This window comes from Salvia splendens, chromosome 4 (genome assembly GCF_004379255.2).
Source record: "Salvia splendens isolate huo1 chromosome 4, SspV2, whole genome shotgun sequence".
Lineage (NCBI taxonomy): Eukaryota > Viridiplantae > Streptophyta > Magnoliopsida > Lamiales > Lamiaceae > Salvia > Salvia splendens.
The window spans coordinates 39,190,135-39,329,292 of NC_056035.1; the positions used below are offsets into that span (position 1 = coordinate 39,190,135).

The 139,158-nt window shown below is 36.2% G+C and overlaps 14 protein-coding genes across 20 annotated transcripts; 6 read left to right on the forward strand and 8 right to left on the reverse strand.

The window, feature by feature from the left end:
• Positions 1-1,962: 1,962 nt before the first annotated feature.
• Positions 1,963-12,093, reverse strand: LOC121799972 (1-phosphatidylinositol-3-phosphate 5-kinase FAB1B-like). 5 transcript variants are annotated; one of them, XM_042199509.1, is made up of 12 exons: positions 11,841-12,093; positions 10,600-11,288; positions 8,637-9,365; positions 7,894-8,047; positions 7,357-7,701; positions 5,752-6,630; positions 5,326-5,657; positions 4,888-5,011; positions 4,646-4,804; positions 2,976-4,442; positions 2,559-2,825; positions 1,963-2,487 (listed from the first exon to the last, which is right to left on the reverse strand). In XM_042199509.1, exons 2-12 carry the CDS (start codon positions 11,214-11,216, stop codon positions 2,170-2,172), a joined length of 5,391 nt encoding a protein of 1,796 aa, XP_042055443.1. In that variant the 5' UTR covers positions 11,217-11,288; positions 11,841-12,093; the 3' UTR covers positions 1,963-2,169. The 5 variants fall into 5 exon arrangements, with proteins under 5 accessions (XP_042055443.1, XP_042055442.1, XP_042055441.1 ...); XM_042199508.1 differs by having other exon boundaries at positions 11,723-12,093; XM_042199507.1 differs by having other exon boundaries at positions 11,650-12,093.
• A 5,613-nt stretch (positions 12,094-17,706) lies between these two features.
• Positions 17,707-21,112, reverse strand: LOC121799974. Its single transcript, XM_042199513.1, has 5 exons — positions 20,885-21,112; positions 19,513-20,409; positions 19,055-19,255; positions 18,584-18,779; positions 17,707-18,090 (listed from the first exon to the last, which is right to left on the reverse strand). Exons 2-5 carry the CDS (start codon positions 20,359-20,361, stop codon positions 17,912-17,914), a joined length of 1,425 nt encoding a protein of 474 aa, XP_042055447.1. The 5' UTR covers positions 20,362-20,409; positions 20,885-21,112; the 3' UTR covers positions 17,707-17,911.
• Positions 21,113-21,424: 312 nt separating this feature from the next.
• Positions 21,425-25,856, reverse strand: LOC121799973 (suppressor of mec-8 and unc-52 protein homolog 2-like). The gene is made up of 11 exons (XM_042199512.1): positions 25,714-25,856; positions 25,286-25,429; positions 25,127-25,176; positions 24,802-24,916; positions 24,380-24,428; positions 24,209-24,298; positions 23,679-23,747; positions 23,471-23,594; positions 22,701-23,056; positions 22,084-22,473; positions 21,425-21,866 (listed from the first exon to the last, which is right to left on the reverse strand). The coding sequence occupies exons 1-11, from the start codon at positions 25,758-25,760 to the stop codon at positions 21,588-21,590; spliced, it is 1,713 nt and encodes a 570-aa protein (XP_042055446.1). The 5' UTR covers positions 25,761-25,856; the 3' UTR covers positions 21,425-21,587.
• Positions 25,857-35,881: 10,025 nt separating this feature from the next.
• LOC121799975 (phosphoinositide phosphatase SAC4-like) lies at positions 35,882-46,486 on the forward strand. Its single transcript, XM_042199514.1, has 16 exons — positions 35,882-36,201; positions 37,023-37,227; positions 37,307-37,472; positions 38,594-38,816; positions 39,233-39,309; positions 40,207-40,394; positions 40,482-40,579; positions 40,767-40,900; positions 40,988-41,116; positions 41,833-42,220; positions 42,874-42,995; positions 43,246-43,359; positions 43,854-44,042; positions 44,684-44,842; positions 45,648-45,756; positions 45,992-46,486. Exons 1-16 carry the CDS (start codon positions 36,082-36,084, stop codon positions 46,109-46,111), a joined length of 2,541 nt encoding a protein of 846 aa, XP_042055448.1. The 5' UTR covers positions 35,882-36,081; the 3' UTR covers positions 46,112-46,486.
• A 549-nt stretch (positions 46,487-47,035) lies between these two features.
• On the reverse strand, positions 47,036-49,502 carry LOC121801470 (eukaryotic translation initiation factor 3 subunit K-like). Its single transcript, XM_042200968.1, has 8 exons — positions 49,327-49,502; positions 49,100-49,156; positions 48,930-48,980; positions 48,790-48,852; positions 47,972-48,022; positions 47,811-47,877; positions 47,581-47,663; positions 47,036-47,440 (listed from the first exon to the last, which is right to left on the reverse strand). The coding sequence occupies exons 1-8, from the start codon at positions 49,450-49,452 to the stop codon at positions 47,237-47,239; spliced, it is 702 nt and encodes a 233-aa protein (XP_042056902.1). The 5' UTR covers positions 49,453-49,502; the 3' UTR covers positions 47,036-47,236.
• Positions 49,503-50,608: 1,106 nt separating this feature from the next.
• LOC121801128 (pectinesterase-like) lies at positions 50,609-52,454 on the forward strand. The gene is made up of 2 exons (XM_042200581.1): positions 50,609-51,545; positions 51,677-52,454. The coding sequence occupies exons 1-2, from the start codon at positions 50,609-50,611 to the stop codon at positions 52,363-52,365; spliced, it is 1,626 nt and encodes a 541-aa protein (XP_042056515.1). The 3' UTR covers positions 52,366-52,454.
• On the reverse strand, positions 52,414-61,414 carry LOC121799976. The gene is made up of 11 exons (XM_042199515.1): positions 60,411-61,414; positions 59,252-59,528; positions 58,817-59,002; positions 58,320-58,472; positions 57,790-58,230; positions 55,261-57,477; positions 54,421-54,581; positions 54,165-54,317; positions 53,653-53,887; positions 53,233-53,546; positions 52,414-53,069 (listed from the first exon to the last, which is right to left on the reverse strand). The coding sequence occupies exons 1-11, from the start codon at positions 61,175-61,177 to the stop codon at positions 52,763-52,765; spliced, it is 5,211 nt and encodes a 1,736-aa protein (XP_042055449.1). The 5' UTR covers positions 61,178-61,414; the 3' UTR covers positions 52,414-52,762.
• An 11,300-nt stretch (positions 61,415-72,714) lies between these two features.
• Positions 72,715-73,513, forward strand: LOC121799294 (auxin-responsive protein SAUR76-like). Its single transcript, XM_042198614.1, has one exon. The coding sequence runs from the start codon at positions 72,794-72,796 to the stop codon at positions 73,175-73,177; it is 384 nt and encodes a 127-aa protein (XP_042054548.1). The 5' UTR covers positions 72,715-72,793; the 3' UTR covers positions 73,178-73,513.
• A 20,216-nt stretch (positions 73,514-93,729) lies between these two features.
• LOC121799667 (auxin-responsive protein SAUR50-like) lies at positions 93,730-95,152 on the reverse strand. Of its 3 annotated transcripts, none has more exons than XM_042199102.1 (3): positions 95,048-95,152; positions 94,604-94,756; positions 93,730-94,472 (listed from the first exon to the last, which is right to left on the reverse strand). In XM_042199102.1, exon 3 carries the CDS (start codon positions 94,387-94,389, stop codon positions 93,940-93,942), a length of 450 nt encoding a protein of 149 aa, XP_042055036.1. In that variant the 5' UTR covers positions 94,390-94,472; positions 94,604-94,756; positions 95,048-95,152; the 3' UTR covers positions 93,730-93,939. The 3 variants fall into 3 exon arrangements, with proteins under 3 accessions (XP_042055036.1, XP_042055037.1, XP_042055035.1); XM_042199103.1 differs by having other exon boundaries at positions 94,863-95,143; XM_042199101.1 differs by having other exon boundaries at positions 94,604-95,143.
• Positions 95,153-100,714: 5,562 nt separating this feature from the next.
• LOC121799980 lies at positions 100,715-102,397 on the reverse strand. The gene is made up of 2 exons (XM_042199518.1): positions 102,117-102,397; positions 100,715-101,041 (listed from the first exon to the last, which is right to left on the reverse strand). The coding sequence occupies exons 1-2, from the start codon at positions 102,296-102,298 to the stop codon at positions 100,906-100,908; spliced, it is 318 nt and encodes a 105-aa protein (XP_042055452.1). The 5' UTR covers positions 102,299-102,397; the 3' UTR covers positions 100,715-100,905.
• Positions 102,398-102,915: 518 nt separating this feature from the next.
• Positions 102,916-104,969, forward strand: LOC121799979 (peroxiredoxin Q, chloroplastic-like). The gene is made up of 4 exons (XM_042199517.1): positions 102,916-103,246; positions 103,346-103,483; positions 104,107-104,196; positions 104,625-104,969. The coding sequence occupies exons 1-4, from the start codon at positions 103,049-103,051 to the stop codon at positions 104,841-104,843; spliced, it is 645 nt and encodes a 214-aa protein (XP_042055451.1). The 5' UTR covers positions 102,916-103,048; the 3' UTR covers positions 104,844-104,969.
• Positions 104,970-105,077: 108 nt separating this feature from the next.
• On the reverse strand, positions 105,078-107,846 carry LOC121799978 (probable flavin-containing monooxygenase 1). Its single transcript, XM_042199516.1, has 5 exons — positions 107,418-107,846; positions 107,058-107,298; positions 106,039-106,217; positions 105,609-105,961; positions 105,078-105,528 (listed from the first exon to the last, which is right to left on the reverse strand). Exons 1-5 carry the CDS (start codon positions 107,844-107,846, stop codon positions 105,186-105,188), a joined length of 1,545 nt encoding a protein of 514 aa, XP_042055450.1. The 3' UTR covers positions 105,078-105,185.
• A 21,039-nt stretch (positions 107,847-128,885) lies between these two features.
• LOC121801129 lies at positions 128,886-129,314 on the forward strand. Its single transcript, XM_042200582.1, has one exon. It carries the CDS (start codon positions 128,886-128,888, stop codon positions 129,312-129,314), a length of 429 nt encoding a protein of 142 aa, XP_042056516.1.
• Positions 129,315-136,521: 7,207 nt separating this feature from the next.
• On the forward strand, positions 136,522-137,331 carry LOC121798320 (pectinesterase inhibitor 3-like). Its single transcript, XM_042197256.1, has one exon. It carries the CDS (start codon positions 136,663-136,665, stop codon positions 137,227-137,229), a length of 567 nt encoding a protein of 188 aa, XP_042053190.1. The 5' UTR covers positions 136,522-136,662; the 3' UTR covers positions 137,230-137,331.
• The last annotated feature ends 1,827 nt before the right edge of the window (positions 137,332-139,158 follow it).

Genomic DNA, 139,158 nt, shown 5'->3' on the forward strand with positions numbered 1-139,158 from the left:
CCGGAAACCCAAATGATCGGAAGTCAGCCGCAAGGTACTTCACATTTGTTGGTGGTAATTTGGTCACCTGGCGAAGTAAGAAACAAAAGGTGGTAGCTTTGTCGAGTCCAGAAGCAGAATTTTGAGGGATCAAGAGTGGATTGACTGAGATCCTGTGGTTAAAAAGGCTAATGACTGAGTTGGAATTGATGCCCTCCGGACCCTGCAAACTATTTTGTGATAACAAGGCAGCCATCAGCATATCTGAAAACCCAGTACAGCATGACCGGACAAAACATGTCGAAGTTGATCGACACTTCATCAAAGACAACATTGAAGCCAAGGTTGTGGAACTACCGTTTGTCCGATCAGAAGACCAGCTAGCTGATATTCTTACCAAAGCTGTGGACTCTAGAAGTTTCCATGAAGTATTGGGCAAGTTAAGTTTGGATGATCCCCTTACTTAACTTGAGGGAGAGTGTTGTAAAGAAATCAAGAGGGAAATCAAATCACAAGCAAATAATCAAGGAGATATGAAATTGATTGTGATTAGTAATTTACCATGTAATAAGGTAATTAGAATTAGGGTGAATCTTTACCTTATTTGTATAGTTTCGTTCCCTATATAGATGGTTGTAAACCATGAACAATTCAAGTTAAATAAAAATCAAAGCCTTTCAACAGATCTCCTCCTTGTTAAGCGAGGCCAAGTTATCAAGAACGACTTGAAGAAATGCCTCTCCCATATTACAATAATTAAAACTCAGATAAGGAATTCTTCTGAGAAAAGTTTTCAGAATACCAAATTTCAAGTATGAGGATGATAAACATGAGGGGATGCTATGAAATGTTAGGTAGAAAAGGCTCTATTATAAAAAACCAAGGAATCAGTTTTCCATTTGCAAATGAGATATGGTAATATAGCAATACTAAAACTAAAGATAGCAACAGAGTTGGAAGTAAGATACCATTACCTTTCAGAAGCAATAAAGACTTGAAGTTGCAGAGGAATGAAGAAGAGGGAGGAGCCTCAGAGTCAAGAAAGAGGAGTTCAAAAGTGTATAATCAAGAAACAATGAGTGATCACTCCAAGATCAGTCCGATCTCCTCCATAATAAGCGATCTAAGCCTATCAAGAATCACTGCCTCTTGTCATACTGCAATTGCAAAAAACTCTAATAAACAAAAGAGGGTAAAAAAGCTAAGAACTCATTTTGTATTTACAAATGATTTATGGTTATACTCAAAGCATGAAAACTAAAGAATATGTGAAAAAACAGACTTGGAAGTAAGGTGGCAAGCAATAATACCATTACATTGAAGCATAGAATGCGTATAGATGTGAATAAAGATTTGCAGTTAAAGATTTGAGGAAGACGAGCAGCCTTAGAATCAATACAGACAAGTTCATTTATGGTCAAAATCTACAAAACCACAAAATAGTATGCCCACAGCTTAGAGTCTTCTATAAAAAGGTTTATTAGGTAGTTCGTGGTTTTTTTGTTGGTCCATCATAATTTTAGAAGTTTTGAAAAATATTTTTATGAATGAGACTCTCTACGATACAAATTTGATGAAAAAGTAGATTAAGGAAATCAAATTATTAGCATTAATGCATGAGGAGTCTCTTATACCGAGCTAGGCCACATTAAATCCCATATCATTTATGTATACATCATATTATAAACTCTTCCCCATTCCCTTAAAATAAAAATTTTATACACATGAAATTAATTTTTACTGAACACATAAAAATGATTCTTTTATGCTTGTTAATGTTTCTTATTATGACAATCATCAATCTTACGAAGATATGTCTCGATTGAATTTTATATTCCAAGAGAGTGAATAAAATTTAATTTTGTTATTTACCAAAATAAATTTTTAGCTGAAGCCAGTTGTCAGGTATGTACAATTAATGCAATCTCTCGGAAATTCATAGATGTTTAAAAAGGGGAAAAGTATAGATGAACGAAATGAAAAGGCAGAAAACAATCATCTTATTAAGAAACAAAGAAAAGACTATTGTTCTGTCTTGACACACTGCATTTTACACTTGCTCCTTACACTGAGATTCTGAAAACTATATACATCCAAAAAAAGAAAAAAGAATGTGATGGGAAAAGAGCCTTTTTTTTCTGCATCAAGATCTACAAACAGGTACAGAATTGAAGCTCAATACCAAAAGTGTTATTGTATGATGACCTTATCTTGCGAGTTTTCTTCGCGCTGCGAACTGCTCGGGAGGATCGTTGAGGACAGCCACTGATCTGGAACCATTAGAAAATAAGCCGACATAGCCTTTCTAAACCTTTTCTTGTACTGTATTGGAGAAATTATAGTGGGAGAAGCATTTTTGGGGCCTCCAAGAATGCCTGATGCTTTCACCCATGTCTCCAGATGCTTGTCCCATGTGTATTGCCTCATGAAATCGATTATCCCAACCACCAGCTCGTGCTTTTCCTCGTCAACCCCAACAAGAAGCGAGTAGTCCATCACGTCTATTGACTGTACATACCATAAGATGTAAGAAGACAATAACACACATTTAATGTTTGGAAAAGCAATTTGAATCTTACAGCAAGAAATGCAGTATCGTTCCACACAGCTCTCTCTAGCAGACGTTTTGCCTTTGTTCCCAAGAAAATAGGTGAGGTTGGCATAGCCTCTATCAGATTCTGATCGAGCAAAACCTTATTGCTTCCACTTGAATCTGGATTGTATCTTGATCGAGCAGAACCTTTGAGGTCATACAGTCGTGTGATATTGCGTCTGTATAGAAGATTCTCCATCACCAAAACATCCATTCTTGTCTCTTTTCCTCCTTTCAAATGCTTCGAGGTGACCTTCATGCCAACATCCAACAAAGGATTAGCTAATCCAAGTTTGTAACAGAATTACTTACAGTAAGCATATAAGTAAAGACGATGGAGTTCTTCACTCAAAACAATATGACAATATGTAAGGTCTCATTCTGCATGTTTAAGAATTTATACCTGGTAAATGCCTAAGATCTTAGCCAGGCATGTCGGGCATCCAATGCTTATCGACTCAGACAAGTACTTGAAATAAGATGGTGCAAACTTTATAAATGACTCAAGCTCCGTCTTAGTCACTTGTTTGATTATAAATCTGTCATCCAAAGTTTTAGCAAAAAAGACATTGCTTTTACCACCCTGTGCACCCCACTTCTTACAGCGACCAACAGAGCGGACAAAATCCAACTCACTTGAACAGCAATCTTTCCTCAAGGCCTCAAACTGCTTAGCAAAATAACAAGTTACAGTATACTTCACCTTTCCTGGAGGACCGTCATCAGTGAAGGATATTCTTGAATGCATAGTACTTGGGTAAAGAAGAGAGTCCAAACCAGAGAAACTCCGAGAACCCGAGGATAAGATGCTTTCATCAGCAGAGCCAGGACCTTTCATGGCTTCTGAACTCGACTCATCGAAAGAACTAAATGAAAATATATTCATCGGATCTAGTAATGAAAATGAGGACGAGGACTGCAAATAGCTCTTCTGTTTATCTGGTTCTGCTGACATAAAGTTATGATACTCTGGTGACACCAGAGTATACGAAATGATGCTAGTAGGCTCATCATCATAAATCGGGACAACGATGTCACTATCAGCTGTAGGTAGCAGCAGCCGAGCACCACCGAGATGTACCAGTTCTCTAAATGAGGAGATATAAGCTGGATTATACTCAGCAATCTTGCCAAGCCTCTGCAAAGTAGTTGGAGTATTTTTGTTGAAGAGTGACCGATACAGAGCCAAAAAAGGTATACCCAGCCAACTCTTTGGATTTTCAATATCATTAGGTCCCTTTGCAGGCAATCCAAAACGTAAAGGATTAGTGGTTGAAAATGCACCAGAAGAGTCTTGTAGGAATGTGCTGGGAGTATTGGTCTTTCTGTCTTCAGAATATACAACTTCTGACTGCTGATTCCCTGTCCATGCAGTATCGAGATTATCCAATGTATTTTCCATCACTGGGAACTGCCCCTCTGATCGAGCCCTTCGCACAGTTTTATTACATTCTGGGATGTCTGACTGGTTACTCAAATTTCTGTCAGAAGACCGATAAAGGTTGGGATCCTCTTTATTTCTCGAGGGCTGATCTATATCCATTCCTTTATGAATCTCATCTGGACGGGTGATCCTGCTCTCTTCTCCCTCATTAGGCATTAAATAAGGCATCATATTAGCAAAAGAAGAATCTAAGCTGGTGAACCCTCTGCTGAACCTTGAAACCGTATCCACCTCTGACCGCTTCTCCCTCAGATTGGCAGGCTTCTCCTTCAGTGTACCAACTTTATATTTTGAAAGTTGCATCAACCGCTGGTCCCAGACATAAGCATGAAAAACAAGCTGTCGTTTTATTCTGTTGATCTCAAGAATGTCCATATCTGGCTGACCATGTTTGACTTCCTTTTTTAGCACATACCACAATGATTCCTATACAAAAGTTCATTGTTCAGGAATACAAAACGAAAGTTTATCTAATTTTTAGCAAGACAGATGTCACAATGTTTCTTCTGGATGCAAAGACACTACCAGTGTACCAGTTAGTTAACTGATATGAATTTAAGAATCAAACCTAGGGAATTAATTGTTAAACAAACTTAATGCATAACTAAAAGGCATGTGCAAAGAATAACCTCAAATTCTTTTATTTCCTTCTGAAGCATCAACTCCAGCTCGGTAATCAGTTTTCTACATTCATCGGTTTTTTCGCCAGAATCATCCTGTATTCTGTCTGAAATATGATGCAGCACATCCTGAACCTCGGTGATAAAGACATATGCCATGCTGCTGACCTATAGTTGTATCAAATCCAGTTATGAAACTGCAAATCAGAGAAACCAGAAAAAGAATAAGCATATTCTCCATATTATCATACCTCCTCAAAGTCTTTCTGTATCCACTCCTCCTTGTAATAGTTGAATTCAAGCATTGATGGTGGAAGATAAACAGAATGGACATTGATGGGAGCATACCGAAAACATGCAACCATCCTCCCAAACCTGCATATAAGACAACTATTCAATAAGGTTGATGCACCGATCAAGACAAATTAAGTTCATGAGAAGAAAGCACCATTTGAATATGTATATGTTGATTATGTTCCTCACGTAATGATAAAAGAAGTGATATCCGACATTCTAACTACACTGCCCTAAAATCCCACCACCCCCAGCAGTCCAGCACAAAACAAAATATGAAGTCAGATTCAAAGAGAAAACTCCCTTTAGTAGACATGAGAAGCACATACGGACTTACAATTGAAAGGATTTTGAAAAACGTAATCATCTATGAGACTTATCAGCAGAAAGCATACCCATAAAACCGAAGACAATCTCTATGAAGGGAATGGCCACAGCTAGCAACTCTGCTTGCAGCAGCATGGTTTGAAAAGCTGAGTTCCAAAAATTTTCCAAAAGATAAACCCCAGGCAGCATCTGACATTACAACTCTTTTTGTAGCAGGAGGAAAACCGTTGGATCGTGGACATCGTAAACAACGATGCCACATCCATATCTTTCCTTCCTTCTCGCCTGGCAAAAGGGATTCTTGAAGTTTTTTCACAGAGATGGTAAGGCTGCCTTGTTGATGAGTGTAGCAATGAACATGAGCTTCTGAAGGCATTTCACATGAACTACATCGTGAGCCCTGCCAGACAATATATAGACCAGGATCTAAGATGATCTTCAAAGAGATGCAGCAATATTAGTGTACACAGACACATGAATAAAACATAGTGTACCTGATCAAACAAATGGTCTCGAAGAAACCGACCCAAAGGTTTATCAAAATTCCCATAGTATTTAATTCGGAAGAGATGAGCACGCTCACATACAATTCCCTTCAGCACACATCTTGTTGAAAGAGAGACCAAAATGCTCTGATGATCGGATGGTGAGGGAGGAAATTCATCTCTTAGTGTTTCCAACTCCCCAGAGTGGTCCTTTCCATGCTGCCCCGAGAGTACTGACTCAGATTTGTGACCCATGTTCAAAGGAAGTCTATTTGCATCACCCGGCGAAAAATTAAAACCCTGTCCTAGAGCCTCATCCTCAAATAAATGTTCAGAGTTTAAAGTATAATTTCTCTCCAGATTAGTCAATTGTTTAGCATCAAAGTATCCATTAGCATCATCCAGACTATTTCCTTCCATAGAATAAGGACTATCAGAGAGCTGCTCCCACTGAGAACCTGATAAGTCAGCACCAGACGCGATGTTATCCACATTTCTAATTCTAGATTCAGCATTTGGAATTTGAGCAGTGGAACCTTTAGAAAAAATAGGCTCTGCTACAGACACTGAAACTACTGGAGACCGTCTGCTGTCCAGAGACAGGTCATTTCTAGATTGAACTGCATTAGTGGGCTGCTGTTGTGCTTGAGGTTTTTCAGTGTAAGGAGAACTATAGCCAGGAATCATAGAGATGGACCTATCAACGCTAGAGGGCTTATCTGGCAGGGCCACTTTTATTGGAGATTTCAAAGGGAGTTCCGGCAGAGAAGCACCTTCATCAGCAAGAAATGAGGTCTCGAGTGCTAAATGATAAGCAGCAAATACACCATAATGAACTACATGTTTGACCCTCTTTAGTTCATCCCCACTAGCACCCTTGAGCAGAATCTGACTCCCAAAATGAAATAAAATTAATACTCAACTGAAAAAGTGGCTCAAATTTTATAAATCAATAAGTTGTTTGCAGATTACATATATACTAATCCAAGGTTCCAAACACCAGAATTCTTAATATATTAAGAAAAAATAAAAGGAAAAAGACAATAGTGACTACCAATAGGCAATAGTGACTAAACTCTCTCCTCACACTCTCCCCAACGCAAACATAGACTTGTGTGTGTGTGAGAGAGTGCGTGTGAAATCTGGCAGGAAAATTAGAGATGACAAGCAAACAATTGTTGTAAGTCAACAAATGACAATATAGAAGATGGTGCATAACCATTGATACAGCATTCGGAATCTGGTTAAACATGTCGCGTAAAAAGTTAACTCTATTTCTGATTATATAACAATCATTATTTCTTCTTAAGGGCAGTAAGCGTAATATACTATTTGAATTCACGTTAACCAGGAGTAAACAAATTTTATATGTTTAAATTTAATCCAAATATTGTGGCTACCATCTCTCACAATCTAGATTTTTAAAGCTACATTTGGATAAGTTGTCGAGGATATTAACAGAGAGAATTGCTCATTTGGCACTCCAATGCTCACAATATCCATACACTAGCTAAATGTTAACACCTTTTGGGCCATTATCTCCGTCAACATTATTATACATAAAAGATTTTACAATAACATGGGTTTGCAATACACTAAAGTCATGTAACTTACAGTGCATCCCAATGGGCGTGGGCAACCTTCAAAAAACATCAGTGTCTTTGTTAACTTTTTTCCACCTTGCCCAGCAGAACCAAGATTCTCAATAAACTTCTCTACACGAAATGAGTCGCAATATCCAAGTTTAGGGGTAGAAAGACTGTCAATTGAAGGAACAATCTGTGCCCCACTGCAGCGAGCTATGCGCTCTAAAAGTGGTCTTTTGATGTTAAGAACCAAGGATATGTTCTTTGCAAGAAGATATTCTTGTGCATATCTAGATACCGATTTTTCTACCAAAAGAACGTTTGGGTGGTGGGCATCAATTTTGGCTACAGCCATTTTCAAATGGTCCATTTCCTGCAGTAGCACAAGACAAAGGCAAAAGGCTAATAAATTTGGTAGACAAATAGTAGAGAAGTTAATAGCATGGTTTCCTAGTAGTAAAGGAGATTATTTCTTATCCATGAACAAAACAAAGAAAAATAGTTTCAGGGGCATTATAATGTAATGACAATATTTAATTCTACAGAGTTTAGTTATAGTCACAACCTGCTGCAGTAAAGTATCAAAACTTGATAAGTGATTAGCAACCCGCTGGTACTCCAGGGCACCCCCAAGCAGTAGAAGTCGTGCTTTATCAATTTTTGAACTCATCCTCCGATGAGCCACATTTTTCTTGCAAACAATCCCTTTGATCACCGAACTTGTGAGGAAAGAGGTAACAACTTCATCAGCATCATCAGAAACAAAACAGAATACAATGTGCATGACTTAAATAAGGAATGTAGGATCCAATTCCAAATTTTCTTGACCTAGAGAGTTAGATATTTCCTTTCTACAATCTATTATCCAAGCATTTCCATTTTCTTAATTTTAAGAGTTGCATATTTTCTTAGTTTACTAAATTTGTATATTCAGAAATTCTTGAAAAACAGTTAGCACACAACAAAAAAACTAAGTAAAAGGGTGTTAAAGTAATGTTCATTACAATACAGTACTCACTAAAATCATGTCCCCCGATACATTAACAACCTAATGAAAGTTGTCTAAGAGAAAAATCATATGACGGTGTACTCTAACCGTCTAACGGCATCAACACCTCGAATATGAGAGGAAGGGGGTAATCATGAGGATATCTAGCAAGCATTTACATTACATGAAAATAGAAATCAGTGGAAACTGTAAAGTTATGTGTGGATCATAAAACAAAGTGATATATTTTCATTAATTAAGTTGACCAAGGATGTCATTCCTAAATAAATTGACATAGAAAACTAAAGTAAATAAAATACCTCTCACTGCGATTCCCACAAGCTATGCACTTGACTTTTACATATCCTCCAGGATCCATTCCTCCACCCCGACTTGTATCTGGCTTTAGAAGAGTAGCAGCTTCCCAGCACAAATGTGTAATAATGTCCAACCAACTCTCATAGTCTGAAGCAGGAAAGTTCTCAGCCTGCAAAAGTTGGGATATAAGAGATGTGAAATGCCCATCAACTACTCTTTTCATTGCTCTCCGGTGTTCCTCGTTTGATCTATCCCTATTTCGAAGTTCCCCAACTACAAAGCTGCTTGACCGTAGGTAACCCCATTCTCCTGTGGCATCCTCGCCAGGATCATCATCGTCATCATCAGATACAAAGACTTCCCTCTCGTCCTCTTCATCTTCAGGCTCTGGAGGAAGCCAGATAAGACCATTATTCTCATAATCCACAGCTTCAACATCTGCATCATCCATCGCATGTGGAGGAGCTAATCCAAATTGGACATCATTATTTTGTGTATCTGCTTCTGTCCTTGTTTTATAGTCCAATGATCCTTGTGTCTCTAAATTCTCAGGCACCAGAGCTGAATTATAATCTGGGTGAGTACTTTCCTCATTCGACTCTTCTTCGCAAGGCCCATAGCTATGATCAATCTGACAGTAGCTGTTGGTTCCATAGCCCATGTCAGGGCTTACTATATTTATTTCGGAGTGTGGTTCATGAATAGGGTAGTCATCATCCTCATCATCACTCCTGGGATCGCCAATAGCATAACGAACAAAACATGAGTTCCAATAAACCAACTAAATAAAAGTACAAAACTTGTAAATGAATCAATGAAGTAGGCAACCAATACACTTCCTAATCGTTGTAACATTTTACAAATAAAAGTTTTCTGTATATAGAAAATTAACTCTATGGACATGACTGAACTGCACCAAATGTCATGACCGAATAAATTGTAAATTGAAGACACACCACAAAGCTAGTAGTTTAAGCACCAATTCCAGAACAACAATTCCCTCTGTGAATTGAATTAATCAACCCGAGCTTGACAGGGACTGTTGGGTTGATATGGTAAAAGATTCCCAATGTATTCCAAAGAAGCCAATTTCTGCAGCCACTTGATGGAACATCCAAGAAAGAATCTTGAAATCACTAGTGTGGTTATATCCCAAATGGGTCTCAAAAGATTTAACTTATTTTATATGATCATCTCCAGATTATAATTTTAAGAATGTTGTGCCAAACCCCAAAGACACCAAGTTGGCCAACATATAACTTGTGGGTGGAACAGTAACTGGATTGTCATTTGTCCACCTTTCTTAAACTTCACTATCATTATCCTTTTAGATACTGGAAATGTAATGATTAAATTACGGATAGCACTGAAAATTCCATCCACTGTTTGCTTTCTCAATAGAATGACAGTTATAATAGTAAGGGCTTTGGAAATTCACTTTAAGATCATTTATAAATTTCTGGGAAGTGAAAACAGATAACATGCAGGTTTACATTCAACCAACTATGCAGAAACACCTTCAACTCCATGCTCAATTTCTCAGGCTCGATATAATGAACTGCAAATGTCAAGAAAAAAGTTCCACCCTTAGGGAAAAACTTCTCTTCCAGAAAATATTATGCAAGAGTGGGCACACAAATCCTCATCGAGGACTTGGATAAAGCTCATAAGTCAGTCCTAAGATACTTCACTCAAAAAAAAAATTGCCATTTATAAATGCAAACACCTATAACATGCCACCAGGAACGTCAATGAACCATGAGGTTTGTGCATCTTAACTCGATTTAATGCTTATGACAAACCGAACTCGTGTAAGAAAATGAAGGCAAAAGGTAATAAAAAATTAGCAGTAGCATAAAATAGAATATAATCGAGGTGCAGTAAGAGAATCTTTTGGGAAAAAAAAAAGTAATTCCATGTTATCATTATGCCATGTAAATAAGGAGGGGGAATTTCTGGAATTACCTGCTGCATGATCCCAACTGGTGGCCAAATGGATCCATAGAATCAATATAATCTAGTTTTTCAGGGCTTCTTGCCTGGTCTTGCTTTGGTGACTTTGAATCCATCCCTGCAGAAGAATGAGGACTTCGACTAACAGCGCATGAAACATGTTGAAAAGGCCCTGTTGAGAATTCAGTAGAACCAGCACTACTGCCACTGTTACAGGTGCAGCAACTAGATTGACTGCTCACCAAGCTCGATGATGATGGAGATGGAGTGAGCCCAGGACTCGACTGCACCACGTTACTGCCAGTAGCAACCTGTTGCTTCCATTGCTTGAAGCAGTAATTACAAACTTTAATCCTATCCCTATCTTCCCGCCCACTCTTGGGCTCATCAGGGAGTGCGGGCACAGTGTTTAAGGTGCACCTTCCACAGAAAACCCGTCCACACAGCCGACAGTGATGCTTGCGATTGAAAACAGTAAATGCAGAATCACACTCGTAGCACACCCTGCAGCTTTCATCGGGCATCCAGAAATCTCTCGATATATTTCCAGATTCCCCCTTCATTGGAATCCATGATCTCAATACGTCAACAATCTCAGACAATTTGTTATTCTCCGTAGTACTGTCCATGAACGCATATAAACATCAAACCTCATGGTTATGAATCAATCATCAGCCACTGCCAGGCTACCTATAGAACTCCTAAAACACCATAAAAGGAAGACAAAAAAATAAAAATAGAAACCACAAATCAAGAATTAAAAAGCACAGCAATTACCAGGACATCAGAAACAACCTCTAGCGCAAACAAATCCGATTAAAAACCACACACAACCAACGCATAGATCGAAAAAGCAAACAATATCACACAACTTCTTCAGTAATTCCAGCTGCCAAATCGTACTCGAGACTAGACTAGGCAGAAAAACAATAAATGCAAGCGGGCCACAAGCAAAAAATCAACAAATTTTCCAATTACAGCAGAGGCTGCTCTCATTTACGAACTTCAAATAATCACTAACTCCGCTATTTATTCAAATTGAATCAGAGAAAAGGGAGATACCTTATTCCGAATGGTTACGGAACTTAGGCAAACTCAATAAAGTATACATCTGCAACGTTGCTTACATATTCACCTCAACAAATCCAGCGCAACTGATCCCAGTGCCGCATGTGACCCATTGCTTAAATACGCGCCTACCTAATCCAATCACAACCACAATAGAAACCGAAAAACATTCATAAAATGGTAACCTGGAAGGACTTTTGAGCAGGAAATATATGCATAATTTGTGGCTGAGGAGCGTCGGAAAGCTCCGAAATGAAGAAAAAAGGTAGTAACTCTTTTATGCTGTGGCAAATGGCGGATTATGCAGGGGTGGCTGGAATTAATGGAGAAGGAAAAACTAGAAAAATTAATGGAAATTACGAGAGCGATGGAGAGAGAGAGAGAGAGGGGTAAGTGGGAGGGTCACGAAAATGGTATGAGCGGAGATGGCGACGCAGCTCATGACTCTCACACACAAACACACACTAATTTTCACACCAAGTAAATACTTCCAATTCCATCCAAATAGTAAAACTTACTACTAACCGAAAACTTACCATCTTTACTTACCATTCGGAACTTGCGTAGTCGAACACAATGAATAAGATCGGGTGTGAATCCGTGGTGGTGACAATAAATTGAACCACAACTCCTAGGAGCCGAATTTTCATACTGTGGAATTGATGACAATTTCAAAAACCGAATTTAATGAAATTTTGCAGTCTTTATGAGTGTTTGTGTTGGAGTCGATCGACCACACGCCCGGCCTAAAACTACCACTATCTAACTGTATAATGATTAAAGGTATTTTATACAACTCGTAGTTCAGTTTAACTCGATTAATTTACTTGTTTTCGTGAATTAAACTATCCTAGATAGAAATTAAATGTTATCAAATGTTAGTGTGTTGATTTGCAAGTATAATTGAACCGTGTTTTCATATCTATATGTACTTGGAATTCACATATTTGACTCCAATCTACACTATTTATTTCCTAAAAATGAGAATTTGGTGATGATATGAGTTCTGATACAAGCGGGTGAACATATGATAATTGATAATGGCAAAATAAGACTATTTTTTTATTGAAGGAATTATAAAAGAGTATTATTATCTAAATATTTGAAGCCACGGAATATATGTAATTGATGGAATATAGATTTGAGGTCTATATAAATTCATGTACATATAGTTATTTTTGTACTTCGTAGACTTTCATTTGTATATAACACTAGGTTCTAAATAGTAGTTTCATATTAGTATATTACTAATTGTCAATTGAAGCCTTCAACATATATTTGTGGCCGTTTTATTTGAGTGTCTAAACGCCAAACCTTTTTTTTGTCTAAATGCCATACTTGCCATGTAGATTCGTTACAAGTAATTTTAATACAATTGTGTCCACTAATTGAAAAGAAAGACAAAGTATTGTTAGATCGTGTGACGTCATTAAGGGCTGCCAAATATTGCTAAAATTTATGAATTTAAAGAATAGTATACGTAGAAAATGGCAAGATTTTATCAAAATTATGAATAATTATTCATAGAAAATAATTCATATTTTCATTATATCGAAATGAATAAAAACTATATGTAATTATTAAGTAATCCTCATAAATTGAAATAATCAGGGATACTATAAGAAAAACACAAATTTTAATTGGATCAAATTAGTCCCCTTTGTAGTCAATAAGATTCAAAATACTTATTCATAGTTCAAAACACGACAATATAAGTTACAACATCCACAATGGCGGATGTCCGCCGGACGTCAGATCGGCGTGCCAAACGTCCGCAATGGACGTCCGCCATTAGGCAGCATACATACGGATACGGATGTCCGCTACGGACACCGGAGTTCCGCGACTTTCCGGGACGTCCGTTGGGACGTTTGTCATTGCGTTGACACGATGGACGTCCCGGCAGACGTCCCGATTTTTTTATTATTTTTTTGGATGTCCTTGGGGATGTCCGTCATTGTGTAGTGGGATGTCCTTATGATGTGGCAGTGCAGTGGGATGTCCTTATGACATGACAGGAGGTGTTTTGGGAAGTCCGTCGGGATGTCCGCCGGGACATCCGTCCCATCGTGGATGCCCGGCTACAACACAAATAAGAACGACTCCTATATACTATTGATTATTTTAAAATAAACTCGAGAGCACCCTCAAATCAATTAATACTTAAATTGTCAACCACTAATCCAAATATATTTTCTAAAACTATAGATTAAGATACTTTACAAGCATCATTGCATATAGTCTTTGGAAATTAGACGAGTTTGTTTAATGATACCACGATTTTACTATTACACAAATAAAAACGATGTATTTGTTTGGTTGTTTTTTTCTCCCATTTTGTGCCTCCATAATCTTAATTTATTGATGTGTTGAACTAGGAATGCTAATTTATAAATAAAACTTTAGGTACAACATACTATGATTTACTGCAAGTTATTGAACTACATCAAAAAGAAAATCCAATTTTCAGATTTACATTTTAAAAAATTAAATTCAAAATATCTCTAAAATTAATATGTAGAAGTTGAAGGGCCGACACATCGCATAAAATTAGTTAGCAAGTGCATGATCAATGATAGCATGATATAAAATAATAAATGAGTCAAAAATCAAGACCTCAATGATTAGAAGCAAATAACTCTACGTGTTGTTATTATCAGATGACTAAGCAAATATTACTATTAAATTGCATGCACATAAATAGACAGTAATGAAATTCTGATCGAATCCAGCTCGATCGCATATATAACTAGCAACTCCACATTAATAAATAGTACTATTGTCTTTCACTTTCATTTATAGAGCATCCTCATCTGTGCTCTTGCCAACGAGTACGGATGTGGGCTCAGACCCACTTTTACTCACTGCTCTTAGGCAAGAGCACAATACCCACATCCGTATTCTTTCGCAAGGACAAGCACAAGGGTCTCACCATTCTATTATTTAATTTAAATAAAAACATTACCACAAAATTAAAATGCATTAAAAATATCCGGAATACTATTACAAATTACAAAAAAATTAAAAATTACTTAATTAAAATCCTAAAAATTTAAAAATACATAAATAAAATCCTAAAAATTAAAAATTACATAATTAAATTCATAAAATTAAAAAAATCCACTACTCGTGGTCGAATTTCGCCCAAATGTGTTTGATTAGGTCTTCTTGTAGCTCAATGTGGACTCGGGTATCGCGCATTGTGTTCCTTGTTTCGATCCTCTCGCCCACCGTCGTATGCACACCTCAGCGTGGGGGAAACCTCGCGGTTGAGCTTCTGGCTTCATCCTCGTCGTAAAAGCTAGCCGTCATCGGTCTTTCGTCAGCTATAATCATGTTGTGCAAGATAATACATGTGTACATGATGCCGGCGATATTTTTCACGTACCACAGTCGAGACGGGGCCTTCACAATGTTGAATCGGGCTTGAAGGACCCCAAAAGCTCTTTCGACGTCTTTCCGAGCGGACTCTTGACGTTGCGCAAAAAGAACCCGTCTCGGGTCTTGCGGGTAACTGAGCATCTTCACGAAAGTCGACCACCTTGGGTAGATACCATCGGCGAGATAGTAACACATGTGGTATGCATTTCCGTTGACGGTGAAGTCGATCGCCGGTGCTACACCATTCAAAACATCATTGAAGAGTGATGAAGAATAGAGCACATTCAAGTCGTTGTTGGATCCGGCAATACCAAAATATGCATGTCATATCCATAGGTGGTAGTCGATGACCGCTTCAAGGATAAGTGTTGGGCCGCCGCCTTTGTGGCCGCTTAAGTGTTGCCCCCTCCAAGCAGTCGGGCAATTCTTCCACCTCCAATGCATGCAGTCAATGCTGCCAAGCATATCGGGAAAACCATGGACTGTTTCGTGAAGACGAAGCAACCGTTGGCAATCATCGGTGGTAGGTGCCCGAAGGATTTCCTCACCGAAAGTTGAACGAACGCCGTCGCAAAAATTTTTAAGGCAAAAGATTCCAGTTAACTCACCGACATGCAAATACTCGTCGAATAGGTCAGCCGTTTGCCCAGTAGCAAGTTGTCGGATGGCACACGTACACTTCTGCAACGCCGAGAGACTTTGCCGACCGGTTGCGTCTGTACTTGTTTGAAAGTATTCAACACGGGCGGATAATGTGTTGACAATACGCATAAACAAGCGTTTTGACATGCGAAAACGATGCCGAAAATAATCTTCCGGAAACCGCGGTTGGTCGGAAAAATAGTCGGCAACGAGCCTTTCGTTGGCTCCCTCCCGGTCACAATGGATGTAGCAGCAAGTTGATCTAGTTGGTTGAGGAGGAGGGTCGGGGGTTTTCGCGGTGACATAGGCTTCATAGGCGGCACGATATTGTTCATAGTATTCTTGTTCTTCGCGCTCCGCTTCCGCAATGAGATTGGTGAAATCCATTTGAGAGGGTTTGAGTGAGAGAGGAAGATGTAGACAAGTTGTATGAAAAAAACATGAATGAGAGATGAATGGGAGATGATTTGATGTGAAAAATGGATGATAAATGTGTGTATTATTTTCAGAAAATCAAAAAAATCAAAAAAATTCCAGAAAAACGGTAAAAAAACGGCCATATTTTTGGGAATCTGAAAAAATATATTTTTTAATTTTTGGTATTATTTTCGATTTTTTAAAAAAATGAATTTCCAACGGAAATGCTGTTGGCCAATCAGAACGCGCCACGTCAGCTGCTCGCTGACACGGACGTGCTCGATGCATCGAGCAGCGCCGCGCCAGCGGCGAGAGCGCAGTGGCGGGCAGCGGGTGTCGTGCCGCTGGCACGGACGGATGCCGTCCTTCAACCGCGGCGGATGCTCTTATTTTATTACTATTTTTATAATCCATTCAACAAATTGATTGCACTTTTGTCGTATATTAATTTGGATAAATATTGAATTTTTCCCAATCATTTTAGTTTTCTAACGAAAATATGCCACCTAAGCTAATTACAAAAAAAATTTTGATATTTTTTTCCATTTTGTAAATAATTCGATAATTTTTTTTACAGTCAGGGCATTGTTTGTTGAAATTAATAACCAATTAGACAAAATTGAATATTTATCCTACTAATTTAATACTCATGTTCCTTTCAGCTAATATCCATCTGAAAAGGACTACAGCTACCTAATACTACTACATATATTCTAATATACTCCATTATTTTATATAAGAAGACAAACTAAATTATACTACTCCTATAAACGATCTCATTTATTATAAAATTCGACCAAGTTCAATTGTCTAAATAAAGCAACTTTATTTAGATAAAAGTTGGCATCAGCATCTCAACTCAAATGTATGTGAATACCATACCTCTTAAACAGCTTAATTTGCCTGTTCGGACTTATTCATGTTAAAATTAAAACTGGCTGCTCTTATTATTGCCAATGTTACCTATTGTTAGAGTTATATTCAAATTTGTTGTTTTAATTAGATTAAAGGTTACTTTGCTATAAATCAAAGAGCTATTATTTAATTATTGTTGTGTCAATAATTTAAAAAATTGTTGTAAATATATAGAACTTCATCTATTCAAGGGAGGTTTCGGAAAACTCTAAAATCCTAACTAGCTTCTAATCCTTATCGTAATAAGTAATTAACATGTACTCCATAAACCAAGGAATCACTCAATATCAATCTAGAGAAGTCATATTATTATATGGAAGACACCAGAAAAGAAGAAAATGCCATTTATTTTTGCATTATTGAGAAATAGACAGATTGTAGTTTCCGAAGGAATGCCACCTTTTTCAGGTAACAACAAATCTGGCATTGGGCCTCAAATAGAAACAAATTATAAGGCAAAAAGCAAATAAATAATAGATCCCCAATATTAGTATTTTATATAATGTATTGTGATCCATACCAAAAAGCAGATAGATCTCGTGTCTCTGTTTAGTCCCACATTATGTAGCTTGATATATTTTGCTTTTCCATGTGAATGTTGACGATACTTTTGTAAAGATTTACTTATATTTATTTATCAATATAAGTATTGTAACTATACAATGATCCTAACCATATATTTGATTGGAATATTGATTGATATAAATAGACACAATAGATATCTTTCATATATATTTCAGGAGGAGAGTAGTACTAGAAATATGTGACTAGTAACATAAACCAATTTATGTACAAGTTTATAAGCATTTAAAATGCAGATGAACAAAATATAAGCATCTGATATGTACATGTCACCAGCAATACTATACTGTAAGCGAACTGGCCCGGACAAGGACTAGCTTCACAGCTTAGAGTAAAGGTCTCTGAGAGCAGCATACAGTGGCTCTGCAGCCTTTGGCCTATCCACACTTCCAAGAAGGATATCAGCTGTGGTTAGGTATGGATCGCCGTAAAATTGAAGGTTTGCGTCCATTCTTGTCGCAACGGCGTTCCCCTCGAGAGAGACCCCCACAAATGCACCTGAGACATTCCCATCCAAGTATATGGTGAGCTATTCATATGTACAATTCTTAACATATCGATATTGGCAAAAGTGTCAATGCTTTAACATTTTGTTATTTGGGGTTCTAATCTTGGGATACAATCAAATTTTATGATCAGTGTTCAAAGAGTCGAACAAGTCTCTAATATCATGTTATATTCAAGATATTGCATCAATTTTATGGTCACTAAACTAGTAAATATTAATATGCTGACGCCTGACAACATCATGCACCCGTTCATTCATACCACAAATGGAGTTCAGTCTTTCAACTGAGTGTGAAATGCAAATTTTAAAAAAAAATTGATGAATGCAGTCTGAAATTCTTTCGAGTAAGGCAAACGGTGGTTAGTTCGAAGGAACAAGGTGAAAATAACCCTTTAAAGGTGTGCATAACGTTAGGGGGCTTTGCACCTCGTGAACGTTTTAACCATTAGCTACCATTCAGGTAGACATACCAAGAGATCATACCTTTACTACAACTGTAAGTATAGCACATGCCGGACCCTTTATCTCCAGCTCGTAGATCTGCCTCAACAACTCTTCCAATTGGTCCAGCAGCAGCACTGCAACCAGCACCAAGAGAAAAATGCATGCGACTGCAAAATGTTTTCACAGCTTTTGTGTTGTGAAGCACAATTATGAAATCCATGAGTTCACCTCCGACCTGTGAATAACAAACAAAGTTTCAGGCTCAAATATACAGCCTTTTTGGAGGAAAACACTAGTCTGTGTTAGAGACTGAGAATACATACAAACAATTTAAATTCCAAAGAGAATGGGAATATAGAGAGCTCTCATCAAAATAAAATCACAGATATAAAAGTTTAACTAAACTCACTGAGAATTGATTCTAGTTCCTTGTTACACGTAAATTAATTTATATAATTCATAAAAGAAAGTATGCAACATATATACAGATCCTGAGGGCTACAAGCATACCTGTGCACCCCATCCCAAACCAGCAGAGAGAATGGCAGATGGTGCCGACCATGACCCATCTGATCGCCGGGCAACAACCAAGCCAGTCCCAAGTTTATAAGAAAGTAACACACCAGCTTTAGCAACTGTTAAGATTGCCAATCCTCTTGCTCCTTTCAAAACAGCCGCAGGGATGGACTTCTCAGGGTTCAACCTAGCCACCTGTTCATTAGATGATTTGAGTTTCACCATCTACAGATGATAGAATTTTCATTTAATGAGGAAAAACTTTTCACTCATCAACAATGGCTAAAGTTCGATGAAAAGCTTTATCAACCAAAAGTCATGAGACTCAACCAAGAACACAGTCAACATACTATTTCAGTATTTCTTAAGATCGAATAGTAAGATAAGAAACAAGAACAGGCCAACATTATTCTTAGAAATTTAAAGAGCATTTAAGTGAATAACACTTGAACCTGCGAAAAGTTCCTCAGCGTATTGGTTGACTTGTATATTTCATGCTCCATGGACAACCCCACAGGAAGATTTAACCATCCTCTCGAGCAAGTCCAATCCATCACATCATGCTTTGCAACCTGGGAAGCATTGCTGATAGTATTGATCAATACAACTTGCAATGGATCAAGCCTATCATAACAAGTGTCACACACCCTCTGCGGGTTCCTTTCCCTAAACTTGGCAGGTAACAAACACCTCCCTTTTGAGCACACCCTACAAAAGATGCCTCCACACAAGCGACAATGGTGTCTACCACGGGTCAAAGCTGTAAAGGGAGCAGTGCACTGCATGCAAACTGTTGTCGAGCTGTCCGGAAGCCATTCTGGTGGTTCAGCCTCCAGGACATCTTTGTAAGCATTATAGTTGAAAGCATTCTGCTCAAGAAGTGGGGGAGCACTCGGAATGTAAACTGAAGAATGCAAGACTGTTTCTCCATCCTTTGCAGATCCAAGGAATGATACATTAGAACTTGGCAACTGAGGGAGACTTCTTACAGCTGAATGACCTTTATTTCGTCCAGTAAGAATGGCAAATATCCCACCCATAACATTTTTCAAGTTCACCTCAGGTGGGCCATTTCTTGACACTGGTGGATACTGATCCTCGCCCGAGTCATAACCTCGATCCATAAAATCATCAGAATCAAGCGGATATGGATATGACACTTTCTGATTCAACACCTCCGCATTCTGGCCTTCTTGAGGAGGCCAGGGAGTGTCATCAAAATCATCTACATAAGAAAACTTGGTATTCGCCTTTTCCATATTAGACCGGGACGCATATGAAACTTTCCCTTCTGAAGCCATGAATTATGCCCCAAGGTAAACAGACAATAACGACACAGGAAGTGACACCTGAAAAAAAATATAAGGGTTAAGGTGAAGGCAAATTATACAGAAAAAAAAGCAAATTTAGAATTACTATAATCTAGCCTATTCTCAGACTATAAAGGAGAAATAGCTAAAGGAAAACAGATGAACATCATCGTATTAACCAAACAAAACAAATTAGAAGTTAGCTAACTGTTGGAAGCGCAATCTGAAATAAAAGGATATAAAGATGCATGTAAACAATCATCAGATGTTCTAGGTATATCAACAGAATAAGCTACAAAATCACCATAATTCCGAAAAACAACCAAAGTCAAAAACTGAAAAAGAAATTGCACATAAATAATAGTAAAGTTCATAACTTGCAACCAAATCCACCTAAATTGAAAGTTTAGAAAGGCTCAATGGAAACTAACAATATGCATAAGGAAGCAACTAATACCACACCACGTATACGATCAAGTCGATAATAAAAAAACCAGAAACAGATGTTACTTACAGAGATGAATTTTGGGACCCTTGAAATTCAAGGTTAAGGCGATGAATATATAATGGATTGGAACAGTAAAATTCCGCTCAAATAAAAGAACTGGGATTTAATTGATGATTAAAAAGAGAATCCGAAAAGATTGAACGAACCCTAATTATAAGGATTTGGCAATTTGGGGGTTTGGGTTTTGATGTTTGCGTTTGTGAAGAAGAATAGTATATGATTCTCAAGAAAACATTTATTTATTTATTTCGGCAAATGCCTTAAATAGACACGTCATTTGTTTCATTTTTTCACTTTCTTTTTTTTACATTCCCAAATTCCAACCTGTATTTGCTAAATTTGGCATTCAAAGGTATCGAAATTCAACTTTTCATTTACGACTATAGTCTATATGAGAAACGTTTTTATTTCTCCATTTTAATCATCTATAACAAATTGTCACTTTTTAATTTTTTTGAAAATTCTCTCTCTACTTCAATTACCTTTTTTTATTTATCTATTTTATACATATTACTAATTTCACATTTAAACAAAGTATTAAAATTATTGATCATGGACAGGTAGTATTATTCTCTATTTCTCTTGTAGAAAGGATGAGGCTCATATTTCTTCAAGTTAGAAAGTGACAGTAGTCATCATTTATAATTGTGAATCAGAATCCAAATCCAAGTAAAAAACTCAAAACTAAAAAATATGGGAAGAAGTTGCATCATATCCTTAGCTTCTTTCCAGGAGTTTCATCGCCATACGTCCTGCCATCATCATTTTTGTCGCCGCCCATCTCGGCCTTCTTCCGAGCGAGTAGTTTGTTTATCTTGTGCAGGTCATTGGTGAGCTTCTGTTCCCTGTTCTGCTTCCGGGTCTTCCGACCATCTTGCATCTTCACACCGAACTGGAATGCAGCTTTTGGCATTGCTTCCTTCTCCTCGTTGTATTTAGCCCATTCCTCTTCCGTTTCAAAGTCCCACCGGTGAAGCCGTCCCTTTGCCTGTACCAAAAATTATATCATATAGTTATTCTCCAAATGCTAAGATGATATGATCATTCCAAGGGAATTAACAAGACATTTTTTCCAGATTTGGACCATCAGAATGTTGTTCTGAGTTCCAATATGGGATTGTTTATAATCCAGAAATTTTTTTTTCCATTTTTGTGTTTGTCTATACGTGTAATTGACTTTTTAAGAAACAACAGCAAAAACTTACCCGTCCGCCCATGTCCATCTTGGACAAATCACCTTCTTCATCGCTGTCGACAACCTCACGGTTGTATTCTTGGTAACCAGGGTAGCACTCAGAGTAACTATCAGATATAAAATTAGGATCTTTCTCTCGGGCATCCTTTTCACGCAGTTGTTGAAGTCTCTGATCGTCCCTCTTAAACACAGATCCCAAGCCCCTATCCTTCTCTTCTTGGGTCATGAAACGCGGATCCTGCAGAGCATTTGGATCGGCTTGAGCTTGCATATCATAAGCCTGCATGTCTTGCTGAAGATACAGCTCAGGGTAAGCTAGTTGCTCAGCATATTGGTAATTCTGCCACTCTCCTTGGTAGCCACTAGCCAACGCTTGTGCTTGCAAAGCCTCGTATCCATCCTGAGCAGCAAAGATGAAACTCATTGAGAAGCATAGAGTAATTAAACTGAAGTGTCATGGACAAACAGAAGGAATTCATACAATTTATAAGGTACATTGCATTAGAAAACACACTGCGTTGGGGTGGTTGGGGGGGGGTATTAAAATTCAAATAATAAATAAATCAGAGAAGTCCAAAAGAGAATGACCAAAATATTTGCTTATAGCAAAAAATAACATGCACTAACCGCTTGTTCCCAACCATGAGATAGCTCAGCAGGTGGTACTGGACCATACGCAGGCTCAGCAAAGTAGGATTGTTTCTCTTTGTTCCGAGGAGATTCTTCCATATCCTCTGAAATTGGGCTGTGGCTCATATCTTTACTGGGAATAGAATAGTCTACACCATCACCCACAAAAATATCTTCCTCTTCTTTCCTAACAATGGGCGACTCCACCTTCTCTTTTGTGTCAGGATAATTCTTTCTGGGAGGTGGGGGAGGTGGTGGCAGTCGGATTTCTCCATCATTTTGATTCTTCAGAGACTCAGATTTCAAAATCCTTTCATCTTCCTCATATCCATTAGAAACAGATAAATTCTTTCCTAAAAATTACAAGTCATGTTAGAATAAGCACAACAAGACGTGTAGGGAATGGAAAGGCAAACTTAGGAGTTGCGCGATATTAAAAAGGAAGTCAAAAGAACCACAACAATAATAGAAGATTGTAAAGACAAATAAGAAAATAGCAACAATGATTGTTGTATGACAGTATCAAAATAAGAACCATCATATGTTAAATAGCACATTTTTTGTGCTATCATTGTTCTCTTTCCTGACTCCATTTTGCAATCATGCTCTTTATCTACTTAGTCTACACTGATGTTAAATAGCACATTAGCACAACAAGCTTCCAAGATCGAATATGTTTGTGGTTTAATAGATAAACTATAATGCGCATTATGACTATATAAATGGGAAACAGCTTAGACAAGTTTAACAAATGCTTGATAAAACACCTTTTCCATCTTTGTCTTTCTTTTTCTTTTTCAGAACCTTCCCCGATGAGCCAAGGCGAAGATATGACATGATCTTAGCAATTCGATCTAGCACTGAACCATCAACACTCACGGTAACCATCTCCTGGAGATAAAGGAAGGGCATAGTTTTATATAAAGTCATAAAAAATGCAAAACAAAACCAACAACAAAAAGAGGATTAAAATACCTCCGGAACAGGACAATCGGCTTTACTTCTGTGGACAGTTGTTGGAATATCATGTGAAAACCCACTTTCCTGACATACATGTAACACAAAATATTGTTTTAACATGGCTAACAAGGCAATTTTACTCAAGAAACTATTTAGGCTTCAATATCAAACAAATATGTCAGCAAATGGACGCACTCAGCCAAACTGCAGCCAAATCAGTCTTGTATAGATGCACAGTCCATCATGGTACAACAGAAAACATTAACATAATGGCATGGTGAACATAAAATATATCATTAATTCTTTGTGAGGCTAGCAGAACTATAATAATTTTGGTAGCATGAATTAAAATCATGATCCTTTGATGCTATTAGGATGGATTATCTTATCATAAGAAAAGTGCAATGGTGGAAAAGGAAGAAAATGCATATTAGGATCAATCAAGTAGCTCATGATTACTCAACTATGGATGGCTAAAAAATGTTTTTACCTCTTTTATTTCAGACTGTGAATCGATTGGACCCTACAAATATTAAATGGCTTACCATGTTAAAAATAAAAGCCATTCTTCCAGGAAGGAACATTTCATTTGTCTTGATGACTGTTTGTGGCTTGACTATGCATTGATAAACTGACTGTTATAAGAAAACTACAATTAGTTCAAAGAACACTGTAGCTTCAAAAACCAGATTCCCCAGAAGAAAGAAAATACGCACCTTTGCTGTTGCAGTGCGGAAAGTTACAGGTTGATCGTCCTTTTGTACTCTATACACAGAAGTAAAACTCCGAATCAACGAACAGGATTAAGAAATTAAATACTAGTACCAAGCCTGCACTTTTTCACCAAGTAGTCCTTTTATTCTTTGACCAATTAAATATGAAGATAGCATTGCCATTCAAGACCCAGTTGGCTTATGAAAAAATAATCCTTTTCAGAACAAATAGATCTGATAATATATACATGGGGCCTTTTTATTAGTTAGGATACAAGCCATTTAAAAAAAAAATAAGTGTGTGTGTTTGTGTGTGAACAACGTAATCTAGAAGAAATCTAAGAGGACCCAACAAGCCACAAAAGAAATGTAAGAAGTGTAGAAACAGATTCCAAGCTTCTCACGAACTGAAAAGAGTAACATACTTAGGTTTCCCATCATTCTCTTCTCCAGCATCGGGCTTTTTATCAATTTCACTTCGCACTTTATTAAGCAAAGCATAATCCAACCCTTTAACCAAATGAGTGTGCTCAACATCACCTGTATAACATAATCAGCCACTCATAAGAACCTTCGCATGAAAAAACGGGAAAGAGCTACAACTCATTAACCATTTGAGCATAAACATGGATAAGTCTAGCTCAAATAGAAACACAAGCTGCCACCAAAACATGGCAAAAAGCACTAACTATCAAAACAACAAAAATTCAGACGAAATAAGTAACTACGTAAACAACTAAAGACTCCTACCTCCAAGATATTTACTCTTCTCAATAGACAACTTGTGCGCATCAGCAGACCTGAGTAACAACAGAAGACACGCATAATAACACACTTAAAATGAAAGTGCTTTAAAATACGAAAGGCGTGCATAACTACAGCTGACGATAGTTATGGTGAGCATCTCACAATATATCAACACTTCCCGGAGGAGCAACGGCATGAAAGGACGTCAGTTCAGTGATCTCGTAATCTGGATTCTGATCTTCCCTCCGCTCTTTAGCCCGGTCCCTGTATTTCGGTAGCTCAGGCTCTTCCGGCTTCTCCTCCTTACTGAAAATAAAATCAACTTTATACTCTCAACACGATTACACCGTAACACAGCACCTCCAGTAATTATTAGAAACAAGTGCAATATCAATCAACATTCAACCGGCACGATGAACAAGCCAGGCACTAAAAGAGCTCGCGTTTTCCATCAAACCAGCTCGGAAAACTAAAATTGTGAGCTTATAGCACAACAATGGCAAGCGAAAATGCAGGAAAATAGGTGTAAAAATGAATGCAAGCACAATAATCGCAGCGAAGAAGATGAAGATGTTGAAGGAAACCCGTACTGGTGGCGCCGCACGGTTTTCTCCTTGTGATTGCGCTTCGACGACATCGCTGAGCAAGTTTCAGGTGCCGATTGATGAATAATCCGTCAAATCGGAAATTCAATTTGACGAATTTATTCGTTTTTAGGGCTTTTGCGCTTGGAAATTTTAGTACTGAAATAAGGGTATCCCTCTAAGGCGGACACGCCCAATAGCTCCGCCTCAATTTTTGTCCATAGCCCCAGTTTTATTGTCCACAGCTCCAAAATTCTATTTTCGCCACTATAGTGGACACCTCCAATAGCCCACAAATTTTGTAATTAAAATAATCGCAGTGTAAATAAATAGAAAACGAGGTAATTAGGGTCGAATATTCGTTGTATTGCAAATCGGTAAAATTATACAACGAATAATTAAAATAAAATACAACTAAAAACTCTGCCACCGTCTACTCGGTGTCGGAGTCGGCTTCCTCGTCGTCTTCTTCTTCTTCTCCTCCTCTTCTCTCGCTGCTGCCGGGCGCGGATTCCCCAAGAGCATTATCAACCAACCCCAGTCGACTCTCAATCCGAGTGAGAGTCGGGTGATTCGTCTTCGCCTCGGTGCATTTTTAGACAGTGGTTGTGTAGATAGTGAGTGGATGGATTTTGTGAAAATTGTGAAAAATAGATGGTGAGGAGTGGTATTTATAGAGGTAAATAAAAAAAAATCAAAATTGAATCCGCGGCGCCGGTTGTCCGCCCCCTATGGGCGCCGCGCCTATAGGCGCGGCTAATTCTCCCTAGCCGCGGGCTCGCCCCAACCCCGCCTATCCCACCCCTACCGCCCCCAAATGTTGTCCGCCCGCCCTCCGAACAACTTCCCCATTATAGCCGCCCGCCCTCCGCCCCAACATGCGGCTATAGCCGCGGGCTCCCCATAGTGGACACTCTTTGCGGTTAATCTATACTAATCTAAAGTGCAAGTTTGATGAAAAGTCCTTAATGCCCTTTTTGGAGGGAAAATGGAAAGATGGGGTGTCTTTTACTCAAAAATAATTTTTTAAGGCAAAAACAATTAGACAAATAATAGCCCAATAAAATGCTAACTTCTTGAAGAAGTGTTAAAACTAGGGATGTCAATGCAGCCCGCAACCCGTGGGCTGACCCGAATAACCCGCCAAATTTATAGGGTTAGGGTTGAAATTTTCTAGCCCGATAAAATTACAACCCGATTAGCCCGCACCCGATTAACCCGCAACCCGTTAGGGTCAGACCCGAAAACCCGATGGGCTGGCCCGAAAACCCGATAAAATTTCTATTGTTCTATTTGTTTGACTCCGAATTGGACAATTTCATTGATTATTTTTATAATATAGATAACTAAAAAAATAACATTCAATTTTATATTAAACATATAAATTATATATTAAATTTTTATTAATATAATAATAAATAAATAAATTAGAAACTTCTAATTCATTAATAAATATTTAAATTTATAAACATGTTTTAAAACATGCTTTAAAATATTTAAATTTATGTTTTATTTTACACAAATCTCAAATATTAGTATTTGATCATGTTTGTGTTTGAGTTTAAGTATAAATCTCAAATTTATCATAACTAAATATTTATATTTTATAAATATAACTAATTTTCGTCATTATTTATTGGATTAATCGTATGTTAATTTTATCGGTAGCAACCCGATTAACCCGCTGGGCCAGCCCGAAACCCGAGCGTTTAGGGTTAGGGTTGAACTTTTATAACCCGAAAAAATCTCAACCCGATTAGCCCGCACCCGATTGACCCGCAACCCGAGTAGGGTTGGCCCGAAACCCGGTGGGCCGGCGCGATTGACATCCCTAGTTAAAACACATTTAAATAGTGCACTACCATTAAATTTTTTTTATAATTAAGTTATTAAATTTATATATTAATTAGCCTTATATTTGAGTTAAATTGGAATTGTGCTAGAGAGTTTAGTTTGCCTTCCATTTATTTAGGTTAAAATTGAGATTTAATCATTTATTGCAATACTTTTTCTCCTAATTAATTCACAAGCTAAACGATAACACATATATGTAATGCTTACAATTTTCATCCTATATTTACTCAATTAAAGTTTTTAGTTCTTATATTTTAATTCGTCTCTAATTAAATAATACTACTAAGTTTATAGATTAAACTGAGGAATAAGATGACATTATATATATTTAAAATTAAATCTAACTTAGTATAACTTCTTAATATAAAGAGTAGTGTAAATTCTCACATTATTCAAAACAAACAAGATGCATAAAATATTATCGTTATTTTAAGTTATAGTAGTAATTTACTTTTTATACGTATATGTGGCGGAAAGTAAGAAATTTATTTTTTCCAATATAAAAATTTCATTTAGTCTTTGGAAATGTATATCAAGTTATGTTATGGTCTGAAATTAAAAGAAAGAAATAAACAGTCAACTAAAATGTGATTATTGGATAATAGTACAAATTTTCTAACTTGACTTCTCAAAGAAGTTTTAAATTTATATGATTTAAATTATTCATATATTTAATGTGGATATGCTTAATATTCTATATATTTTTTTCAAATTAATTTTTTATAAATTAAGCTATTAAATTTATATATTAATTTACCTTTTATTTGGATTAATGACTTGCATAGCACTTTCAATAAACATCTTTACTCACACATATTTTCTTTATTTGTATATCTTATTCTAATTAATTCATACTCTTTGATCATTAGTCACACATCTTATTTTTGTCATTAATTTTATTGTTTTTACTTCACTTAGATTATAAATTAAAATTGCATAAATGTTTCATTCACTGGAAAGTAGTAAATTCTTCATTTTGAGTGAGACAAGATAAATACATTTATGTTTTTTTTTTGAATCTCCATATTGCTTTCAATTCTTATTTTCTATATATTTATTATATTTTATATTTATTATTTGAAACTCTTATGTCCCGTGCATAGCTCGGGTGTTAATACTAGTTAATCTAAGGAGAGAGATGCCGTTGAGCGTTCGCGAATTGGTATGGAATTACAACTCTACCCTTACATTTAAGAAATTAAAACATGAAATGTGGGCCTTCAGTTAAGGCCCAATTAAAATTTTGCTTACAGATGGGATTTCATTGGGCTGCAGCCTAATTAAAAATTCTAAAGATATATTAGTAAAAAGTTCTTTCTAAAAATGTTCAATAAATGTGTAATTATGAAATTGTATTTATATAATAGAATCTCATAAAGTAAAAATTTAGTGGTCCGGGGACGTACTACTGACTATATTTCCCCATTCAGAATCTACCTAATTTGCACTATAATTATAATTAGAAAGAACTATGTTGATTTAACCTAATTATATTTAATTTTTAACACACCCTAGGCAACAATCATTTTGAATGTTGGCCCTAATTATATACTATGATAATATGAAGCGATCGTATATATGTGGAGTTGCCATATGGCTATTGGGAGTTGAATAATTAATAGGAATATGAATGTGACATTAAGATAAAAATAATTTGTACCTACTTTGTTACCTATATCATCTGACTTGATGAAGAACATGATCACATTGATAGGAAAACGAAAGTAAACAACCATATTCATACATTATTTAATGAGAAAGTAAATTAGCAATTATTAAGCTATGTTGGGGCTGGTCTCCGCAGGCTACATTCACTATCTTAATAAATTATTTAATTATCACCAGTGACGGAACCAGAAAATCAAATAAGTCGGGGCTGAAATTTAAAAATGCCGAAGAATAGTCTCATTTCCAATTCTTTTATGAAAATTTCTCTCTCAGTGTATATAACTAAGATATCATTCATCAATTCATCTTCCATTCTATTCAAGATCTATCTTTCTTAATAAGAATACTAGTACTATTATTTGAAGCACTTGCAATTTAATCATACCTTAATTTTTTGAAAAAATACAAGTACATAACTATAACCAACAAGAAGATTTCTTAGATAATATATATACATGTACTACTAAATTTACTAACTACAACTTGCACAATACAAATAATTTTATACTAATTTTAGTTTACCAAACTACCAAGTGGGCCAAATCCAAGTACGAATTGAGGAAAATAAAATTAAGAAACATGAGATAGAGATGAACTACTGCCAAAAATAAGATTATTTTATATGATAAAATTAATTTTATAATTTTATAAAATAGTGAACATTTACATACCCTGCTATCCATCAAAATAATTACCTTAATCGGCGACGGAGCACAGCTTTAAAGATCCGGCTGCAGGTCGTGCTCTCCTGACCAGGCGTGAACTTGTGAGGAGCAATTTAGTAACTCCAGCCGTGATTAATGATTTGCGAATTGGGCTAATTATATCAAAGAGCCAAAATCAAAAAGCAACCCAATAATAAAATTAATAGCCCAAAACTAGTAAGCCGTAGTCTTCGTCAAATTTCAATTCCAGAGAACAGTGGTGCGGCGGCATGGCTGGAGTTGGAGACTTGCAGTGCTGGCTTGGTCTGGGGCGGAGACTGGTCGGAGTTGGGCTGTATAAGGGGGGATCGGGGTCTGGTGCCGGCAAAGCCCCCGCTGGCACGGGGGTTTGTCTCTACGTGGTTTCGTCTCTGATTATCACATTAATATCTCTCTCTGCAGCAGAAGAAGATGAAAAAGAAAGATACCTGATTTTCACATTTTGTTGAATCAACATGTGAAATATGTTTGCAATGCAACAAGTGGTACAATGTATATATTTCATTGCAATTTTCCAATAATAAACTAAGTAGTAATTTTAAGCCCTCTCTATATGCATTGATATTTTTGTCGAGGCGTGTTTTTTTTTTATTTTTATTATTGATTTTTTCGACCTAAAACTTAAATATATTTGGTTAGAAACCAACATTCCACGTGAAGTTTCAGAATACTACTCTATCCGATTTGGTTTATTAACAATATTAAAAAAATACTACTATATCATGAATACACTAGATCATGCATTCGAAATTGCAATATAAGAAGTTGTTTTGAGCATTCGTAATTGCAATATAAGAAGTTGTTTTGAGCTAATTAATTAGTTCAATATTGTTAATTTGAGCTCGGCTCATTGTTATATTAGTGAGATTTGCAAAATGATGAAACTTTAATAAACAAAGTATTAAATACATGCGTTAATTATGCTACAAGGTGGCATCACTTGCCCAATTTTTTTATAACTGAGTAAGTGGTGCTACAAATTTACCTTAGCATATATTTCTCAATCTACAAATGCTCATTTGCTTTTTATGCATACACATTCTTCACTTACTCACGTCACATATACACTGATATACTACGATAACTAAAAAATAGTACTCACAAATTTACTGCCAAAAACCTTTTTTCTTCTTCTAGTGTTTGAGCATTTTTTGACCTAGACGAGTCTCACCGCGGAGGAGTACCCTCACAATGTCGGCGGCAAATAGAGAGGGAAGATGAGGGGCTAGGAGGATGCGGTGGTGGTGAAGAAGAGGGGAGTAGAGATGTGTGCATTGTGATGTTGCACGCATTTAAGTTTTTGTCTAAAAATTCACGATTTAATACTTCTTGATTGTTGTCAATAATTTATTTGTCGTTTTCACCATATGAAAACAAATACTAATAGATTACTATTTCATTTTCAAATATAAAATAAAATCAGTTTTTGAAATGAAATACCGACCAAAATAAAAACAATTAGTAGTTTTCAAACACTATCCCTATATTTGCATAAAATAAGATCTCAATTATCAGCAATTCGAACTACAAGTCGTCTTCATAATACATTATCCACAAAATCTCAATCCAATCTAATACTATAATAAATATTTATCAAAATATTCACCAATAACCACAATTCCTATATCGTGATATCAATTAAGAAGACAATTATTGGAGATGTGTATGTGTATGAAATTAATGAGAGAGAGAGAAAGCATATTACCCTTCCAAGGTTCTAGACGTGGCCTCATGTTCACATCTTTCATTTCGTTTCAATTTCCACACCCAAAAATATAGAAACCCTCAATCATTGAATTGCACTTTTTATTTATTTCAAACCTAAACAAGCAGCAATCACATTTTTTTTTAATTTATGATCACACATCTCATAACTTTTCTTTCTTTTTATTTATCTATCAATCACATTTTATATTTATGATCACACATCTTTTACACTAACTTTTCTTTTTATTTATTTATTTATTTATTATGAGCCTTTCTAGCGTATTTTCACAGTTGTTACGTGGAATACTGCTGGTGTGGTCAGCCTTGACCTCCATTAATAATAATCATAATTTTTTGGTTTGATTTTGATTTTGATTTTGATTTTGATTATGAGAATTTTCAAACAAAAATTAGCTGGATTATGTGGTCAATTCAATTGGAGATATTAACACGTTTCCATGATTTAATTTACTAATTTCTCTGACCTGTTCCTGGTAAAGGGGGATTGAGTTGTAATGATGTGAGTTGCCACAACCACAATAAACATTTTTTCTAAAAAAAATAAGATCTTGAATTATTATAAAATTATATTGCCACGGCAGAGGAAAGTGTACAGCAAAGTTTAATGTTGTTTGGTTGGTAGGTATTTCGGGTGTAGATAATAATTGTTACTATGTGATATAATATATAAAGCTCGTATTTATAAAATTTTATATGAAATCAATAATATATAGACCAATAAACATAGTGGTACATGATATGAATTTTGTGAAATAGAGATCATATTTAACTTTGTTCGAGTTTTGATTAGTATGTATAACAACAAAGGAAGAAAAAAGAGGTCAACATAGATCGACAAGGAGTAATTAAATATTTAAAATATATTTGAAAGTTTGATTTTCAATGAGAAAGAGAAAGTTTGATTAATGGAAAATGCTTAGTAGTATATTTTATAGGACTATTATATTTCTATAATTTATCGCATATTATTTAAATACAATATCATTATTTTATTAATTATTAGAAATTTAATCTTTGTAGTATAGAGATTATGTCCAAAATTGAATAGACAATAAGGGTTTGGATTTCTGTATTTTTAGTCGTTAGTATGCACAAAGAAATAAATTAAATAGTTTACATATATTGTCACGACCGCCCATACTAGGGGTGTTACAAACGAGGCGATCGTGACCAATGAACAAACATTAAGAATAGCATTTAAGGATAACAGTTCATAAGAAAGGCTCAACTTGCTTAGAAGAATAATATATCTCAGAGTGTACGATACACAGAGTGCACGCTCGAAAAAAATCAGAGTATCTCAACAATCAACAACTCAAAACAAATATTATCCCAACAATATTTGGCGAAAGAAACAATATTCAGCGGAAGCATTTCGAGAGTAGAATAATGTCATGTATGAAGACATAACATATTCTGAAACTTTCATAGACATCTTCTTCACTTTTATGCTCAACATCGCCCGCCGTCATCACTGCTCAACCTGAACATTTTTAAAAGAAATGCAGGGCTGAGTACTTCGTGTACTCAGTGGACACGTCCGAAATATATTTTCATAACAACTGATTTTGTCAAGCCACTCTTTGAGTGAACTCGGAGTTTTAGGAAAAGTCCGAGAACACTAAACATTTTTCTTTTCCTTTTTCAAAAGCGATCTTTCGATCTATTTTCCTGGAACATATGTCGTATCTGACAAACCCGATTTCACTATCTCTTGTTCATTCATCAATCCATTCATCATTCATCTTTCCTTTCATCATTCATCATATCTTAACATTCAAGTGCCGGGGAAGTGGTTACCTCCCACGGTCACCCATCAATCCATTCCATTCAAGTGTCGGGGAAGTGGTTACCTCACACGGTCACCCATCAATCCATTCCATTCATCATTCATCGTTCCTTTCATCATTCATCATATCTTAACATTCAAGTGCCGGGGAAGTGGTTACCTCCCACGGTCTCCCATCAATCCATTCCATTCATCGTTGCAGTCAAATAGTCATAGTTCAAAAACAAAATATGGCTTGACATAACCTTTTCAACTTTATTTTTCTATAAGACCGTTTTTTTTACATAACTCATCTTTCTTTCATCAAAAGAAGCACATATAACCTTCAAAACTTCAAAACTTCATCTCTTTTTTTTTCGTCGTAAACGTATTTGGATCAAAACTCATTTCTATCGGTCAAAGCCGAACTCAAGAATCAACGCAGGCTACACTTCATAAGCACTCGTAAAGCAACACATAACATCATATAATAACACCAAGCAAATAGCACTTTTCATAATACTTCACGTTAAATAGCAAGCTCGCACTTAACATCATATAATAAATAGAAAGCACATAAAACAATTCTCATAACCACTTTATAGTAAACTGAAAACCTTCATAAAAACATTTTAGTTCGAAAGCCCACATAAAAATACTTTTCGTAAAAAAAACTGTAACTTTAACAGAAAGCCCACGAAAAACTTAGTTAGAAAGCCCTACGTAAAAACTTCTCGTAAAAACTGTACGGTAACTAGAAAGCCCACCTCGTTCGTTTAAAGCCTTCACGCCGTGCTCCTCTCTTTCTCCTCTTCTCTTTCTCGGCTACGCTCACGCCGCCACCACGCTACCGCCATCGCTGCTGTATGCGCGGCGGCTCGCCGTCGCGGTCCGCCCCAGCCGCCGACGCCGTTCCCGACAGGTAGGTGGTCGGAAATTCGTTCCTCCATCCCCTCTCTTCTCTCTCTCGGATTTATCTTGATTGTGAAGTAAAGAAATGAAAAGGAGGGAGGTTATATATATAGAAAAATTTTTCATAAAAGACAAAATTTCACGTCTTTTCATTTTGATGCGACGAGTAATTAATGCGGCCGTCGTTGGAAAACGTGCCTGATGTGACATGGTTCTTATCCAACTTTTCGTCTAGATGTGACGCGGTTCTTATCCAACTTTTCGTCTTGATTTGTTGTCGAAAGTGTATTTGATACGTGGTCTATTCTTTCGTGTAGGTATCATTTTGGGCTCGTAACAATTGGGTTTCAAATTGGGCTAGGAAAGAATAATTGTTTGGCCCCAAAAGTGAAATACTTCTCTCGATAAAAGAAACAAGGTCGAAAAAATTTTCAAGTGCACAAACGACGGTCCTTTCAAGAACACAATAAAACGGTAGAAAAAGTCGGGGTGTTATATATATGCAATGCATTTAGATAATAAATAGAAACAGTGACCAATGACCATTTATTAGTCACTGTCTCACTCCCAAATTTTGTCTATCTTAAAATAATTAATTACTTCCATTTTTTGTAAACTAATGTAAAGTGTAGAGTGTAATATACTAATAACTAATAAGACCCACATTGTTCACAAAAGAATTAGACTTGCTTTATGTAAGTAATAATTTCTCATAGCCTTTTTCTTTTAATACTAGTACTGAATATGAGTAGTTATTTTTAATATGTATTTTTAATTATGTGCGTGCTCATTGTATTTATGAGCAATAAGATGCACACATTTTTAAAAGAAAAACACGTTGATGTGCATGCTCTTGCATCTTTAAATCTCATTATCAACGTAAAATACACTATACTATATCCAACTTACATGCACATAATTTTTTACAAAAACGATCATCATATAGCTAGGGTAAAAATTAGTTTCTGGGAGTAAAAATTTAATTTTCAATTAATTTAAATGTAGGAGTATCATTTTAGTGAAAACCTATTTTTTTTAATCATTATCTGTTGCCAAAATAGATAGAGAAGAATAGCTAGATATAAGCAAAGGCATATTCTATAATTCATCACCAGATAAATTGTGGTTTTCATTTTGCCTCTGCAGATCCAAGCTGTTCACACCTCTCTCTCCTTCTCTCTCTTAAATTGTTTTAGGAATCAATCAAAAACTGGAACCACTCTTCTCTGTACATCATCATCATCATTACAATCATCATTTATCATTTGCATCAAGCAGAAATTTTCTTCTTGCAGCTCATCCACCAATTTCCTTGTTTTTCATTCTATCCGCCCCAAATTTCTTATCGTTTTTGTGTGCTCCAGCTATCACAGGCACGTTTGAGTTCATCTGTTTTAGTTTTGTAAATGTTAGGTGTTTTTTTCGGGAAAATGATGCGTGAATCTGTTTAAATTATGGGGAATTTTTCAGTCTGATAACCTCGGTTAAAGATCAGCTACTGTTTTTCTGTAATTCACGTATCTGCAGCTGTTGAATTTAGGTTTTCGATAGTAGAAAAGCTGGGGAAGAAAGTCATAAGCTCGCTTGATTTTGATTTCATCGGGGAATGCTATACCTGAAGCAGCCTACGGTGGTGGTAGCGAGAGGAAGTAGAGGAAGAGTTGTGAGTTGTAATTGAATGCCAGCGTGATTGATTCCCGAGCCCGAGGCTCGGGGCTCGTGAAGAATATTTGGAAAGCAATGGAAGATGTGTCGAATATTGTACAGCTAGAACAACATGAAGTTCAGCCTGATTCTCCACCTCCTGCGCCGCCTCCTGAGGGGTTAATGCAGAAATTCAGGCTCTATGAGACTCGATCGGTATGGTATTGCCTTTTCAGCTTATGATTCTTGGTGGCATATCCAGTGAAAATTAAATCCTTTGTTTATTGATCTTGAAATGCTATACGACATGCTGTGAGATTTCTCTAAATGAATCGGAGATTTTTTAGAAACTTTTGATTGTTATTGTGTTCGTTTGTCAAATCAGAAATGTTGTTTGGATTGCTGGATTTGTGTTCCCGACTTCCAAACACGCAAGTTCGAAGTTGAATAGATATCGATGTCTAGCTACATGCTTAATTAATTGAATTTCTGGATGTGGTCTGGTCATGATTGAAAACTTGCATATTTGTCTTGCTTAAATCCCTCATGCAGTGCTTAGTTTAGTATAAAGTGAAAAGATACTATTTTTTCCTTCTGCGTGCTAGGTTCACCGGTTAGATAAAGAACTTGCCATACTGTGTTAGCATTTGGAGTACCAATAGATGCCATATTGAACTATGTGCTTTTGTAACCTATAACTGGCTCCTGTTTTCAGTTGCTGAGAATATAGTTCGATTGTTCACATGTGCTGAAATTGAAAGGGCTCAAATTTGAAACTGTTAGATTGAATTGTTGGATAAACTGAAATTTGTGTGCCAATGTTGAAAATATGCTATTATTGTTACATGTATCTAATTTCTCATCTCCTTGGAACACCATCAAAACATCTTCTTCACTTCATAGATATTGTACCTTATAGTTACTACAATTGGATGTACACCGGCATTTCCGAACTGAATATCTCTTTACCCAACGTTCTAAGTTCTAACCAACAGGTTTTATCTACATCTGATTATTTTTTTTAATTTTGGTTGCAGAATTTCTATATGGTAGGAAGGGACAAAACTAGAACCTTCTGGAAAATTTTGAAAATTGATAGGTTGGAACCATCAGAGCTTAACATTCGTGAAGATTCTGCCACATATACTGAGCGAGAGTGCTCAGATCTCTTAAGAAGAATACATGAAGGAAATAAAGCTACGGGGGGACTTAAATTTGTTACTACTTGTTATGGCATTGTTGGTGGGTTCTAGTGCTGATTGTATCCTATTAAGATTATCGATGATATTCCTGATAATCCATTCTCATCTTTAATTTTCAGGATTCATTAAATTTCTCGGGCCATATTACATGGTGCTCATAACAAAAAGGGAGCAGATCGGTGTAATATGTGGTCACAATGTGTATGCTATATCAAAAAGCGAGATAATTCCCTTGCCAAATTCGGCAGTTAGAGCCAATATGGTCAACTATAAGAATGAGAACAGGTTATAATCTCTCTGCATTTGTAATATGCTCGTTAAAACAATTTCTTTTTAATTTCGATGACAAGCTGTGAGCCATTTCATTAATTCTTGTTTTATTTTATGATCACTCCTTATTAAAATGTTATAACTATTTATAGTATCTCTCTAATAAATGATGTTAGTACTTTGGGGTTAAAGGAACTGTCATGCGAGAATGCCATGCACTTTTGTAGTTGGAGCAGGTGTTTTATAATACCTAAGTATGTTTTGTTAAAGTAGTGACATGAAGTGGATCTTGTCAATCTTCAGTTCAATGTACTAGTTTCCATTATAACTGGACTTGTCCATTTTTTTATTCATGGATTCTGGAATGGAAGCTACTAAAGCTGAGAGAATTAAGAGAGTAATTCTTGTCCAAATAAGTTGGACACATGTCTTCTATGCCAGATAGTTTTCCCCACTCCTCCTAGACAAGACGTTACTGATATGACAATGGTTGCAGAAAACTAAATAACCTGCATGGTAGATTGTTATTGTATTGGAATTGAGATTTAGGATCCTCAGTGTATGTGTATCTCTCTGTGTATGGCAGGGTGGGGGAATGTTGGTTGTTTTGATCTTTGATATCTATGCCAATGATTTTATAATTTGTTGATCTCAAACACGCCCTAGTTTCTGAATTTGGACATGTATCGAGAACTTGGGAATTTATTATTTAAATGATAGTTTAACCCCACTTTTTATTATACTTTTTAATATCTTATTTTTACTCTGTAAACAATTGTCAAGCTCTAGTAGGGCTCTATTAAATAATTGGTAATCCACAGTTTGCTTTATTTCCTTCTAAGATTCTTTAGGCCAAACAGGATTTACTTATAACTCGCGTCGCCTAAACTGTTGCCTGCTGTTTGATATTTGATTGCGCAACATGAAAATTTTCCTGAATATAATACTACTCTACTATTTATTATACAGCAAAATTCTCACAAGCAGTTCATAAGTAAATTTTTTTATATAATTTTTTTGTTTGTATTTTCTATAGTCAGTATGTTCCATGCAAAGACTTTGTATACCTAATATGCATTTGTGGATATTTTGCTACTTAATTGTTTAGTGAACATTGTTATTTATTGGTGACATAGATACAAGAAGCTCTTGTGCATGGTGGATCTTACTAAGGATTTCTACTTTAGTTACTCCTACCATGTGATGAGAAGTCTCCAGAGGAACATGTGTGATAATGAGACTGGGCAAGTCTTGTACGAAACTATGTTTGTGTGGAATGAATTTCTGACTCGTGGAGTACGAAATATTCTTCAGAACACTGTATGGACTGTTGCCTTGGTCTATGGCTTTTTTAAGCAGGTGAGGTTGCACAATATTCATGAGTCAGTGCTCCGGCTTAATATAGCAGTATATAAGATACTTCCAGATTTCATCAATCTTATATACTCCCTCCGTCCCCGAAAAGTATGAACTTTCCAATTTTGGAAACTCCTTTCTCTCTAATGAGGTGGGACCCATTCTCCACTAACAATACTTTTAAAAGTTTTTTCTTTCTATCTCTCTCTTACTTATCCAATTATGCATTAAAACCCGTGCCGAACCAAATGTTCATACTTTTTAGGGACGGAGGGAGTATTAATTTGGTATTGCCGTTTCACCTCCATTTAGTCACAATGATTGTACTTATTAAATGATTTTGTATCTTGCCATTGCTTACCTTTTTCAAGTATTTAGAATCTGATTGTGATTGCATGATCTTGATGAACCCAACCCAGGCTACACTTTCTATATCAGGGAGGGATCTCAAGCTGACTCTAATTTCCAGGCGTTCACGACATTATGCTGGCACTAGGTAAGTTTGCAACTGTAAAAGTGTCAAAATTTGGAGTATATAAGTCGAGTCCAAGTTACATATTCTCTTATGGCACTTTGTTTTTAAACATGCATTTATCTATTTTCGAGGATCTTCAAACTCTGCTGCTTTAATAGACACGGAATGCAGAACGTGGCACATCTTAAATTTATTCGTCTTTAAGCATGCAACTCTGCATAACTCCCTCATTTGATTTACTTCTAAGTATGGGAAGTTGTTTTATTTTGGCCGGCCACATCAGTTGGACACCCCACCCCCAAAGTAAAAATAAAAAAATTGTAAAAGAAATGCATACAGATGTTTTTTGCACGTGCTGCCTGAAGCATGCTTGTGTTAGGATGATATCTAATGCCGTAAAGTCAAGTGTTATTAAGGGCTGACAAATCTCAATCAAAATACAAAAAAAAAGTTAAATTAAATTGCACTACTCAAAGGGAAAGCAGCTTTGGATCCTTAGTGGTTTGACACTCATTAGCTGGTTATGTGGTGTAGGAGTGTTCTAAGAACAAACTTATTATTTTCTCATTTGTGGTTATGAATATCTTATAAACTGTGGAGGTCTGTATGGCATATATCACTGATACTATTACTTGGGATACAATGAACACTGTGAGTTTGGGAAGAAACAGCTCTTTTGAGCTTTTGCAATGGTGCTTTGCCTGACAGGACAAATATTTTGTTTCATAACTTAGGCTATATTAACTTATAGTGCTCCTCTTAGTTGGGTCATATTGAAATCATTGTTCACATCCCGCTTGTTATTTGTCTAAGTTTTTTCCCTCTGCCCTTTTCACCTCTAAATTTGTCAGTGTAGAGTTTTTTTGAGAATTCTGTCCTTTTGCGACAACCATATGAAGCTAAAACTAATTAATGCAGATATCTGAAGCGAGGTGTCAACGAGAGGGGCAGAGTGGCGAATGATGTTGAGACCGAGCAAATTTTAACCGAGGATGTTCCAGAAGGACTGCCTTTGCAAATTAGTTCTGTGGTCCAAAATCGTGGGTCAATACCACTCTTCTGGTCACAGGAAACCTCCCGCCTAAATATCAAACCAGATATCATATGTATGTTTGCCCAACTACTTGATTTATATTTGTTCAGTATCTATGAGAGATGCATATAATCTCTAAGCTGTAACTTCTGTTTTGCAGTGTCAAAGAGGGACCAAACGTATGAAGCTACAAGGCTTCATTTTGAAAATCTTGCTAATAGATATGGGAATCCCATCATTATTTTGAATTTGATTAAGGCAAGAGAATTTAATATGTTTGGCTTTGGCATTCTAGTGTTTTCTAGAAACAAGGCAGACACAAATTTTTCTGCAATGCTCAAGTTATAATGACTGCCTAATCATCTGTATTTGCTGAAACAATTCTATAAGTAGAATGTTTATGTCTGTGTACATAGGCCCTGATTTTCAAATTTTTGGTTAACAGACAAATGAAAAGAGGCCGCGAGAATCCATTCTTCGCACAGAGTTCGCCAATGCCATTGAAGTAATAAATAGAGATCTTTCTGAGGAGAATCGTCTTAAATTTCTCCACTGGGATCTGAATAAACATTCTCGAAGGTATTTAATCTTCAATTTTGTATTGCTCTTGGTTATGTGCTTATGTTATTGATCTGATTTGATGTTTCTATTACTGATTTTCACCAGCAAATCTGCAAATGTATTGCTACTGTTGGGAAAGGTGGCTACATATGCTTTGACGCTAACAGGTTTTTTCTATTATCAAGCCACACCAGAGATGCTATCAGGGGGACAACTTAAATGCCCTAGTTATGAGTAAGTCGCACATTCCACGTGTAACCAAATTAATATGTTCTCTTTGACATTTCTATTTTCCTGCCTACCAACTTAGTTCGTTATTATAGAAATTTCATAACAATGTTATTCTTAGATATAGTTTTTTATCAGCTTTCCCTTTATTGGTATTATCTCCATCAATTTTTACTCAATGAGACCAGAATTAAGCAATACTCCCTTTGCCCCATAGAATAGTGCACACACGTATGGCACGAGTTTTAATAAAAGTTAGGTAGTGGATTTTGTGAGTAGAGAAAGTGCCCCCTGTGTTGGCTTTTATGTCAGTTAATGTGGATAATTGTGGGTCATGTTTGTTATTTGTAAATCGGTGTGCAAAATGAGGATAAAGTATAAAGGAAAGGTCTCCAAAAAAAGAAAGCGAATAAGTGTTCACTATTTAAATATTTATGGGACACCCCATAATGACAAAGTGTGCAGTATTTTCTGGAAAGGAAGGAGTACATGATGTTCTTATTTTCAAAGAGATACTTATGCTCAAAGTAATGTATTAATGTTTCATATGCTAGTTAGAATTGTAAACTGTTTATTGAAAAAGAGTTTTAGCATTTCTTAACAGTGTGCTGAAGAAAGATCCCAAGATAGTTAATAGAATAGTTTGACTACTCTTTGAAATATAACTGGCACTAGAACTTAGTATAGATGCTAATTGAAGTCTTTGTTGCGTTTTAATACAGGAATCTTTTAGCCCCTGGCATGGCTACCTCAACAAATTCTCATTCTGAGAATGGAAAGCATAATGATGAGGAGACTGAGGATTCTGATAACTCAGATAGAAAATCCAGTGGGGGAAATAGTAGCACAAATAGTAATCCTTCTGTCAGGCAACCAATGATCCAAAAGGGTGTGCTTCGGACTAATTGCATAGATTGTTTGGATCGCACAAATGTTGCGCAGTATGCATATGGCTTGGCTGCTTTAGGGCACCAGTTGTGTGCCTTGGGAGTAACGAACTCGACAAAGATGGACCTTGATGATCCTTTAGCTGAAGAATTGATGGGAAGTTATGAGAGAATGGGTGATACTCTAGCACACCAGTACGGTGGATCTGCTGCTCACAACAAGGCAAGTTAATGTTCTACTATTTTTCTTCATATATTTGGATCCATTTACTGTTTTCCTCAACCCTGTTAATTGTTCTTTAATATAGCTATTTGTGCAATGATGAAAGCCTATGTATTTAATATCTGGTTGAATGCCATTGGGTGTTTATATGATAAGGTTGTCTATAGACTCTTATAGTTGGGAAGGGGCTTAATATCAGTCCTCAACCTTTAACTAGGGTATATATCCAACATTAGGTACTCTCTATAAAGATGTACTTAAACATCGCATCATGACTTGTATCAGTACAGATCCAGCCTCTCTAACTAAGTAGAATTTTCCAGTCAAGGGTATTCGAATTGAGACATTACAAGTATCTAACTGTAAATATCACCAAGTACTCAAGCTTCTTTTGTTTATGTATGTGAACTTTGCGTTCTTCAAAGGAATATGCAATTTTGAGTCCCTGTACTTGCACACTTCTCCAAATTAGGTGTCCTCGTAACCACTCTATTCATTCCTTTAATAAAATTTGAATTACTCTTATTTTGGTAGTTCCAGAAGAGGGAGAAGATGGAACAGAATGCTTTGGATTTCTTCTTGTTGCCAGAATTTGCTTTCAGCTGGGACTTTATATTTTACCTATTAACATGTCCAAGCTTTTTTTATCATAGATTTTCTCTCAGAGAAGAGGCCAATGGAAAGCAGCAACACAGTCACAGGAGTTTTTCCGCACACTACAGAGATATTATAACAATGCATACTTGGATGGAGAGAAACAAAATGCAATTAATGTGTGAGTTAACAGTTCTCATATTTTTATGCGTTTCAAGATATTTATCCATGTTTAGAGATTAAATTGGTTATGAGATGGTGGAGTAACTTCAATATTTAAATAGTTAGCTCTCTCATCTCTGACATCCTCCATAAAAAGTAAATAGTTAACTTCAATATTTTGTTTCTTGCACCAGTTGTTTGTTATGCTTTTAAAGGTTTATGTCACAATTTCACTTAAGTTAACTGATTGTATCATGATAAACGAGCAGATTTTTGGGACATTTTCAACCTCAACCAGATAAACCTGATTTGTGGGAGCTTGATTCAGATCAGCATTACAATGTTGGGAGAAATGGACAATCAAATTCAGATCAATATGGAAGGTATAACCAGCAGTGCCTAGCTACTTATCTGCTAGAATATTATGGTGATGCTGCTTAAGTTAAATGTGCATATGTGGGTGGTTATTTTATTACTTGTACAACTCTTAGTTATGTTCAGTATGCTTATATTTTTGTCCACTGCACTATTCTCTTAACCACAATTAGAAGTATCAACGACAGGCAACTGACCTTTAGTTGGATCCTTAATCCTAGTTCGGTCTGTTAGTGAATATTAATATCCTGTGTTGTCTGCTTCCAGGTGTAATTGAATTAGGTTCTTGATGTTTAAAGGGGTAATATGATGTGTACCTTTTGACCTCAATTCTCAAAGAGTGGCATGCCATTCATTTAGTGTGGTGTTAATTGGTGAAGTTTAAAACCAGTAGGGAAAACAACTTATGAAATGTCCAAAATGTAGTTTCTGTAACTATATTGTGTGTTATGTGCTGGTGGCAGTCTTCATGGTGACACTCGCTCTTGGTTTACATTTCTAGGTCACTTTTCAAAAGATCATGGTCAGATGGGAACATCCTTCGTGAAAGTCATTCACCCTCATCTACACCAAACATTAATAAAGTTATGTCCAGCGCTGGTTTCCCTGGTGAATCGAATAGAAGAAGCAAGATTATTTCCGAGTCTGTACCAAATATGAGTACATCAGAAAGCGAGTTAGCATATTCGAGGTGCATTACTCCCCTAAGGGTTTGATGCTTTATAATGTTTTTTTATGCGGGCAAGATTGCTTGAACCTTGTACAGCATGTATTTGTTAAGTGATGCATTAGTAGTGCAACACTTTTGTATCCTTGCATAGCCCTCCAGTAGGAGGCTTCAGGTTGGAGGATGATGGCCTTAGTGCACACGAGCTATGAGAATTATCATAAAAAAATATGCTGTGTTGTTTGGATAACTCACTCCACTGCTCAAAAGTTGTCTTGCATCTTTGCATTGCCCTCCAGTAGGTTTTTGTATATTCTTGTGGTAGCCATGGACTCAAATATACTTGGACACTTTGTCTAGCCCTTGTCAAAATATGCGGGGAATGACGGCTTTGATGTAATTTAGGCGTTTAACCCAATTTTCTGGTAAAGGTGATGTGGATTATGAGTATTGGTTATTAGAATCCTGAATATCATTATCATCCTAAGGTTCTTATGCATTTCCCTGACATGTATACAAACTCATGTATGTTCATTACATTTGGAAATGCCATGATTTGTTTTTTTTTAATCTCTATCAATTAAAATAGATTCCTTCGGAATCAGAAAACTATTCCTTTTGTTTATTATTTTTATAGAAAATTTATCATCTTGCCGTTTCTGCAGTGATACTTCTCCAATGCCTACCAGGGAGCTTTTTGCTGAAATGCAAAGAGTTAGGTACCTTGAACATGAAAATGGGGATGCAATTGACTGCTCAAACTTTGTTGACTTAGATTGGCTCTCTTCCTCTGGAAATTCATGCGAGGAAGAGCTATTAGAAAGGTAACTCTTCTATGCATAGTAATATGAATTTTCTCTCTTTGACGTAATTATAAGGCAGTGCAATGATTATTCTCTAAATGTCCTTGTCCGTAATGGACATAAATTGTTGTTGTTATTCTTTAATAGCAGTATTCACTCCAATCCTAAATTGTATACCTTGATATCATTCGAAATGGTTCTATTCCCTTCATTTGTTACAACATATGGCTGGCCATTCATTTGGAATGGGTAGTACGTAGTACTTCTGATTCCCATCATATGATCTTAGTTGTTATGTTTCTTTTCCACTTCATTTATAGAATGACCCACCTTCTATGCTATTCATGGGACTTGTTGCTCATCTATCGTGATATACATTGACTTGCTAGAGTTTTCATTAAGACTGTTCTCTGATGGTTGTTCATGATTCTTTTTTTGTGAGACCTGCATCTCTCTCTTTCTGGTTGTGGTGATAGAATGGTTTCTTAATCTTGGACTTCTCATCACTGACTGGGATAGCGAGCATACTTTCTCAAAATTTCAATAATATGATACCACACTTTCGAAATCGGCCAACACAATCCAGATTTGATATAACATCCAATTTGGACTTCTCATATATGAATACTTCCTCAAAATCTCCATGTATGGAGTACTTAATTAGTAAATATTCGCTCAAATTTGTATCCACGTTCATTGTTTTATTTGGGCCGTACCCAGTAGGCCAGCATAGTATCGTAAACAATGGTTGGCAGTGGGTCTCGGCAATTGACTGTGGACCCTTCAGAATTTTAATGAGCTAACGCTTCTCTTTTTCCATACCCAGGTCAATGTCGCTAGCATCTCCAACAGCTGTGCTATCGTCAGAAAATGTTATCAATGAAACCATTAGTGAAATCACGCCATCCACCAGTGAATGTGGATCCAGCAGAAGGGTAATGTACATCTGCCCACTCATACATTTGCTTAAAAGATCAAGTTACAGACATGTGGAAAGAAATGTGTAGGAATACACTATATGATAGTATTAAGAAGTCAGCCTTAAGTTGTTACTTTCTGAAAGCACTGAAAATTTTGTTATACAAACTGAGAAATCCAGATTACTTTGCTTTTATGACATCTACCGGGCATTAACACTGTTCGCATTGGTTCTACTTTTTACGAATGCAGGGTAGAGATCACACCGGGACTGAGCTTGGCTACAGTGAAGCCCAAAATTATGAAGTTCTCGAAGATTTCTCTGATAGTTTTGTGCGTTGGGTGACCTACGGGGAAGCAATCTGCCACTGAAGGCTATAATTTTGTCTCCGGCACTAATAGGTATCGGCTCCAGGAACTGTTGGCAGCAAGAAAGCTGGGCCGTACCTGGGAAGATAACTTAGCTTGAACGAGTAAAAAAAAAAAAAAAAAAACCTTAGCTTGAAAGAGTAAATAGAGTACAGTTTTTAAGATTATTTTGGAGCTTCCTTTTTCCTTTCCCTTGTGTTTATGTGCTCTGAGATTTAGTCCACCACACCACCTCTAGTATATGTGTATATATCCATATCATAAACTAATGGTCGGAGCTCCACCTTCTTAGCACTAGGCTACTATTATTGATTCTTTTCATTTATTTGTGGATTTTACTTTGGTCGAAACAGTTGACGTTGCAAATTAGTTTCTCAACCATAGCTCCCTTTTGTTGATTCTTACAGTATTCAAGTTTGAATGCCTCATTCTGGTTGATGAAAGTTGCTCAATATACCGCAGCTATTTGATGTGAAACATATGATCTACTCCGTGTCCCAGACAGTCACATTTTTTCATTTCCGTCTGTCCATAAAATTTATCACATTTCACCATTTTGATAGTAGATTTCATATTCCACTAACTCATTTTACTTATATTTTATTATAAAACTAATATATAAAAGTAAAACTCACGTTCCACTAATTTTTGTAACTCACTTTGCATTAAATTTCTCAATATTTGTGCCCAATCAAAGTAGATTGAGTAATTCTTAACATGCAAAGTAGTTTTTTTGGCATTCAATAGATTTATTTATTACCAGAAAAGTTGTGATTGGCACAAGCTATACAGTTGGGATTGGGAAGCTGAAAGACACTTTAAGTGACAGCCCAATTCAACCTACCAAAAATTAGTTGTGCAGCAAGAATCCTGTGACTTCAACCTAATTGGTTCTTGCTTGAGAAAGGTGAAGATAGAGTGATGAAGTTACAATCAAATAACAAGCTTTTGCATTTAATCCTCGTACGTGATAATAATATGCTACAGCTGAATATAGATCAAACAGGGTCTTCTTTAATAAAAGCACTATAGTTCCATATTAGATTCAAAAATAGTGTTTTGGCAAGAAAATCATGCATCTCTTCAGAAGAACGACCACTTCAAAATTGTGCCCCTCCACAGCAGAGATTAGCCGAGAATTGGAAGGATACGGGTGATATTCTCCAAAGGAATCCCATCTGCAGCACTTTTCTTAAGCTCTGGATCGTTAAACTCATTATGAGGAAAGATGATAAGTTGACCCTTGTTCTGATTCTTCTCTATAGCCCAACCAGAGTTAGTGATGTGGTGCTCAATGAACTTGTCTAAGACCAGACCTTCGATGTTGATGGCCTGTGAAATAACCAGCCATTCGAAACATCTTAATCATTTTGGTGATAAATGGAATGGATTATGTTCACTTGAGTTATATATAAAAGCTTTAAAATTAATTTGAATTTTCCAAACGAGGGTGCTTAGGCAGAGAATCATACCTCAGCAAGAACAGATCTAGGAACTTTTTGATAAGCAATTGAAAGGACATGGATTGCATATGCTTGAATTGCTTGCTCAAAACCTGATTAAGCTAGGCATGTCAGTAAACTACAACAGCAGAGGGATGCGCTGAGAGTAAAAAAAGTAATGAGGCAGTATCACAATAGTGCTCAAATGCTCAATGTTGTGGTGGGGAACCAAAGAAACAATAGTGGCCAACTCCATATACCTGGTACAACCTCCAATATATGACGGCTCTTAGCAGCTTCATCCCAAAACTGACGAAATCGGGCAGTCTGTGCATGAAGTAGAAGTACATAGTAAGACAGATTTCTAAAAAATGATTATCTGTTTCATGGCGAGTAGGAGGAGAAAAAATGATAAACATACCTCCAAGTAGTGCGAGAGAACGATGAGAGTCTTAAATTGATCTTCCATTTGCTAATGGTTCCACCCAAAAAAGCAGGACAAGATGTTAGAATAATTACGTCTTTTGAATCGCAGCAATGTAATACAGTCTGATGATATATACTCCCTCCGTCCCCTAATAGGAGTCGTTGTTTGACCGGGCACGAGTTTTAAGAAATGTAGAGAAAAATTGGTTGAAAAAGTTAGTGGAATGTGGGACCCACTTTTTTATATTGGTTTTATAATAAAATATGAGTGGAGTGAGTTAGTGGAATGTGGGGCCTACTACCATTTATGGTAAAAATGAAGAGTGACTCTTAATGGGGGACGGCCCAAAATGGAAATTAGCGACTCTTATTCGGGGACGGAGGGAGTAGTATATAAAGAAACAAAATCTCATTAAGACTTGGTAGTAAAAATTGATATATTAGTTAAAATCTCATTAAGGGATACTGGATGCAACTGAAAGTAATCATATGCATACTTCCAATAGCCTAAATATCATGTTTTACACTGATAAGATTGTTATAAGGGGAAGATGTGGATATTATTACGCAAGTCCTCTTTGTCTAATGCGTTGGGCGACGGAGGACCGGAAATGATTATCCCCTGTTTATTACCATACCAATTGTCATTCCCCATCCCTTCCATAACACAAGCACCCACTCAGTTCTCATCTTCTCCAGTCAAACATGAAGCATAGGGAAAACATGCTAGGTCTTTAACTTAAATCTTTCTTGAAATAAGGCAAAACATGCAAGTACTTTTGGCTTGAGAGACTAAAGAGATAGATAAAGTACCACTCTCTCAGGAATTAGGAAGAGGCAGAGACTGAAATCCGGGGCCGGCATTGCCATCAGTGCCTGTGTGAAACATCAATTTGTTAATCACAAATGCAAAATACATACTCAATCTGCATCTAAAAACACACTCAACTGACCTTAATCAAAATGCGAGCAACTATCTGAGTACTCATCCGCTCTGGCTCAAACTGTATGGTTTTAATTGTGCAAAAGAGCAAAAATCAATCACAATCACAACTTCCATCAATGATGCAAACAAAAAAATTCTCCAAACAAGGAAATCAATTGAAAAACAAGAGAAAGGAACCTGGTAGAGACGCAGAAGGCATAGATTCGCATTCGAACTGTAGGTTTGCGACGAAACCTGAAATCACATTATCAAAGCGAAACATATGAGGTGAAAAAAATCACATTTTCATATAAGTATCAATTCAGCAAACAGCAATAAGTCGAACGAAGCCCAAGTTAAAAAATGAAAAATTGGAAAACCCCAGACATCGAAATTGACCTAGGTAAAGCAAAATAGCGGCTTACTTGCTCGTTGACGTAGTTCTCGAGATCGGGAAGGATGTCGGGGTTGTAGGGATTGACGGAAACGAGCTGCTGGACGGTGTAAGACATCTCCGACTGCGGCTTCTGATTGGTCATCTCTCTTCCCATTTTTGCAATTTCTGCGCTAAATTTGATTGAAGAAGATGAACAACTGCTGCACTCTGGAGATGATTTTAGGGCTTTATCATCTCTATTGGGCCCTACGAATTGGGCTGGGCTATCTCCTCTGCTATATCATCAGTTTATATACCAGTATATTAAATTGATGTTGCAGCCATTAGTCATATTTTTAACTCATAATACACTCAATTGTTTTTATCAGTAGAGTCTTATACTCACTCCGTCCCATAAAAATATGGGCGGATGAGATGTCACGGGACTTAAGATAAAATTGGTAAAGTAAGAGAGATGAGAAGAATAGTATGGTAAAGGAAGAGAGATGAGGAGAATGGTATGGTAAAGTAAGAGAGATGGGGAGAATGGTATGGTATTGTTGAGTTAGTGGATAGTGTGACCTATATTATTAAATTGATATAACTTTCCAAAAATGAAATGAACATATTTTTATGGGACGGACGAAAATGGAAAGTGCACATATTTTTATGGGACGGATGGAGTAGTATGGAGCAATTAAAATTAGATTGTCATTTTCTCACATATTATATATGTGGCCTTAAGACATTGTGTCATTTTAGTGTCATGTCTGATTTGTGTCATCGTCGTGTTGTTATCGTGTCATGTCAATATGAATTATACCGTATGAGTAATAGGTTCGTATTTGGCCATAATAGGTTGGTTGTTATCAAGTCAATCAGATAACATCATTCAATATGCACGTACAATTTGCCTAACTCAAATTGCAAGCTATATGGAAATATAGAGTACATAATAAAGATGTTAGATGATGAGTAATGAATAAAGATTATTTTCATATTTAAACTAAAACTGAGAGGGGGCAATTCGATTTATAATACTAGCTTTCTCTTTAAAGATGATATTTATAACAAATGACAAATGTTATAATGCAAGATTGATTAAAAAAAAGAAAAAGAAAAGAAAAAGAAAAAATTGTTGAAAGTCTCCAATTTTTAATTAGAGTTGGGGTATTTCCTTTTATTAAACGCGCAGGCCCTTTTTCGTCAATTAACAAATAACTCCCGCGCGCTAACTACCTTGAATCTTGATATGATCCGCCATTGATGAAGCAGAAGCAGCTCCATTTCAGTCCAAGCAACCGCCTCCGTCCTCAACAAATCCAATCCCCATGGATTTCAAACGCACCAGAATCAGCATCACCATCACCATCCCCGGCTTCACCAAAACACGCACCAAGAGAATCATCACATTCCTCCTCTCCCTCACCATCGCCGCCTTGGTCCTCTCCATCTTCCTCCACTTCTCCCACCTCCACCCCACCAACCGCCCCCTCTCCTCCGCCTGCTCCCACACCCTCTACCCCTCCCTCTGCCTCTCCTCCCTCTCTCCCTTCCCCAACTCCTCCGACCACCTCCTCCCCCTCTCCCTCCACCTCACCCTCACCCGCGCCGTCTCCGCCCGCGCCGCCGCTGCAGACCACTTCTCCTCCCAACAACACCCCTCCCCGCCAGCCCGCGACTGCGCCGAGCTCCTCGACCAGACCATCTACGAGCTCGAGTCCGCCCTGGCCGAGCTCCCCACCTCCCGGCCCCCGCATCGAAACATCAGGACGCTCCTCAGCGCGGCCATGACCAACGAGAACACCTGCATCAATGGATTCTTGGATCTCGAGGAGGTCGAAAACGGCCGCTATCTCGAGAACCTGCTGACGCCGGTCTCTCAGATGATCAGCAATGTGTTGGCGCTGATCAAGCACGTGGAGGGCCAAGAAAGTGTCAAGAATGTGAAGATGGTCACCGGAGAGGTGGCTGGATTGGCTAGGAGGAGGAGGAATAGGAAGAAGAGGAGATTGAGGGCTAATGTGGTGGTGGATTGTGGTGGGAGAGGGAGGTTTAGGCTGATTGGGGAAGCTGTTGCAGCTGCTCCAAACATGAGTGTGAAGACCTATGTGATCAAGATCAATAAAGGGGTTTATAGAGAGAATGTGGTGATCCCAAGAGAGAAGATCAACATCATGTTGGTTGGTGAAGGGATGAACTCAACCATCATCACTGCTTCAAGAAGTTTAGCAGATGGATTCTCCACTTTTGAATCAGCTACTCTCAGTAGGTTTTTTTCATGTTTAATTCAATTAGTATGTATTGAAAATTGAAAATCAGACTTACTTCATTTCTTTTCTTTTCTTTTCTTTTCTTTTCTTTTCTTTTCTTTTCTTTTCTTTTCTTTCCTTTCTCAGCTGTGGTGGGAGACAAGTTCATAGCCAGAGACATCACCATACAGAACACAGCAGCAGCGGAGAAGCACCAAGCCGTGGCGTTACGCGTGACCTCCAACGCAGCGTTCTACCGCTGCAACATCGCCTCTCACCAGGACACGCTCTACGCGCACTCGCTGCGCCAGCTCTACCACGAGTGCACGATTCAGGGGACGATCGACTTCATCTTTGGGAACGCGGCGGCAGTGTTCAGCAAGTGTAGGATACTGGTGCGGAGGCCGCTGCTGGGGCAGAGGAACACCATCACGGCCCAAGGGAGGGAGGATCCGAACCAGAACACCGGGATCAGCCTGCAAAAGTGCACGATTGAGGCCGCGGCCGAGTTCAACTCGACGGAGAGGAAGCGTTTCGCGACGTACCTAGGGAGGCCGTGGAGGAAGTACTCGAGGGTGTTCGTTGCAAACAGCTACCTCGGAGACCTGATACACCCTCGAGGGTGGCTGGAGTGGCCTCTGTATAGCGATGCGGATACTGTGGAGTACGTCGAGTGCAGGAACTATGGACCCGGTGCATCTATGAGGCGGCGGATCTCGTGGGGTGGATACCGGAACAACTGCACCGCGGAGATGGCGAAGCGGTTTGCAGTTGGAGAGTTCTTACATGGAGAAGATGACTGGTTAGAGTCAACTGTGATACCAATCTTTGATTAAAAATGGATCAAATCCTGCTTTTTGCAGTGGCAATGTGGAGAATTATGCTTCTTGAAGTGTAAATAATACTACAATTTTTGATGTGATTACATTCATCGTGGCTCTGTTACATCATGATTCTTTCCAAAAAAAAGTAGTACAAATATTTCTATCCTTCCAAACTACAGAAGGGTGTGTATATAAACTAGCAGAATGTTACAAATTAGTACAAGGTATATATCATGGGTACAACATTTAGCATACCCTTTTCATCTCAAAATTGGTTGAACATACAACAGCTAATATCGCAACTACAGATCGAACGATTTTCCGAGGGTCGTGAGGGCGCAAGGAGTAGTATAGTCTGAACTGATCTCGAGCAGTACTCAGCTTTATTTTCTCAGGAAATAGAGAGAACTTACTCTCTGATGACTCTGTTTCCTCTTTGCTCATGAATAGGCTGTTTAGGATACAAAATAGCTACCAAAACCAAAGAGAAGGCAAGCCCAACGACTCCACTAAATGGTTTAAAAGGGCGGACGCCAGCGACCCATAGAGGATAAGTGGGTTGATAAGACAGGAAGCCTCCAGTTCTTAAGATGAAATTAGAAGCCATTATCCCTGCACGGAGCCCAATTGGTATTGAGAGACTTCCTTGATTTCTTTGCCGGGCTCCTGAGAGACTTATGGATAACAACCATAGCCCGGGGATTTCCAATAATGACCTGAGGATCATTTAAGCAACTTCAGAAATACTAGCAAGAATCAAGTTTAGAAGTGCAAGAGGAATAGAGTCACAAATACATATAATGAAGTTGCCACCATAAATGTTTATCTTGGTTAGGTTTAGTTGTTAGTAATAGTAGTGTGAACCATAAAGATGTCTACCTTTGGGATAAAGCAAACAAAAGTCCTGAGATAAATACTCCACGGTAAAATCCAGAGTCAGCAGCAATTTCTTGGGGCAACCATGAGAGGAAGAGCAATTCCTCCACAGATGCAATGAGAGTTGCTGCTGCAGTTCCTCTAACAATCAGCAGAAGCATCCGTCCATATGCTTTCATTGACGCAACAGGATCTGAAGATGGTAAAGACAGAGTGGTTGGCCAATGTAGATGTGCACTTCCAAGTAATGCATTGACAGTATGTATCAGTGTAACAAGGACGACTCCTCCAGCCAGACCCTTCAGACAATCCTGCAACTGCAGGCATCACCATCATCACATATGTTAAACTGGATAATCAATACATTAAACGTTAATAAACTCAAGAGTTATATAGGGAGGTTTCATGATGTTGAATCCATACCTTTGGCAGTGAAGCCAAATCAAACCCATATTGCATAAGAGGGTCATCATACTTGCGGATTCTTTTGCCCCACAGCATAATCATGCTCATGGTGGAGATGTAGAGGCCAGCAATACAAGCAAACTCAGCAATTTTAAAGGGATTCCTTGTTGCCCAATTTTGCACGAGTGTTGGAAGCAGAGGAAGAACAACAGGTGACCACAGAAGCAGCACCATAAAGACAAAGCCAAGGATCCTGTATTTATAAGAGCAGGATATGTCAAATACTTCTATTAGGAAAAATAAATTGAGGTGCATACATGTTACAAGTATGCAGAAGCATGCTTTATTTTTCATAGCAAACTAATTAATTTGATGGACTTATAGTAAAGTACTATCACACAGATATACACAGGGTGTGCTTTAATGACATTCCTTTCTGTGCATTGCACAGGTTTAATAACAAAATCAAATGTAGGAATCCCTAAATTATGAAGACACCATACTATCCAAAAAGTATTAATAAAGTTTACCTTTGAAACAATGGACGCTCTGAAAGGCGCAGAAATGAGATGAGTTTGTCAACTAAACTCATAGCCCCACGTATTCCACCCCAAAGTAAAGCAACTTTGCCAATAAGCCTTATACCTCCCTTCTGTCCCAGTTCAGCAAGCATCGATACAATCCTATTTGACAGATCCAATAACAGTTCAACAATCAACATTTTGACCACAAAGAAAACAACTCAAAGAACAAGCATTAATGTGAGGTGAAGTAAACAAACCAAACCTTTCATGATCAACTCCACCATCTTCCTTCATAGGCACCACAGGACTAGCAACAGACATTGCTTTCTCGGCAAGGCTTGCCACAATATTGGTCTCGGTTTTCTTGTCCATTTCGTCTGGCTCGAAAGATCCTTTGCTCTGTTCTTCCTCATTCAAGGGTTCCTTCAAAGGTCGACAATTTTAGTACTCCAAAGCACATTGTAAAATTCAGGCAGCTCAAAAGGGTAACACTGCAAGCATTCACTAGATGCACTTACACATGCACAACTTATACAACTTATATACAGGTAGCGAAACGCACAGTCCAGCAGTATCAGTGATAATATTGGCACGTTAAATACAGAAAAGCAGCACCATTCCGGATTTTCTCAACATATGGACAAATGCAAAGAAGGTGATTACTAGTCCAACAAATATAGATAACAGTTGCAGCAAGTTAGATCCAATTGAAGTGGTATACGGCAGTCATCGATTAAATGCAAAGCGTCAGATTTTCCTTTTTATAAATTTTATTTATTAGGACTATAACAATTTGAGGGAAGTTCACGACAAAGCTCCGGCATGTGTTGATCGATTGTCATCAATGAAGTCCAGGCATAATCTAATATTACTATAAATTAAGCTCTATAGAAGAAATTATTATGTTGCCAAACAGACTAAGTGTTCAACTAGCCTCCCCTAGTTGAAAGGCAGTTACTACGCCAGGAGGGAGGTAGAAGAAAATGATGTCTTGCAAAGCCTTAGATGATCAAAGAAGCCCATAACTGGACTCAAAACAAGAAATTATAATGAACATACAAGCATTGTTCAGATGCTGAGTAGTTAAAGAAAGTTAGCTTACATGTTGATTAGCAAGTAATGCAGATGCCCCCAGAGCAGCTGTAACAGCACCCATTATAGCTTCAGAATTTCCATGATCAGTATCATCATCAGAAGTTTCTTCATCAATATAACTGGTGAAATTATCTTTACTTTGTCTTTCCTTTAACGACCTTTTCCTACTCTCCTTTTCACCAACTAGAAGAAGCCTCTCTGTTGGTTTATCAACCTGATCAAGGGTCAGAATCTGTTCATCATCACCATTCATTGCTGCCACATCAAAGAACTTTCTCAATGCAGCTAAACTTGACCCCAAGATAACACCAATAGGCAATACTGTTCTCAGATATTCCGTGTCCTCAACAGCAGATGAAATAGCTTTTACTACGTTCTCTCCGTCAAGGATGCCATGTTTCCCCTGAAGGTTACCGTTGCTTTTTTCCATATGATGCATCCCTTTTCCAGCTTCCACGGATACAGCATTGGCAACATACTCCATTTCTTCAGCAAGTTTGAGTTCCAAATCTTCCAGATCAAAAGCACTGACTCTACGTCCAACTTCAACCTCTAAACATTTTAATATGAGACTTTTGATGAGAGGTGTGGAACCATCAAATTTTCCCTCATCAAATTCAGCATTGTTCCCGATAGTACCCTTCTCAAGTTCTTCATTTGGGTCCTCAGATTTATCAGAATCTAATATCATGTAAGATGGTTCAATAGTATTTTCACTATTCTTAGACCTTGGGTGGATTTCAGTCTTGTCTTCTCCATAATCAGTATCATTTTCAGTCTGCTCTGAAATCTTCCATTTTCCTTCTTCAGCAATGTAGTCTAAATATAATGCCGGTGGTTTATTCACACCCTGAGGATTTGCGTTTTTCATCTTCAAAGAAAGATACGTCTTGAGGTACTCTTTGTAAAGTGGATCAGCATATGGAAATCCACCTATATGTGTAGGAATTGTTTCTGAACTCCTACTCAAATCTGTCACAACATTCTCAGCTGGAACTTCTCCTGATGCAGGCAGAAAGCAGATTTCGCGTCCGGTCTTAACCTGGCTCCCTGTATTGGTTATGTCAGTGCTATTATAGTTGTATGAACCCTGTGCATGATTCTGTCCTGCATTTATGTCCCAAGAGTGCTCTTTATCTTGCAAAGTAGTACCATCTGGATTACCAGACTCTGGGCTTTCATTGGCATTTGTTGTCCCTGAAGATCTGGGGTCATCCTGCGGAAGATGATTCTTGGACACGGAGCCTTTACTAAATTCCTTCACATCCACCACTCCATTACCTTCACTTACACTTTTTTTGTTCTTCACTTCATCTACCATGTCACCCTTTTTCTCCTCCAACTGATCAATCATGCCCTCAATTACATTGAATACATTATTAACGGCAACTTGGGTTGAATCATCAAATCCTGTTAATGCATCAAATGCCTGAGAGACACTGAAGGTTGATGAATCACCCATATTTTGGCTTAAAGCAGATATTGGATCTTTTTCTTCCTTCCCCTGATTATTTTCTGCTTTATTTTCCATAGCAGGTGCCTCAGAAGTGGGGGGTGGACCAGTAGATTTTTCCTCTGTGTTGGGTTCAGCTTTTTGATCATTTGAAATATCACTTTCTTGCTCAATTTTTTTGTTTGTTGGGTCTGTATTACCTATACCAGAGCCTTCTTCCACTTTTTTTAGGTCAACAGTACCCTCCGCTACATCAGGGCCATCAAACATGCTGGATGAATCTTGTTTTGGATTTACTTCTGCCACAATTTCCTTATCAGAAATTTCGACAGTATTATCACCAGACTCATTAGATTTTCCCATCTCATTATGGGACCCATTACCAAGATCAGGAATGGGGTCACTCGCTTTCTCTATAATCTTTGGTGTCTGTTTCTCTGATTTCATATCCCTAGACGACATGTCAGGGCTATGATCAACACTAGAGGAACTGTCTTGAACGTCATTAGTCCTCTTCTTTTGGTCCAAGGCCTGAACATCTTCACCATGAATTGCTTTCTCTACTGCATCTTTGTCCAGCACCTTCGAGTCATATTTTGGCGCTTCCTTACTATTATGTCCTAGCTTCAATAGTTTATCAAAATTCAAATCAGATCCTTGACTCTGCAGGATACCAGAAACAGCAGTTGTGAGCTTTCCTCTAACATCATCAGGAACAGCATCTTGCAAAGCTTTCATTACGGTTTCTCCTTTACCCACAGCAGTGAAAACCTGCATATAGTTAAAAATATCCTCTAGCTTTTAAACATTTCAAAACAAAAAGATCATATAAGGTTTCTTTTTCTCTGGTTATTAAGACCACAATGAACTCTACATAATTTGTTTTTTTATTTTTTGTTTTTTATTTTTTTTGTTTTTTTATGTTTCAATACAAGGAAAAATGAGTATTTATTAGTGACAAAGACCAAGCAAACTACAATGTTCCCTATAATTGATAGATATATCTCTCCCTTCTTGCCTCTACAACATAGGTAAACATGCCCTACCCAAACTGTACTAAGCTTAAATGATGCAGGACATTACCTTTTTCTTCTGTTCATCTGTCAGAGTATCAGGCATAGTAATGTCAAGCATGTTCATGATCACTTCTGCAGTCTGTAGTACTTGTCCTCTTTCTACCTCAGAAGGAGTTATTACGTCCTCTATGGTTGGGTCAACAGCAGCATCAGGTCGTTCCCCCGCATTGTTGTTCTCTAGTTGCAATCCTTTGATATGCAGATGTCCTGTATCTTTGTTAGATTCTAATTGAGTTCCTGTGGCTATACCATTAACCTGAAACATCCCCAACTGAGGATTTGTAGAACTTCCATCAGTAAGATTCAAGGCCCCACTAACTCCTTCCCTTCTAGGTGAAGCTCTTCCTTCCACTAGTGCTAAACCCTTTGATGGATTTATAGTGACATCAACATCTTTCAGAAGTGGATGTCGACCTTTCAGAAGTCCAATCTCCACAGCTGAGAGCCACTGAGGGTGAGCATTTTCTCCATAAAGTCAGTGCATATCAAAATATTATTGTAATAACTAGGACACAAAATTGCTCAAAACATATTTACCTCTAAAGCAAGGTGCTGGCACCAAGAGAAGGTTGATCTGTCATTCATAATTTTGCTAGATGGCTTGTAAGAACACAGAAGAAGGCTTGTATAGGGATTCTTTGCAATCAAACTCCGTGGGATAGAGAAGTATGGAGCTTTTATGTCATCATTCTGTGAATCAATCACAAGCACAATAGTTAAATCCAAGTGTAATTTGTTTGTATGCAATGCTATAAATACAAGTACGGTAAAAGTCTGACTACTTATAAGCATACACAAATCTAGATGTACCAAAGTTCTGAAGAAATATAAGAGCACTCATTTTTAATCAGAATACGGGATAAGATGTGATTCCAATATCTGAAATAAATAAATAAAAGTCTGTGCACCAATAAAATATAACAGCCAATAATCAGAGTGCCATAAATATATAACAACCAATTACCAATCAGGCAAACTCAGAGAGAAAGTTATTAGCAGCATAAAAAGGTAGTAGTACAGTAAGGAAATAAAACCTGTATAAATAGAACAGGGACTTTCACTTTGTCGATTACATCTCGTGTGCTTGATTTTGCATAGAAGTCTTCAATGGTATCGTATCCATAAGAAACCATAGAAATTGCTCTCTCAAAATCGCGAACTGATGAGGCCGACAGTGCTTTTTCAACATCAAATCCTTTACTTCGGCCTTGAAATAATTCCTGAGTACGGAGTACATAGTTAGATGACAGTAGGAAAAAAAATCATAAGCAACATTGGAACAGATGATGAAATTGTAAAAATTCTTACAGAATAGTTTCAAGTTCAAAAATTATTTTACATTCTTGAATTTTATATTTGACTCATATAAAATCCCTTTTTTGGCATGAACACTATCCACCAAAATAAGCATGATCCTAAGAAAGCATACTAGACAAGCGTCTGAGGCAATGCCTAGAGATGAAAACAACCTTGTTACATCGAAGTATCTCAATCAAGCCATCTGTTTGCCTCTGATCATAATCTGGATGGTAAACTGTGGACCTTGTGGCTTCCTCTAAGTCAAAAGGATTGTCTATACATATTGCAGCCGTTAGAGGTGTTCGCTCCCCAAATTCTGCCAAGTACTTCGTTAGCATGTTTGCACCATACCCCCAGCCAACTGCCATTAATGTTGTCCACGGCCTTCTCTTAATTAGGTACTGAACAGCTTTGGAGATATCATCACTATCAGCAGCAGTAAATAACCTAGATAGATGAAGCAGTTATAGCATCACACTATCAACTTGTTTTGCCACAGAAACGAAATTATATTCAGGAAACTAAATGATTAACATTTTTATATTTGTTTCACCCAAAAACATCCTTAAAAAAAGTAGTACATGCTTTGTTAAACAACAAAGGCATTATCTATTTCTTATCTGCAAAAGTACATTATTTACGTCGACAGAACTGATTCACAGCTCAGATAAATCAAGCACTAGAGGATCTGCAGATTTTTTTGCAATACCTAATCGCAGTATATATTGATTGCACAGTTAGTGCAGACTGAGTCGTGTATACTTTACAGTGATTCACAAGATCTAATTAGATTCTCCGGTTTTTACCTCAAGAATTTCTCTGCGAACAGTTATCTGTGCGAGAAATATCCTAGTGGTAGGACTTCACCAAGAAACATTAGGTCCTAAACAAGTATGTCAGAGAAGCCTTCCTTCTAAGTTTCATTTTAACCAGTCCACCAAGTTCATTATTGTCCATAGACAAGCCAAGACAGGGCTTTAAACCTCCACACAAACTCATCAAGTACTACAATTGAGAAGAAACAAATCACAAATTAAAATGGCATGAACAGTTTATTGCATGAGAATCAAGCTGCCACAGGCACAACTCAGGTTCGAATCAAGCTCCTAAACATAATCTTGGTAAAATTCAGCCTTTATATGCGCCCTAAGAGATTCCAATTCAGCCTTAATATGCACCCTACTACACTGAAGTTTGATGAAACTTTGTCTTGGACTATCAAGATCATGCATTTCGAATTTCTGTTCAATGTACACAAATCGAAATGGAAAAGCATATAATGGAGGAATATAACATCAACAAGTTGAAATTATACTCGGAGATGCTAACCGTGGAGTTGTCAATGGCGAGGTCGCACATCCCCTTGGATTCATGACCAGTGGAAATACACCTCTCCTCAAGCAATCGCACACGAAAGCCCTAATTTTTCTCTCACTGCTCCCCTCCGCCGTCCCCGGAACAATCAACACCGTGGTATCGAACCCCCGCTCCTCCTCCAAGTCCAAATTAGCCGGCCAATCCAACGAGAGGACTCCCCCATCCTCCGTGCCAATACAGAGCCTCTGATACACCAATTTCTCATCCTCGCTTCCACCACTACTCTCAGCCGGATGAATTATTCTCCCGCTGTTCAATTTCACATAATGCCTATCCTCTTTCACAAGCTTCTCGCTGACATTTTCCATCAATTCATTCTCGGGGAAATCAATAGACGGACACCGCAACGTCACGAACCGATTAAACGGCGTCGGACTTGTGAACAGGATCCATTCCCCAATATCAGAGCTCGAATTCGTGGCTGATTTAGGGTTAGGAAGCAATTTAGGGGTTTTAGAAGAGAGGAACAGAGCGACGCCGGAGGCGAAGCCGACTGCGGGGGCGAGCAAATCAAGCGAACCGACAGAGAGGAGCTGCGAGAGAAAGCCTTGGACGAGGTTATCGAGAGGCGGCGGCGCGGAATTGAACTCGCAGCGGACGGTGGGTGGCTTGAGACGGCGGCGCTTCCATGCGCGGGGATGCTGGTATGGCGGTGTACCATGTCGGTGGATAGATGACGGTGGGAGGAGGAATACAGACTGGCCAGACGCTAGGGTCATAGCAGCTGCGGGCGACGGATCAGCGGCGGAGCTGGTGGTGGCGGTGGAGAGTATGCATGAGTGGTTCGGTTTGACGGTTGGGAATTTTGGCGCGTTGTCTGCAGTTAAGTCGTGTGCGGTTCTCTCCGCTTTGGCGAGTTCTCGATTGTCTGGTGCCTTCTATTACGAAATGATGTAATGAAAATATTAATGTCAAATTAAATCAACTTTACGTAAAATGTGGGAGATATAATGTTTAAGATCTCGAAATTTGTTAAAATAAAACTAACTAAAGTTTTAATGCTTGCTGCAATTGAAAACAAATCAGTCTATTTTAAACTTTGGAATGTGGTTCTACATTAAAAAAATGGAACAAGAAATGTCATTTTCGGGCTTATGGAGTTCCTAGAGATTTTGAGAAAGAGCATAACATAAAGGTTGACATGACATAAAATAACATAGATACCATATAATTTGAAATGATAACATAAAAAGATAACATAGTGAAAAATAGAGAAAATCAAAATATTTGTGTAGGTGCATCGAACACATAGCATCATTTCCTCCTCTCAAAAAACAAACATTTTATTTTCCAAACATTCTTCGAGAATACAAACATATAAATAGCTTTTCACATCTATTTTTTTTTTCATTTAGCGTGTACCACATATTCAAATTGAATAGTGTTATAGTTACCGATAAGAGCATCCACAATGGTCTAGGACCTCCCATAGCCCTCATATAGTCTTCCCACTGCCACATCATCCAGCACTAAAATTCTCATGCCACATCATCTGGACATGCAACTGAACATCAAATAGCCCTCACATAGCCTATCCACATCACTAATAACAATTATATAAATTTAATTTACAATTGTAACAACATACGGAATTTAATTTACTAGATAAATACAGGAAAATTGAATAATACTATTAAAATTTCAAAAAGTACAATAATTTTAAAAAAATACATTTTAAAAAATTACATAAATTTAAATAAAAACTAATGCCTTCCAATCCTCCGCGCCCACAACTCTTCAATTAAATCATTTTGGAGTCGAATATGAGCCTCCGTCTGACGCATGTCGGCATGTGCTTGGAGAAGGGCTTCTTCATCGTGAGGTACCCCACCTCATACGTTGGAGGCGGCGACGCCGTGGCTTGGACCAGATTCATCATCGTCATTGGCCCAATCAGTCAGTTGTACACCTTCATCTTCAACAATCATGTTGTGCATGATAATACAGGCTACATTATATCAGCAATGCAGTCGACATGCCACAAACGCGTTGGCATCGATCAACCTCACGACTCGTATAGGCATCTAGCTCTTCGTTCAGCATACGCTCGTACTCATCAGCATCCCCATCACTACCACCACAACTACCACCGGCATTACTCATTTCTTAAATTGATCTTGTACAGAAAGAAAGATAGAGAGATTACTCGTTAAAACAAGTGGTGCGAATGAAAATGACGTCCAAGGCGCGTATATATAGTGTTTTCAAAAAAAAAAATTTAATTCTGACGCCGGTCTGACGCCGATCCGGGGCCTACAATGGCGCCGTGAGGATCGCCGTTAGAACCGGCGTCACCACACGAATCGGCATGGGTACACCGAAATTGACGCCGATTTCGCCGACGCCGGTCGCAATGGTTCGGCGTCAGAACCGGCGTCGGCGAAAAATCGGCGTCGCGATTTTGACGCCTCCATTGCTGATGCTCTAATGTGAACAAAATGCAAATGCACACCTACGTAAAATTTATTCTGAATTTAGACACGAAATACTTTAAAAAAATAAAGATGTACTATAATGTATTGGACAAATGGGCTGAAAGGGCCATTTTAAAAATTAACTAAAACTCAAATATTCATTTCATTATGTGTGGGCCATTTGAATTATAAATATTTTAGCCAAAGGCCCAAGTCATAAAATTTGAGTCTAATGTTACGCTATGATTTGATCATTTCAATAAAGATAAAATTTGGGAGTTGCAAAAAATTTGTGCCTAGGCAATAGCAAAGTGAGACGAGTCATGATCCGAATCCAAATATATATTTAATACTAATATACTTGTAATTATGTTGGATCTTAATAATATGATAATGTGACTTAATACTTGTCTTGTTAAGGATCCCACTAATACAATCGTATTTGCTTATATTAAGTTTCCATATAATCGTAATCGTAATTATAATAGTCGATGAGGTCTAGTCCAAATAGTAGAACCAAATGAACTCATCAAAGTCTTTGTAAAATGTGAGAGCTCTATGGTATAGTTTTTACCTAAGTGTGAGTTATCTTTCCAAGTTAGTCTACACTCTACACTAACTTGATCATTGTGCTAGTTATTCAAAAAAAATTATGATAGTAATGTATATATCTTGTAATATTTCTAACCAAAAATCATAATGACCAAAGCTTTAGATATAAATTCACATGATCTAATAGTAATGTCACATTTATTGAGGGCGAATATGTAAAGCACATGACAGAATCCCTCGTAATCCTAATTTCATAAGCTTAATTATTTAATTAATTAATTAATTATACTTATATTATAATCGATCACATGTCTAGCCTAACTAGCTACAATTAGTGCTAATTAATACATATATATAGTTACAATATGTTAGGAAATTATTCAATTAACATGATATATAGCCAATGATGAGCAGCATATCCTGATATAATCAGATATTATGCTCCCCTAAGTCAAGAATAATATCTCCAAATAATTAAAAATCTAATCTCAGCACTCAAAAACTGACAAAAACCCTTATATTTATATATGTTGTCTCAACAACTTATTCTTGTAAAAACAGTAGACCTAGCTAGGGAATCTTGAATACCAAACATTTTGTCACTATTTTCTTCTGTTTATTTATTTACCTATCTTTGCTTGGAGGCGAATGAAATAATTAAAATAAAAAGATTTACTTTGATTGTCATTTATAAATATTTAGCAAAAAAGCACTAATGATCATATTTTTGACATTTTGTTAAACATCATCTAGTGAGAGATCGACTGAATCTAGGTAGGCTATAATGTGATCTAAACAGCACATTTATGCATCTAACAACATTCATAAATATAGACATATAGCCCTAATTAATTTCCTTTTATTTTATTAAGAGAGAAAGCAATAGTTGTTAATGCAGTTTTGAACACATCCCTTGAATCTGGTCTTTTAATTTAGTCATGTGAAAATGCAATCCAATATTCTTAAAGTTTAGCACTTCAATTATAGGGAAATTAATCAATTTTCCTGTCACTGTAGTTATAGTTCAATAAATTGACAAGATAAAATTATACTCCATGTCTCTAAAATGATTCTTTTTTATCATCACATCACATAATATTTAAACGAAGCAGTATTCAGGTGATAGATAGATATCACTTTTTTAAAACAAAAAAAAAGTCTCAAACTACTTACATAGTGAGCGAGAGTCCACATTTGCAAAGTCACAAGACAAATAGATCAAAACGTGATATCAATCATACACGTTTACAATTATAGGAGAGCAAAATATTCGAAATAAGAATAATCGAACTTAACCGAAACGAATTAAAATAGTAGTGTTAAACTTGATTGTTCAGATTTTTGTTGGATTGATCATATTTTTTCTTAAACTTCTTCGTTTTTGTAATCTAAAATAACAAATGGAATTATATTCAATATCTATAAATATGTTTATTTAAATAATAATTAAATAATTATGTCAAATTTTCATGTTTTTTACAATAATTTGGATTTGTCGTTTTGGTTTGGATTTAGTTATAAATTTTTTAGATTTTAGGATATTTCGGATGAAATTTATATTCTCTTCATATTCGAATTTTTTAAAAGGTTTAGATTAGGCAAAAATCCAATCTAAAATAGATTGTTCACTTCTATTTACAATGGTGGTGTCTAGCTATAATAAGTTAATCTATTTACATTAAACTAAAGTCCAATTTTGGTCCCTTACATTTGCCCTAAAATTCTTTTTGGTCCCTTACATTAAGTTTGTGACCTTTTGGTCCCGAACATATTGTTTTTGTATCTTTTGGTCCCAAACATATTGTTTTGGTCCAAAATAAATTAATAGTCAAAATGTTTGATCAATTTAATAACTTAATTATAATCTAGGACTAGAGTCCAATTTTGGTCCCCCTATATTTTTCATAAAATTCTTTTTTGTGTCCCATACATTAAGTTCGTAATCTTGTTTGGGACCAAAAGGTACCAAACTAATATGTAAGGGACTAAAAAGTCACAAACTTAATGTAAGAGACCAAAAAGAATTTCAGGACAAATGTAAGGAACCAAAATTGGACTTTAGTCATTTACCTTGTTATATCTTATGGCTCAACTGCACTAACTAACAACAACTATAAAAAACAAAAAAAATGTAAAAATAGAAGCTACATATTTTAATAGATTACATTATACTGATAAATAAACAATCCCATCAAATATGTTACAACACATATGTAGACTAGCATATAAAAATATATATAGGACTAACATGGTCAATTTCTTACACAACATTTTGGCTTATCCCATACCAATACCATGATTTTTGTTATACTTACATGAAACTCACATGGGAAGGTATGGACATTTAGGCTTTATTTATTTTTTAAATTAAGTATTCCATTTCCTAAAAAAATAAATTCATTCAATTTAATCTCATGCCGATGTGGATAGATTTTATAGGAACATGCAGTGTCAATTTCTCTTTCAATTATAGGACTATCAATTGCAATTTGATTTGGTGATCCCATGATCCAAAACATATATCGACTAATTATTATTCTTGTATTTGGTTTTTTCTGTCCGAAAAGGTTGAATATATAATTCCTGTTTGTCAATTGGTTTTCCTCCTAGCAAAAAAAGGACCACATATGTTCAAGCCTAGACAATATGCCTCTACATATTTATGGACATTTATTTCCTATGTTTAGATTTGTAAATGGTTTTGGACCTAAATACACGACATAGTAGAGTCAAGCATTTAACTAGGGTTGAGTGAAGTATAGTCAGTTTAGCACTTACGACGTTGTTGAGTAGGGTGGCAAGGAAAGTGAATCAATCTGCGATCATGGTGGGACCCTCATGTCAAACGTATTTGGGCACAACACGATTCATATTGTTGCTAGGATTAGAGTTTGCTATGATGTCTCATGTCAAACGTATTTGGGCACAACACAATTCATATTGTTGCTAGGATTAGAGTTTGCTATGATGTCTATACATAGTTGTTATCTCATTGTAAATTGTGTCCGAAAATTATAGTGAAATATATATTTGACATCAGCCCAGACATTGATACACATCCTATCAAAATAGGTAAACAATTGTTTTTGTTCATTTGTTTATATTCGTGATTTATACATATAAGAACAATAGACAATTTGGGGATATTAGAGCATCTACAGTGGGGCGGACGATAGTCCACCCGGCGGGCTATCGTCTGTTACTGTAGCCATGGAGACGATGCCAGATGCATCGTCCGCGGATGATGGCGTCGGAACACGCATCGTCCGCCCCACTGCGGGTCACGCGGACGATGCAACGCGTTTTCATTTTTTTTCAAAATTTTTATCTATTTAAACCCCCCATTTATCTTCCATTTCTCACACCAATAATTCTCTCCCATCTCTCACTTTCCCCACACACCAATATTTCACTCCCAATCTTTCTCACTAAAAAAATGAAACCCGACAACGACTGGAGTACCTCGGAGGGCATTACTCGGGCCTTATTCGATTGCGTTCATGAGGTTGCGGTGGAATGCTTGGCTGAAATGGAGCGCGAAGCGGCAGAGCAGGCCCAGGAGGTGCAGATCCCACGCCCGATTCGAAGTCGGATGTTTATCCGCCGCGAGCACGACGTAGCTCACCAACGTCTGTTCACAGTCTATTTTGACGAGCAACCACGGTGGGGTCCGACGGTTTTTCACCGTCGTTTTATAATGCGGCGAGATCTTTTTCTCAACATTGTCCAAACGTTGGAGGCACGTGATGAATACTTCAAGTATCAGGAAGATGTCATCAGTAGACCCGGACTTACGCCATTCAGAAGTGCACGGTTGCGCTCCGGCAGTTGGCCTACGGCACCACGGTGGACATGTTCGACGAGTACCTTCACGTCGGGGAGATAACTGGCCGCGAGTGCCTGAAGAATTTTTGTAGGGGAGTTGTGGAGGCTTATAGCAACACGTATTTGCGAAAGTCGACTGCTGAGGATTGTCAGGCCCTGATGAAGATGCACGAGACGGCGCACAGCTTTCCTGGAATGCTAGGGAGCATCGATTGTATGCACTGGGAGTGGAAGAATTTCCCAACGGCGTGAAGTGGCCAATTTACCAATGGATACAAGGGCAGCCACCCGACGATGATCCTCGAAGCCGTCGCTGACCATCGGCTCTGGATCTGGCATGTTTACTTCGGTGTAGCGGGGTCGAACAACGACATCAACGTCCTCAACTCATCCAACCTCTTCACCGAGCAATGCAATGGAAACGGCCCGGCCATCGACTTTACTGCCTACGGACGCCAATATCATATGGGGTACTACTTGGCCGATGACATATACCCGAGGTGGCCTGTTTTTTCGAAGACGATCAACTGCCCAATGGGCGAGAAGAGAGTTTTATTCGCTGATGTCATGTATGCGTGTATCATCTTGCATAACATGATAGTCGAACATGAAGGTGGAAGAGTCACCGATTGGGGCGATGATGAAGGTGGATCTAGCTCCAGCACGGCGGCCCCGCCCCACGTTCGAGGATTACCGATGGGCTTCAATGAGGTTCTATCTAGACATGCCTCAATGCGCAACCAACAAGACCATGCTCAGCTCATGAACGACATGATTGAAGAAGTTTGGGACTGTAATCGCCGTTGAGAATTTGTAGTTTTTTTATTTCGTAGTGTAATGTTTGAATTTTAATGAAATGAAGTTTTTTTTTCCAATTTTTTGTAGGGTGGCCCATAGGGCATCCTACTGTAGGTGGAAGGGTAGGAGGTTGAAATGCTGATGTGGCGGAGCATAGGGCACCTTATAGGGCGAACTATAGAGCGCCCCATTGTGGATGCCCTTAGGAGGTGGTCGGAATCGAAGATCTTGATGACATAGTGGTCATTGTTATGTGGATGCACGAGTGTGCGTCTCAGCCTTCTTATTGGGTGTTTGAGTCCCAACGAGCCTCACCCCTCTGTGTATTGATCCAAGAACTACTTTCTTTATGTTGCCCTCTCCCTCTTTATTTAGTTGTGTTTATATTTTTGTGTATTTTGAACTTGTTTTTTGTTGTATACTATAGGTCTAGTCGTCGTTTGTTATTGGTCTTGTCGTAACATTATAATACAAGGTATTGTGTTTTGTGTGTGTTTGTTGTATCGCGGATTCATGCTCGTCTCTTGTGATACGAGCCTTTATTTTACATCGAAAAAAGAAATATATGTCACTAATCATTTATGAGCATGAATCCAAGATGCTATTTTTATTCTAACACATCATAATTATTGAGATTAGCGCTCGAGCTCTATAAAATGCAAACTCAGATAGCTCAATAATAATGTAAATCCATACAATATTTGGATAAAGAAATACTCCGTATTAAAAAATAAATAGTACACTAATAATACTAGAGTATACTACATAGTAAGTACTAATTATACACATGAAAAATGCTCACAAATGACAACTATAAATCACTCTTTTAGATAAGTCGAGCACAATCACTAATATAGTTAAACTGATAAATACAAAATTAACCCAATTTGATATGACGTGTATCCACATTAAGATTTAGGGGTCCAGAAATTTTACTACTTTTGATACAACTTATAATAAAAAACAACTATCTAAAGACAATAGAGCGAGCCCTAATCATAGTAACGAAAGAATCAAATTGGCTTAGAATGTCCACAGTGGTGCGGAACAGCCACGCCATAGCCATGCCACAGCCACAAAAACACTTCCACGGCCATAAAAACTTATTCAGCCTAATGACAGCCACGTCACAGCCGCAAATCATATTATTTAATCAATTGTTGGTATATTTTAATTAGATTGCAATAAAAATATGAGAATCGGGTGTATTTATAGAAAATAATTAAAATTAATCAAAAGAAAAAATTAAAAAAAATTGACTGTCGGGCGCCGCTGCGGTTGCGCCACCGTGGACACTCTTATAAACTAGTGGCTCCATATTCAATACGTTGATTTACTCCATACTCAACCTCAACCACTAGCTCGTTTACTTCCTTGTTAAGAGTCGTGCAAATCCTTCTAACCATGTTCTCACCGAATAAATCTAATAAAATGTGTTTTTGATTTAAACAAATTACACACTTTATTTAGTCTACTAGCAAACGACTGGGAATAATAGCTCTTGTTTGTGGCGTTGAAGCCAAGCTCTTCCTACCGCACAATCTTGTCCTCTCCACCAATTTATGTATTAATATCACCCACCAAATCCAATGCACATGAGTAATTCTCCTTTTCTTTTTCCAATTTTACATCTAAATAGTGCCTAGTAATTATATATGTACATATAAGAAAAAATAGTTTTTTTTAATGATAAACAATACTACGAGCCATTTTAAAAGTTTGAGCCAAGATGCTAGTTGAGTGTCGTAAATTATCACTTCCCAAGCCAAGCAGACAAAAAGAATACATATCGAAAACTAACATTTCAGAAAGTCTCACTTTATAATGATACACTGCTTCAATCCACTATCTGATTTCACTAAACTCGTCAAGTGCCTAATCATCATAATAGAATGTTCTTTTCCATTTTTTATGTTAATTTGCACTCTTTGAATATAACCTTGTTACGAATGTACCACATAAACCGATACGACAACATAGAGTAAGGAAGAACATGAGAACAAATAGTTGGATCCTACTCTAATAATTTTCTCTTATCTGATTTTCCTTTACTCCATCAAAGATTCGTTTTGTTGATTTATTTAAATTGCAGATTGATAATCTGAGAGTATAGTTTGTTGACGTATAAATAATGAAATAGTAGTACTCCATTAAACTTCAGATAAGAGTAATAATTAATTAGTAAAAAAGAAAGAAAGATAGAGACAAGTAAATGGTGATGGGAGAGTTCTCTCGCACATGTCTGTCGCTTTCAATGACCATGTCTGATTCGGAAGCGAAATAAATTTTTGCTACTGTTGTTTTAAAGTTTTTTTTTATTTTAAATATTTTCCACGAATTTAAAAATGGTAAAACAATTTATGCATATTTTGTGGGTCCCAACCACCAAAAATTATGTATTTCAATTAAAAAAATACTATATGTAACTATATAAACCGAGTTAGTTTTAGACTTAATAACTTAATCAACGAATGAATTATTCCTGGTTGGTCACAGAGAATAGGAAAATGGAATTATTTTTGTTGACAGGGACATAAATAGCAAAATGGTACTCCTTATTCTGATTGAATATAAATGATCGAGGTACTGTATATTTTATATTACTATCATGTTTCAATTTTGTTTTTTTACATGGTTAAATTTATTTTAAATTATAGTAGTATATTATTATTTCAAAATAATTTAATTTTCATAGTATCAAATTAATTACTACTCCATTTTATAATACAAATAAAAACGTGAGAAATATACCATAAAATACTGTTACTAAATTTAATGTGCAGCTATTGTTTTTTGTTTTGTTTTGGTTCATCATTGAATATAACTAATTTATGCAGTGAATTCTTCCACAATCTTACCAGACAGCACTCAGAATTAAATGTTCTTCAAATATAGTTGTAAAATTACTCACTGTAACTGAATTTTCTTAACAAAATATATACCACATTATTTATTTTTTGATAGCACAAAGATTTGTAGCACATTATATAATACTCCATCAGTTCTTATGGTAGTATGAGTCATTTTGTTATTTTAGTATATTCTATTGTAGTAACTCATTTTACTTTTTAGTAAAAAAAAATTCTATATATTTTTTTTCACTTGCTTTAATATCTCTCAATTTATTACTAGTATCTCATTATCTTTCTCCATTTTTCATTTTCTACTTTAAAAATGAGTGATAAATATGAAAAGTCAAAAAAGCTTTTGAAGTTCCTGTATGTTTTCTCAAATGAAATGACTTGCCCTCCAATAGAAATCACGCTTTAAAAAATAGTACTCCATATGTCTGACATTCAAAAATCCCAGTTCAGAAACATTAAATAATTCTAACCACTCAGATAATAACAATAATTACCAATCAATATCTATTTAGCAATATATATTTCAGCGCACACTGTTTACATACACTACAGCAGTAGTATTCACTTAGTACTTTTTTTATTTATAATTCAAGTTTTAACTTAAATTAAATTAATTTACAAATATACTCCGAATTCGGTGATATTAAAAAATATACAAAAAAATAATTAACAAGTACGTAACTAATATTAAAAAAAGTAAATACTTTACAAAGTTACTACTCCGAATTCGGTGATATTACCCGACCACATAATGAAATCACTGAAACTTGATTATGGTAGAATTCATCCGACACAACCAGATAATTAGTTAAAAATAATTATAATAAAAAAATTTAAAATTAGACTCTTTTAGTTATGTATAAATAGAAATTCTTTCTATCTTGATCCATTCCATGAAAATAACACACTTCTATTTTTGGTAAAAAAATTCTCTATTGAGGGCCCAATTTTTAGTAACAATATCTAAGTTACTTTATTTTTTTCTATTTCTTTATTATTTTACAAATTTCCCATTAAAACTCATGTAAAGATAATAAGATATAGATAATGAAAGATTCTATTTTTATATGACGGATGGAGTAAGAGAGAAAACGGATATGTAAAGATAATAAGATATGGATAATGAAATCTGCAATGTGTATCTTTATAAATGAAAAAATAATCAGATTTTCCATTGTGAAAAATAAATAATAATGCAAATTCACGGATCGCCCATTCACTGACAATCAAAACTCGTGCTTCAGCATTGAGTACCCGTGATCATGGCGATTGCGCGTTGACTTCAACAATTTCAAATTTAAAATTGTCTAGAATTCACCCGACACAGTAAGAAAATTTGTCAAAAATAAAATAAATTAAAATTACGGACAAGAAAAAAGGAGAATGCGAAAGTGTGAGTAATAAAGTGACAACCGAATGTATTTATAGACAAAACGTCAAAATTTCAGATTTAGAAAATAAGTAATGAAGCAAGCCACGGGTCGCCCGTTCGTTGAGCGATACAACTCGTGCTCCGACATTGATGACCCGTGCTCCCGGAGAAGCGGATGTCTCGGAATTTCGGGCTGCGTAACTCACGGAAAGGAAATAAAACAAAATAAAATTCATCTAAAAAATGAATAAAAACAGGTGTTTAATCAGTCAAAAGGCGCCGATGGATTTGCACGGAGCAGACCAGACCAGACCTGACCCGAAAAACCATGGGTCCGACCCTGTCTATACGGGCCCCACCCGTTTACTCATTTAATGCCCCATTTCTTCTCTTTCTCTGCTTCCCCTCTCCGCTCCCACCCCTTTATATACCGAAGCTTCCTCCCCATTTCTCAAACCCCTCAAAACCCCCAATTCTCCTCTCTCTCTCTCTCTCTCTCTGCATTCAGCAATGGCGAAGGGAGGCAAGCTCACCAAAATCAAGTCCGTCCTGAAGAAGATGCAGTCCTTCAAGCTCGGCCGCTCCAGCGCCAGCTCGATCGCCGCCGCAAATGCCTCCGACGACGAGGAATCCTACTCAATCGCCGCCGCCACCGGCGATCTCCATGCCGTCTACGTAGGCAAATCTCGGCGGCGCTACCTCATCACCTCCGACGTCCTCGAAAATCCTCTCCTCCGCGAGCTCGTCGACCGGCGATCCGGCGGCGACGACGACGACGCGATGATCACCGTCGGCTGCGAGGTCGTCCTCTTCGAGCACCTCCTCTGGATGCTGGAGAATGCCGATCCTCAGCCGGAATCGCTCGATGAACTCGTCGAATTCTACGCCTGCTGATTGCGGCGGCGAGGTTGATTAATAATGGTAACTGAAATTGCCGGGGGAGGGGTGGGATCGGGTGTGGTCGCAGCAACATACATATATTGGTATATAGCTGTATATTTTTCTCTTTTATTTTCGGAAATTTCCTTTTTTTGTCGAGCAGTGTTAATAAGGAGATGATTAGCGGTGTAGATTATATACATTGAAGGAAGAGAGTGAAAATTGACGCTGAAGATTAACCCATAATCTCGAATCAATGGGATATTTGTGCTAATGTTTTTCAGTATTTGTAATTGCTGTTATTCATTCTTTTTCCAAAGTGGATATTGAATTGATTAATTTGTAGTTCAATTGCTCTTTGCATTTTTATTTGTGTCACATCTCTCTTAGTTATATCTAATTACAAAAGTTGAAAAATAATACAGTGAAAATGAATTAATGTAAAAATAAAGCTCATTTTGGTAAGCATGAGTTCCTTAAAGAGAAACTAAAATGTTAGTACATGAAATAGTCTAAAAAAGGGTGAATAATTGGGGAAAAGCCACGTTGGAAATGGGAAAATTTGAGGTGTAATAATAAATCTGTGGTGGAATTTGATATGATGTAGACTTAGTGAGAAAGGATGTATGATTAGAAATATTAAAATTAATAATTGAGGGAGGCCACAAAGGTTGGGTAAGTATAAATGAATGATAAGTATCATTGTCACTTGATCTGTTTATGTAATCAAGTCTCCAACTGATACAGTAGTGCATTTAATTACTTCTTCATTCATTATCAATAATTTTAATAACAAATTTTATACTACAAAGTTAATAAAGTAAGAATATTACTAGTAGTATAAAAAACAGCTCAAATATTGTTAATGAAAAATAAAATCACATATGCTAAAGAGAAAACTTAAATACGGAGTACTATAAAAATAAACGTATTAAAATGGAAAAATAATAGTATTATTACCGTTTATTACCATACAAGTTGACTGCATTAGCATCAGAGATAAGATAATGTAAACGAAATTAATAAACATTTGAAATTAAGGCTTTAAAACTTATTAAACCATTAAAAATCAAATAATTAACATTAAACATTGTACATTTTAGCTATTGTTTTTTTATGTAGTGATTTTAAACAGAACGTTTAATTTTATATTTATGTTGATGTTGATTTCATTGTTTTTTGGTTTATATTTGGAAGTGCTTATGTATTGTTACTTTGTTGATCACTATATTGAGTGCTTTGTAACATAAAAATAATGAAAATGGGTAGTTTATTTTTTTATTCGATATGTTCGGAAGATTGTTTTTTCTCGACCAGTAAAAGATGATTATTATTCAAAATCTCCCCCGAAACTATGAATGTTATAGGAATAACTTTTTCAATTAGAAAATCTCAAATCATAAAGTAAGCGAAAGTGTCTGAACAGAACAACAACAACAACAACAACAAACGACAATACAGCATACGACAATGTCTTAACTTATCAAGCCGCCACTAAAAGTAACTAGTTCTAGACAAAAAACATAAATCATAAACATTCAAAATCCGACAAAGAAACCACGTACAGAATAACGGTCATCCCAAAATTTTCATTTGAACTTTTCCTAGTATATTAGTATAAAACATAGTCAATCCTCATTATTGCACAGAAACAACAAACTAAAGTAAAAGAAAATACATCTATCCTAACTATTCCAAGTAAATACTATATAGTTAATAATTGGTAAAGCACAAATCGCCAACAAATTAAGTTGCTTTCAACCTAAATATATTCAACATTAAGAAATAAACTACTGCACTTAAACTTCTATTCTTCACTTTTGCCTGCACCATTTGGAACTATCTACCAATCAACTTTAATTAATACATAATTTTATATTAAAGCCATCTTTAAATTTTTGTTAAGTCAAGCACAAACAACGAGTCAAACAAACTTATGGATTATTTTATCAATTTGTTCGACTTAGGTTAGATTAGCATAAATTATGCAATTTTTTATACAGATAAATAATGATTGGGTTGTTCAGATCAACCTTCTCGTTGTTGGACACAACTTATTTTTTGTTTATTAATTAGTTCTTTTATGCAAAATTTTTGTAATTAAATAATTTAGCTAAAGTTAAGTGGAAGACAAGAGATTTGTTAAGTAAACGCATTTGGTAACACTATTATCTGTAACGCGTTTCCTATCTGCCTTTCTCATCCCCACAAAAAAAGTTGTGGCATACCATTTTATTTAATTAGATAGGGAAAAAGTCGAACTAATTAATCAAATCCACAGTGATGAATCCGCGAATTATTGATGATGATGAATGCTCGTAAAAATAAACTACGACACGGAAATTTTACGTGGTTCGATTTACTGAGGTAAATCTACGTCCACGGGGAGAAATGGGGGCAGGTTTGTATTGCTTGATCTGCGGATTACAACTTACAACACAGACTTGCTATATGATTTTTTCTCTAGAGAGATTCTAACCTCCTCCTATCAGATCTAAGTTCTATTTATATATGGAACTAAGACCGTGGCTTGCATCTCCACCCTAAGTCGTGGATGTCGTGTAGGTCATGGCCTAAGATCGTGGATGTAGCGTAGGTCATGGCCTACGATCGTGGCCTGAGTTGACACCACGTGGTAGTGGGTGCGTTGGACATCCTGTATGGGTCCACTAACTCCTTGTTCGGTCGAATACTGAGACCGAACTGCTTTGGTTGCCGATCTTTGAGTAGAGCTTGATGCCGACCTGAGAGCAGAGCTTGATTGGTTGGCTTTTACCGAGCTGTAGGCTGAGGCCGAACTCTTTGGTAATGCCGAACTCATACTCCTGCTTTGGTTGCCGATCTGAGAGTAGAGCTTGATAGGTTGGCTTTTACCGAGCTGTAGGCTGAGGCCGAACTCTTTGGTAATGCCGAACTCATACTCTTCCTTGGGCTTTGGGCTGATGGGCCGTCATTGCTGTTGGGCTTGTTTAGTACGCACCCCATCACTACCCCCCCCGAAGGGCGAAGTGAATCACTTCGGAGAAGTGAGTCACTTCGGCATTCTGGATAAAGGCAAGGGGGAGGCTGATGTCAGGGGACGTGCCTTGCGCGTGACTGCATTAAATGCGACAGTAAAATCCGGCCGTTGAATCCTGAAAAGGTGGGATTCGAAACGGTGCGACGATTTTGAAATCTTCGCCGAACCTGATAAATACCTCCTTTCTTCATCATTGAAGCACTTTTGCGACTGCTTCTTCTGCACTCTCTCTTTTTTGCGAAGATTCTCTCTCCGCTTTCAAGAATTTCTTCAGACTTTCTTCACCTTCAAAAAGTAAGAAAAATGTCTTCTTCTTCTTCTTCGGAGTCGGGTAGCGTTAGGAGAGGCGGTAAGGGGTCTTCTGGCCGGAAAGAGTCCGGGGAGAAGACTGTAGAGTATTTCCATAGTATTTTGAGTAAGGATACTGTGATGTCCCTACCCGAAAAATACTTTTTTCCTGGGGGGAAGGCGGTGGTACCTGACGGTGATCATAGGGCTGACTCCCCGCCGGAGGGTTACGCCACCGTGTACGAGGCCTGCTTAGAATGCGGGCTTCGTTTCCCCCTCCCTTCTGCCTTTATAGATTTACTAGATTTTTTTCAGCTTCCTTTAGGCCAGGTGACTCCGAACTCTTGGAGGCACTTGTCGGCCTTTGCTGCCGAACTCCGTAGGTTAGGAAGGGATTTGTCTTTGAAGGCGATCCTTAAATTCTTTCAATTTAAGAGGAAGGGGTCTTGGTTTTACTTGATCCCTGTACAGCCCTTTAGGGCCTTTTGTAAAACGAAGTGGCCGAAGTGGCAAAACCGCTTCTTCTACTATGATAGGACCGCGGCTCCTAGTTTTCCCTGGAGAGGGCCGAAGTCCGTTATCCGTCACCCTCGGCCTGAACCGTTGGACGAGCTCGATGGCGAGCTCAACAAGATTCCCATAGTTAGGAAACAATACACGGAGTCTGAGCTCGTCAAGGGCGACGTCGTGTTCGACATCTCGTCTTCGGACGAAGAGGCCGAGGGTGAGGATTTCTCTTTATCTTTATGCTCTACTGCTTTAGCGAAGAAAACTAACCTTGCTTTCTTGCTTTTTGGCAGTGTACATGCTGAATAAGGCTATCCGAAAGTCCTCCGAGCTTGTGGAGCCGGAGAGGCAGAGAGCCCCTCGCTCGGCATCTGAAGCCGAGAAGGATCCGAAGAGGCAAAAAACCTCTTCTTCGGATCCGAAAGAGCCGGAGTCGTATTCGGCTAAAGGGAAGGGGAAATTTCATGAGTCCCCAAGAGTGCCGGGGAAAGACCTGGTCATCTCCGAGGTGGTTGCAGACATCCCGGAACACGTCCCTGAGCCTTTTCAATGGCCGACGAATTTTGTGGAGGTAAGCTTTCTGACTTGGCTTCTTTTCCACATTTTTTGATGGCCATTCTGTTGAGTTTTTTCCTTGTTCATCTTCAGAGAGCCAAGCTCGTCTCCGTGGAGCTCTCCAAAGCATCCCACGACTACGAGGAGATGCAGAAGGAGTTGCATCTTGCTCGTAGTCTGGCCGAACAGGCTGAGGCCAAATTTGAGAGGGCCCGAGCTGCTAGGATATCGGCTCAGGATGAAGCCCGGTCAGCCAAAAACCAGCTCATCATCCTGCAAGAGCAGACGAAGCACCGGGAGGCTCAGAAGGAGGCTGCCGCCGTGGCTGCCCAGGGGGAGGCTCTCCGTGTTTACACGGAGAAACTCTTTTTGAGCAGCCAGTTCTCGGCCTTTGTCGGTAGTCTGGTAAGGCTAATTACCGATAAGGGCGAGCAGGGGGCCGACGTCGTGCTGCCTCTGTACAGCCGAGAGATAGCAGCTCGGCTTCAGAATCTGCCGCTCCTTGAGGAGCTCGCTTCATCCTCGGTCCTGCTTTCTGCAGACCGAGTCCGGAGTTGTCGAGCTGATCGGGACGAGAACCTGGAGGCTATCTTTGCCTCCGTGGGACCCGTTTCACCCGCTTCGACTTACAACGGAGAGGGTGAGGCCGAGCCGCTGGAGCCGGAGGCCGAAGTCGAGCGGGCCGGGCATCCGGAGAAGGAAGCCGATCAGGAGGCGGAGGCGAGGCCGGCAGGACGCGAGGCCGAGGCTGAGGTAGCTCAGGAGAAAGAAGCTGAACCAGAGCGAGGAGCCGGAGACGAAGCTGGCGGAGTATGATTTCGTCTCCCTTCTCTTACTCTGGTTTCTTCCTTGTAAAATGGCCTTGAAGCCCTCCTAGTGTAAAAAATTTTCCTTGTGAATGAAAAATTCTCTACACTTGTCTTCGTATAGCTTTTCGTACTCGCCTTTACTCCTGTTGTATTTTACTATCTGCTCGGTACAGCTGCCGAACTAATATAGTTGCTTTGTACTCAAGGAGATGGAGATACTTCACTGGAAACGGCTGTACTCTTCGGCTTTAGACGAAGCTGAGAAAAGAGCTATAGCCGATCAGACGAAGAATGACGAGCTTCTGGCTCGTTTAGTGAAGCTGGAGGCCGATAATAAGGACTTAGAGTCCGATAAGAAGGATCTGGAGGCCGAGCTGAATACGACCATTGCTGAGAGGACTGCGTACGAGGATTACATCCGTGTGCGCGGGGGAGTGACCATATCAGATGTTCAGAGTCGAGTTGACGAACTGTGGGAGGAATATCATGTACTCCGGAGGAACAATGCGCTGGAGAGCTCGGCTTGCCAACAAGTTGTGAAATCATTGCGGCGCTGGGCTTCTCGGTACAACATTGTTCTTTCTCGGCGCCCTTCCATAGAAAGATTCCTTCGGCATATCGTGCCAACAGATGCTCGCACTCCAGATCAAACCTCTGGTTCCCTTGTTCAAAATCCTACTCCCAGTCAACAACGAACTCCGGAACAGCCGGAAACGTCAAGACGAGAACGGGCTCAGGAGCAACCGGAATCGTCAAGACAGGGACGGACTGAAATTCGCCGAGGAGTTGTGACTATGAGCGCGCAAGATCAGCAGATGCTTATTGCAGAGACTCTTCATCGCCGAGGTGTTAGGACTTCTCGGGCTCGGGGAAGAGGCGTTGGGTCGAGGATAGCATCTCGTCGACCTGCTTATTCTTCATCTGCTCGGAACAACCGAACTCGGCTTCCAGAGGATTTTGCAGATAGGTGGCTTAACTTCAGCAACCCTGGACAGTAGAATAGTCCTTTGTAATAGCGTAACGCCATTTTGTAGGGTAGCGGAGTTGTATGCCGAACAAGATTTGAAAAATGAAATTTTGTTTTCGCTTCTAACACTGTATTTACAGCTTAGCGAAAAAATTTCATCGTACTTGTCCTCGGTCTTATGAAGTAAACTTCTTTGACCGGACTTGGTCCTTGGTCTCATGAAGTAAACTTCTTTGACCGGACTCGTCTTTGGTCTGATGAAATAAACATCTTTGACCGGACTCGTCTTTGGTCTGATGAAATAAACATCTTTGACCGGACTCGTCTTTGGTCTGATGAAATAAACATCTTTGACCGGACTCGTCTTTGGTCTGATGAAATAAACATCTTTGACCGGACTCGTCTTTGGTCTGATGAAATAAACATCTTTGACCGGACTTGGTTTGTGTTCTAATTTGGCGATTTTTGTCGCCGGGATCGAACTTTCCCTTGTCCTAATTCGGCGAGTTTTATCGCGTGGATCGGACTTTCCCTTATTGCAGTTCGTTTCAGACGAAGTGCTTGTTAAGCTGAATTGTGGTCTTGTATCCTCCTTGGAAGCTTGGACTCACAATCGTTGGCTTATTGCAGTTCGTTTCAGACGGACTGCTTGTTAAGCTGAATTGTGGTCTTATATCCTCCTTAGAAGCTTGGACTCACAATAGTCTTTAATAATCGATCTAAAAAGGGGATCAGTCTTTAAAGAACGATATACCTTGGTACCATTTGTAAGAGACGACAAGCACATCGAGACAAAACACATAGAGAAAAAATGAAAAAGATGAAAGAAAAAAACTTTAAACTTTTTTTAAAAAACGACAAGTAAAAGGTGCAAGTAAGAAACAAACAAATAAAAACATATACCCCTATGACCGAACTAGACACGAGACGGACTGACCGGACTGTCTCTTACAAGTGGAACTTCTTGAGGTTGGAGATGTGCCATGTTCGGGGTACTTGTTCTCCTGACATGTGAGTCAATTTATAAGACCCTTTGCCGAGGACTTCTGACACCCGATATGGACCCTCCCATGTGGGTTCGAGTTTGCCCAGCTTTTCTGCTCGGCTTACTTCGTTGTTTCTCAAGACGAGATCTCCCACTTGAAATTGAAGCTTTTTCACCCTTTGGTTATAATACCGGGCTACTTGCTCCTTATACTTGGCTGCTTTTATGCACGCCAATTCTCTTCTTTCTTCGGCGAGATCTAGTTCTGCTCTCAGTCCGTCGTCATTCATTTCTGAGGAGAAATTTAGAGTTCGGGGACTGGGTACGCCGATCTCCACCGGAATTACGGCTTCAGTGCCGTACACCAGACTATACGGAGTTTCACCGTTGGAGGTTTTTGGTGTAGTTCGGTAGGACCATAGGACTTGAGGGAGATTTTCTACCCATTGTCCTTTGGCTTGTTCTAACCGAGCTTTTAACCCTTTCACCAGAATCCGGTTCGTTACTTCCGTTTGTCCGTTTGCTTGGGGATGGGAGACCGAAGTGAACCGCTGTTGAATGTTCAGCTCTTGGCACCAATTCTTGAACGTCTTGTCGGTGAACTGAGTCCCATTATCCGAGATGAGGATGTGGGGTATGCCAAATCGGCACACTATGTTCTTCCAGACGAAGTCCAATGCCTTTGAGCTCGTTATCGTAGCTAATGGTTCAGCCTCCACCCACTTCGTGAAGTAGTCCACGGCAACGATAAGGAATTTCATTTGCCGAGGAGCTTGAGGAAGTGGTCCCACTATGTCTATGCCCCATTGCATGAAAGGCCAAGGGCTTTGCATAGTGTATAGATCGGTCTGCGGCATCCTTGGGACATTTGCATGAATTTGGCACTTCGTACACTTCTTGACGAGCTGCACTGCCTCTTGTACCATGGTTGGCCAATAATATCCCCATCTCAGAACTTTTGTAGCTAAAGCTCTGGCTCCGATGTGGCTACCGCACGATCCTTCATGAACTTCTCTGAGGATGTAGTCCGTCTCTTCTGGTCCTACGCACCGCAACAACGGCTGGAGGTAAGACTTTCTAAAGAGGACTCCTTCATGAAGTTCGTACCGAAGTGCTCGGCACGTGATCTTCCGAGCTTCTCTCTTATCCTCGGGCAATTGTCCTTGATCCAGATACCGCAAGATCGGCGTCATCCAGTTCGGCGAGCTGGATACTGAATGTACCTCGGCTTCATCAATGCTTCGATGCATTAATTCTTCCACCTTTGAGCTCGGATCTGAGGCCAACTTACTTAAGGTATCTGCTCGGCTATTTTCCGCTCTGGGAATGCGGATTATCCGAAAATAGGAGAAACTTCGGCTGATGTTTTGCGCTTTGTCCAAATACTTCTTCATTCTCTCGTCACGAGCTTCACTTGTACCCAACATGTGATTTACTATGACTTGTGAATCACAATGGACTTTGAGAGATTTGACGAGCAGACTTTGCGCTAACTGGAGTCCGGCCAGGAGGGCTTCGTACTCGGCTTCATTATTAGTAGTGGGGAATAGAAACCGAAGTGAGTAGGTTACCTCGTGTCCGTCGGGAGCGACAAGTAAAATACCAGCTCCACTTCCCATTTTGTTTGAAGCTCCATCTACGAATCCGCTCCAGCAGTCCGGCGGCTCTACTTCGGATTCCAAGGGCTGTGCTAGCTCGGCATTGGCAGAATTCTTCTGTTCGGCAATAACAGGAATTGCTTGATCGAACTTTGCTTCTGCAAGAAAATCTGCCAAGGCTTGTCCCTTGATGGCTTTCCGAGGTAGATATTCAATTGTGTGCTCTCCCAACTCTATAGCCCACTTGGCGATTCTGCCTGATGCTTCTGGTTTGGTCAACACTTGCCGAAGTGGCAGATCAGTTAAGACGCATACCTTGTGAGCATAGAAGTATGGCCGCAGTCTCCTTGCTGCATTTACTAATGCCAGAGCAATCTTTTCCAGAGGTTGATACCTGGTTTCTGGACCTCTTAATGCTCGGCTTGTAAAATAGATGGGAAGCTGCTTTAGGCCTTCTTCTCGTACAAGCACCGCGCTGATGGTTTGATCCGATGCCGCTAAGTATAAGAATATTACTTCGGCTTCGGTTGGAGCAGAGAGAATAGGAAGCTCGGCTAGGTAACTTTTGAGCTCGTCAAAGGCCTTTTTCTGCTCGGCTCCCCACTCGAACTTTGGTGCCTTTTTCAACACCTTGAAGAACGGCAGTTGCTTTTCGGCTGCTTGGGAAAGGAATCGATTCAGTGCGGCTAGACATCCGGTTAGCCTTTGCACGTCATGTATGGACTTCGGCATTGCCATGTTCTGAACGACTTGAACTTTTGAGGGGTTTGCCTTGAGTCCGTCCTTTGAAACCCAACAACCCAGAAACTTTCCCGAATCTACCAAAAAGGTACACTTTTGGGGATTAAGTTTGAGGTTGGCTTTCTTGAGCACGTTGAGAGTGGACTTGAGGTTGTGCTCGTACTTCGAAGTGCTTTTGCTTTTGACGACTATATCGTCAACATACACTTCGACCTCCTTTCCAATCAGGTGCCGAAAAAGCTTGTCTACCATCCTTTGATAAGTGGCTCCGGCATTCTTTAAACCGAATGGCATCTTTTTAAAAGCGAAAATGCCGAAATCAGTAATGAAGGCCGTTTTTGAAGCATCAATCTCATCCATTAAGACTTGGTGGTAGCCTTTGTATAAATCAAGAAAACAGAAAATTTCGAAGCCGATCAAAGCTTCTACTTTTTTATCTATGTTCGGAAGGGGATAGCAATCTTTGGGACAGTGCTTATTTAGATCGGTGAAATCTATGCACATCCGCCATCCTCCTTCCTTTTTCTTGATCATGACAGGATTGGCCACCCACGAAGGATACTTCACTTCGAATAACACATCCGCTCTCAGTAATTGGCGGACTTCGTCATGGATGACTTGATTTCTTTCTGCCGCAAAGAGTCTTTGCTTCTGTTTTATAGGCCGGACTGATGGATCAATATTTAACCGATGAGTGATTACCTCAGAGGGCACTCCGGTCATGTCCAACGGAGACCATGCAAAGACATCTTTGTACTCCTTGAGGAGCTGGATGGTCTTTTCTCGGAGTAGAGGCGTTCCCGCGAAACCGATCTTGACCGTTCTGGATGGATCATCTTCGTATAACTGAACGGTCATTGAGTTCGGCTCTGGTGTGACTTCGGTAATTTCGCTTGCCTCTGACTCCGGCTGCTGTGATTGCTATGCTTGATGATGCCGATCTGATTGCTCGGCACTTTTAAGCGCAATCTGCAGACACTCTTTTGCTCTCTTTTGATCACCTCGGATGATTGCTATCCCCCCTTTAGTGGGGAGCTTGATGGTGAGATGATAAGTAGAGCAAACGGCCCGAACTGCGTTGAGCCAGTCTCTTCCTAGGATGATGTTGTACGGAGACCGAGCTTTTACCACAAAGAACTCAATCATCGTACTGGAGCTAGTAGGCGCTTTCCCCACCGTGATCGGAAGGCTGATAATACCTTCAGGGCGGGTGTCCTCCTGGGCGAAGCTCTTCAGGGGAAGCGGAGCCGGACTGAGCCGAGCTGGGTCCACTTCTAGTTTGTCGAAGCACTCCTTAAAAAGAATGCTAACCGACGCTCCTGTATCCACAAACACCCTGTGGATTAGTTTGTTTGCCACTCCGGCTTGGATGACAATGGCGTCTTGGTGAGGAGAGATGGCCGGGACGGGATCAGCATCCGAGAACGTAATCACTTCGTCCTGCTTCAGCCTTTTATGCGTTGGCTCCTCTCGATTGGAGCCTCTGCGCTCTGACTTCAGGGACGACTTGGTCTTCCCGGAAGGGAGAGCGTCGATAGTCTGGATTACTCCATCATATTGCGGCTCGTCATCGTCTTCGGGATCCGGCTGCCTTTTCGGATCTTGAGGAGCGCAGTTCGCACCTCTCTGCTTTTTATTCTTCTTTGACTGCTTGCTTTGGTATTTTTTCAATGTCCCTGCCTTCACAAGAACATCGATACCTGCAGCCAAGTTTCTGCACTCCTCGGTATCGTGACCGTGGTCTTGATGGTAGGAGCAGTAGTTATCCCGGGGTCGGCGCGCGGCTGATTTCGTCATCCGCTTTGGCTTTTCGAACAGGTCAGAGTGCAGTTCGAAAATTTCCGCTCTCGGCTTGTTCAGCGGTACGAACTGAGCGGGCGGCTTCTCGGGATTGAGACGGGGTCCCAATCTGTCTTGTACCGGAGCCTTTTGAATTCTTTCAAATGGAGTCCGGCGAGGATGCCCCTGATCGCTATGATCGGGCTTCCTTCTGTCTCCTCGGGACGATGAGCTGTCTAACGACCGTTTGCGACGGTCTGCCTCATCGGCCCGGGAGTACTGGTCCGCAATGTCCCACATTTCCTGAGCTGTCTGCGGACCGCACTCAACGAGCTTCCTGTAGAGAGCTCCGGGCAGGATTCCATTTTGGAATGCCGAGATGACAAGCAGATCGTTGAGATCGTCTACTTGCAAGCATTCCTTGTGGAATCTTGTCATAAAGTCGCTGATTTTTTCGTCGCGACCTTGACGAATGGAAAGCAGCTGAGCCGAAGTGATTCGGACTTCCGCTTTCTGAAAGAACCTCCTATGGAATGCATCCATTAGATCTCGGTAAGATCTAATGCTGCCTTGGGGGAGGCTATCGAACCACCTTCTTGCGTTCCCGATGAGCAGCTCGGGAAACAGCTTGCACATGTGGACCTCGTTGAGACCCTGGTTCGCCATGTTATATTGATAGCGTCCCAAGAAATCATGAGGATCCACGAGTCCGTCATAGGTTATCGACGGAGTTCGGTAGTTCTGTGGTAGGGGAGTTCGGGTAATATCGTCCGAGAACGGAGTCCTCAATGCTCCGTACACGGCGAACCCGACATTTCTTCGGTATGGAGGAGATGGAGTTCTCCTGTGATTCCGGTACCGAGGATTCTTTCTCCTGGAAGACATGACACTACTGCGGTAGTGACTGTCTCGTATGGAGGGAGAGGGAGAATCCGCCGTTTTCGTCTCCGGCTGCTTTTGGCTTTTTTGCAGGAAGGTTAAGAATTCCTCCTGCTTTTCAGCCAAAAACAGCTTGACAGCCTCGTTCAAATCGGGCTGCTGGGAAGACTCAGTGGGACGATTTTTGGAGCGGCTTGTTCCTCCGCCATGAGAACTGGTGGTGGATTTATCCCTAGGCTGTTTTCCAGACCTATGGGATGGATTGGCTTCCTCCTGGTTCTCACGGGCAGGAATACGGGTACTCTGCGATCTGGTATGCATTTTTTGGGTGGAAAAAATGGTCAAAAATTCGCTTTATCACAAATTTGGTTCTCTGGTTCCCACAGACGGCGCCAGTGATGAATCCGCGAATTATTGATGATGATGAATGCTCGTAAAAATAAACTACGACACGGAAATTTTACGTGGTTCGATTTACTGAGGTAAATCTACGTCCACGGGGAGAAATGGGGGCAGGTTTGTATTGCTTGATCTGCGGATTACAGCTTACAACACAGACTTGCTATATGATTTTTTCTCTAGAGAGATTCTAACCTCCTCCTATCAGATCTAAGTTCTATTTATATATGGAACTAAGACCGTGGCTTGCATCTCCACCCTAAGTCGTGGATGTCGTGTAGGTCATGGCCTAAGATCGTGGATGTAGCGTAGGTCATGGCCTACGATCGTGGCCTGAGTTGACACCACGTGGTAGTGGGTGCGTTGGACATCCTGTATGGGTCCACTAACTCCTTGTTCGGTCGAATACTGAGACCGAACTGCTTTGGTTGCCGATCTTTGAGTAGAGCTTGATGCCGACCTGAGAGCAGAGCTTGATTGGTTGGCTTTTACCGAGCTGTAGGCTGAGGCCGAACTCTTTGGTAATGCCGAACTCATACTCCTGCTTTGGTTGCCGATCTGAGAGTAGAGCTTGATAGGTTGGCTTTTACCGAGCTGTAGGCTGAGGCCGAACTCTTTGATAATGCCGAACTCATACTCTTCCTTGGGCTTTGGGCTGATGGGCCGTCATTGCTGTTGGGCTTGTTTAGTACGCACCCCATCACACAGCTTTATTTTTTATAGTAAAATATGGTATCTTCTGCTAAAGTATATAATGCGATTCATCTTCTTTTTGAAATCCTCAAATGATAGAGTAATGATGTAAATATTAATTAAAACAATAAAGTAGGAAGATAGATACATACATAAAAAAAAATTTTGATTAGGCATGGGACAATGATATTTCAAGCAATAGGAAACATATATTAGGCATGGGACAAATGACAATGATATTTCAAGCAATAGGAGACTAATTGCTTAAGTAATAACACATATTACCCAATTAATGTCTTCATATTTCAGACAGTGTCTAAACACTTGACTAATATGTGTCACACTGATAAATTGGTCCTTTATTTAGAGCCTCCTATTTGTCTCTTCTTTCTGCTTTTGTTGCGGTTGAAGTTTAACATTGTATTTTTTTTTATTTACTTTGCTGTTATTTTAGATTCATAGTTATGATTTTGTCATTTTTTAAAATTTGTATAGTATTATATATTCGTAAGCTTTTGCTTGCCGTTTTTTTACTGTAAATTTTATTTTATCAGAAAAAGATAATAGAATGGTGTTTATTTAATTAATGTACGAATAATTGAATTGCTTTTTCTTAACAACAACCTATTCACGAATTCCGCCGACATAATGAGTTAGTCAATTAACTTATCTTAGTGTGTATATAGATAACATATTTTACATTATTAGATAACAATTATTAAGAAACTTTTTTTTTTTAAAAAATAATCACACTTAGCTCTTCCTCTGGAGTATAAAAAATTGATTCGTTAAATAATTGAAATTTGGCTTTATTTACTCTACCAAGATTTTATAGTAATAACGGCGCGAGTTTATTGTACTAAATTCAAATTTACAAACATTGCATCACAAGATTCCAGAGTCAATGTTCTAGAATAGCCAACATTCGTTAGTTAACGACCTGCGAAAAAAATATCTAAATTATTTCATTCGTCCAATATAAATATATAAGCTTAATAAAAAATGTTTGATTTGTTATATGTATTTGTTTTTCACTTTTAATTTACATTGTAATCTACATATTAATTTAAGTTATACCCCGTATAAAATATTTCACTTTTTTATCTTTGGTATTCTATTTAGTCGTATCCATTAAACAACCATATATATATAGGGTTGCGATCAATTCAGATTTTTTAGCTTAATTGAGAATTGAGATGCATTATTAGCCACTCATTTTTATTAAATGAGTGGTCCAAAATTTGGCACATGGAAAATATTTTTAGATTAATTAATTATGAAATGGCAAAATGGTAATTTCATGATACATTTTATTCAATAAATAATATTTTTTTTAATTTTTTAATTTTTTAATTTTTTTTGTCAACTACACCCATATAATGTCAACTACATATACAATTCATGTCAACTATACACATATAATGTCAACTATAAGTTGTTGACATTTGATGTGCAGACTATTGACATTTGATGTACAGGCTATTGACGATAATACCCCCGAGTTGACATAATCTAATTGCAGTTGATATTTCGAAAATGTTGTGGATGAGTGGCTGAAAACACATCTCAATTCTTAATTAATATTATTGATTCGTATCTTGCCTGTTATTAGATGATTTTTTTATTATTGCTAGAAATGTTTATTTGTATCTTATTAGCTACTATTAATTAGAAAGACTAAATTCATGTCATCTCTATTTTCTTTTAAAAGTACCCTCAATTGAAATTATATATCTCAATTTTCTTTAAAGTACCTCCAATTGAAATTTGCAATCCTTTTGTAGTCAAGTCTAAGTTGACTTTTACCAAACTTCTCTCTCTTTTTCTCAATACTAATTTTGTGCAACATGTTTCTTTCTTACAAAATCCAAAAAATCGTAGTGGTGCAACATACATACAATCTTATTTTAATTTGTGTGTGTTCTTCGATGTGATTTATTGATGCTATTTTTGGTTGTGCTTTAACCGCACTGCTCCACGACTAATTTGGCTTTTCGTTTATGTATATGTGTAGTTAGTGATGTTGGTTTGTATCTTGTCAGCTATTAAATTTTTTTTTCTTTGTTGCTAATGTCTTTAACGTGCAACTCGTATGCTGTTAAGTGACTTTATTTGTTATTTATGACACCCAGCCAATCACTTTTTTGTGGTTGTAACAATTTTTTCAGCTATAAAAAAATTCTTCTCTTTCCAAAAGGAAAATTGGAGTTATGGCAATTAGCTATAGAAAAAGGCTAAAGGAAAAGACAAACGAATAGTATGAAGAAGACAAGCGCAATTTTCGGCCTTCTGAATTCGAGATGAATAATCATATCCCTATTTACATTTTATTTCTTTATTTATGTTTTATGGCTCGATCCCCCTTTTTTTATTTTTCTTATCTTAACATGGAGTACTATAGTAATAAATAATGATTTCCCATTTTAGCTGTTATCATAACAATTTGAATTCTCGATTTATTGATTGAAGAAAAAAAAGTCTTGCTAACAAAGTTGTTTTTCATTGTCTTATTCCATTTAATTCGTGGCCAACATTTCTCCCTAATTCATATATTATCTCAAATTTAATTAGGATTTTTTTCACTACTTTTCTAAGTTTTAGAGATTTATAAACTGATTATAAATTATATAGAATTATAAATAATTCATTCAATAACAAGCCAGTATATACTAAACCAAATTTAAAATATGACCCATGTTTAAGTGATAATTGAATCCAAAACCTCTTTCTACGTGGAGAATTTGATTTATTCAAAAGTGTTTTATTTTAGAATATTTTATAATATTATGTCTTGATACATTCTGTATTGTCACATAAAATGTAAATTCATCCAAAACTGTTTTCCCACTTACATTTAATATTTCAACAGAGATGACAACTATGCATTTGTGTTTAACACTCTGAATCTGACCAAGATTTAGGGGTATTCTATTTTTTTGATTTACAAATTATTGTTTCTAAAAGAAATAGGCTCGTGGCATATTATTTTGGGTGGAGAAAAAGTTTCAATAATTATAAACTTTGTTTGGTTCAACTGTATTCTTAAGTCTCCTTTATTGGCTCAATTGTGTAAGTGTTTATTTATAAAATGAAAAATATTAAAAAGAAAGCATCAATATATATAAATAGGTAATTAGGTATAATGTGACTAAAAGTATAGTCCACCTTAATTAAAGGTTATCTCACACCATTTGATGGGTTTTATTGCAAGAACCAAATTCAGACACTATTTATTGAGCTGTCTTCGTTTGTCACACTGAGGGTTGAGAAGTTGGTGACACGAGTTTTTAGTGCATACTTCCATAATTTGAATTTTGAAGTTGTAATTTCAATATCAATTCGACTTTGATTTGGAGCTAAACTTGTAGTATCAATAAAACAATGGGATATGAGCAAAGCATTTGAGTAGGTTAGGGTTGAACATTCAGATTTATGAGAAAATATAACTCCGAATTGATCTGAAATGTATAAATATATATTTAAATAACACATTATTTTAATAAAATATTTTTAAAAATTATATTTATATTGAATATTATTAAAAAAATTTATTTTAAGAAAAATTAATCCGAATCGAACAAAAAAATTTGAATAGTGAAGAACAAAATATAATCCATTTCCGAATCCAAACCATGTTAAATATTACTACTGTACTATTTTATTTCGTTCGATTATGAATATTTTGCTCAATAAAATGTAGGTAGATGGCCCTTGATGCCTCCACATGCACCTTCTATTAATAGATTTTCATGTTTTTTAACACAAAAACACAACACACCTAACACACACTTGCTAGTTGGCACTATAGTTCTCCATCTTTTACAACTCCATAATTAAACACACTTGAAAATGATCGATGTTTGTTCACCACAAAGTTGAATAATATTAACTGATTACATGCAATTTTATGACTACAAATAGGGGACTGTTAATTGTTTGATTTAGATAATTTTATCCATATACTAAAATGCATACAATCGAAAGAAGTAAGCTCGAAAGTTCAATAATACGACAAATCCACAAAAAATAACAGCTCTTACTAACTTCAAATGGAAAAAAACAACACCACAATTTCCGACATGAACAATTTCGCTTCGCCCCAAATTAATAGAATGGACTGCTATTTTAACAGTTCAGTCATGGGCCAAACCAAAGTGATCCGAGCTTTTAAGACAAAACAACACTTTGGCTTGGCCCAAACCACTTTTGATAGTTTTAATCGCCTAGGAAAGACGGGTTCTCGGACCATTTTTGACATCTCTAAGTATTCGAAAACGGGCATAAGATATCTCGATTATTAAATTGATAAATAAAGGAAAATATAAAGTGGGCCATATCGTAGGGCCGTAGCCAACAGGAAGGAAATAATCTGGTTTCGGCCCACAAAATATAAAGGGACCATATGAATATGATATATCGTTGAGGTGCAATTTGCAAGGTCTAGTTGCAGCTTAATTACATATGTTGTACAATAAATAATTTGATTATAAATATATAGATAGATATTGCTGTCTCTCCATATCATCAAGTCAATAACACCATCAATTCTTGAAAGGACATGTATTAGCATATTTAATTTTTGATGGAAAATAGTCAAAATTGGCGAGTAACATAGTAGTATCAACAAAGTCGATAAAATCGAACAATAAAATCTAATTGGATTAAAGTTTCAATTTTGACCACTTACATAATGTAGACCCTTTTGTTGGATATTTTCTTTAGAATATGAAAGCGATCATAATTGTTACATGAAGAAATTATGTCACCAATATATTCTTCACATTTTCTCATTTCTGTCTCTTCAAGAATTTATTTCCACAACAAGTCAAATTAACAAATATACAATTAAAATTGGAATATCAATTACTTAATAATCAGTTTATGACTTAGCATCTTTTGACTAAACTTTATGTTACCATTTTTTCTTGAATCCATTAACTAAAATGGACCATAATTTAGAGAAAATTAAGAAAAGAAAATGATGTTTCTCTTGAATTTGAGTTTGTCAAAAGGTGACTAAATTCCAAAGTAAACAAGAAACATGACATGTGATTGAATAATACCCAATTTCTGTGGGCTGTTTATTTGAGATGATAAATCTGAGTGGTCTGAGAGAATAGAAATAGATAGAGTGAGATAGGTCAAATTAATATAATGTAATTCCATACAAAATTATACCTCTTTCACTTTTCTCTCTCAACATTTATACATATATATATCTGCAAGAGAAAGAAAGAGGCATAGACAAGAAGATGCATGTGCTTTCACCGTTTGTTTGGGGATATGTATATTCTTCTTCCTCCTCATCTCATAATCTCCACTCACCATTCAATTTCAAGGCCAACATCTTTAATTAATATTTTATATTAAAAAGATAAAAGATGTAGATTGGGTCCGACGTAGAAATTTGTTTCTGTACGGGCTATATATTCTTATTTTTGAGTTTTTGTTTCTGTACGGGCTATATATTCTTAATTTTGAGTTCTGAATTTCGAGAGAATGGTTACACTGTGAGTTGTGACATGCAGGGGCGAGCATATAATTTATTTTCGATGGAGACGGTATAATCTACATCTCGTATTTGAAATATTGAACGAAGAATTTACATATAGTTTGTTTTAATGATATGGCTAAGCTTCTTATACAATAATTTGTACAAAAATATCGAATATTTAATATAGTAATAATAATTTGGAAGGGGTGTAAGCTTCTCGTGGTTCGCCACTAATGATATATAGTTTTTGTGTAACAAAAAAATTCAAAATTCGACGATGTTATATAAATGAAGAAAGAATGCTAGGTAAGTTATATAAATGAAGAAAGAGTTATATTGGTACACTTTTTAGTTAAATGCACACATTTATTATTAACAAAATTGATTTTAAAAAATAAAAAAGAAATTTCATAACCCCCACCCCCTATTTCTTCACTTGTGATCCAATGTATTTTGTGACTTCCGACTTATTTTTACTCTATTTTTTTAATTCTAAAAATATAATTAGAAATACTGCACTATATTATTTTTTAAATATTATTCAAATAACAAATTTAACAGTGGTATAAACTAACACCAAATAAAGTAAGGGACAATGGATCACATCACATGAGTAATTTTCAGTTAATTGAAAATTTGTGATGTGACGACATCGATTAAGTTAAATAGTAATCTGAATTGTTCGTTTTGATTTTAATAATTTATTCGATTGAAACTGCACTTTATGATTAAAATGAAGACTTGTGCTTATTGCAGCAAAAAAGGCAATTTCATTGCCTTGGCGGCACTCACACTCCGGTCCGACATCATGTGAGGGGGTTCAATCAGGGTACGCAGTAGCCCGTTAAAGGGGAGGCCTTAACCCACTGGCTGCCAGAAGTCCATCTCCCAAGGCCTCACACTTATGCCTGAGAGATGAAAGCAACTACACGACAGCAGTGAGATTCGAACCCAGGCTCATTGCAGCAAGATCTGCCCCTCCATTGCCAACTGCGCTATAGAGATTCTTTGTCAAATTGGCATTGTCTCTTGAAAAGCATATCAATAAACAAATTCAATGTATGACATTAGAGATATAAAGTTAAAGACATCGATGTTTTTTTTTTCTTCATTAATTTCCAATTTTATTTTATTTTATTATATTTCAAAGATATGCCAAGAAATATAGACCTGATCAGTTATGAAGCTGGACTAAGATGATCATTCGCTCGGGCCCAGCCCAAAATGCTCTAGTTAAAAACTAGGCCCGACCAAGCTCTTGAGGCTTGAATCTCAATTCGAAGATTAATTCTTACCAACGTAATCAAATGTGGTTTGCATAATTCACTTATAAGTTATAACTCAGTTTTCACTAATTATCCAATTGGAAGCTGGACTAAAATGATCATTCGCTCGGGCCCAGCCCAAAAAGCTCTAGTCAAAATTAGGCCCGCTTGGTTTTCAGCCCGACCAGCCCTTGAATCTCAATTCAAAGATCAATTGTTACCAACTTAATCAAATGTTTGGTTCGCATAATTCGTTGATAACTCAATTTAATTTCAGTGTAATTATTCCATTGGAAGGTTATTTATGAACCTCAAATCCTATCAATCCTTACAATCTTATCTATCTCATCCATCAAACTGTCAAAGTATGATACCGAAAACGTTATACTAAGAGAATAGCACACAATTTACTGGCCAAAAGACGATGAAATTGTTGAGTTATATGCACGTAGTCAAGTTTGAATCCAAACACTCGATACCGAACATGTACTGATGAAATAAAACACGAGGCTCGACAATTTAGATGTAAGCATAACATCTTACCTTAGACCCTCATCATGAAATGGGAAATAATTAGTACTCAGTCTAAAAATGCTTTGTTCATTAGAATATAAGACAAGAAGTAAGATGTAACCATCAATCAACATATACACAAACTTCCTAAAATTCATTCCAAATCACAAAGATCAGGTTTGCACCTAACATATTTCTTTGATCAAATCAACATTTTCAGTCTCTAAACAATATCAAATTCCAAAATGAAGAACCAATTAAGTCAAGAAATATCAACCTTCAATTATCAATCCTTATCATCCTGATCCTTCCTGTGATTCTCCATACACTGCAGGAGATACTTGAACGTCTCGATCTCACACGGGATAGTCAGCCCGCCACTGTGATCGAACCCGAACTCCTCCTCCACCTTCTCCAGCAGCACCTTGAACAGGGGGTCCCTAAGGTAGCTAGTCGGGATGATGAACCTCCGAAGCTCAGGGCCAACGTACACAGCAAGGTAGCCTCTCGGGACATCCACGGGCGGGTCAGGGCTCTGGCACCCGTCCTCATCCGACTCAGCGTACGAGTTTGAAGTCCTCAGCCTCCTCGTTACAGCAGGCGAGATCCCGTGATGCGTAGGGGGGCTGCAGCTCCCCTTCGAGCCGATTGTGGCCGTCTGCCACTTCTGGAGGAACTTCTTGAGGCTCACAATCTGCGCGATGCCCGTCGCCTTGCTCTCTCCGTCGTCATCCATTGATCTAATCTTTAACTTTGTCTTTTTCCACAGAAATGGTGAATCTAATTTAGGCAAGTTTCTCTCATCGGATCATGCTTCCACTGCAAATCATCATTTAAAAAGCAACTCAAAACTTGGATTATTGCAAAACTAAGACAGCTAATCAAATGATTGCTAATGAATCAAACAAATCTGCACAATCAAGATTGCTTTTTTTGATCATATACACTACCTCTGTGTGCTGTAGTTTTATATAATTCGTTCAAGAATGATTGCATGTGATTGCAGCTAAGGCCTTCACATGGCGAAGGAGGTGAAAAACACATAATTAAATATAAGAGGCATGATTATTGCAAAGCATCACGCCGCCTCTTCCTTTCTCCTTCTGTAAAGTCAAAAGAGGGCGAATATTAATATTCAAGTTTAATATAGACATTTTATCGAACAGATTATGTCCATGGTAATGTTTGTCGATAGAATCACAAAATTACTCAGTAGATAATCAGAATTCATATAATTTTTAATTGGTGTTTGATTCCAAACAAAATCATGAAACAGATTTGAATCCAGCATTTCTCGCAGGAGCCACATGCATTCTCTAATACAACATCGAATTGAAGATGGTTGGTAGGCTTTATCCCATTAAAGCATTTGAAGATGGCGGGTTGTTACTCACGTCGAATTGATATACTCGACTATTTACTACACAAATGCAACTAAAACTATTCAAGAGATCATGGAAAAGTGGAGCCTTTATCATTACAACATAGTATAATATGAGCATTCACTCGTTTTAGTGTTTTATTTATCCATGGCTATATATATTAGTTTGATTGATATTTTATATGTTGGATTATTTTCATTAATCTATTACACCTATATATTAAGTGTTTCGTAATTTTCAATAAATATATTTGCAATTCTATTGTTGTTAAAGCATGATTTTTCATGAATCCAGGGATATCTTACTTCAAGTTATTCACTGAATCATGTTTACCTATTTTCCATGATAATATCGATTTTTGATAAATTGATTTAAATGAGAAAATATGGTTACATGCATTAATTGAAAATTTTGTAATCTTTTGTGCACGGAATAAGATTTCTTTGTGTTTTTACGGGATATCCAATCCAATTAGTATAAATTTATAATGCGGCTGTTTTACATTTTATTGATGTAATTTTAGGGGAAAAAGAGGAGTTGAGATTGAAAATCATTTTAATTTGTTGGGGCAAAACATAAGACAAGTTGGGAGTCGAAACAAGAATGAATTCACAATTAAATTTTTTTAAATGAATATCCTAACATTTCCTATATATTCGATAACGCATAAATCATACAAAAGGGGATTTTGTAATTGGGTTGATTTGTTTATGTCAAAGCATATTTATATTTCTAAATCTTGGCTTAAAGCTTAAAGTTTTACTAATATTTAAACTCACTATTCCATTGCTACTGTTCATTGAGATTTTGTATTGCAATTTGTTAAGCATGAGATATTGTTAGAATTTTGTATATTTGATGTAAATAGGAAAATAAAATTTAATACTTCCTCCATCCAAAGAAATAGATTAATTAGGGATAAAACGAGTTTTAATGCGCAATTAGTAATTAAAAGAGAAGGAGAAACAGATTTCGTTTTAGGTCATTTGGAGAGTAAATGCATAAAAATGCCCCTAATGGATTTGGGGGCTTTTTATCCGAAAAGGGTATTGAAAAAGTGCAAAAGTATAAAAAACGAGCAAAATGGATAGTATATAAGAAATGCAAAATTGCATCACTATTATAGGGCCTAAATATGTAATTCAATCTTCGGAAAAAAAACTCTTACTTGGCTTCTGAAATTTACTCTACTTGCTCTGATTCCTTTATGGATTGATGAAATTACAACTAAATCCTTGTTTATAATGAAAAGCCAAGTAAACGTGATGAGGGAAAAAGTTTTGAATTGGAGCACGGACCATTCGGGGTTGTGATATTTTATGTCCTAATTGTTGGAATAAAATAAACTTGATTTTTAGTAGAATTATCTAAATATCTAAATATTTTAGGAGAATTCTCAAGATTATAGATATTATGTAGAATTCTCTAGAATTAGGAGGTATTAAAATATTTAGATATTCATATAATGTTAGGAAAATATCTAGATTTTTATGGAGAAAAAATCTAGATATAAAATATTAAAGAATCTAGTAGTGAATTATAGAATAGGAAGTGAATGCCTATAAATAAGAGAGAGTTTAACATTTTGTACAAGTTGATAACTTGAGAAGTTTGAGAAATAAAGAGTGTGTCTTACTTTCCCCACATCACCACTTCAATAATCATTTCTCATATATTCCACTCATTCTCCTCTCAAATACTTCCTCCAAACTAAATTACTCCCCCAACATATATCTTATATATTCCAACACTAATACCATTTACAATGATACTCTAAAACTCGGAATCAGTTATAAATAATTATAATAATATTTAAAATCCATTTTATATGTGATTTCTGAGTAAAACATATTCATCTTTATGTTAATATTAAAATAAATCCGAATCACTTTTCTAATAATATTGTGAATAAAAAAAGATACTATCAAATACATGCATGCTGAAAGCAACGCACATCACACTGAATTTGAAATGCTATGCATATATATACTTCACAATGTGTCTCTTTAATTCACACGCACGCTAATTCCATTTTTCAGAAGAAAAAACAAATGGCAGAGACTTCCGATGCTGAGAAGATTGCTTGCGTCAAAAATTCACACGCACGCTAATTCTATTTTTCAGAAGGAAAAAAATGGCAGAGACTTCCGATGCTGAGAAGATTGCACGCGTCAAAGAATCCAACCGCCGCTCCGATCGTACCTGCCGCTCCGGCCGATCCAGAGACTTCCGACCCTGCCAAGATTGCGCGCGCGTCAAAGAATCCCACCGCCGCTCCGGCCGATCCAGAGACTTCCGTGAAAGGAAATGGGCTAGAATTAGATTAATATGGATTAAGTAATTATAGTTGGACTACAATTATATTAGTCCATAAGCCCAACAATCATGGAACCCTAGTGACTCTTCATCTATATAATGGTTATTTATTCTTCATTGTGAGGCATGAGAAATAGAGTACCTGTAGAGAGAAAATACGTAAAGCTTTGTAGAGAGAATTCATAGCATTCTTCTACGGAGCAATTGTACCGGGATAGTTCCTGCATCGGATTGGATTGCACGTGGACCTCGATAGTAGTTGATTCAACTTGCAGGATACAATCGTAGAAGAAAACAACACAACAAGTAAGATTTAGTTCCGTTGTGTTTTACATGCTCAAGTTGCAATATGATTATGAATCTAGATCTGTTATTCTTGTATGCAATTTCCGCTGCACTCATTAGATGAATACAAGAATTACTAACAGTGGTATCATAATACATTTCGTTTACTAATTAATTTGTGGACGATTTTGGAAATCAAAATTCTGAAATTGGATTTAAAAATTCTTTCAAAAATTAGTGTGACAATTGGAACTTGATTCCAACCCAACAACTGTACTAAGAACGTTTTGCAAACCAAAATCATGACCACTGGCGTGAAGTGACACTTGAACTTGATTATGGAATTCAATAAAATATCGAATATGAGTTGTAAACTGTAATTAAGTTTTGAAGGTTTCTGAAAATTGAAATTGGATTTCAACTAAAAGATAATAATATATTTTCAACCATATTTGCAATTGAATTTCGAAAATTGAAATGGGATTCCAATCAATTTTAAAATTAAATTTGAGGATAAGATTGGTTCTGGGAACAAATCGCCGTCATGAATGAATCTTATTGAACAAGTTTTGAACAACGGAGGTGATCGGTGCTTGGCACTGGAGGGGATGCTAGTGGTTCGGCTTCGTTGCGGCGTAAATCCAGCCAAAACATTCATCTCCACACAACCGTGCTATACTTTGCTCGACATCTCGGAGATGACGATCGATTTCCAAGAAAACGGACTTGGAAGAGCCGCTTATGGAGACGATGTGACCGACGAGAAGGAGCAAAGGAAGTCGGCGCAAAAGCTACTGCCTTAAACCCTAACGGGTCTCAGGACTAGATCGGGTTATACCCGATTCTGGCCGCGGGTTTAAGCCCACCGTGAGGATGTATGTGCTGGTGCTATGACTGTGCAGTAGCTGCACTACTTTTATTTGATTCATTTAATTAGTTTGAAATTCATATAGATAAGAGAGTTAATATATTAATTAGATTAATAGATTGTGATTCATCGTTATTATTTTAGAAATAATAATATTGTGTATCTTTTATTGATTTTGAATTAATCATGTACAATTATTATAATATAGATTATTATTTAAATTCATTAATTCGATTACAGAATACTGATAATAATAAATATACTGTTAATATTAATTTGGAATTAATATTAAATATGTGATTATGTTAATTTAGAATAAATACATACATTTTTAAGCCCACATTTAATTAGAGAATAAAATTTGATTTTATTTATTGAGCATTATTTGATATTACATGTGATAAGCATGTTATTTGATTTTTATGCTTATTTTATTTAACTATAGTAGTTAGAGACCGTGTTATATTATGTCTGGGTAGGCGGCGCCCAGTATGTGTAGTCCGTGTTATACTATGTCTGGGTAGGCGGCGCCCAGTAATTGTTTGAAATTTAATATTGGATATTATATTCATATAACCAGTATCACATTTACCCCCATAAAATATAAGTCTTGTTTTTGAAACAAACGCATCGTCCATCATAATTGTTTGATGTTCCTAGCCTTTTCGACCTTGAGTTTTACGCCAAAGTGTTTGCTATAAATCTACAAGGCCAAGGTGTCCTCAATTTAGTTATGTAGAAAGATCTTCTTCGCCTACTAAGAGTATATATACTTATAAAATTATTGTTCAGAACTTCTAAGTCTTTTTTGTAATTTGTAATTAGCTTCGTTGTTGACTAGTAGTCTCGTTGTATTTAAATTTTTGTTTAAGACTTCAAGACCTCAAGGTTTTTGTGATTTGTAATTGTTGTAGCTTGTAATCTCAATAAAATTGCAACTTTCATTGTGTTTTTTTTTTAATTTTATTTACGCACATTTTATAGATAAACAAATTAAAAAAAAATTTGACGAACCGCCGAACCGGCCCGGAACCAGCGGTTTTTTGAACCGGAACCAGAACCGCCGGGACCCTTGGCGGGCAGGTTCCGGTTCATGGGGATGATGAACCGTGAACCGTCGGTTCATGAACCGGAACCGGCGGTTTCGACCCGTGTGCATGCCTACATATAGTATATTCATGTGCAAACTATTTCAAAATAAAGTAGCGCAGCTGGTCTCAGTTTCTGTCTCACTCAAGACAGCTCCATGTACGATTTACTATCGGAAAACTTTTCTATTTCTCTTTAAAATTATTATTATGAGAAGAGATTAACAAGAAAGGGTAGAGTGCTCGCTTTGCATGCGAGAGGCACGGGTAAAATATTTATTCTGACCAAATTATATTTGGAAATTTTGCAATTTTCGGCAATTCGAGAGCTTATATGTCATTTCATTTAATAACATTTATACCTTTTTCAGTTTATAAAGTTAAGTAGTTGCTATTCAATTCCACTCCAATCACATTGAAGTTCATTGCAATGACGAATAGGCCAGAACAAAAGACGAGGAGTTGCAAAGTATAGGGCTTGGGAAAAATACCGAAATACCGAAATACCGGCCTTATCGTACCGAAAAAATATCGAAAATATCAAATTTTTGGTATATCGTGACTTTCGGTATGGTATGATACCTTACCGAAAAATTTCGGTAAGGTAACGGTATGGATTTTCAAATACCGGGTATACCGCTGCATACCGAAATTCGGTATATACCGTAAATTAAGGTATATACCGTAAACTAAGGTATATACCACAAAAATATAAACACAATTATATATAAAATATATTTTATATATTTTTAAATTATAAAATCTAATGTGAAATATAAATATAATTATGAATAAATTATATTTAATTTATTTTTAAAATTATAAAATATAAATAATATTCTAAAAACTCTAATTTTCTATTTTAATTGATGTTGAAAGTCAGGTATACCGAACTTCGGTATGGTATACCGAAAATGAGGTACGGTATCGGTATGGAAATTCGTCATACCGAAAATAAGGTATACCGAAGTTCGGTATACCGAAAACTTTGGTAAGGTAAAGGTATGATTTTTTCGCATACCGTATTTACGGTAAAGTATACGGTACGGTGGTTTCGGTAAGGTATACCGTACCTACCCACCCCTAGCAAAGTATGTAATCATATGCAGGTGCAAGTTCGACTTCAGAGCAATGATATTATCAACAAGCAGAATACCAGTCAGTATTTGTTTTCCAGAAAAGTGTAAACATTCAGTGATTTTTCTAGCAATCTGTATGCATCTGGCGAAAGAATTCGGAAAAGTCTTCTCATATTCCTATTTGGAGTACCTCAAGCAATTTTTGGTTATCCTTGTCCCCCTTCCTGAACAATTTCAATCATCTTTCAACCTTCTGAGAACTCTCGAGGCCCAGCGCTTGACACGTCGCTTCAGAGTGTAGCCAATGAAAACTCCAGCAACAAAGCAAAAGGCACAAAGCTTTGAGCAAGTCCCCACTGATATAAATTGCCTGCGTAATGCAATTCATCAATACAAGGACAAGAAATAAAGAAAACAAAATCAAGTGCCACCACATGGAAACAGTCGAGGTAAGGAAATCTTGACTTGAACTTTCACACATGAAAAAAATGCAATATTTGGTATACTATGTACTACACATTTAGTCACTCTTTTCAAGGAGATGTCTGATCGACTAATTAGTAAAGCTGGGAAAGCAATCTTAAACAGAACAAGAGAAAAATGAAAGGAAAAAAAAGCAATAAAATCCACGATGAAAAGAATTCATGATATCTGAATAAAGCAGCTCCAAATTCATAACAAGATACCATAGTTATATCGATCAAGAAAACTAAAATTGTATATTAACATCATGAAGGAGTCAATTCACCTGTTGTTTTTAGAGGGCCAAATGGGAGTCAAATTCATGTATACAAACTGACTAGCTGTCCAAAGTAAATGACTTATGGTAGTCTTGATTCTTTGTATTCTAGTCGCAAGACTCGATTACCTTGACACTCCATCTCCACATTTCCAACTTACAAGACAAGTATGCCGGATCACAGTAAGTGAAGGTGACTATACACGAAAACGCACAAGTGCTTGATAAGAGCGCTAAATTTTTAACCGCTCATGTATAATTTCCTTTCAACTAGTAACTCAATCCTGCAGTTCTCTAAGCTGTATAATTTCCTGCCAACTAGTTAATCAATCGGCAATTCAATTCTCTGATCTGCAACCAGACTAAATTCCTGATACACTAGAGTGCGAAAATCGACATACATCGACTACAAAAACATACTACTAATTTAAACAAGGTGGAAGCTTAATCACGTACTCAGTGGCTAAAATCAAACACTACCATACCTAGTGAATTGATATCAAACCATCCCCATACCCTCATATCCCCCAAATCGAAATGCAATTGAATTACAGACAGCCATAATTATAAAAACGGCCACAAACTTGTTATTTTGAGCTAAAAACAGACAAATCAGAAGAGAAACACGCAATCAGATACATGAGCAAAGATTTTTGGCATTTAAAAGACCTCTAACGCAAATGAAAAGATAAGAAGATGGATGTACCTTGAGGAGCGGGTGACCAACCGGCCAGACTGGTCAACAGATAACGCTGACACCGACGAAGAAGAAAGAGAAGAGTTAAGAGGTTTAGCTTTCTCCAAAGAAGAGGCGTAGGTGCTGAATTTCTCTGCCGATTCTTGCACCTGTGATACCGCACTGCTGTATGCCTTCTGCAATCCTTCCATTTTCTTTGTCAAATTTCGATCTTCTTCAGTTTCACAATTGGGGATATTGAATGTCAGGGTTTAGGGTTTGTATCTTATTATTATTCGGGAAATAGCTGTAGTAATGCTGTAAAAGAAAGTCTTAGTAAATTTTAATTTAATAATTTTAATATCAATTACTCTTTTAGTTTTATAAAAATAAAATAAAAATTTGAAAAAGACACCAATTTTAATATGAAATTAATAAAAAATATATATAAATTAAAAAATAATATTAGTAGTGAATGATACTTAGATCTCACACTCCACTAACTCACTTCACTTGTATTTTAATATAAAATCAATATAAAAAAGTGGTTTCACGTTTCACTAATTTTTCAACCAACTTTTATTTACATATTAAAAAGTCATAACCACGATAATAGTGACAATTATTGTGAGATGGAGAGATTATCTATAATACATTTCATCATTTATCAATACCTACAAAAGGGGAAAAAATTGACATTATCACTACCTACCTAAAAAAAAAGGGCAAAATTTAAACCCGTGCACTCTAGAAGTGAAGGCAAGACTCAAGAGCCTAGATAGAGCATTAAAACGGTGGGATACAAATTGTCCACGCTGTCTTCCTCAATCCTTTCACCTACTTCATCTATGCCTTATCTTTTTCTTCAATTCTTAACCAATTCTTGTTAAGTTTTTAAAAATAAATTAATTCTTGCAGCTCTACTGAAGAATAGGAGAGAGAAGGCTCTGCATTGCTTCAAAATGGCTTCAATTTCTCTGCACACAGCTCACTCCTTCCCTTCTTCACTCCACACTCAAAACCCAAAATCAACACTCTCTCACAATCTACCTATTCTCTCCAAATCTTCGCAGTCCCAATTCCATGGCCTCAAGCTCTCTAATTCGTCCCACCTCTCAATCCCATCTCCTGTTTCTGCCAAATCCGCCATTGTCGCCAAGGTACATTTACCAAGATTACATTTTTATCTCTTTTAACTAATTTGGTTTGGAATATGTAGTGGAATTTTGTTTCTTGATGGGAAAATGTGATATGTATAGGTGTCAGAAGGGACACAAGCACCGTCATTTACATTGAAGGATCAAAATGGGAGGAGTGTGAGCCTCTCCAAATTCAAAGGCAAGCCTGTGGTTGTCTATTTCTACCCTGCTGATGAAACCCCTGGCTGCACTAAGCAGGTACCATTGTGTGTGTGTGTGTGTTGTTAATGTGATTTGATATACTATGTTGTTTGAGAGTATTCCTACTAAACTTGTGATGAAAATGGAACATAGGTGCTTGGTGTTTTTCTGTGTTTTAGCTCAAGAATTCATGTTTAGCTTTTGGAATCAAGTTGCAATTATAGAGTTTGAAAATGAAGCATGGCAGTGCCTTGTATTCTTGAATTGTATGTTGGAAAATCGAATTGAAATGCGGGAAAATAAATGTTTGAATGAAAGAATTTTGAAGAGCTTGGGACCGAATTGTATTAGCTTGGTTGATTTCAAAATATTTCACATGTCTTCTTTTATATGAGAGTGTTGATCACTTGATTGTTATCAATCCTATAACGAGAAGGCATATTGTCTTGGTTAAGTGCAAGTCTAGTTACGGAAAGTCGACTCTTTCTACAATAAGATGATCTTGTAGTTTTAGGTTCATCTTTGATACCTGCCTTGTACTATCTTCTAGCATTTCATCTGTTCTAGTTTTTAGAATCATTTGAGAAATTGCTTGATTAGTACTACTCTGTAGTAAATCAGTTGTGCATACATGATTCTTACCGAAGATTGTACTGGTTGATGTTTTCACATGTTTGCAGGCGTGTGCTTTCAGAGACTCGTACGAAAAATTCAAGAAAGCAGGAGCCGAGGTTATCGGGATCAGTGGTGATGATACCTCATCACACAAGGTATAAGAGACTAACTTTGTTGCTTCTGGTTTCTCTTTGTAAATTTCATTCGCCTTTGAACTGAAAACTATCGTTTGATCCATTTTCAGAGCCTCGTAAGCTCTTACTCGATAGATTTTCTTCGGTTATATGGTGGTAACTTACTAAATACGAATACCATCTGATGAATGAAAGTATTTAAAGATCTAGAAAGCTTAGTTTACAATCTTGATTCCTGCATTTATTTAGGAGAGTGATTTCGTTTTCTACAAAACATTTTCTAGTAACACTCTGTTCTTTTGACCATTAGGTCTCACTTTAGAGCTCAATAGTTTCGTCTCAGCTAGCTTCGTGTTACTTTTTCTGCCACTGTCGAAAGACAATATAGCATATACGGAGAACCTTGTAATGGGAACTTACCTAATTCGTGTGTCATGTTGTTGTGCAAGGCCTTTGCGGAGAAATATAAACTCCCGTTCACCATACTCAGTGACGAGGGCAACAAAGTCAGAAAAGACTGGGGCGTCCCATCCGACCTCTTTGGCGCGCTTCCTGGAAGGCAGACCTACGTCCTCGACAAAAATGGAGTATGTCGCCTTGTCTACAACAATCAGTTCCAACCCGAGAAACACATTGATGAGACCTTGAAGTTTCTTAAAAGCGTCTGAAAACGACCCGTATCCACCTTCTCAACATCTTCCTCTGTGGAAATTTATGCCTACTTTTCTAGAGAATATGATGCTGATGTATCACTGTTACTACATCTATTGAAAGGGAACCTTGTCTTTTTCTCTTGTGTTTAGTATCTTTTGATTTGATTTGGTAAAATAAAACATACATGGTCATAGAAAAATATGATAAATAACATTTTATTGATTTGAAATTACATTATTTGATCTACTTTCACTACATCTTATTTTCCATATGTAAAAAGAAATTGAACAACATACAATAGTTAGTACTTAGAAAGAAAAATGGATGTGGCATATTTATATATCAAGATTTGATTTTTATTTCTCCTTTTCATAGTCTTGGCTGCTGTAAGGGCTGAAGATCTCTGCAATCCAATTCTTCTTCCTGTATGAGCTCCACCCCATCTCTTCACAGATCTCGTCGCTGTGGTTGATGCTGAAGGTCGAGATGCAGCTCCGTTTGTAGAACCGTGTCGTCCTCTTCATGATCTCCATCTCCTCCGTCGTCTGCTTCAGCATCCTCTCCACGCCCGGGAGCTTGAACTGCTCGTCCACCAGCTGCGACAGCCACTTGCACCGTATCTCAGCCGTGTGCAGATTCGACACGCTCTCGATGTAGCCCACGAGCGCCATGTTCGGAATCAGAGGGTTGATTGTTCCTCTGCAAAAAAAGCATCAATGAACAGTGAATTTCACTTTCATTCCTTCATACCAAGAAAGACCTAAGACAGTGACAGTTACCTGTACAATGGCATCATTCCAGAAGGGAACTCAAGGAGGCAGCGAAAAGGGTCCGGGACAATCGCCTTCAGCTTCCTCTTCCCGTCGAAACCAGTAGCGAGAACGACCACGTCGGCATCCAGCCTCGTCCCGTCCTCAAACTCGACACCCCCCTCCCAAAACCACCACTTCGCGGCCGACCTCTTGATGACAATGCTGCCCTTGTCGGCCTCCGAGAAGAAGTTCTCGGGTAGGATGGCCATCTGGCAAGAGGCGTAGTCCTCCTCGAAAGGGTGCTCGGGTTTCAACCCGTACTTCTCCAACGGAAGCTTCCATGTCAAGTAGGATTCAACGGTCTTCGACACCGCCCTCCTCTGCACATCCATATACATCAAATCATTACAAAATGAAGCACAAGATTATAAAAAAAATCATATAGAGTTATTATTACCACTGGAGAAAGCATGTGGCAGAGGAGGGATCTGAGAAATCCTTGATTAGGGCGTTCGTGTAAGAACTGAGACGCCCTTGTTGAATAGAACATGTAAAAAGGCAAACCCCAAACCGAGTAATGTGGAACTGTCCAATGAAGAGATCTCACCACCATGGTGCAGGGCTGCCCGTCCGGTCCTAAAGTTGCACCACGAAAAAAATTAGTCCGAGATTAGTTTTGTCACGAAGAAAGGCCACATAAGCAGGGGCGAACACAAAAAATTATTCGGGTAGAAACTACATATTCTAAATTTCAAGAAAATAGTTTTCATATGTTTTTTTGTGATAAAAGACGCATTTGCACAACGATTCAAGCAAAATATAAACAATTTGGCGATATTTTATGAACAAGAAAACTTTTTTAGCACCTCGTTGGCTTGAGGTGTGTCTATCAATGTTCAGAAGTCAAGACTAATCCAACGTGGCATTTATAAGATCCAACCTTATCTAATCTATCAAACCGAACACATCGAAGGAGGCAAAAAAAAATGACCTATCGTTGTCCGATATTTAACTGAAAGAATGAGAATATGAGTCCTTTTTGTTTGGCTCTATTTTTTTCTACCAAATAAGCAGCCTGCATTTAACTAATATTCAACCAAGAATTAATAAAAAAAAATGAAACTAGTACAACATACCCCTATTTAATTTTGTTGGTTAAACAACATTAAATGATTCAAATATTGTTACATGTGGGAGTGAGGGTGTGAAACTAGAAGAAAGATTCTGAGACTTTGAATTCAATTTCTAAAATAATCCCAAAATGGCAAAGTTGACTCATCGAATCATTCTTAATAAGGCATCAAAATTAAAGAATTCGTATAAATAAATAATGTTTCTCATTATTATAAACCTGAAATCAAATTAATTAAAACAAATACCAAGTCCAAGTTTGTGTGTCCACATTACTTAAAAAATTCCATGCAGCATCAAATATTAATCCACAAAACAGACTTTGGAAATTTCCCAAAAAAATACCTTGATTCGCTTCTGCACATTCGACTGCCAAATCAATGGCTGATTTTTTGTAGCCGAAGACGACAACCTTCTTCCCCTTCATAAGCTCAGTCGACTCGGCCTCGTTGAGTTTGCAGTAGTCGATAGTATGCATAACTTTCCCCTTGAAAATTTCCGGGCCTTTGTTTCCCGGAAATTTAGGGATCGCCGGCACGTCACCGTACTTTCCGGTGCAGATCACGAGAAACTCGAACGAATACCACTACATAAACCAATTTATTTATTAAGCAGAATAACATATTACATGTTTTTTTGTTGTTGCGTATCATTTTATATCAAAAAAACAAACATGCATGCATATATTGAGAAATAATTAATAACCTTAATATTCTCTGAATCCTCGGCCCGGACCCCGACTTCCCAGACAGGGTGTCCGGGGAGGAGGGTCCCGTATTGGGCGGATTTGTCGTCGTTTCCTCGGCCGACGAAGCGGAGCTCAACGACCTTGGAGTGGAACTTAACGAACTTGAGGACGTCGAAGTGGGTGGCGTACGAGTGCAAGTAATCCAAGACCTCTCGGGCGGAGGGGAAGCTCGTGTTGTTCCTCTGAGTCCACGGGAAATCCGAGAACTCATAGTCGCAACGAGGGGTTTGGAGTTTCGTCGACCTGTACGAACTATGCCTCCAAACCCCTCCAATGGAGCCGGTGGCTTCAAAAACCACCGGCTCGTATTTGGCCATCTGCTTAGCGGCAGCGATGCCGCTAATGCCGCCGCCGATGATGCCGATTTTGTGGGACTCGATTGCCATATTGGTGAAATGAGGGCAAGATTTGTTTTCTTTGGTTTTGAGGCTTTTGAGATTATGGGTTTTAAGCATGTGTTTGGTTTAGTATTTATAGAGAAATTTTGTGATAATTGCATGGGATGGTTCGTGAAATTTTCTTGGGGTATTAAACCGGGTCGAACCGGGACACATCAATAATTTTTTGGGTCTACAATCACATTTGATTGGACTATGATGGTCGTGTGTTTAGGGAAATGAATTGAAATTAATACTACAATTTTCTAAATTTGTTGCTTTGTAAATTTTCTTTTTATTCAAGGGGACAGCTCGTGTTCAAAGGAAGGCAACAAGTGTTCCCTCTTAATTTGGCATGCCGACGGCTCGGGTATATAGGGCCTTCCCGAGCCGTCGGCTACTTGAAATATTCGATTTTCGGATTGGATTGAGACAGTATTTCTATTAGGTTTGGTATACTATTTCTGAATGTTTGGCAATTTTGGAGTGTATTTGGTATACTTCTATTAGGTGCAATTTTTAACTTATGCACAAAATGTTTACTAGAAGTATAAAATTCTTACTATACATAGAGTGTATTTGTGAAAAGGGCGTGGGATTCTAACTAAACCTTCAAATTAATAATTTTTTGCAGTATAATGCACCACACATATTAGTAGTATAATCATATTGCACACGCGATATAAATTGCAGGAAATGGAGTTGATATATACAGAATTAGAATAAGTTAGAGGAATTATCTAATTAACTGCAATTTTCGAAAAGCTGGTTATATAAATGAATTATCCTTGAAAAAAGAAATCATTAACCCTTTTGCGGCGCTAATCTTTGTATCGTCCACTTTTTTAGCAATGAAAAAAAAAATTAATTTCGCATATAATAATTTTAAATTTCTTGTATTGGGGGAATTCTAGTTATGATAACTAAGTTATCAATTAATTCTCCTAATAAAAATGTACTAATCTACATTGAACTCAACTTAATTGGGTTCTCTCATTAACTGATTTTTTATAGTTTAAGATAAGTAATCAACTTGAATTTCCGTTTTTCAATTAGTTGTTAAATTTCTCATGAAAGTCTGTCATATAAATATACTTAAGCACACAATTACAACATGCAATGAAACCTCGTGATTTTATGTGGAAAAGGAAACAACCAAGAAAATAAGATTAAACCTAAGGAAATCAATGGAATTACGAATTTTAATCATTATATTGTGTATGTCTATGCGTGTAACTGTAAATTGTATTACAAGAAATCTGTTAACGATTAATATTATAAGTAGTATATAGTTAGCTTAATAACTAATGAAAGTCTTGTAATTTCAAGATTTTCTGTAAATGGGGATTGGAGTTCCACTGCAATTTCCTTACTATATTATTTAATTACCAATAGGCTACAGCAATTATGTTGTACTTTATAATTATTTAATTAATTATTATGTGATGTCATTCCCCTAATGAATTTCAATAATTTATTAAAAATAGATAAGCTAATTTAATCATGATCGAAGATACAAGTTGATTCGTATCCTTGCATTCAAAATAAATAAAACCTAATGTATATTGTGTATTAAATCGTTATACAATAAATACTACCGTCTCAATACACTCTCAAAGTAGCAACACGTCTTTCTTTTTTGAACATTCAATTTTACATTCACGCATTTCTTAAAATGAAATACTAGCTTTACTATTTTATTCTCTGATACTTAGGTCATGTTTGGTTGGCAGGAAAGTAAAGTTGGCAAGGAAAATGATTCCTGGGAAAATGAATCCCGGGAATATGATTTCTAATAACTTTACTTTCCCATGTTTGGAAAATATCAAGATTTGAAAGTATATATTTGATTTAAACACTAAACTAAAAATATACTTATCATTTTTTATTTATAAAAAATAATAATATATATTATTTAATAAATTATTAATTACAAATGATAATAATTATATTATTTTATTTATTATTACGATGGATAGTTTAAATATGGATTATACATCATAATATATAATAATAATATAATAATAAATAAGATTATTGTTATTATCATTATATTTACTTAATTTTTAATTAAATAATTTTATAATTTAAAATTTCACTATAATTTTATTGTTAATTACTAATTTATAAATTAATAATTATTATATTATTATATAATTATAATTCTATTTAATTATTTAATAAATTATTATTATTATAATAAAAATAAATATTAATAATATAGTTATAATTATGATAATTTGAATTATAGTTATTTATTATCCTGAAATTAAGTATGGTTTATACTTTTAAATTATTTTTAAAACATTGTAACAAATAATAACAATAATAATGATAATAATAATAATAATAATAATAATAATAATAATAATAATAATAATAATAATAATAATAATAATAAATTGTACTATATTGTACTCCCTCCGTCCCGGGCTACTCGCTCCTTTCATTTTCGGCACGGAGATTAAGGAATGAGTGTATAGGAAAGTCAAAAATGACGGCTGTAGGTGAAAATTTTTACTAAAGATGGAAAGAGTGCAAGTAACTTGGGACGCCCAAAAAGGAAATAAGTGCGAGTAGCTTGGGACGGAGGGAGTATTAAATATGTAAGAATCATAAAACTGGGAAAAAGAATACCTAAGAAAAGTTAGGATTCAGAATCCTGGAAAGTTGTACTAACTTTCCTTGTTTCAGGATTTTGATTACTTTCCCAGTTTGATTAAAAACGGAAACAAACACAGGAATTTAAAATTTAAGGAATCAGATTACTTTCCCAGACAGAATCCTGGCAACCAAACATGGCCTTAATGTATTTTCAATTAACTCACAAGTCAATGCTACATAAAATCTCATATCAAATAAAATATGTGTTATTATAATTAAGACATTTTTCACGTAATAGTAGTGAATTAGATAAATTTATATAAATAAAACTATTACTATGACCACATTTCAGGCGATGACATTTCTTCTTTACAAGAAAATGTCAAACTTTCTTTATTTGGTGAGTTGTATAATTATTTGCATATCTATTTGAAAAGTTCAACATAAAATTTATTAGAATACACACTCTTTTAATAACAAACAATTAATAGTATTATCATATTTACACTGTTTCTATTAAATTATATAAATACTAGTAATAGATTATGTATATAAGGCAAATCTTATTTTATGAAACAATATTGCAATTTATACGTTGTAATGATTTTGAAGAGGAATGATGTGCTACATACCTTATGTGGGCTTCTTATATGAGCACCACTCACGTTTGACGCACATTTAGAGTTGTTCATTTCGATTTATATATTTAGTCTGCTTCTAATACATTAAAAAATGTTATTGCAATTTTTAATTTCACAAAATTTATAAAAAATCAAAGCTTAATTTGTTATTTTATTAATTTATTTAAAATTATAGAGAAAACGAGCAAATCGAGCTTTTATTTTTATGAATTTTGTGAAATTAAAAATTGCAATATCATTTTTAATGTATTAGAATCAAACTAAATATATAAATCGAAACGAACAAAGCTAAACGTGCGTCAAACGAGAGTGGTGCTCATATAAGGAGCCTACATAAGGTATGTAGCATATCATTCCTCTTGTTTTGAATATAAAGCAAATCATATTGTATGTATACTCCTTTAGTTTCTTTAATTTCTTGTTTTGAATATAAAGCAAATCATATTGTATGTATACTCCTTTAGTTTCTTTAATTTCTTGTTTTGAATATAAAGCAAATCATATTGTATTTATACTCCTTTAGTTTCTTTAATTTCTTGATACAATGTGTGAGGTGACGATGTGTCAATTATTGCTTTCCAACATCAAAACTATTTGAATATTATGAGATTTGAAACTAAAAAGTTCGTGCGAAATAATATTTGTAATAATGCATTAATGTTCCATTCCCCATTGCTGTTGCTGTGAAAAGACCCGTATTTATTATATTTGCTTGACATATAACTTTGATCAATTTTTGCAGAAAATTATTTGTTGAATAGAAAAGTATACACAATGCATCCTTGAAAATCTAATACTTTATAATTTATTTATATGTAGATATTAATTATGAGATCCTTTGAAGGATAATTGGACAATGTTTGTAGATATTGTATAAAAGTGTAATAAAAATTTAGAATTACATTAGTATGGGGTTTGCTTATAATATTTCAAAATTGGCAAGCAATAGTAAAGAAACAATTCAGAATGAAATCTACAGTCTAAGCGACGATATCAACAAATAGACAAATGCAAACATTCTATCTAAAACACAAGAAAAAAAAACAAAAATAAATGAGCATCATAATTTAGGTATTATTAGCCAATACCATCCACTAGAGATGAATGGTCTCATAACATCTCCAAAAACGAATAAGATATACATGAAAGATTGGATAATCACGAATAGCAACAAACTGAAAACTCGTATATAAAATCTACCATTTTGACTCATAATGAAATTCACTATTTTATAATATTATTAGCCTGTTACTATATTTTTGTAATACCTCTAGAATGTTTCGATAAAAAGACACAAATGAATTTGGATTTTCTTTCTTAATGGAACTATAATGAAAAATCGTTGTGCATATTTAATGCACGATTTCATTTGGGCGTCTTTGTCCGGTTATTCTTCTGAATGTGTCAAAGTCGCATTTATTGAAAAGCGTGACATGAAACCTAAAGTTAAGCAGAGTAAATCAAACAACATTGATTTCTTTTTTTTACATGGATTCCAAACACTTAATTTCACACTTAGTAATTAATAGTAGTTGACAATATGAGTTGAATTTCAAATTTTATTTATATAGAATATACAAATATTGTGTAATTAATAAGAGAAAATGAGAAATTTATTTAATCAAGGAAGTGTTCAATGTGGACCTATAGATTTTCTTGGCTTTTTTTTGTACACTTTTTTAGTGAAAAATCTATCATTCACCTATTAGTATTTCAAATTTCAATCGCAACACTAATAACTCATCCACCGAATATTAGCCAACTTTATTTTTTATAATTTCTATTTTCATATATTTATTTCATATCTGATATTTATAAATTGAAAATAAATTATTACATAAATAATTAATTTACCTAAACAAAATTTGCATAATTAAAAAGAAAACTCGTAATCGTAATTGATAGTCTGTGGTTATATTTCACATTATTTTTTTATAATTAAGGTCATGTAATTAATTGTCATACCACTCTTAATTAATCCATGTCATAATATTAATAAACCCAAAAAAATTTAACAAATACAAAATCTACAGAGTAAGAATATAATAGTACAAAATACAACATTAGTATATTTAAATTTACTTTCGTCTAAATTGTTCTACTGTGTAAGATTGTGTTGAGTATTACATTGCATTGCACAACCGAGTTGACAATTTCATGTACAACAATTATGTCACTATAATCTCTTACAAATTCAACATATAATTTTCACATGATTAAATATATTTGGCAACATTATATAGTGCCAAAATCCAAATTATTTTTCCTCGAATATTCATATGAATTGCAATCCAAATACTAGAAACAAGATTAGTTGCTTGAATTTGTTGAGGTCTTGACCATGACTCACATGCCTTCAATCTAAACACTTTAATTGACTTATATCCTCAAGTCAACCAATTGTTCAAACATTTGAATATCTGCAAAGTCAACCAAACAAGGTTTTATGTTTATAATCAAGATCAATAATATAAAATTGCATATACTGCGTAAATACGTGGGACTTTGGACTGAAATTTACAGATATAATTAAAAAAACAGCTTAGCCCCACAGAATATAAATTAAAAATGCAATTATTCACTAATCAGTGCCCAAGTAGTCATGACTGATGCATGACCACATTTTTATAAATAATTATTTTGGGTGTTCATATCTTAATTATATCATTGATAATCAAATCTTGAACTTGTCCCACAAAGTTGTTGTATATAAATGCTAGAATTCAAATTTAATTAAATAAATAAATGATGTCCATGGACTCCTGTTACTGATGATTCAGCTATAATGTAGTGTGTTGTAATTCAATTTCAAATAAAAATTGATTGATCATTTGCTAGTGATTTAGTGAAACATTATATTGACCTAAAGAAAAGTATTTACTGGAGTGTTTTTAAAATAGAGTGTTTTTTATTATTTACTGGAGTATTGATTTTGTTGTTGTTTGGATTATAACTAACTCTTGGTAGTATGTTTGTCAGTTCCTTAACTTTTAAAGGAATATTCGAAGACATGGAAAGATCAAATTTAGAACCATCATTTTAAAGCACTTTGTATACTTTTCTTTCGAAATTCCAATCGTATTTGTTTGTTTAAATCTGATTATTCATTTATTCTATTTATGTTGTGTGATGCACCACTTGTCGTTGCTTGTTACCCATTTCCACAACTGGCATCTACCCATGGTCCAGAGATGCATGAATACATCATTTTCATCGTGTTAATTTCACTTTAATTGTAACATGAGTCTTTTGTCGTCTATGATTTTCCATTTCTATATTCCCTTTTTATATTATTAGTATTTGGGAGTTTGAGAATAAACAACTTTTTTGGCGCCTTGGTATATGGATGAGAGGATGGTACCCGGAGCTTCCATTTTCACCCGGACAGGTGATGGATAGCTTCAATAATGTTAGGAGTTGGGCAAACTCAATGGCTATTTTTTGGAGGTTAACTGTTTTGATCTGTTTTTGTGACGAGATGATGCAAGAAGCTTGTGCTTTTTCCAAGCCCTCACCCTGGATTAAAGTAGTACCATTTCCCACCTCTCGTGTGTTACTCGTTACTCGCTTGAAACATGTTCAATGGCTGTCTGATATGAGTAAACTCGTATCGAGGGATAACTGCGAGAGATCGTGGAGAAGATGTAGGTTCGTTCGCGGGATCCTCCCGTCGAGCAGCCAACTATCGTTCAACTAGGGTTTTTGATAAAGTAAATTGCAGAGAAAAGTAAAAGACGGTAAAGAGATAAATTGTATTTCTTCAATGATTAATTCAAAAGATAACAAAGACTCCTATTTATAATACTCCCTAATAACCTAACTTAGTGATCAAGAAATAGGAAAGAAATGCTAAATCAATAATATATGAAATAATAGAGATATGGGAATATTCCGTAAATATACTCATATCAACTCCCCCACGGTTAAAATTCACCTTGCCCTCAAGGTGGAACCACGACATACCAAATAACGTATCCCTCCTGGGTCAAATACACAAATCTGCATCTGCCCCATCTTTTTCAATATTTCCATCTTATGAAAGAATGTACTCTCCTTCATAACCAATTCTCCAGTTCTTACTCGAAGCTCAACCAACATTTTTTACAGACAAAGCACTCTCATCAACAAATATTTCAACAAAACTTGTTTCCGTTGAACTAGCAAGCTCCATAGAGATGCTATTAATTTGATTCATAACCTCTGAAAATTAGATCTTCCTATCATTTCTGTTTTCTCTCTCATCTTCCAGTTGGGGCATTATTGTCCCAAGCTCTTGCCTCAGGCTCCCAGAACTTCTGTTCACTTTCACCGTCTTCATGTTAGATGGTCGCTGATTCATTCTTGCAACATCACCATCATTTGAATTTGCTTCATCATTAAAACTTAAATCATCAAAATTGTGAAATTTCTCCTTAGCTATTCTCTTGCCGAGAGAAGAATTCACACGCTCTGATGTCTCCATTTTTATTGAACAGGGGAGAACAACAAGTACAACGTGAGGGACCGATGATGGACTGGTATCGGAGTCGCCCGACTGAGAGATCAAAGCTGGTGGGAGTGGGTCATCGTCTAACAATTCACCCTCATCTCCCCTAATACCGGGGCTCCACGGAGGAGCTGGCTGGGGAAGATTCAAGGACGTGACAGCAGCTACAGCGGGCAGCGGGGCGGCTGTGCGGCAATGGCTCGTCGCGGCGTGTGGATCACCCACGCAGCGTTCGTTTGCATCCATCCAAGACTCCAATTTTCTGACAATTGCAGTCAGGTGCTCGAGCTGTGAAACCAAGGCTACCTCCGGTAGGTTCGGTTCCAAAGTCGGCATCACCAAATCACATGGCATGTCGAGGGGCTCCATATGGCCGACACTGTTGTAAGGCGGTTGGTATAGAGAGATAACTGCGAGAGATCGCGGAGAAGATGTTGGTTCGTTCGCGGGATCTTCCCGTCGAGCAGCCAACTATCGTTCAACTAGGGTTTTTGATAAAGTAAATTGCAGAGAAAATTAAAAGACGATAAAGAGATAAATTGTATTTCTTCAATGATTAATTCAAAAGATAACAAAGACTCCTATTTATAATACTCCCTAATAACCTAACTTAGTGATCAAGAAATAGGAAAGATACGCTAAATCAATAATATATGAAATAATAGAGATATGAGAATATTCCGTAGATATACTCGTATCACTGTCCCCTTCCTTCTTTTTTGCTGTTTGGCTACGTGCTTGGGTGTCTTCTTTTGGGTGTTGTGTTGTGTCATACCCTTTTGAGCCTTGGTAGTCCTTTTTTGTTTTGTTCTATTTGAGTACGTTGTACTGTTTGGAGCAGGTCGTTTTGGGGCAGCTGTGAACTCTATGAGGTTCGCTGTTGTTCAGCTCACCATGAGCTTTTTTGTTTAGCTCACCATTTTTCAATGGTTTGAGCATTTTTGTCTCATCAAAAAAATATTATTAGTATTTGGGAATGAGAAATGGTCGAGTTTGAACCCGTAACTTTTTTTTACAGATACATGTGTCGTTTGATGTCTACGAAAGTATCATTTCTATATTGTAATTAACATCTCAAATAAGAGTAGCGAAAGTTAGGTATAATTTTATCTTGGAATAATAGTTATTTAAATAAAAAAAATTAGTCAAATTCAGGACAGTCACATAAAGATTCAAAATTGAGTATTAAATCATACAGTAAAATAAAATAAAAATTAAAAATACTACTAGTAATTATTTTATTTTAACGTCGACAAGATCATTTTATGCACAGTTGATATTTAAGAAAGATTGAAATTTCGTTATTTAATTTCATTTTCAAAATTATGTAACTGATTACCAGAATTTGGCCAAAAAATCGTGATTTAAACGGTTAGCGAATATTGATTTTATCTTCAATTTGAATATTAGAAGATAGTCTAATCTTAATTAATTGAGTAAAAGTCAATGAAATAAAAAGATTATTGTTTTCCATGTTCCCATTAACATCTACTTGTTGTACTAGATGATGAAATGGGGAGTAGTATTTAATTAGTCAAGCCAGCTAAATAATACTCCATGTTTGAACTTGACTTATAAAGTTATAATTAATCAAAATTATTATTCATAATTTCAGTTAGATGTTCTTAAAAAGTGCAACATGTAGAGTACAGTAGTACATTATATTATGTGCTTCTAACAAATGAGTGTGCAAAATAAATACTAATATGATCGATATTAATCAAACACTAATTTGGACCAGACCATCTCAAATAAAATCAAACCTAACGTAATAGTGGGAATTAACATAATTACATAAGTCAGAGAAAATAGGTCTCTATTGTCGGATCAACTTCTATGGTTGCAGTAAGTCACTCAGTAATTTAGGCATATTGTTATTGGAAAATCTAACTAATTATAATTGCAGAAAGAAATAAAAAAGGAGAAAATAAAATATTTTTACAATTGTAATTAGTTGGATACGCCATATGATGTGATGATATGCCTGGACCATTAAAATTTTCTCATTCTTCAGAGATAAATCGTTACTAATGCTCTTTGTCTAATATATATTAGAATATGGTGAGCCATTCAAATTGTGAATCAAATTTTTGCCAAATTCGAATCGATCCACAAATTCAAATTTTTTGAATAACATAAATCCGATATATAATAAAGTCAATTTATTAATAAAGAAACCAAATAGGAAAATCTCAAATTATACGAGATATTCCAAAAAAAATAAAATAAGTATTTTTTTTACTACTATTACTTAGAAAGATTTGTTGAAGTATACTATATATAATTTGATGTTTGGTTTTTCCAGTTTACAACAAACAATTCAAACTGACTAGAAAATCTGAATTTTAACGGAAAACCTATGTTCTGATTCAAAATTCGCGAAAAGAGAAAAGATAAATGTATATAAATTGTATATGTACATAATATCTTTAAATTTTTAAATTTAATCTAAGTTTAATATTTTGGTTTGATTCCATTAGGTTGTTATGGTTATTTGTTGATTCTATAAGAGAGCAAAATATTATATAAAAAATAAATAAAAAAGATGACAGGAAAATGTTTCTTTATACTTTCTAGATAAATTAGTTTTTGACAAATATTACAAGACTATGGCATTTCGATCCAAGGCTTTAAAAGATTGGTTTGGATTTATTCAATATTATAGGGTTTGAAAAATTGACGGTGAAGTGGAGAAATTTGAATAAATATTATTGTTATTATTTTTATAGCATAAACTAAGTTCACAGTAAATAGAGTCAGCTGCTCCCCTTTGACGGGTTGTTGATAAATTCAATTGGCAAAAAAATAATATTACTATTAATAATAGTTGGAAATGGTTATGTTTCCACCAAATTTAACCTGGAATTACTCAACCAGATGATAAAACATCCTAGATTTCAAATTTTCATATCTTTGTCATAAATATCGTCAAAGCAATGGACTTGGACTGTCTACCGACTTTTACAAATATATACTAAATGTATTCCATTAAAAATAAAATGTTTTTCTTTTTGAATTGTCCCATTAAAAAATGAAACTTCCTAAAATGAAAATAACTCTATCTCTACATTTTCATCTCTCTTACTTTACTCCTTCTTCATTAATACAAAACAACACTACATAAAATCTCATGTCGATTCCTAAATTATACAACTTAACAACAACGTAGCATGCAATCTGCGATACATAGGCAAGCAATTCGGCATATGGTTCCAAGCAGCATGCGATACGAAATCAGAGCACTATGGTGACACCATAATTAAAATGACAATCTAGGCAAGCAACTCAACATATGGTTCCAAGCAATCTGCGATACCAAATTAGAGATAATCAAGTAATCTGCAACATACAAGCAAGCAAGTCTGCCACGTGGCAGGCTAAGATTGAATTTGCTCCTAAATCTAAGGGTCCTCATTGGTAGTACGTTGTCATTTTAATACAATCCTATACATATATAAAGTATAATCCTCAATTAAGTATCTAGAACGTTTTCGCCTGAGAATGCGATAAATAATTACTTGATGATTTGGTGTTATCGTGGGGATGCCAATGGAGCAGCCGACGCATCGAGTGGCCGCCACTAGGCGCGGCTCTAAGCTGCATTGGCTTTCTTTTTTGTTTTGTTCCTTCTATTTGTCTCTCTTATTTTATGTCTGATTTTCGTTTGTTATAGATGTTAGAGAAATGAATTGTTGATAATGAGTTATATGAAGTATGGATATTAGATATTGAGCTATTAATGATTAACTTTTAAATTAAAATTGAGAGTATTACTTATATATGAGTAATATAATAAAACTTGTTATTTCCATGTCTATATGCACTTAAAGCTACTTTGGTGAACTAAGAGCGGTGAAATGAAAAATCATGAAATATAGTCTAATCTTAATATTGTAGAGACCCGAGTGTTAGGTGTTTTTGTCTTGTTTTATCCTATTTTCCTCTTTTGTTGTTGATTGTTGTCTTTTTCATGTAGCTTGATGATCCATGAGAAATTTGGAATCATTCTTTCCTTTTCTTTTATTTTAATCCATGAATAAAACGGCCCTTAAATGTTTTGAGTGATCAAAGAAGAGTGAAGATGTGTTAGATTTTTAAGCTATCCAGTTTGCATACACTATTCTTTTCCTTTAATCAGTGACATAATAATTATGTTTTCAAGAACGAAGTGGAAAAAACAGAACTTGTTTGATTAAGAATGCAGCCAATGTTGATTAGACATCTTCAAATTGACACATGTAAAGAGCCAACTGGTTCATTGAAAATTCTTGTCTAATTAGGTCCTATTCAGCTATAGCTTTCTAGCTGTGGCAAATGGCATTTAATTGATGAATCACTCAATCTATAATGTTGCTTTCAAAATCTTCAAACACATGCAAATATTTGTTCACATTATAAATAATTTGAACCACTAAATTTCATTACTATAATGTTGGGTTGGTTATTTTATGTGACGCCCTTTTTTCCTATTTAAGATTACCACTCTTTTAAATAATACTTCATCCAATAGTATTTCATCCGTTTCAAACTACTTACACTGTAATTCATTTTGAGACGTCTCAACTACATGCATCATTATTATTTTTTTTTACAAAAACTTTATTCTTAAACATATACTCTCTCTTTCTATCTTCTACTTTATTCTCTTTCATCTTCTTTCTCTCCCCATGATTCTACAATAACGTAGTGATCACAAACTTGATGGTGACAAAAGTATGCATTTCATGTAATTACATGTAGGCAAATTAGAAGTTTGACGATGAAATAGGATGAAGCCAACATAGTTGGTGTAAATCACAATTGATTAATTACTACATTCCCATTGTAATGGAACATCCTTAACTAATGAAATGTAATGTATTTTTTTTTTATCATAATTACTTTAAAAAAATGTTTTCTTGCCTAACTTATAGTACAATTATTGAATGGTCTTATGATTCCATATATTTTGGCATAAATATTGGCTTAGTTCAAAGTTCATGTGCTTCCTCGAAGCATAGAATTTCCCATTCACACAACTGCCATCACTACTATTCTTACTTTTCAATTTTCCAAAATGATTCCACAATAATGGACTAATTGTTTTGTTGTTGCCCTTTTCACGTGATTGTTTGTTGGCTGTCGTGTTGTTTTTTTTAATTTATTAATGTTGTACAAACTCTCTCAAGCCAATAACATGACAGGCTAGTAGAACATGAATGGTTCAAAAAATAAAACAAGGCCAAATTAAAATTAGTAAAACGAAAATTCTATCCAAGACGAATACATAAATAAGAAAACAGGAGCAAACGAGCATCACACATAAGGCCGTTATATGACAATTTCATCCACTAAAGAATAGGAGTCTCACCGTAGTTTTAATTTGGCTGAGAAGTTCCAGAAATGAACTCAAAATAGTAATTTGGTGTTATCTACTCTATCATAAAAATGTGAACTATGCATATCTTGAATGTGACCTTGGCTACCCATACATATTAACAAAGATAATAAGCCTAATTAATTATTACTCCGTAATTGTTTTCACTGATAAATCCTTAGCTCGTCATTGGTTACATAGAAAAAGAAAATTATGGCTGCGAACAAAAATAATTCTTTAATTTATAAATTTTCTAGTAAAATCAATAACATCCATATATATATATATATATATATATATATATATATATATATATATATATATATATATGTCATTATATTTTAATTTTACTTTATCTTTATAGGGAAAAATTTATGTCCCTTGCAAGAAATTTCTTTTCACTAAAAAAGTGGAATACAAAAAGGTTAGATTGTATTCTCGTGGTAGCATTCCAAATAAAATGGAACCCAAAATATAATATTCCAAAGAATCTCTCAATCTAATTGTTTGTGATTGCATATATGTATATGTCTACGTCGAGAATAATAGGAATGGAAGATGCATCCCAAACAAAAACTAAATTGGGCACATGCATGCATTGATTGACCACCTTTTACAATTTAATGTCCCTATTTTTTCCACAAAATATGTTCCTTGCTATTTTTTGTGTTCTTTCATTGCTTTTCGCTTGTGATTTTGGACATAACATTTACTTTTGTTCATACGTTACTTTTATTGTTTTTATTGTTAATTCTATATTGAATTATTGCTTCTCTATTTCTATTTTCTTGAGATGTACTTTGACTATTGGAAAATATGTTGTGTTATTTCCAACCATTAATCTTAGACAATATAATGTGATTTTCATATGCCTTCAACTATTACACTTTATTGATTTGTTTTTTTCTTTTCTTTCTACTCTATGAGGAAATTTTGAGCATGGAGAACATGACAGCTTGTGAAAGAGTCCTAAATTTTTTATTTTCCTAAGAAAAAAAAGTTATATTTGGGCACAAGTTGCTGAAACGACTCAATTTCTTTAAATTTGATGAGTAAAATTGTTATCCCACCTAATTGCGGAATTTAGAGCATCTACCTACAACCATTAACACCAAAAAGAATAATTTTTCAAATATTTCATCCTCTTGTAATTATAAATATTTTCACTAAGTTGTTTTTGGTGTAATGCTTAATTTATGCACTATTATAAGTGGTTCAATATTAATTTCTTTTAATCGATTCAATGTTTGTCGAAACAATCTTATAAATCAGATTATATTAAGGGTAATAAATCGACCAATTTATTATTTTAGTTATGTTTGTGCTTTGAAAGTAATGATTGATATTTAATTATTTATCATATCACGTGGAGTATTTAATAGTATTGAGTTTAAAGAGATATGGGTCTTAAATTCTAACAAGTTGTTGGGCCTACTGTCCCATCATCGGCCTCTTTCTGAAAATATTTTGGGCTTCACTTTTTTCAGGCTAACACTTCAATAACAATTCCAATTAAAAGAAGAGGTCCTTTTGAATACATTTTTTTTAGTTTCCAATTTTAATATTGCCAAGTCTATGAAAAATAGTCTGTGTGATAATTTCATGTATTTATATAGGCTAAATAAGATACCATTGTTTTCTCAATACATGCATGAATAAAATATACCGATTAGGGCAAAAAAAATTGCCCCGAGATTCATCATCATCAAAGATATATATATACTCATTTAGGTCACGAAACATCGTGTACTGTTTGTGTAGAGGGGAGGACTCGAGCAACAAATTCTTCACATCATACGGTTTCAAAACCATGAACATGCGTTTAGATAGCTCATCGATCTCCTTATGGAGATCCTTTGCATCTTCCCGCTCAGTAAGATAAAGCATCTCCAATGTTTCCTTAGAATGTGGAGACGTCACTCCGACTAGAGCCTTGTTCTCACCGAGTGCTACCTCAATGGAGGGGTGTCGAGGCAGCACTCCGTGAGAAGAAGGCTCTCGTCGGAGTGGACGTCTCCACATTCTAAGGAAACTTTGGAGATGCTTTATCTTACTGAACGTGATCAAAAGGATCTCCGTAAGGAGATCGACGAGCTGTACAAACGCATGTTCATAGTTCTAAAACCGAATGTTGTAAAGGATTTGTTGCTCGAGTCCTACCCTCTCCACAATCAGTACACGATGTTTCGTGGCCTAAAGGAGTATATATATATAGATATATATTTGGGGAAGAAGACAACGTTTCTACTTGTTTTATTTATAACTATTTCGTGAGATTACATATTTAGGTCATCCGCAACGCTGTCTCTTCACCGTCTCATCTCTTAACTATTCAAGAGCCTCATTGTACTTTTTACTCCATCTCTTAACTAAGAGACAGCATTTGCAACCCTCCATTTCTTATCCGTCTCTTAACCATCTCATCCCTTGACTATTCATTCAATTTCATTTTTTTTTTTATTTCCAACAAATTCAATTAATAAAAACACACTTCATTAAATAAAATAAAATTACAACTTAAAATTCTAAAAAAATTAAAAACCTCATTAATAAAATCCTAAAAAATTAAAAATACATAATTTAAATAAAAAAACATATTTTTTTATGATGGATTAATTTGTGGGAATGATTTGAAAATGCGGGCGTGACATTTAATTTTTCCTGAATTTAAAAAAAACATTTTTCGGATAAAAACGGCGCCCACTCGCGGGCCGGCGAGTGGGCGTCATGGACGAACCGGAGCTTGCCACGTCGCTAATGCGGGTGGCGAGACATCTCGCGAGCTGTCCCTCCGGGATGGGCGTCTCTCCAAGACGGGATGGAGACGGAAGGCTGCAACGCCGTCTCTTATCAGTCTCTTCTCTCCGCGACGAGATAAGAGACGGCTAAGGGATGCGTCGTGGATGGCATTGTATACGATGGATTTGATGATATGTATATACAGTACAAAGATTTGTTCGCTAGGCGATAGATTTGACCGCCTTATTTATAGCGGTTGCGTCTCTTTCATCTATATCATATTAATACATTTTCCTCTTTTCTCTTTCCTTCCTCTTTAGTACGTTATATTTCTCTATTTCATATTTTGATAATGTCACAAGATTTTAGGAGACGTTGTATTATTTATTAAGCAAAAAGAGAAAATATTATATTTACAATAAATGAGAAAACAATTCACCATGAACAATGTCGGATATTCGGGTGTTTGATTCATCGGTTTCGAATCCTCGTGTTGGGTATACGAGTGTCTATAACACGCTTCGGGTCGGGTTCGGATATACTACGATTTTAACGGTTTTCGGGTATAGATACCTAATTTTTTGTGGCCAGATGACTGCAGTACCAGGATAGGTATCATAGTTTGAGTAGGAGAAAAGAAAAAGGAAGAAATTAAGGTGTAGTATAACATCATTGCATTAAGATGATATTGGTATAACACAAAAAAAAGGGAGTTCAATTACTTGATAATTCTCAGTTCATTTATACTTATATATTCGCATATCACCCCGAAAAATTCATGATATATCTAATAAAAATATGACTTTCAACGAATTAAAATATGGTAATAAAATTATTTTAACTTCACATTTGTAAACGAATAGTAAGACAAAAAAGAAGTGAAGCAGAAGCATTTTTATTTTGTTTCATTCCAATTCAGAAAACGAACCACAAAGAGCAAAATTGCCTTTGTGATTTGGAAAGGGCAGCCACACACATTTAACCACAAATTTAATAGTAGACGATTGCATTCACAATAATTGCTCCGACAACCCTAATAATATACTCCACTGCATATCAATTTCAATTATTGCCCATAAGTTTTATATTATTTCATATCGTAATCACCTATATATATACGTACTTATATACATAATTTCTTTCTCTATCTATCAATTTTTAGGGATGACATGTAAAAATGAATCGAATTAAACGAAAATAATTATTAGGCTATGTTCGGATTCTTCGAATTTTCGCATGGATTGTTTTTTTTCTTTCAAAAATTGAATTTTTTATTTTGGTCGCATTGATTTTTCAATAAAACAAAAAAAATTCAAATCATATAAGACTACATAATTTTATTTAAACAAAAAATTATCCAGAAAATATTTTAGTTAAATATTAGTATGTCCATAAATTAGTAGAAATTTTATTATGAATCTTCGAATTTCTTTTGGAAATTTTTGAATATTTCAAAATTTTAGAGTGGATTTGGATTTACGCCTATTTCAGAATGGTTTGAATTTGTAAGTCAGATCTTTAGATAGATTGGGCAAAGCTCCCGGTAATATAAAGGTTATTTCATTTTTAATTAATCTTTGGAAGTCGAATTTATATTATTTTATTTTTTGAAAGTCGATAAATAATCGGATCTTTGAAAGTCGAATTTATATTATTTTATTTTTTAATCTTTTTAGATACAAGACATAAATTCTATCGCGATAAAATATGAATAGTATTCTAGTGATTATAGAAAATTTATGCGCATAATTATATTTGTGCTACCAAAATAAAGGCTATTTCCTATCCACTAGATTTTTCAGCTTTTAGTAATAGGACCACAAAAGTAGATATCACATGAGATATCTGTGGGTGATGGACCAAGGGAATTAATTTGCATATATTTGTGTGTTTATTTTATTTTATTTAATCTAGTAGATCTCATATCTATCTCTGTCTTATTTAAGTTTTAGAGTATCTTTTAAGTTCAGATACAATTTTTTTGTTGATTTAGTAATCTTTCATGCTAGCCGTACAAATATTTAGATAAAATTGAGATATTATGATTTGATTTGTGGCTAGAAATCGTGATTATATTTGATGAGTCCCATTATATGCAAATCCGCTCCTTATTGCCGAACCGAATTAGGGTTTTTAGATCTAGTTTTTTATGGATGAGATGCGTAAATTTATAAATTATTTTCGTCTTCATCACGAGCCTATTTTTCTCCAGCTCAGGGCAAATAAGTCATGCTAATATATTCAGAGGATTTAATTTTATTCCAGTGGGTTTTTACTTCGTTCCAATAGGATTATTACTTCATTCCAGTACGTAAAGACAGTTTCACTTCTTTCTCTCTACAATGTCTTGTTCTTTCTCTGTACAATGTCTATCATCCACGGCCCATAAGTATCCTTTGGGACGTCCGTAGCAATTCCGCTCCCGCTCCCTTGGCTCAAATCCCTTTCCTCTTTATCCTTCGGCTTGCGGATACAGTTGACGTCTAAATGCCCGTACATACCACAAAGCTCGTTCAAGTTCTCATACTCCACTTTAAATTCCTCGCCGTCAATCGTGAATTTCGACACGAGCGGTTTCGTAAGATCAACATTTACTGCTATCCCCCTTTGCAGGTCGCTAGTATTGTAGTCGAGTCGTATCACAGAACCAACGGCCTCCCCAATGGCACTGATCACGCTTGACACCCGAATCCAAACCGCTGTGGTCTGTGGGGAGCAATGATTCACCCGAAACGCCGTAGTCCAAGTTTGCACTTGGAGATAGCTTCCTGACACCATCCATGGCCCTTCTAGCCTCGCCTCTAAGTAGTCCTCCTCCGCTGCAAACTCTACCAGAAAATAACCACAACCCATATCCACTACTTTGCTGCATTCATGTTCCACAATTGACTCAATTTTAGGCACAATGACACTTGTATCCAATCGATCTCCCCAACAGATTCACTACCACTGAGATTTGCCTATGTTGGGCATGTTTCTCCTTGAGCCCCGTTGACTGCCGGAATTGGCCTTGTTCTATCAGTCACAATATCACCGGGCACTACCTTCACCCCACCCCTATGTGACATCCCTAACCCGAAACATTGCATCATTTTGCTTATTAATATGGTTTTATTTATTATTGCATATATAAAATGCTATTTGCATAATTATATATTATATATGTATAAGCGTGTATGTGTACGTGACCTTAAATAGATAATTTAAGTGTGTGCATATGTAATAATGCGTGTGTGTGCAAGGGAGTGTTTTAGTGCATGGAAATATATACATTATATAGGAAATAATAGTGATCCTAAATTAATATATTACATATAATAGTAGTAGCATAGTTTGAAAATATAAATGTGTTAGTATGTACGTGGTAGTAGTTAATAGTGCCACTAATCTTGTTGGACAAGTGTCAAAAAAAAAGTAAACTATATAGCATGCATGTTGCTATTTATTTTAATATTTATAATTAATATAAGTAGCTTTAAGTTATTTATTTTTCAATAACCGCCATGTGCGTATATATATGCGTAGAGTCAGTGAGCTTGAGGAAGTAAAAAGAAAAAGAAAAATAATACATAAGAAAAATAGAGATGAAGACGTAGATTGAAAAACAAAATTTTATGTAGTTATGCACTAAAATCAAATAGAATTGCCACTCTCGTATTCAAGGATCGAGGAACTGACTTAGGAGACAAATTCATAATTTGGGTTATCTATCTTAAGCAGGTGTGTATAAATCACACTTTTAATTTTACATGTGTTATGTGGTTGATTGTTATATGTTGAATTGGAGTGAACTATTGGATTATATGGTGTGAAATTGATATGATTATGAATTATTTGATTTTGATGGTCGAATATGATATGAATATTTGATTGCCGAAATGGATATGTTTGTTTAGATATATTGGATAATTTGACGGAATATGATATGGATATGTTATTGGTGCAAAGGATATGTTTATGATACCAATTATGTGAATCATTGGATTAAAGAGGATCTGTGACGATTTTGCCCTGGATCTGAAATCACAGTGGCCAGTGGGTATATTGGGACCTTCGGGTCGATCATATTGAGACCTTCGGGTCAAACATATTGGGACCTTCGGGTCAAATCATGGTGGGACCTCCAGGTCAAATCACAGTGGGACCTTCGGGTCAAATCATAATGGGACCTACGGGTCAATCATATCGGAAATCCCGGACAGATACCAGACTTGACTGTTACAGAATAATAAACTGAATAGAGTGGCATATGCATATGAATATGAAATGGTTTGTTTTAAAATTATGTTATATATGTTGTTTGTGATTATATGTATTGATAAAAGAATATGCTTGATGTTTGTATCATGTGAGATTAAAGGTGGAAATTTATATATACTGAATTGTGTCTCATATAAACCACTAAATTTTTCAGGAATAAGATAGCGGTAAAGTTTTGACTGACATGGGTCATAGGAACTCCACGTGTTATCAGGTTTGACGGCTGACGCATATTGGCAATCTTCTCCTCCTCATCATTTTGCATGTAGATAAATGTATAGTATATAGAGTGGTGAGAGAGTTCCACTACTTTACATGATATTTTGAAATATATATATGATAAGTGTTGGTTTGGAACTTATATAATATCGGTATTCCAGGAATTATACATGTGTATTGATTGCTTTTATGATAAGGGATTTATTTATTATAAGAGTATAAGTCAGAGGGGTTGAGGTGTGACACCCTAGTTGCTATCTTCCACACCTGTTCCCGCCATGAGTCGATCTCGATAGTCAGAGAGCGGTGCTTCTTCCCTATGATTAACCTTCTTGGTTGCTCGAGTTTCTTCGGTGGACGGCGGCGGCGGTGGCCACTCATCCTGAAAGTTGGGAGCGCATCATCTTTGACTTCACATAGCTATAATTGATTTAGGGTCCTTTTGCAAGATAGCCACATATTTATGAGAGTGATGAGTGAGAGCCGAAAATAACAACTATTGGGTCATGGTTTTTAGGTGAGGAGAGTACTAGAATCTTAGCCACTCATATGTAGCCACGTGTGAGAATGATTCCGGACATTTTTTGGATCCACCTGTGTTAAATTCGCATCTCCCTTCTCGATTCTCAGCATCTACTCTTAATCATCGCATGCCATCAGATGAACGGCCCAGATTTCCCCCTCCCACCACTATAACATAGTCCCACGCAACAGAATCACAAAACCACCGAGATAGTAGAAAAATGGAGGCCGCATTGGATTCTCCGCTGGAAGCTCTCGCCTTCAATTACCTGAGCTACGCCTTCCTCACCGCCGTCAACAACATTTGGGCGTGGCTCACCGTCGTCACCGCCGCCGTCAGCTTCTGGCGAATTAGGGTTTTATCGACTCCGATCGCCGCCGTCGCCGTGCCGGAGCGGGTGGAGGAGATTGCGGCGGCGGAGGAGGCTGCTCCGGCTAGATCAGCGCCGTGTGTGGTGGCGGAGGGGCAAGGGATCACGAAGATGAAATTCAGCTTGTATTACGCGGAGGAGGTGGATTTTGGGGGCGATGACGATGACGGCGGCGAGAGTGAGGAGTGCGGCGGGGGGGGCGGCGGAGTTTGGGGGAGATTGGGAAGGGGTGATTGCGATGAGAATGGGGGATATGGGGTGGTACAGGTGGCAGGATAGGACGGTGTTGAGCGGCAACGTGGTGCGGTTGTGGGAAGGGCGGAGGAGGAGGAGACACGCGGCGGCGGAGGCGGTGGATGGTGGCTTCGTGTGCTAGGTGGGATAAATGATGACAGATTATAAAAAATTGTAAATATATTTTGTTTTTTTCGTGATTTAAATTAAATCAAATAAAAGCAGTAGTGGTCGTATTTTGTTGTTACAAACTAACATGGATTGGATCATTTTGAGATTACACAGATTTGAATAATTGTGAATTGTTAGTGGAATGTTGAATTTAATGTAGAGCAAGAGGATGATCAAATATTATCACAATAAGTATTAATACTATTAAACTTAATTATCCCAAAATCCATAATTAGAGTTTAATCTTGGTTATCCAGTGACCCGGTGACATATTGCGGTCGTCTATACTAAATATTGTATTTTCTTCGATTGAGAAATAGTAAGATAATTAATTATTAAAGTGGAAAAACATTATATCAAACATTTGATAAATCATAAAACAATAATTTCTTAATTTTTCGTATGTACTCCCTTCGTCTCACTTTAGGAGTCTCGGTCACTTTTGCGCACTCGTTTTGTAAAAATGATAATAAATAGTTACAATAGAGAAATGGTAAAGTAAGAGAGAGAATAAATTAGAGAAAAACTATTCTCAACATTATTCTCTCTCTTAATTTACCATTTTTCCACTTTAACTATTTATTATTATTTTTATAAAATGTGTGCGCAAAAGTGATCGAGACTCGTAAAGTGGGACGGAGGGAGTATGAAATAGTAGTACATCCTAAATAGGGAGTACTGATAAAGATTGTGTCACTAAAATTGATTAGGTACACTGTACACATATAATAAGGATTAGAGAAAAACATGAAGCATTTCAAATCTAGGCAATACTTCATTGGCAAAATATGGAATAATGGTATATGCTATAACGTGTGATGTTAATTAATTATGAATCGATTCATGTCTACATGCGGCGTACCAATACCTAGGGTGTGTATCAAGTAATGCCTATTAGGTAGGAAACATTTAATTGAAGTAACTTATTTTATTCCACATAACACATTAATCTACAATGGACATTAAGAGTATAAGTTTTTTTTAATAAAAATTGGTCAATAATACTAACACCGTCCAATTAAAGATGACTCACTTTCCTTTTTAGTTTATCCCAACTAAGATAACCTATTACTAAAAATAGCAATAGCATAATGTTAAGAGAAATATCCGATCTCGCAGCCCATAACATATTCAACTAATGTCTAAACAACGAGACACAGGGTATTAGACCAACAAATTGATCACGAAATAAGGAATCAATACATATTTATAAGATTCTATGGCGTGATTATGACATGATAGGTTACACAAATTTCCAAAATGGGCAATGTGAAAGTGAACAGAAAATTACTTATTCATACTGAAAAAAGTAGTAGCAGTAGAAGAATATAAATTGGTTTTTAGTGGGCCCATCTAATGCGGTAGACAGATCAGCCCAAGCTTCAAAATTTAATTAAATTTTAGCTGAATAATATTGGATTGGGTTGGGCCTTTTTTTATGTATAGTCTTTTTTATGTAAACTTGTCCACATTTTCTCTTAGTCCGCCAGTAAATCCGTCGAATAAGTAGGGATGTCAATCGGGCTGGCCCATCGGGTTTTGGGCCGGCCCTACTCAGATTGCGGGTCAATCGGGTGCGGGCTAATCGGGTTGTAAATTCTTTCGGGTTATAAAAGTTCATCCTAACCCTAAAAGCTCGGGTTTCGGGCTAGTCCGGCGGGTTAATCGGGTTGCTACCGATAAGATTAACATGCATCAATCCAATAAATAATTATGAAAATTAGTTATATTCCTAAAATGTAAAATATTTAATTATGATAAATTTGAGATATATGGTCAAACTTAATCATAAACATGATCAAATACTAATATTTGAGATATTTCGTGAAATTTTAATGCATGTTTTAGAAATTTAAATATTTTTAAGTGAATTTGAAGTTTTTAATTTATTTATCAATTATTATACTAATAAAAATTCAATATATAATTTGTATATTTAATATAAAATTGAAAGTTATTTTTTTAGTTATCTATATTATAAAATTAATCAATGAAGTGTCGAATTAGGAGTAAAAAATAGAATAATAGAAATTTTATCGGGTTTTCAGGCCAACCCATCGGGTTTTTGGGTCTAGCCCTAACGGGTCGCGGGTTAATCGGGTGCGGGCTAATCGGGTTTTAGTTTTATCGGGCTAGAAATTTCCAGCCCTGACCCTATAAATTTGGCGAGCTATTCGGGCCAGTCCACGGGTTGCGGGCTACATTGATATCACTACGAATAAGTATTCTTTTGTTATTAAAGGTCTTTAGTATGTCGATAAATCCATTGGAATAGTTGTTTTTAAATTCCAAAATATATTACTAAAAATAAGCGTTTTATCAATTGAAGTGTGGTTGGTCACGGCTGGACTTCTTTATGTATAATTGTTAAGCATAAAATCAGTTAGAAAAATATAGAGAAATTGACCTTAAAATAGAGAAAAATACAGAGAAATTGACGTCATTCAAATTGAAAATGTGTCGGCACATTCAGGAGTCTATCTTTAAGATTCTTTGTCTACTTTTACATTGTCATCAACTGTTAATGATTTGAGTGAGATCTAATATTTCACCTATCATCAATCTTATTAAACATTTTACATCCTATCCAATCAATTTATAGGCCTTTTTCCACCTCTCTACTAGTTGTTGTGGACCTAAGCTAGCATTTATTTTTTAGTTGAGAATGGGATGCAATCAAACTATATACGTTGTCTAATGAATTGGTACATACTCTATTACTCATTGTATGTTGCAATCGAACACAATAACTTACCTAACTAAACAATAATACTTCCGAGCCGAGTAAAGCATATATCGGTCTAAACTTGCCACGTTTCAGTTTTAAATATAGTTCATCTGTCATGTCATAACGTGTGATTTGCAAGCTATTGCACATGATAGTAGATTTGTCTAATGCACACTAATAAAAGTGGTTGCGGATTTTCATGATGCAAAAATGTTACAATCCTCAGTGTACTTATGGATGATATACTCTAAAATTATTTATGAAATAAGTTTAATTTTTTTTAAAAAAAACTAAAGGAATTTCCACATCAATTATACATATATGAGAGTATGAGTGAAGATGGGAAATTATCTGGCATATATGTGAATTGTGAAGTATGGACCATTGTTGGAATGCACATTATTTTATTTCTTCAAATTAATTGGCGGAGGCTTTTTCTATAAATCAAAGGGGACCCTTTGTCCCTATAATTATTTCCCCTTAATCGAATAATATCGTTAAACTCAAATGTGAATGATTTCATGACTTTTGATTGGCTGGAAATCAAGAAAAATAGTACAAACAAAGAAATTAAATGCCAACATAATTGGTTACAGGATGCAGCAATGCATTGTTGTATAATGACAGACTTGTCTCATGGAACTTCCACTTTCAAAATTAATTCAATTTACATATATAACCTTCGTGAACCAATGTATGATCGATCATAATATAATTAATAGCACTATTTTTTTCTCTATTATGTATGTTAAAAAAAATTATTCAGAATATAGCCGGTGATAGTTTTTGTAATTGAGATATATGCCATATTTGGTTGACAAGAAAGTAAAGTTGCTAATGAAAATGATTCATGAGAAAATGAATCCCGGGAATATGATTCCTAATAACTGTACTTTCTCGTGTTTGGAAAATATCAAGATTTAAATATTTGATTTAAACACTAAACTAAAATTATACTCCTACTTATTATTATTTTTATTTATAAAAAAATAATATAAAATTTTTAATAAATTATTAATTACAAATGATAATAATTATATTATTATATTTATTATTAGTTTAAATATGGATTATTCGTCATAATATATAATAATATAATTGTAATTATAGTTACACGGAGCATTTATGATTATTATAATTATAATTACATGGAGCATTTATAATTATTATAATTATAATATTTATTCAATTATAATATTACGGATATTATAATTGAATAAATTTTATAATTTAAAATTTCACTATGACTTTATTGATTAATTATTAATAACAAATATATATAAGTACTACAATAATATTGTTATAATTATGATAATTTTAATTATTGTTATTTATTATACCATAATCAAGGATGGTTTATAATTTTAAATTATTTTTAATACATTTTAATTAATAATAATAATAATAATAGTAATAATAAAAATATACTTATATTGCATTAAATATGTAAGAATCCTAAAATTTGGAAAAAGAACACCTAAGAAAAGTTAGGATTCAGAATTTTGAAAAGTTGTACTAACTTACTTTCTTTGTCTCGGGATTCTGATTACTTTCCCAGTCTGATTAAAAACCGAAACAAACATAGTATTTTAAAATTTAAAGAATCAGATTACTTTCCCTGATAGAATTCTGGCAACCAAACATGGCCATAATGCTATATATATCCTACAAAATCAGTAGTTGTTAATTGTTGTGAACAAAAAATCATGAATATATTATAAATGGCAATATCTTTTTGTTTCCTATTTTTTCTTAAGAGTGAACTTCAAAAATGGTCCATGAACTATGGGTTTATCTCGCACATAGTCCCTGGACTTTAAAAATATCGTCAGACATCTCTGGACTAAGGGTTATCTCGAAATTGGTCCTTTTGCCATTTTTTTATACGAAAATACCCTTTTGAGGGTTTAGGCAATTTAGTTTTTCTACACTTTTAACATTTTAAATCTGATATTATTTTAGTGATGTACTAAATCTGATATTATTTCAAAATTTTCATTCTTCTTCCCTTTTGTCATCCTTCACTTTGTTTATTTATTTCAATATTACATTTAATTTTATAAAATTAAATTTTAAATTTAGATTTTTAAATATCAATATTTTTTTATTAATTAAAAATATTAATTCATGGACACTATAAATATTGATTAAAACTATTAATTTTTATTATTTAATATAATATTCAGTTGAATCGAAGAAGTACAAAAAAATAATATTAATTACAATGGAAAAATAAGAGCTATTCTACTTTGCCTTTGTTCGATTGTTATAATTGTTTGTGATTATATATTATGAAGTTGACTAAAAATTTGATAATGCTAAAAATTTTATATAGGAGTATTTTGTTTAAATTTTCTAGTTAATTTTGATTGTTTTCAAATAAATAAATGAGAATTATATCAGTCTTACATTAGTTGCATATTTATTTCAGAATAATCGTGTTATGTGATCTATTTATGATTAAAACTATTAAATATTGACTAAAACTAAGTTGGCGTCGACGTACCTTATTGATTAAATATTAGACACTATCAAATATTGATTAAAACTATTAATTTTTGTTATTTAATAATTTTAATAATTTATAAAAATTTATTGATATTTAAAAATCTAAATTTTAAATTTAATTTTATAAAATTAAATCTAATATTAAAATAAAGAAACAAAGTGAAGGATGACAAAGGGGAAGAAAAATGATAATTTTGAAATAATATCAGATTTAGTACATCACTTAAATAATATCAAATTTAAAATGTTAAAAGTTTAAAAATACCAAATTGCCCAAACCCTCAAAAGGGTATTTTCGTATAAAAAAAATGGCAAAAAGACCAATTTCAAGATAAACCATTAGTCAAATGATGTCTGGCGATATTTTTAAAATCCAGGGACTATGAGCGAGATAATCCCATAATCCATGTACATTTTTTAAGTTCACTCCTCTTTCCTTAAATATACTTATGTATATTGAAGAGAAACAGAAATATATTACAGAATACAGCCTGTATTGCCACTCCCCCACGTGACTGCTACATATGTTCCCATTAAAAATATTTTCATTTTGAGTTTTAATATTTCCAAAAATATCAATTTATTATACTCCATAAATTTATTTATATATTTAATGGAAATGTGAGTTTCGACTTTCGAGTGGGCCTTGGTCCTTTTCAGAATTAAATTAAAGTGGCATGTGACAACCAAATTATCTCATTCTGTTAGTTTTTGGTTGATAAATTAAGATTAATAAACGTTTTTGTTTTTTTTTCATTAATTAATGAGGACAGTTTTATTTCTTTTTCGTTCCTTGAAACAATAATTTTAATTTCGACAGTTTGCTGTTTTAGGATATTGTCATATATTGAGAATTAAAAACCCATCATTTTTGTCCTTTTTTGAATTAATTTCAACCAACTAATTAAAGTTTATTATTCCTTACTTGTGCGATACAAATCCCTTATGTTGTGTTAAATCGATCCATTTTTACGTTAAGGATGGGAAAATAGGAAAAATTAGTAATAACATTGATTGGTCCAACTCCAACCTATCATGTATGGTTTATATATACATTGTACAACATGTATATAGATATGAAAATTTCTCAATTCATTCACATTAAATGTGCATTTCTTAAACAAAAAATCATACATTGTGTGAGTTGGGTCTCCACAAAAATAGCTGATGATGTACCCATGAAAAAAACAAATAAGCTCTCAAATTTTAGATCAACTTTAAATAGAGAATTTATAAAAGGGATAGGTTAATTAATGGCTGGTAAATCTTGTTGTGGGGGATTTGGAAATCGACAAGTGTTTATAATCTATTGGCTGACAAATTAGAGTTGTACTGCCACTGATTGCCCTCTCATGTTTTGCTGCAAATGTGAAAAATTTCATCAGCTCCTTCACATGAAATATTTAATTTACATATCTGCCCAAACTACCAACATTTATTCTATATAATGGCCATAGATTCAATACATAAATTTAGTTAGTAGAATGATTTACTGCCTAAAATGAACTAATAAGAGAGATTAGTTTGGTTTTTTTTAAATAATAGAGTAATAAGTTTTAAAACCAAAACAAGGTCTTTTAAAAAATAGGAGTAATGTATAACTAACCATGGTGTTTTGGCAACCCTTAAAGAAAATTTGATAATGGAGTAGTATTACTGATCAACTATTTCTTGAAGTTTAAAAATTCTCCAGTAATTAATATCGTGATTTTTCCGGCCATCTGTCTCAATCTTAAACACCAAAATTTATCACTAATTTCGAATTGTCTGGCTAATAGTGTGTAGCATTAATCATCAGTTTAGACCCCAAGCAAAATAATTTCCTTATCTCCAAAGAAGATTAGTTGATCTTAATTAAGCTTACATCTCACTAATCAGCCACACTTGTATAAAAACATCCCTTCTGCCCATTCCCCTCTTCAATTCACCACCTTCTCTCCTCTCTCTACCAACTCAGTGCCCTAAACAATTACGCCGCCGAGTAAAATGCCGACGCCTCCTCTCCTCCTCTCTCTCCTCCTCACACTCCTGATTTCATCACCAACCGCCGCCGCCGCCTCGCCGAAACACGATCTGGTGCGTCGCTCCTGCGTCCACGCCAGCTACCCGGACGTGTGCCTCCGCACGCTCTCGTCGTCGTCGTCCTCCGGCGCGGCTGCGACGCCGCGGGATCTGGCGCAGGCGGCGGTGAGGGTGAGCCTGGCGCACGTGCAGAAGGCGTTGGAGTATCTGGCGGCGATGAAGGGGAGCGTGGCGCGGCGGGAGCAGGGGGCGCTGAGCGACTGCGTGGAGCAGATGGCGGACACGATGGACGAGCTGAGGAAGACGATGTCGGCGCTGCGGAAGCTCCGGCGCGGCGGCGGCGCGGAGTTCCGGTGGCAGATGAGCAACGCGGAGACGTGGGTGAGCGCGGCGCTGACGAACGAGGAGACGTGTTTGGACGGATTCAAGGAGATCGACGGCGAGGTGAGGGCGGATGTGAGGAAGAAGGTCACGAATGTGGCTAGGGTTACCAGCAACGCGCTCTATCTCATCAATCTCCTCGACGATTAGTCGATTAGTCTCTATCTCTCTGCATACATAATTGAGATCTAGTTTAATTGTTGGTGTTTCTGCGTTTATGTGCATAATGTTGCTCATGAATTTCTCGTGAAACTGCTTATGAATATATATATATATATATATATATATATATATATATATATATATGAATATTTCACTCATGCATAATACTGCTCTACAGCTTAATTTGATGAAATGCATAGTAATTTGTAAGATGTTGAAAATTTTCTCGGTGATTTTAGGAAAAAAGTAAACACAATGTTCATGACTTATCTAAACAAAAATTGTGGCAATGCTATTGGTGTGTTGAGAAAATTTGGCGTATTCAAATTTTGAATAAAACCCACCAATAACATTAATTGGTACTACGCCAATCTTTTTCCTAAAATGAGAAGTTTGCAATACAAAAAAAATGTTGTGATTGGACTAATAATAGAGTTTTAGTGTGAGGTAAAATGTATTAGGATTTGAGTCCATTCGAGACACAGCCTTTAATGAACATAATCTAATCTATATTATTGAGTAGCTAACTAACTGCTTGGACCCATCAATGAAGTTTCTAAAACATGAACTCGCTATAAGCAAATTGTGACAAGAAATCGGTTACAAAGCTACCTTTTCTTCTCTATGCACATTACAAATCACAATAAACTCAAAATCTTGGAGAATATCATGCACCTTCTGCACTATAAAGCAACAGTTCACGAAAATATCAAAACGTCCTAGAATCATAACAAAACTATCACTCCCCACTTCTAGCTTTCTAATTTTGGCTTTAAAAAGCCACGCTGAAAGATTTTCAGACCAAATTAACCCTATAATATTTCATTATATCATTCAACTTTCATGGTCAATTCGGTCAAAAATTTTATTGGCATGATATTTCTAAGTAGAAATTGAAATGCTGAAATAAATTTTTTTTTGCAATTAAGGTTGAGATATCCTTGTATGAAAAGCTAGATCCGACAATAGTTATGTTGGTTGATGGAATATGTCGGCCAATGGAAAGTGAATACTAAAAACCAGTGGATCACGTGTTAGCCTAGTTAAATAGTGGTGTGATTTGGATGCTTCATTGCTCTTGACTTCGCTACAAAATTCTTCTAGTAGTCCTTGTATGCTAAGTTATTCTTCTAATGACGGTCCACTGCGTTGTCTTTATACCGTCCCTTAAATTACTATTTGAGAGCTTCACTGTAATTTTTTACTCCATCCTTTAACTAAGGGACGAAACCTGCAACGCTCCGTCCCTTAAATTACTATTCATTCAATTTCATTTATATTTTTTTTTCTCCAACAAATTTAATTAATAAAAACCACACTTCATTAAAAATAAAATAACATTACAACTTAAAATTTAAAAAAATAGAAAAAGACATAATTAAAATCCTAAAAAAATTAAAAATGACATAATTTAAAATACAATCTTATAGAGACAACCAAGAATGAGTTTGTCTCACATCGAGAGTGGAACATAAAACATTCAAGGATGTCTCTATAAAAGAGAGACAACCAAGAATAAGTATGTCCCACATCGAGAGTGGAAAATAAAACATTCAAGGATGTCTGTATAAAACAGAGACAACCAAGAATGAGTTTGTCCCACATCGAAAGTGGAACATAAAACATTCAAGGATGTCTCTATAAAAGAGAGACAGCCAAGAATGAGTTTGTCCCACATCGAAAATGGAACATAAAATATTTAAGGATGTCTCTATAAAACAAAGACAACCAAGAATGAGTTTGTCCCACATCGAAAGTGGAACATAAAACATTCAAGGATGTCTCTATAAAACAGAGACAACCAAGAATGAGTTTGTCCCACATCGAAAGTGGAACATAAAACATTCAAGGATGTCTCTATAAAAGAGAGACAACCAAGAATGAGTTTTTCCCACATTGAAAGTGGAACATAAAACA

What these genes read in the sequence shown, in the direction of transcription:
- LOC121801470 (XM_042200968.1), bottom strand. Translation starts at nt 49,452, where the DNA reads ATGGGAAGAGAGATGACCAATCAGAAGCCGCAGTCGGAGATGTCTTAC. An exon ending in GCCTTCTGCGTCTCTACCAG is followed by an intron (nt 48,981 to 49,099) that starts GTTCCTTTCTCT and finishes AAAACCATACAG; the next exon opens with TTTGAGCCAGAGCGGATGAG. An exon ending in TATATTGGAGGTTGTACCAG is followed by an intron (nt 47,664 to 47,810) that starts GTATATGGAGTT and finishes TAGCTTAATCAG; the next exon opens with GTTTTGAGCAAGCAATTCAA.
- LOC121799975 (XM_042199514.1), top strand. Translation starts at nt 36,082, where the DNA reads ATGGAAGATGTGTCGAATATTGTACAGCTAGAACAACATGAAGTTCAG. An exon ending in GGCTCTATGAGACTCGATCG is followed by an intron (nt 36,202 to 37,022) that starts GTATGGTATTGC and finishes TTTTGGTTGCAG; the next exon opens with AATTTCTATATGGTAGGAAG. An exon ending in TATCAAACCAGATATCATAT is followed by an intron (nt 40,395 to 40,481) that starts GTATGTTTGCCC and finishes TCTGTTTTGCAG; the next exon opens with TGTCAAAGAGGGACCAAACG.
- LOC121798320 (XM_042197256.1), top strand. Translation starts at nt 136,663, where the DNA reads ATGCCGACGCCTCCTCTCCTCCTCTCTCTCCTCCTCACACTCCTGATT.
- LOC121799978 (XM_042199516.1), bottom strand. Translation starts at nt 107,846, where the DNA reads ATGGCAATCGAGTCCCACAAAATCGGCATCATCGGCGGCGGCATTAGC. An exon ending in ATGTGCAGAAGCGAATCAAG is followed by an intron (nt 106,218 to 107,057) that starts GTATTTTTTTGG and finishes GTGCAACTTTAG; the next exon opens with GACCGGACGGGCAGCCCTGC. An exon ending in GCCACATGCTTTCTCCAGTG is followed by an intron (nt 105,962 to 106,038) that starts GTAATAATAACT and finishes ATGGATGTGCAG; the next exon opens with AGGAGGGCGGTGTCGAAGAC.
- LOC121799976 (XM_042199515.1), bottom strand. Translation starts at nt 61,177, where the DNA reads ATGACCCTAGCGTCTGGCCAGTCTGTATTCCTCCTCCCACCGTCATCT. An exon ending in GAGCGTCCATTGTTTCAAAG is followed by an intron (nt 53,888 to 54,164) that starts GTAAACTTTATT and finishes TTATAAATACAG; the next exon opens with GATCCTTGGCTTTGTCTTTA. An exon ending in TTGTTTGCTTTATCCCAAAG is followed by an intron (nt 53,070 to 53,232) that starts GTAGACATCTTT and finishes AATGATCCTCAG; the next exon opens with GTCATTATTGGAAATCCCCG.
- LOC121799667 (XM_042199102.1), bottom strand. Translation starts at nt 94,389, where the DNA reads ATGGATGACGACGGAGAGAGCAAGGCGACGGGCATCGCGCAGATTGTG.
- LOC121799294 (XM_042198614.1), top strand. Translation starts at nt 72,794, where the DNA reads ATGGCGAAGGGAGGCAAGCTCACCAAAATCAAGTCCGTCCTGAAGAAG.
- LOC121799980 (XM_042199518.1), bottom strand. Translation starts at nt 102,298, where the DNA reads ATGGAAGGATTGCAGAAGGCATACAGCAGTGCGGTATCACAGGTGCAA. An exon ending in TTGGTCACCCGCTCCTCAAG is followed by an intron (nt 101,042 to 102,116) that starts GTACATCCATCT and finishes TGCATTACGCAG; the next exon opens with GCAATTTATATCAGTGGGGA.
- LOC121801128 (XM_042200581.1), top strand. Translation starts at nt 50,609, where the DNA reads ATGGATTTCAAACGCACCAGAATCAGCATCACCATCACCATCCCCGGC. An exon ending in TTTTGAATCAGCTACTCTCA is followed by an intron (nt 51,546 to 51,676) that starts GTAGGTTTTTTT and finishes TTCCTTTCTCAG; the next exon opens with CTGTGGTGGGAGACAAGTTC.
- LOC121799974 (XM_042199513.1), bottom strand. Translation starts at nt 20,361, where the DNA reads ATGGCTTCAGAAGGGAAAGTTTCATATGCGTCCCGGTCTAATATGGAA. An exon ending in GTTTGGGATGGGGTGCACAG is followed by an intron (nt 18,780 to 19,054) that starts GTATGCTTGTAG and finishes TGTTATTCACAG; the next exon opens with GTCGGAGGTGAACTCATGGA. An exon ending in TACTTACAGTTGTAGTAAAG is followed by an intron (nt 18,091 to 18,583) that starts GTATGATCTCTT and finishes GGAATGTCTCAG; the next exon opens with GTGCATTTGTGGGGGTCTCT.
- LOC121799979 (XM_042199517.1), top strand. Translation starts at nt 103,049, where the DNA reads ATGGCTTCAATTTCTCTGCACACAGCTCACTCCTTCCCTTCTTCACTC. An exon ending in AATCCGCCATTGTCGCCAAG is followed by an intron (nt 103,247 to 103,345) that starts GTACATTTACCA and finishes TGATATGTATAG; the next exon opens with GTGTCAGAAGGGACACAAGC. An exon ending in CCCCTGGCTGCACTAAGCAG is followed by an intron (nt 103,484 to 104,106) that starts GTACCATTGTGT and finishes ACATGTTTGCAG; the next exon opens with GCGTGTGCTTTCAGAGACTC.
- LOC121799973 (XM_042199512.1), bottom strand. Translation starts at nt 25,760, where the DNA reads ATGTCGTCGAAGCGCAATCACAAGGAGAAAACCGTGCGGCGCCACCA. An exon ending in TCCGCACTGCAACAGCAAAG is followed by an intron (nt 24,299 to 24,379) that starts GTGCGTATTTTC and finishes TTCTTATAACAG; the next exon opens with TCAGTTTATCAATGCATAGT. An exon ending in CTCATGGTTGGGAACAAGCG is followed by an intron (nt 22,474 to 22,700) that starts GTTAGTGCATGT and finishes TTTGCTGCTCAG; the next exon opens with GATGGATACGAGGCTTTGCA.
- LOC121799972 (XM_042199509.1), bottom strand. Translation starts at nt 11,216, where the DNA reads ATGGACAGTACTACGGAGAATAACAAATTGTCTGAGATTGTTGACGTA. An exon ending in TGTGGGAATCGCAGTGAGAG is followed by an intron (nt 8,048 to 8,636) that starts GTATTTTATTTA and finishes TTTCCTCACAAG; the next exon opens with TTCGGTGATCAAAGGGATTG. An exon ending in AGATCTTAGGCATTTACCAG is followed by an intron (nt 2,826 to 2,975) that starts GTATAAATTCTT and finishes GTTGGCATGAAG; the next exon opens with GTCACCTCGAAGCATTTGAA.
- LOC121801129 (XM_042200582.1), top strand. Translation starts at nt 128,886, where the DNA reads ATGGAGGCCGCATTGGATTCTCCGCTGGAAGCTCTCGCCTTCAATTAC.